The sequence below is a fragment of the Megalops cyprinoides genome, chromosome 14 (genome assembly GCF_013368585.1).
Source record: "Megalops cyprinoides isolate fMegCyp1 chromosome 14, fMegCyp1.pri, whole genome shotgun sequence".
NCBI lineage: Eukaryota > Metazoa > Chordata > Actinopteri > Elopiformes > Megalopidae > Megalops > Megalops cyprinoides.
This window is the reverse complement of record NC_050596.1, coordinates 1,823,074-1,967,252: the sequence shown is the minus strand read 5'-3', so window position 1 is coordinate 1,967,252 and position 144,179 is coordinate 1,823,074. Positions and strand designations below refer to the sequence as shown.

General features: G+C 43.0%; 2 protein-coding genes, 1 long non-coding RNA gene and 1 pseudogene across 3 annotated transcripts in view; 3 read left to right on the top strand and 1 right to left on the bottom strand.

Moving 5' to 3' along the window:
- Positions 1-1,324, top strand: part of LOC118789164 (OX-2 membrane glycoprotein-like) — a 2,148-nt gene extending 824 nt beyond the window's left edge. The window contains exons 3-5 of the mRNA XM_036545489.1: positions 1-316; positions 897-989; positions 1,257-1,324. The exon at positions 1-316 is cut by the window's left edge and continues 8 nt beyond it. Coding sequence (XP_036401382.1) covers positions 1-316; positions 897-989; positions 1,257-1,324 — 477 coding nt within the window. The remainder of the gene's footprint in view (positions 317-896; positions 990-1,256) is intronic.
- A 38,451-nt stretch (positions 1,325-39,775) lies between these two features.
- On the bottom strand, positions 39,776-44,010 carry LOC118789448. The gene is made up of 3 exons (XR_005005456.1): positions 43,989-44,010; positions 42,843-42,930; positions 39,776-41,676 (listed from the first exon to the last, which is right to left on the bottom strand). It is a non-coding gene; the product is annotated as an uncharacterized LOC118789448 (long non-coding RNA).
- A 29,380-nt stretch (positions 44,011-73,390) lies between these two features.
- Positions 73,391-78,464, top strand: LOC118789162 (annotated as a pseudogene).
- A 14,947-nt stretch (positions 78,465-93,411) lies between these two features.
- On the top strand, positions 93,412-115,439 carry LOC118789391 (OX-2 membrane glycoprotein-like). The gene is made up of 8 exons (XM_036545792.1): positions 93,412-93,461; positions 96,283-96,434; positions 96,727-96,802; positions 97,149-97,466; positions 98,312-98,641; positions 103,512-103,796; positions 107,455-107,556; positions 112,573-115,439. The coding sequence occupies exons 3-8, from the start codon at positions 96,733-96,735 to the stop codon at positions 112,581-112,583; spliced, it is 1,116 nt and encodes a 371-aa protein (XP_036401685.1). The 5' UTR covers positions 93,412-93,461; positions 96,283-96,434; positions 96,727-96,732; the 3' UTR covers positions 112,584-115,439.
- Positions 115,440-144,179: the final 28,740 nt, after the last annotated feature.

The following is a 144,179-nucleotide window of genomic DNA, read 5'->3' as shown; positions in this document are numbered from 1 at the left end:
GATGCGAAGGTTGAAATGAAAACAGTTGCCAGTGGTAACAATTCACAGGAAAAGGAAGTTGTGGTCAGCTGTTCGGGTACCGGCAAACCAGCCCCCGAGATCAGCTGGAATGCATCGAAAAGTTTGAGCAAATTTACTGAGGAGCGACGGGATACCATCGTGTCCAATGGGGAAGGAATAGTCACCGTTACGAGCGAACTCACACTCCCCCTCTCTATGTTCGAATACGTGGACTGTCTTCTGAGCAGCCCTGACACGACGGAGAAGATCATTAAACGCATTAGTTTTCCTGAAACACAAAGGGAGGCTACCGAAGGTAGGGATTAGTTTTTCGTATGCAATATGTGCTGAAAAGTATTCCTGTAAAACGTTTGTTATCGCTGCATTAAGCGAAGTGTTTCTGTGTATGTGGGAGGGTGCCAAACAGCGGCATGTTACTTCTCGTAAGATGCAATTGTGCGTTAAAGGTTTGACGCTTTCATTGGAAAGGCATTTCCCCCATTTGTCCGCTTCCTCCGTAATTTTACTTAATATTGGAAACATAACCGAAACAAGAGTATGACGTTTCGAACGATCCATGAAAGTAATTATTTTACATTAATTTACATCCTGGTGAAGCTCTCAAATGGCGATGGAAGAGTTACAAAGAATTACAAAGTGAAAGTAGAAGTCTGTCAGGTGATTTACTGTGTTTTCCCAGTGGGCCACTATCGGTTTTGTGTTTACAGCGATTCGTCGAAACAGAATTTGTACAGTCATACTGAGTCATGTCTTCTGACTTTACCGGAATCAGTACATTTCCCTACAACCTAATGGCTACCACTAGTGTCTTTTAATCAAGTAATGACGCTGTATTTTAAAAAAAAACTAATAATAATTGCTTTTACTTTTCACAGGTGAAATATTACCTTCAGGAGTGATCATTGTAATGGCTGTCCTTGCAACAGTAGCCATCGCCTGCACAGTATGTAACTTGAAAAGAAAAAAAGGTGAATAATTTTACTTCAGAGTAAATTCAGAATCACAGAAAAAAATTGTAATAATGTTCAGATATGAGTATAATATTAGATTTAAATATCGTTGATGTCTGAGAATTGTGTTCAGGAACATTGTGATGTTTTGCATTTAATCAAAGTATACCAGTACAAGGAGCCAGTGGTAATGTGGCTCTGCTCCCAGAGATGTGCTTCCAATGTGGCTCTGCTCCCAGAGAACCAGGTCATCAGTAATGATTCTTGCATTTCTTTTTCTACCAGGTCACAAGAACGTAAAACTGCCCCATGGAAAGGGAACACCTGATCTTTTGATGGGTTGTGGTGTGTGATTGTTTTCTTTTTATCTCCTTTTTTAAAGAGGCCTGTGGAGACTTCTCACGCAGTGGGAGGGAGTGGATGGCTGAGAGATGCACTTTTTTTGCTGTCTCAGTTGAAGAAGAGGAGAACTGAACTAATGTCTACATGGAGATGTGTTCACTGATCAAAGGAGCACAGGGTCTTGGGACTGTGAATCCCCAATCTGAGGCACATGGGACTACTTAAATTTTTAAAATGACAAATGCTTAATTTTTTCACGAAGCAACTAGTCTGTGCCTGGTATAATATTCACTGCTGAGTCGTGTCAAATCTACAACCATTTAAGCCACATGGCACTGAAATCCTGATGAAGGTCAAGGTCTTTACAGTAACAATTGTAATCGGTGCCTGCAGTCTGAGAAACAACTTCTGCTCTGTACTAGTTCTGTCCAGTTTTTAGCTACAGGCAAAGCAATGGCTACCTTTCCAGCTCATAACCTGTCTATATCTATGGTTATGTATTTCATGTCACATTTTCAAGAACTGATGGAAATGAAGTGTGTCATGGTTGAACTAAGATAACTTAAACCTTTCGGAGATGAAAATCTACAAGGCACAAGTTGACTTTCTGGAAAAGGAGACACCATTCCTGTATGCTTCCTGACACAAGTGTACCAGTGTCAAAGAGATCTCCAAAAAGTGAAAATGAGTGAACTTGCCTCACAAGGAAGAGGGCGTTTATCATTTGGTCATTTGCTGTGTACTTGTTTGTAATTTTCTGTGAAGACACAGTAACTGTCACTGCAATTTTCCTTTTTGGCAAGTACTGTTTTAAGTCAAAGTAAGTCAGTTTAAGAATCTTTTTGTATTATTGTATTAATATATGAATATGTGAATGTTTTATATATTTTCAAGGAATTTGTCTGCGCCTATTTATTCAGTCAAACATAAGCTAAAACCTCCATATGTCATATTTTAATGTATTGTTCAAAAACTTAAACCATCTAACAGAATCTAGTAAAAAGGGGAAATGAAGAGAATGGATCAGTCATACATTTCAATGAACTATGAATCTTATGTTTTATTGGCTGTCTCTAACCCCTTATAATGTATCCCGCCTGCATTGCTGCACTTTGGAGTTCACTTGTTATGTTGCATTTGTCATTTTCTATTATATGTATTGGAATGGATGCATTTAACAGATGGAAGTAACACTCCCAATGCATAACATCTGGTCTAATTTCAGATCTTGCTGAAATAAGGTTAATGGACATTAGTTTGCTTCAGGAAGACCTGGAATGGCTCAAATTGCTATGGATTGGGACAGATTTTGCCATTATTACTGCATATTCCACAGACAGTATGTACATCAGTTGGAGTCTATGCAATGTCTCTAGTATTTAGCAACATAGCTGACTGCTACATTACATTAAAGTACATTATCACATCCATATGTTTACCTGCAATGAACATTGTTTAATATAAACATAACTGTCTTGTGAAATGTCTGTCTGCTGAGTATTTTTGTTAAATGTCTGCTAATAGCACCTTTTCTTTTTGAAATGTCTTTGTGTTTGGTGATAAGCATTGTGAAGCCATTTAATGAAGCACTGTGATAACTATGCCAAGTTATCCTACAGACACTCCATGTCTTCTAAAAGAATTGAGAGCGTGAATGAGCAGAGTGTGTTTAAGTGGGCAGCGAAAGGCACAATTCCTGGCTTCTAAAGGTCATAGTGTTTAGTAGGACCCTATTGCTTCTGCTGTAGTGCTGGGTAGTATGAAAAGATATGACACTGACATTGGACTTTACCAGATACCGAGTTAAAAGAATGGCTAAATAGCAGTGCCACCCTTCAGGTGGCAGTATTAAGAAATGTAACATCTTTAATTACACATTAACATAATAATGTTATAATAATAAAAATACAGTTTCATTTGTCTCACCCATTACAAACATAATTAGGAGTAAGTCTTTGAGATTGTGGCGCTCGACCCCCTGACACAAATGCCAACGTTGGCCCCTGGCACCCAACTCAGGTTCCCCAAATAGATCCGCCCGCCACAGACGACCAGGACACAGGAGTACAGGTACAAAAAGCTTCATAAAGTAAGCAAACAATTCATGCAGGGACGGCTCACGCTCTGCTGACCCCACCCCTCCTAGCCTCCCCCCCTCCCGGGATCTCTCCCCGATACACGAGAACCAAAACCAAAACATTCCCATAATGAAAGAAAAACCCAGCCGAAAACGATAACCAACCAAAAATCCAAACCGAAAATAACCAAACAAGAGAACTAAACCAAACCGAAAAATAATATCCCCGTAAAAACTTCGGCGCAAAGCGTTTCTTTCCGGAGCCGTCCGTCCCCCCGACTGCCTGAATTGTCGTACTTTTAACCCGTACTCCTGCTAATCAAGACAATCCAGAACAGCCGCGGACCCCGCCAGTTCGGCAGCGGCAACCATTCAACAACCCCGGCCCAAGCACGCACCCGCGGTTCCCAATTAATTCCCGATTGTGGCACTCAACGCGGCGGACACTGTCGGTTTACCTCCCGACAATTATTCTGTCACTGGAGTGACTGAATAATAAACACAAAACGCGTTTATTGTAATTGGCAGACGGTTCGTATGACCAGAGACAGGCAGGGTTCGAAAAACAGAAGAGCAGTCCGGGGGCGAATCCAAGGTCGGGAATCAGAGCAGACAGGGTCAGGAGCCAGGCAGGCGAGTAATCGAGTCCAGGCGGCAGGCAGAATCGTAGTCGGATGCAGGCAGGATCAGTGAAGCGGCAATCAATTGGAAAAACTAAGGCGGGGACGAGACAGGTAGAAACACTGAAACGAACTAGCAACAAGACAGCGACACGCAGGGAAGATATAGGGCTGGGGTGACGAGGAGATGGGATGCAGGTGGGCAGGCAGGCAGGTGAAGGCGATGAGGCAATCAGGCGGGCGGAGACCAGGCGGGGAGCGGGACGGGGCTAGAACACAAGGAAAACAAAAGCACATGGACAGGGAAAAATAAAACCCCACAGCTAAGGGGGCGGAGCTCTGACATATTCAGTGTAAATGATTGTATGAGTGTTTGGCTACTGAACTGAAGCATACAAAATCCACTGTTTTCACTTTAAGCACAAAAGGAGACCAGCTGTCTAACACTATGAGACTCACCCAGTTGATTATAAGTATTATAGCATGTGTATAATCTGCTATGAAATCATTCTGAGTTGAGTTTTTATAAGAAAAATAAAACATGACTGAGACACACTTCCTAAATAATTTAAAATGCCTTTATTTTCATGGCATGTTCATATTGGAACCAACTTAGTAACAATACTGGCACATTCAATCTGAGAGCCTTCATCAGGCATCACATTGTCTACCATAATTTGTTTTTTAATCTTACTTTAACAGAGTTAATATACCATAACTTTCATTGTTCAGAATCCATGACAAGATTTCTTCTCAGATTTCCCAAAGTGTTTTTTCAAAGACAGTCCCATGGCAGAGGCATTGTGTGAAATATTGAGGCAGCCTTGGTGTGTCTGTGTGTGTGTATATATATATATATATATATATATACACACTGTATGTATGTATACTATATGGCCAAAAGTATGTGGATACCCCTCCTAATTATTGAGTTCAGGTATTTCAGCCACACTGATTGTTAACAGGTGCATGAAAATCAAGCACATAGCCATGCAACATCCATAAACAAACCTTGAAAGTAGAATGGGTCGTACTGGAGAGCTCAGTGACTTTAAACGTGGCACTGTCATAGGATACCATCTTTGCCACAAGTCAAAGTCACAAAGTCACAGTTCGCTGATCTGCTAGATCTGCTGCGATCAACTGTAAGTGCTATTATAGTCAATTCAATTCAATTCAGTCCATTTATATAGAGCTTTTTACAACATGAGTTGTCACAAAGCAGCTTTACGCCGGTATTCCAGGCCTGATACCCCCACAGAGCAAGCCAAAGGCGACAGTAGCAAGGAGAAAGTCCCTGACTAATAGTAACAAACCTTGAGCAGAACCCGGGTCAGAGGGGAGCCCATCTGCTTCTGGCTGGCATTGGGTGGACAAATAGAGTAGGAAAGAATTTCCTAAGAAGTTATTAACAGTACTTAAGAATGGTGAAACATGTAGGTAGCAAGACACAGCAATATACAGTGCGAAAAACATAATGAATCTTTAAATCTTAAACCTTAAAAGTTATACAGCAGAATATGCATGGCATGTAGTCCTTGAGGGTGCAGTTCTTGGTACATGGAGGGCTCCACAGGAATGATGACAAGGAAGCTGACCTGGGGGTCCCGAAGTGGTGCTTGAGTTACAGCTCCAGGAAGGAGCCTGGAGCCAGGTGAGGAAAACAAAATTGAAAAACATTGATTAGTGGATGATAAGAATGGCAGGAATGTGTACAGCAGAGAGGCAGGAGAGGAGGGGCAGGGAAAAAGATGCTAGTGTGCAACAAGGAAAATCCCCAGCAAACTAACACTATGGCAGCATACCAGAGTATGACAGCATACCAGAGTATTTTAAAATCAATCCGGTATTTAATGGGTAGCCAATGAAGAGAACAACCAATATTTTGGTTTTGTCTGAGTTGAGGGGGAGAAAATTTTGGGCCATCCAATAATTTACATCTGTTAGGCAGGCCTCCATGTGTGATATATTCAGAGGGACATCAGGTTTGACTGCTATGTATAACTGAGTGTCATCCACATAACAGTGGAAGCTAATGCCATGTTTACGGATGATATCGGCAAGAGGCAACATGTATGACGAGAGCCCAAGCACGGATCCTTGTGGTATACCATATCTTACTCTGGAACGAGCGGAAGATTCATTGTTAATGGAGACAAACTGATATCGTTCTCATAGATAGCACCTAAACCAAGATAGAGCCTGTCCACTTATGCCAACCAGGTTTTCGAGGCAGTCGGGGAGGATACGATCAGTGGTGTAGTCTAGTTTGCAGTAGTGGGTATACTGTGATGATTCCCCCCACCCCCTCCCTCCACGCACACCCCAGCACAACACCCAACAACCCCATAACCACCACCATAATCACCAACGCACACTGCACATGCATTCACACACTATTGAGGCCATTCCAAAGGAATAGGTATGCATTTTCAGAGGATGAAACCTATTTATTTCAAGAAACATTACATGTTTAAAGTAGCATAGTGTCTGTGGGGGTGGAGTAAGGGGGGTATCCAGACTACAAAGCTTTCCAGATGTGTTTGTACTCTGGCATCTTCACTTTGCTTTGCCTCCTTGCATCCATGGCAAAGTGATGGCTTGTCAACCATTTTGTAACGTAATTTCTTGGCTCAAAAAGACTTACAGGGGGCCCATTGATGCTGATCATCATCAAATTGCTAACATTGGACAACAACAATGTTGATTGGCTGGAATAGTGTATGGCTCAGTCAAGTCACTTGGTTTCCCATTTACAGAGCCAGAACTGTGTAGGAACACTAGAGTTTTTTTGAGCGCATGTAGGCATACAGAACGGACAGCTAGAGGAGAAATTCGCTGAATTTCACAAAAAGTATATTGGATTAGAATCGCGGAGTGCACCTTTAAAGTCCACATTTAACCACCTGACCACTAACATTCACAGTTCAAAGCCTTGTGCACTGAATGCCTCCTAACAATAAAAAATCATAGCTATATCAAACACAGTGGGTAACAATCATACTTAACTTAACTAATTAAGTAGCCTACTTTTGTATTTATCAGCATACAGCGTATATCTGAGTAGTTATACTTTCACTAAAACAAAGTTCCCTACTTCATCCACCTATATCAATATCACGTGCAAGACTGATGTTAACCAGGCATGCCAAAGCTTATCATCTCTGAGCACCGTCGTTTGATTATTTATCCATGTAGCTACATTTTCTTATGGTGATGTTTAATAGCCCGAAAGAGGAAGGTTGGGCGAATACTGCTACTGTGCTAGCTTAGCTACTTGTTGGCTAGCTAGCCAAGTTAGTTAGCTAGACAGCTGGATTTTGTGGTTAAAACTATGAAAACCATTGCTCACTAGTTAACTTCAGGCACACAGTAGACATGGCAGCAAATATAATTCAATACACATATTGCACATCCCCTGCTGTTAGAGTAATATATACTAGCTAATCAGCTAATGTTAATCTGTGTGAGATTTTCACTCATCAGGCTCTTTTTCTGCAATCCCAGGTGCCAGACTGTCAGGATCAGAAACTTCAGCTTCTGGCTTTAGGTGATGTGTTTTTACAAATTCCAAGAGTGTTACTTGTTTTTGCTTCATTTTATTTCATTTAACTTTATTTCAATGTCCAAATTTTAAAATCCTGAAATCACACAGCTGCAGCAGTCGCATATGTACTTACTCAAGGTTCTGAAATGTGCTCGATGGTGGTCAGGATGAGTGAGGTGGGGGGATGGGGTGGGGGGGAGCTGTCTGATTGGGCAATATGAAAGGGTTTTTTTTTCAGCAAACTGTAAAAGCAACGTTTTTGCAGTTTGCTGTCTCCCAATCCAGTGTTTGCGAAAACAATTTGCTCATGTGAAAATTCTGTCACACAACTATGTTGATACGTATCCTTGCACATTTTAAGTGGGTATACGGAAATCCTGGAGATTTCTTAGTGGGTATATGGCATAGACCTGCATATTATGTAGACTACACCACTGGATACGATGATCAATGGTATCAAAGGCTGCACTTAAGTCTAGTAGCACAAGAAGAGAGATACAGCCATTGTCACAGGAGAGTAGAAGATCATTGAGCACTTTCAGAAGAGCAGTTTCCTACTATGATGAGGTCTAAACCCAGACTGAAAGACTTCAAAAATGTTGTTAGAGCGTAAAAATGCACAGAGTTGCTTTGATACTGCTTTTTCCAGGATTTTTGAGAGGAATGGAAGATTCAAGATGGGCCTGTAGTTTGACAGGTCATTGGGATTTATATTGGGCTTCTTCAGAATAGGCTTGATAACTGCTACTTTGAAGGACTGAGGTATGTGTCCAGATGTAAGGGAGACGCTGATAAGATTTAACAATGGTGTGCCAATTGCAGGTAGTAGCTGTTTTAAGAAGCCGGTTGGTATGGGGTCTAGTTGGCTGGTAGAGTTTTTAGATGAATTGATAAAAGAAAAAAAGTCGCTAATGCAATGGTCATTAAAGAGTCAAGGCATGAGGCAGTCCTAATAGACATACCTACATTGTCTGGGACGGGACTGGCCAGGCAGGAGGCAGAAGTCGATGAAAATTTTTGTATTGTGACTCTTATTATGATTTTATTATCAAAGAAATTCAGAAAGTCATCGCTACTATAAATTGCTGGCATGTTAGGGTCTATGAGGGTAGAGAAATATTTGGATCTGGCAGCTATGAGGGCATGCTTATAGGTTAGGAGACTTTCCTTCCACACCAGGAAAAAAAACTGTAATTTGGTGGAGCGCCATTTTCTTTCGAGAGATTTTCTTTCAAGAGAATCTGCAGGACTGGGTGACCGCCGCGATGTGGTTTGAGAAGGTTAATTGGTCGTCCAGGGTCACACCCAGGTTTTTCAGCGCAGATCCTGAGAAGCCTATCCCAGCAAGGGACGAGAGAAGAATCTGGTGGTTCACAGTGTTGAACACTGCGGAGAGGTCATGTAGTATGAAGACAGAGCTGAGTGACTTTGGTTTGGCTAAGTGAAGCGCTTCTGTGACTGTGAGAAGGGCAGTCTCAGTGAAGTAGCTGGCTTTGAATCCTGACTGGTTCAGATCCAGGAGGTGACAAAGAAAGTGTGTGTGACAACTGGCCAGAGTTGTGAGTTGTGAATGTGCCGGCAATTGTATGAATGGAGAGTGTGTCAGCTGAGTGATTAGGCATTTGAAGCAGTAAGGAGGAAAGTGCGGCCAGCGTGGGTCTGGAGTAATAACGCGAAACTAACGGTGCATGCACGAGAATACTTTGAAATAGGAAATATTTTAATAATAAAATTAAGGGTTGAATTTGACCTAGATTTAGAAGTATCGCTGAAAGTATTGTCAAGGAGAGCACATAATTGCACATCTCCTGTGTGCTCTAAGAGAATAATAGAGGTCGTAAAAATCTGTGTGGGAGAGAGTGTGATTTGGAGAACTCATGGGAAGAGTGCAGAAAGGGAATTGAGTTTGTTGTCAACAGGTTATCCTAGTGGATTTTCGTTTGAAACAGACGATATACCTAAACTATCATTTGTGTTTGAACCCTTTAGGTGTGCGGCACCAGTAGATGGGAAGCCATGTTCACAGTGTGAACTGAGGCACCAGCAACCTTATCACTTAACCCGTTACGGACCCCTCTTGGTAGAATGGGTAGGTGAGGGGTGGTACCAGGCGTGGAGGGGAAACAACTGAGATAGATGCACAACTCGTTTGAGTGGCCAGTAAAGTCGGAGGAGTGTCCAGAGGGAATAGCCATTAAGCTGACAGACACAGGGTGCACAAATGTTCTTAGTCCTATGGACTCTCTCATTTGTAGTATTGTGGATTGCAGCTATTAGATGGGTGATCAACCATAGATGGGGGATATAGAAACACAGGAGATTAGAACCCACTTTTGGTTAAAGCACACTTATATAGATTCAGAAGGGGTTGAACAATACCAAGATACACAGCTGATTAACCTAAAACCTTGGCAACTTACAAAGTGGGTTAATTTAGAGCAGGTTCAAACTGATTTTCCAGACATACAGTGGGTACCATTATTGAGAAAACTGTGGACAGCCAGAGAGGGAGGAAAAAGGGGTCAAAAAGGGGGTCAAACACAGTATGTACCATGGTCATTCATGGACATGGTATGGCTAGTAGGACAACTGCCAAGCCTCACAGAAAGAGCTAGAGAATGGATAAATGCCCTGGAGGAGAATACGGGGGAACCAGACTGGCCCTAGGTGACATCAAAGCCCTGCTGATGCACATGACTGGCAAGCAGATGACTGATGAGGTCTTCAAAGCAGCAAGATTGGACCAATTGGGTAATAATGGGACATACGGTGGATCATGTAGGATTCGGAGACTACAGAACCCAAGTATGGGAGCAACTTCGACGGCAGTTCCCAGAAAGAATGGATCCCTCAAAGCTGGAAGGAGAAGAATTAAAGGAAGGTGAGAGTGTGCAGCAGTTTCTGCACACATTCCAACGCAGATGGAAAGAAGAAACAGGCAGTTACTGGAATGCAAATGCTACCACAGAGAATCTGTTTAAAATTATGATAAAAAGAAGCATGCCACAACCCCTGCAGGAAAGCCTGGATGGGTGGTAGGAATTCAAGTGGCCAGTATTCTCAGAGCATGTGGTACACCGAAAAGAGGAGAAAGACGCAGAGGAGCAAGAAAAACAACTGGTCAGAAAACTTGCACAACACCAGCTGGGGGACAATCCAGAAATGGAGTATGTTGGGGGTGCAACCAGCCTGGGCACCTCAGGAAGGACTGCCAAATCAACCCTTGGGTAGGGCCAGCGCCCTCCAGCACCTGGACAGAACCACCTCCCACCAACTCATGGACCGGACTGGCAGCGAATTGGCCACAATAGAGACGCCCAGAGAAGCCAGAAGGCATAAAATCTGAGATGGTGGCGCATTTTGTCATGTTTTATTTTTTTGTTTATTTTGTTGTTTTGGGTAGGATGGTGGAGCCAGTCCAACGACCTATTTCAGGCTGGCTGCCCCCCACTGTTTAGTTCATTCTTTTGCGCACCGTACCCCAGAACTTAACTTTTCTCCACTCCACATTTTCTTCTTCTTACGCATTGTCTGGTTTCCTTATGCACTTTTCACAATTCCATTTACACAACCTGTTTCAATGCAAATTGCTGGAAGAGCAGTAGTTGCACCATTACTTTATTCAGCTCAAACCCCAGTCAACCTATTAGGTAGGGACATACTATGTCAATTAAGAGCTAACATTATCTGTGCACAGGATGGCTTCTATGTAGACATTCCAAAAGACCCACAAAACAAGATGATGCCCATGCTGTTTCAACAAAACAGGTTGCTGCAGCCAATGGCACATTGGCTACGTTTAACTCCTCAAGAATCAATGCTGCAGTAACAATGGGACAACTGGAAGCGAGGGGTGCAAGCTCAATTTGTAAATGCTGCAGAGCCTTGACTGCCATTGCACTGCACCCTCAGGTATGATGAGAACCAAACGGATGAAGACTATCACATTGTGAGTCAAGACATTTACATTGGACCACAAGGAGCAGCAGCTGCAGTAAGTCTACCACCATCTCTGCTACAACAGCAATGATTTCAGGTCCAGAGGTCCACCCCACATGTGACGTTGCTGTTGGCTAAAGACCATGAATCACATGAACTGGGACCAATGGTTACACAAGCCCTACAGGTGCTGGAATGGATTCCAACAACAAACAAATACAGGATCTTAGTAAAGACATATGACAAGGGACTGGCAGAAAAAGTCCTATTGGATGAAAAGATTCCAAAACAGATGCCCATCATGCCAGAACACAAAGCCTTACTGCAGCAAGTGCCTCAGAGTGTGTGGTCAAAACACAAGGCAGACATAGGATATGTCAGGTCTGCTCAGCCAGTACGTATTACATTGAAACAAGGAACTCATTTGCCATACCAAAAGCAGTATCCCCTCAGGCAGCAGGCAATAGATGGCATTAAGCCCACAATAGATGGCCTATTACAGGCAGGTGTACTGGTAAAAACTAGAAGTCCGTGTAACACTCCAATTTTTCCAATTAGAAAGCCACAATCAAATGATTACTGATTAGTGCATGATTTGACAGCAATTCATGCCATTGTAGAAGCAGAGGTACCCATTGTCCCAGACCCACACACATTGCTTTCCAACATCCCACCTGACATGCAATGGTATACAGTGATTGATTTATGCTCTGCTTTCTTCAGTGTGCCACTACACCCAGATTCACAGTACCTTTTTGCATTCACATACCAAGGGCAGCAATACACTTACACCAGATTGCCACAGGGTTATTGTGAAAGCCCATCAGTGTTTAACAGGGTGTTAGCCCAGGATTTGCAGCACTTAAACATAACTAGTACCTTGATTCAGTATGTAGATGACTTGTTGATTTGTAGCCCCACAAAAGAACAGTGTGAAGCAGATTCCATTGCTGTACTAACAGCCATAGCAAAAGGAGGCCACAAAGTTAGCAGGGATAAATTGCAGTTCTGTCAGCAAACAGTTGAATACCTAGGCAGACAACTAAGTGGGAACAAGAGACACACTGCACCATCTCAGGTTGAAGCTATTATCAAAGCACCCAAACCACAAACAGTAGGACAGATGCTTTTCTTTTTAGGGGCAGGGTATAGTAGACCTTGGATTTGTGATTATGCAGTTATTACATCACCCCTACGGGCACTGATTGGAGCAGGAGGACAGGGTAATACCATGGCTCAATTACAATTACCTGTAGAGGCAGACAAAGTTTTTCAGGCCCTAAAAAGCCAGATGCAATCAGCCCCAGCGTTAGGAAATCCAGACTACAGTAAACCATTTCACTTATATATTGCAGAGCGCTCAGGCTTTGCTAGTGCAGGTTTGATGCAAGACACCTCTACAGGCAAACAACCGTTGGCCTACTATAGCACAAAACTGGACCCTGTGGAACAGGGCCTGCCACCATGTTACCAGGGGTTCGCAGCAGCTGTGCTTGCTTATCAGAAGGCCTCAACTTTGACAGTGGGGCACCCAGTAACATTGTATACATCCCACCAATTACATGCATTGTTAACTAGTCCACGATTTGTTCTGACCCAAGCCAGGAAAACTGGCTATGAAGTAATTCTGTCAGCCCCAATATTAACATTCAGAGATGTACAACTGTTAACCCAGCAACCAGAATGGTTTTGCCCATAGATGGTACCCCACATGAATGTGTTCAAAGAACAGATGCCTTCCTTAAAGCTCACCCCATTGTGGTTGACCTAACGTTGTTTGTAGATGGGTCCTGCTTTAGAGATGAGAAAGGGAATCATGCAGGATATGGCATAGTGCAGCTAAATACAGATGGCAATACCTTTACTGAAGTCCAAGCAGTGAGGGTTCCGCAGCCATGCACTGCTCAATTAGCAGAGATTAAGGCCCTAACAGCAGCGTGTCAACATCTACACAGATTCTGCCTATGTGTATGGTGTCTGTCATGTTTACAGTACTATTTGGAAGCAAAGACGGTTTTGCAGAGCAGATGACACACCCATTACACATGGAGAGGCCGTTTCTGATCTGTTACAGGCCATGAAGTTACCTGATGCTGTAGCTATAATTAAATGTCCTGCGCACCAAAAAACAAACACCTTAGTAGCTAAGGGTAACAATCTAGCAGATGAACCAGCACGTAAAGCAGCGATAGGGAATGGTGGCATCGGCTGGAGTCTTATGCCTGTGATTGTAGCAGAAGGACCTCCTCCTGAAGGGGACGTAGTCTCCCTTATTCAAGTGCAAGAGCAAGCGAGTGTGTATGAAATTGTTATGGGTCCCAAGAATGGTACCACAGCAACAAAGATGGAATTCTGTAAAATACAGGTAAAGTTGAACAGCAGTGAAGACACAGAGCTTTTGGTTCAACTTCCAGATTGTATCTCTTCATTCACTTCTAATATACTCAAAATTCATCTGTATGTATGACTCCTTTTTTCAGTCCCAGTGTCTTTTAAATGCATACATGTCTATCACAAGTACATTCTTACAGTTCTTCCCAAAATGCATTCATGTTGTCGACATTTTCACATTCTCAGGTGTACTTTCTATAGCTCCCTACTCAAACAGGATTACAGTATACATATTCACCTGTGCATAAGTGATTCAAGACCAATATGGCTATATAGTGCAATTGTACAGGAATACTCCACTGTATTTAAAGTGAGCTACGTTTAGCTGCTAAGAAAACCACTGGATCAAAACATTTACAATGGATGGAATTACACACAGAGATTCTTAACTTGCTTAATCAGTACAAAACGTTTTAACGCTTACAACGTTCGTATTTCTACATAAACAAAACAATCTTTTTAACCATTACGGTAATTACATAATGTATTTACGCGACACACTTAATGAAATAGCCATTTCGTAAAAGTACAAAGTGTGTAGGAGCCCAAAATAAAACTAGTGTTAAGTTAAGCAAATTTACGATCTTACCTGTGAGGTATCGTCCAGATAACAATGACCCATTTTACCGCAAAACAGCAGTTAACCCGCCTGCTGGGATTTTCCCGTTTTTTGCGTTTACTTTTAAGTGCTCAAAATAACATCACAATCGCTTTCAGAATTAACGTCAAAGTAGGGCTTAGCCTTCAAGAAGTAGAGATTGGCACTTTTACCACATACTAACCTGTAAAATACAGGTAAAGTTGAGCAGCAGTGAAGACACGGAGCTTTTGGTTCAACTTCCAAATCTGTGGGTCTAGCGGAAGTCCCTTCCCTAAGGCAACCCGGTCACCACTGCTCTGGTGTCAAAAGTTGCTGCTGGGTGCTGCTCTGCTCTACCGGTCCACATTACAAAGTAGCGGTTCATAATTAATTGCTACTTGAATTATTAGGGTTATTTTACTGCCATTCGTGATGCTAGGAATGTCCATTTGAGAAAATAAATCAAAATTACAACCAAATTAAATCAAAATTACGACCAATGTGGTCACCTGTTTTGACCACATTGGTCGTAATGTTTGATGTTTGGGTGCGCCACAAAATTAATATGTGAATAAAAAGTGGGGCCAGAAAGATGCAAGATGGCCCTTACAAAAGGTTGTGGAGAGGGCCAGCGGGACACTTTGCAGCACCAGTATCATTAGTTCCCACCCTAATTCAGGATGCGCATGGTCAAGATGATTGCGCAAGGGGGGAGGTTATTAAGTGCATTCAACAAGCCTGGTGGTCACCATATCTGACAAGCATGGTAGATCGCGCGTTACATGAGTGTGACGTATGTGCGACATATAATATCGGGAAAGCTTTTTCGGCATCGATTGGACACCACCAGATGGACCATTAAGAGACATTATGATTGACTATGTTGATATGATTGAGCGGGTTCAAGGCAAAAGGTACATGCTGGTGGTTGTGGACAGGTTCAGTCAGTGGGTGGAAGCAGTACCAACAAGTAGCCCAGATGCAAAATCAGTGGCAAAGTTATTGTGCAAAGAGGTGTTTCCCAGGTTTGGGATCACAGATAAGATTAGCTCTGATAGTGGGCCACATTTTGCAGCTGAATTAAAGATTGTAACTAGAATGCTGGGAGTTAGGTGAAGATCTGGGTGTGTGTACCATCCACAGTCACAAGGAATGGTGGAGAGAGCAAATGGCACTCTGAAAGCAAAGATAGCAAAAATATGTGCAGATGGCAGGATTAATTGGGTAGACGCATTGCCATTAGCATTGATGAGTATGAGGATGCAGATTAACAGAAGTACACACTTAACCCCACATGAAATGCTGACTGGCAGACCTATGCCAGAACCATATCTCAGAGGTCCATATAGTGGACCCTCGCTTGAGCAGCTTGAGAGAGAACTGTCAAATTATGTGCAGCATAACATCCCAGAAGACCTTCGAGCAATACGTCCTGGGGATTGGGTGTATGTCAAAACCTTCAAGCAAAAGTGGAATGAGCCCAGGCCTGAGGGACCCTTCAAGGTAGTTCTGAAAATGCCCACTGCACTTAAAGTTGAAGGTAAAACTGTGTGGTTTCACTTAAATCACTGTTGTAGTGTTCCAGAACCAGGACAAACTCTGAGAGACATAAGACAACACCAGAATGAAGAAAGGGAAGGTCAAGGGGATGAAAATGAAAAGGGGGAACCCAGAGTTGGAGAGGATGAGGCAGCAGAGGAAACAGCAAGGAGAGAGTGGCAGCGATGGAGAAGAAGGAGCAGGAATGCCTGCAGCAGGAGAGATGCTGCCAGCAGGAGTTGGAGGAGCAGCTGGAGAGCCAGGAGAACAAGAAGCAGGAGAACTTTAGGCAGGAACACTACAGGAGAGGTGGGGGTCCGCCTTGGGGATTGTGGGGAGTACTGATAGTGGCATTGTTGCTAGTGGGAATATGTCCTGCGGCATTTACTCTGCCTCGGACACCAGTGAAAAAACGCAGACTGATGCACAAGCTCACCTGCTGATGACAGTGAATAGACTAAATGTATTACAGCGGCAAACAAATTTGTTTTACCACTGGCTGAACTATTCAACAATGCAAGTGATTTGGGAAACCTGCATCACACGTTATAATGCTAATCGAAGAAGGAATCCCCAAGTGATGCCACTACCTTTTACGCAGAAGGAATATAAGGTCTGTTATTTGCAATGCATGCTGTATTGTATGGCTAAATGTGGGACACGGAGGTTGGTTCCGCTTGATGCGCTTGCTAAGGCTTTGTTGGGAGTTAAGGCGGTTGAGCTGAGTAAATGCCAAGAAAACAATGCGTTTATTCATAGAAATAAGGAGGATGTCGGAGTGCCATTAGTGATTACAGTACCTGACGATACTGAATTTCCATTTTGCATGGTACAAGAGAGAGTGTTAGTATATGCAATAGATAAACATCAAAGATGTTATGAGACTGAGAATTTGGATCCGTGAATAAGTTGCCAGGACTGAGATGTAGCAGGCAACCGGGCGTGCTCTACAAAAACAGAAGCACCAATACAATGTCAGGAAGTACTTGGGAATTGGGGATGGACTGCTAACCGCACAACAGACAATGGGACATTACCGGACATTTCTAATGGAACTTATCCACTAGCAGATGTATATTGGTACTGTGGTAAAGGCACTCCAGTTATGACCATACTAGAGAAAAATTAGACAGGTATATGTGCACCTGTAATGCTGACAGGGCGGCTGACGGTAATCCATCTTAACGCTCATAGTCAATCTGCCAGGCAGAAGAGGAGTGCAGACGGGGACACAGAGGATGAAGTATATGTAAATTGGGCTTGGGATAGGTGGTTAAATTAGCTGTATAAAGCAGGTAGCATGAGTAAAAGTACATAAAATCCTTTTTCAGTCCTTTTTCCTCAACAAAATCAATATCTTAATAGAAAAATTAAGTGCTGCAGTGTGATACAGCACACATATAAGATGGCTCAGACTGCAAAGTTTAAAAGTGTTTTAAAGGATAATGTCAATAAATAAAACAATAAATAGACAAAGAAATCTTAATTCTGGTCAGCATGCCAAACCTTTTGTACAGAGGAGTTGAAACATTTTGTAAGAGCTGACAATGTAAACAAAATAAACACAAAAGAAAAATCTCAACTGTGGTCAGTATCTTCTGCAAAAGGTTTAAACAAGCAATTCCATTACCCTACAAGTTACGGGCAAGAAAGACAAGTCTGTCTACAATCTCAGATTTTAAGGGCGTACTCACACTAGGCCCAGTTGCCTTCTACCATGCCCGAGCACGATTGTCCCCCCTCCCCACTCCCCCGCTGGCCTGCGCTCACATTGCGCTTAATGTTCCGGTCCCGAGCATGCTTACGTCATCACAATGCAACTTTTTGTGTTGAAGAAAAACGCTCTCGCACAGCACAGTGGAATTCATGATTGTACTTTGTTTGTGGCTTATTTGGAGTCATTTTAGGCGCGGTGACACACAGCCCTCTCACATGCCTTAGATTTATCAATTATGCAACGCAGCGATTTTCAGTTAATCGTGCTGCACGTATAAGGCCAGGTACACACTACATGACTTTCAAAGCGATTGCGCTGCCAGGCGTATAATGGTACAGTTACAGTAGCCTGCATAGTATAGGCCTACCATGTAGTATACCATATAGTATGGTGTTCGCACAACGTCCAAATCACATAACGTCCTATTTCACAGAATGTATTGTGGACGTTCAGGGATGCATGGCTGTATTGTTATTTGTTAATAAAAACATTTTCCAAAAGCTTTGATGTGTTTTACGCATTTTTATCATCCCGAGGGGTTTGTCTGAACGAGGTCCTATTTATGCACTTTTTGTGGCATAATAACAGCTTATGACAATTTTTCTTATCATGGATAAATTATAGACCTACATAAATTCCCACAATAACAGGCTCCGAAACAGAGACAACGCCTGACAAAGCGCTCAAACAGAAGTGCAGAAACAGCATACTAGCTCCAACAAATTTGAGATTTATATTTATAAGATTTATATTTATTTATCATTTCTTTATTGTCATTTCTCAGTACTCACATTGAAACGAAATTTGTCCTCTGCATTTAACCCAACCTATACACTCATCGCCGTCACTGCTTACGGAGCCGCGGTATTTAAAAATGGTCTCATGCCCCTCCAGAAAGAGAGAGAGCATGGCATCGCTACAGCTATCTCATTCCAGGGTGACAAACTTAGCTAGGGTCGGTCAAAACAATTAGACCCGCCGTTCGAGTTCCAAAGCACGAGCTCGGCGATCACCGGCTACTTTCCCATCACGTGACATTCACTGCTGTGAGTGAGAGTGATGTCAGGCACCTAAGATGAGATGGTATATATTTCCACATTTTAACAGTGCAATTAAAAGGTATAAATATAGTACAAGAATGTGCTGACAAAATGTATTTTGCAGTTTGCCTTTATTGATAGCCTACATTTAGCAAAAAAAAAAAACAAAACAAATATCTGAATCCCAAAACTGAAAACCGAATACCCACCCAATGAACGAATATCCGAATAGTCAAATATTCAGGTCCAGCCCTACTTATTTGTGGTATAATCAGCAGAGATTTAATACCATCCAGGCACTAAAAGGAGTGAAGGAGCAGTTGCATGCCACCTCATTAATGACTTTAATGACAAAATAGATTTATACTTGTTACGATGTTAGCCGAGCAGCAAGGTGTATGTGAACGCATAGGTGAAGAATGCTGCACAGTTATCCCAATGCACATAGATAAAGGAGGGAATATAACAACCACATTAGAGACATTAGAAAAACAGAGATGAGCATGTGAGGAACACACAGGGGGAATCACAGGGATGGTAATTGTGGGACTTGTTAAATATATCCTCATGGAAGGCTGCCTTGATCAAGCTCGGGATGATCATAGGACTGGTCCTGTTGGTGCTGCTGGTTGCCTCGTGCTGTGTGATTCCGTTGATTCAATCCATGATCAGGAGGATGTTAACCACCATGACCCGACAATTTCCTGTAATCCCCGGCTTTAACTCAGAGGGCGAAACCACTGTGGCTGGACAATTTCCTGTGAGTCTCAGTGTTACTTCAGCTCCCCCATCATTGGTGCCTGAGGATGTTCCCATGGATGAGCTCAAAGTAGTGAGCAGTGACGAAGGACCCAAGTGGCTGCTGCTTACTTCAGGTACCATACCCAGGAGTGGAAAAGACTGCCAAGCAGGGGAAGGCATCCAAATCACTGAGCATCGTAAGTGCTAGTAACCTCTCCACAGTGATGACCCCCAAGTTGAGCAAAGCACCTGGGTTGAAGATGACCAGTCTACATTGCCAACACACACTTACGCTGACTACCGACTCACATGAAGACAGAAGCTGATGAACACATACAGGAGCCTAATGCTCCATAATCAATGACAGATAATTACACACACAGACCCATAGTTATCCCATATCTCTGCCAGAGAAGAATCATGACCAGCAATGGCTGAGTGATGTGCTGGCAATCTCTCCTCTGTCCACTGGTCCATCCCCCCGGCAAGACCTTGGAAGACGAGGAGATGTCACTCTACTGAAGCTGTTTACGTGATTTAATATTGTTTACTTAGCCTAAATGATTGATATGATTTTCTCAGGTGATTTCACTGATGTGATTGATGATGCTTGATTACACTGTGGCTGGTCCCATTATGAATGTACCCGTGCTTAGCAGGTGTTTTATTTGATGCATTACAAAACTCTTGATTTACTTAATTATTAGGTTTGACTTCGGGCTGGCTCCTGTACCATAACCTTTGTGATTTAGCTTGTACTAACTATATTATTGAGGATGATGTGTAGGGAAAGGTACACAGTGTGGTTTTACGTGCTCCGCAGGGACGGGATGTTTTCCATGCTCTGTTGCTTAGGGATAGTTTCTTGGTGTGACTTCCAGTCACAAAGGGGGTAAATGTGGTAGGAAATTCATTGCTATGTTAAGCATAAGCATTACAGTATATGTGTAATTCATAAGCACTGCCAGTATCATTCTAGTTCACAAGTGTATTCTAGTTAATATGTTCTGTTTAAGGTTATTGCAGGACAATCAGTATCAGTAATATGTGACCTTGGTGGTTGCCAAGCCAGATGTCTGTATTTTTAAAAAATTACCCAAGCCCAGCCTTGGAAATAATCGTGTAAATTCCAGAGATGAGACATGTTACAATCTGTGTTAATAATATGCGTCACTTAGCTCAACCTTGGAGATAATGGTGAAAATTCCAGGTGAAATATGTTTAAAAACGCTACATGAAAAGAAAATGGTGTACCAGAAAGGAATGCAGGATAACAGGGGAATGTGGGATGGCCAGAGTCAGAGGCTGGGCCTCAGAGCAGGAGTGCTTAGGAGAAGTGCATTAAAGAGATCTGCATGCAGAGGATGACTCAGAATGCTTGGGGGGGGGGGTGCCTGTGAGGTATTGCTCCGCACGGACCAGCCCGGTTATTGTACTGTATGTGCTTGATCACCATATACAATAAACCCAAACCAATTACATCAGACTCTGTGAAGACTTATTATTTTTCGAAAAGACACAGAAGTGTGGAGGGAGCCCCCAGTCCAACTGGCCCAGACTGGAAGAGGTTACCATATGAGCCTTTGAATGGAGAGGAAAGGTTTAAAGTGAACTTTTTCAACTGCTTGCTGGATACTGTATTAAGCGAGACGGAAGAGCACTTTTCATGTTTATTTTCATGAGTGCAATTGTCTTTTTGGTGTGTTGGTGGACATTAAAAATGTTGACCATATTGATAACCTGACCAAAGCCTGCGGTGAGCTTGCTGAGTTTTTGGGGGGGATTCATAGTGGGGATCTGGCCAGTGAATTTACCTTTCTGTCACATATGCTCCCAACTGATGTAAATACCCCATCTGAAATGCTGCAATATTTAGTTGACAGAGACTGGGTTGCACCAACAAGGATGTAGCTTTAACCTGGATTAAATCAAGGTTTATCTATTAATCCAGTTGCACAAAACTTTAAACCTAGTTTAAAAATAATCAGGTTTACATTTAAACCATCCTTTTAATCTTGGTTTTAGTTTTCACAATAAACCTGGATTAATTTTAATCCTGTTGCTCCACAACTATAAACTCAGATTTAAATTTCAATTAAACTTGCAGATGAGGTGGTTTAAATTTCCAAAATGGCAGCATATATTAGATGAATTGAAGAAAACCAAAGAGTTCCTCAAAGGAAAATAAGGGACCATGAGTCAGATTGTAGGATTGCTGGAAGGGTATCAGGAGCAATTGCAACTTTGAAAAACCAGTAAATAAGATTCGCTCCAACAGGAGAAACATCAGCTGGTTTTTACACAAGAGCTGGTTTTCCAGGAGTGCTAGGAGCACTTGACTGTACACACATCCCCATTCGAAACCCTGGTGGAGAAAATGGGAGAGCTGTTTCGCAACAGGAAGGGCTACTATTCTATTAATGTTCAGGTCGTGTGTGATGAAAAGGCCCAAATCACCGACATTGTAGCTCGATGGCCAGGATCAACACATGACAGCAGGATTTTTGATAACGGCCACCTCAGAGCTATGCTTGAAAGGCAGGCATTTCAAGGCCACCTAATAGGTGACAATGGATATCCCTGCCATGCCTACCTGATGACCCCCCTTTTGAACCCTCAAACGCCAGCGGAGAGACGGTACAATGCCTGCCACACCACAGCAAGAGGTCTTGTGGAGAGAGTGTCTGGAGTTTAGAAATGAAGGTTTCCCTGCTTGCAGGATGGGCTTGGAACAAAGTTAAGGACAACACTGACAGTCATTGTTGCAGTGGCAGTGTTGTACAACTTTGGGAAGAGACTTGGAGATGGGCTGCCAGAGGAGGCTAAAGAGGATTCCCATGACGACAGAGAAGATTACCAGGAGGAGCACACTGCTGCCACTGCAAATGGAAATGCTGTTTGGAGAACCTTAATTGAGAACCATTTTGCTGCATAATTAAGGTATGTATGATGTTCCATTGAAAGAGGTCAAATCTATTTAAAAAATCTAGTGCTATTGGATTTTTAAAGTAAAGCAAACTGTATATCCTAGGCCTCAATGAGGACTTTTATTTAACAGCCTATTTACAATATTGTTCCCTTTGTAATTGTAATATCCAGTTATATTACTGTGATATACAATGTTCATGTAAATAGTAATGATTTCCTGTATTTTCTTGTGTGTTCTGTTTGTGTAGTACAGAGTAGGTCATAGGATTCAGTCACTCCTGTAGACACACCTTTCCTATGCAGCCAAGCCCATGAACGATGTTCAATGGCCACCTGTTTGGTTTGACTCCCTGAGGAAGATCCTCTGGCTGAAGAGTTTTTAATGTTTTCATTTATTAATAACCATTGATTAAATGCTTTCTAATGTCTTCATGCTCTAAAGTACAGTTGCCTTGGTTTTCTTCCTTTTCCTAAAAAAGATGCTCAGTTCAGATTGTAGCCTTCATCTGTCCTTTATTACAATTAATGTAACAACAGAAGTGTATAAAAGACCCACAGAACCAATTAGAACTGTTTGTTCAAGAGGCTCTAAGAGAGGAGATACATGCTGCCCTTTACGGGAGTGCCATGCCCGATCACACCCACTTGTGCCGTTTCAGCCAATCAGCATGCTGGGAAGAGGCGAGTGCAGGCAGCGTGTTTGGAGGATAGTGAAATGAGTAACAAGCGAGTTACCTCCGTGTAAAAGTTGCGATTAGCTCCGGGACTGTTTAGTTATCAGTTTGGTGGTACTCGGGTAATGGTGTGCGTAGCTGAAGATAAGTATGCATTTTCCTTTGTTTGTGCTTACATTTGAAGACAATGCGGTAATGTGGAATTTGGGCGGAACATTCCGCACATAATTTGTTTATTTGCTATTGTGCAATGTAATGCTGCTACCGTTTCCCGAGTGTTTAGTTTTAGTTTTATAATTGATTCGCTGAATTATATACACGGTAAAAAGGTTTTAGTTGAATGTAATTTTGCCGCGCTTGTTTTGTGGAAATTGCCATGTAGCTAGTAATGGCTATGCTAGCTAAATGTTAATTAATTATGCTGATAATGTTATGCTGCACTGTATGTATGCATGGCCAGGGTAATATGTTTGTTATCTTTGTTTATAGCGAATTATATGCTGTTAGAAGTGATGAGAATATGATAAATACCAGCAATTGTTCTCATTGTTGATATAATAGGATGTTGCTGTCAGTACTCCAGCCTGAGCAGCTGGTTTCTCCCTGTCTGTCAATGTGGGTGTGTCTTTTGTTTGTTTTTTCCCATGCATGTGCTTTTGTTTTGTTTTCAGCCATCGCCCCACCTCCTGTCCTGCCTATCTGCCCTGCTGCCACGCCCATCACCTGAAGCCCATCCTGCACACCTGTTCCCGGTTCTCTCATCACCAGCCCATGTATATATACCCTGCTGTTTCCTTTGTTCTTTGCCTGATCGTCTCAGCCTTATTCCTGTGTCGTTCTCGCCGTTTGTTGGTTTTGATCTGTTCGGCTTTTTGACTCTGCCTGTTCCTGATTCTCCCTTTTTGCCTGCCGTTTTTGATACCGTGTTTTCCCTGTGGATTTTTTGGTTACTGACTTTGGACTGGTTTTCATTACAACTTTGCCTGTGCGCTTGAACCTGTTATTAAAGGATCTCTTTTACTGCCTGTTTTGTCTGCGCCTGGGTCCTTTCCCTGACAACTCTGACAGTTGCCTGTTAAAACCTCCCTGTTTCCCTTTAGACCACACACAGCACAGCAACAGATTAGTTAAATTGCAAAATAGTTTATTCCCCACAGTCCATCTGTTTATACTAGACTTCATTAAGAAGAATTTGCAATGGTTGTAAGCCTGCCATAAGTTTATCTTTTTGAAGCTGCAGTACTTCCTTCTGTAAAAGAAGCACTTCTCTCTGTAACTGCATTTTCCATCTGAAAATTATATCCTCTTTCTCTAATTCCATTACACCGAAATGGTATTCATTTAAGTCCCTTTTCTACCTCTTGGTCTTTGAGGGGCTAAACTGCTGAACTGGATCTTGTCCCAGGGCTGCTCCATCGCTGACATGTTTTGTCATGATGGCAGGAGCGGAGGGGACAACAGGCATCACATCTTTATCATTCTTATCTAAAAGACAAACAGGATTTGAAAAGTAGTTTGGTACAGCACAATTAATTAACGTTAGCTAAGGTGAGTGATTCATGTTGCTAGCTGGCTAGCTAGCTAGATAAGCTTGTCTAATTGTTGGATGTTTTGCTGTTCAAAATATTAAACATGCAAACATCAACATGAAATGTAGACCTACATCTTTAGGTAGACACATTCAACATAACATTACTTCTCTAGCTAGCAAGCTAAACAACAATTTTAACTAGCTTTAACAAGCTCCGGGCAACTCGTAGGTCGATGTTGCTGGTATTGGCTGGTCATCAATGGCATCATCATCAGGACCATTTTCTGCAACAACGGATTCATTTCTCCAGCTGGGGGTCCTCCTCCAGTGAGAAAAGTGTCCTTCCTTTCCTGGGCAGCGTCTTTTTTCGCTTTTTCTTTTAAGTTTTTCCAGCAGGCTTTCAAGTTGTTCACATCTCGTTTGTCCTTGATCCCCGCAGAAGCACTGAAACTTGTACTCAACTGGACCCATACCTCTTCTTTTTTTTCCTCACCATGAAATTCTGTTCTTTTGTCTTCAATGATGTTTGCATATTGCCCCATTAATTGCTATAATTTTTTTTGTGGCTTGTGAAACGTGAACTCTGTACCCACTGTGACATTTTCCTAGCTTGGTCAGGAAACAGCTAACGGTAGACTGTTTAAATATTGAAAATTTTCTTCTTTGGCTGCACAAGCTACTTTTAACATAGGTCTATGCCAGCTTTCTCTCAGGGGAAGGAAAAACGTAACGCTAATGATTAGTCTCAAGAGAGTAACATTGTTGCTGTTTATTTACACTGGCCCATCCATCATGGCGGACAATCAAAATTAATCGCAGGTCAAGGTTTTAATCAATGATTTGTTCAGCGATGCTTAAAATTAAGTGGTGCAACGAAACTCAAATTAAAATAAAACCTAGATCAACAAATCCTTGATTAGCCATAACCTATGCTCATTTTAATCCTTGATGGTGCAACCCACCCAGAGACATGAAAACTGCTTTTTCAAACCAGACACTGCATGCCAAGTGTTTCTTCCTTTGCAATTCCTTCATGTAACCAGGGCCGACAAAAGGGTTGCGCCAGCCGTAAGGAATGAGTTGCATTCAGTCCTGCATGAGGTGTGTGTGTGTGTGTGTGTGAGACCAGGAGTGGCTACACTGGTTTTCTCAGTTCCCTCTTCACGTTCATAGGAGTTTAGGGGCAGCAAGGGATCAGATTGGGAAGGCAGCGTAATCCCACCTAGCAGCACGACTACGTGGAGCCTGGTGTCCGGACAGCCAAGGGAATCTATTTTAGATTGGGGACATAAGGGTGTTTTGGGTGAGTCTTTTTTGTTAGTATGTTTTCATTATAAGATTTTTTTGCTGCTGTTGCTGCTTTGGGGAGAGGTGATCAGCAGCAACACCTGTGTATAATAAGTGTGTGTGTGTGTGTGTGTGAGTGCTCCCGGTGGCAGCCTGTGATCCCAACCCTGGTCAGCCCCGATTCGGGACCAGCTCACCCTGGCCAGAGGGAGGTGCCAACCACAGCTTGAGAGGGGAATTTGCAGTGTTTGCTTTCTGCCAGAGTATGAGAGTGTGAGGAGACCACTGTGTGCTGTGGGTTGGAGTGTGTGCACTTACTTGTGAGGGGGTACTATCCTTCGGGAGGGAGGGGCCAAGTTTCCACCGGGGCGTGGAGAAGAGCGGGCAAAGAGGGTGAATCCAGGGTGTGCTGTCTTCCAATGAATTACACTGATGTATGATATTTAGGGTTCCTTTTAAGAGTTGAGAATCAATGTTTGTGACATGTAAGGGTTAGATTTTGTGCACTAGCATTATGTAGGCTAAGCTGATACATTTATTTTTTAGGGCATTCTGTATTTTTGCAAATGTTGTAATATACAGTCATAAATAATTACAATTTCAATTTAGTCATTAGGTGATGCTCTTATCCAAAGCAACTTACAAAGTGCATCCAAAATTTCACCACATTACATGGGAGGCTATGTACAAAACCTGCTGCAATTTCATCTGATATGGATGAAGATACCTTCATATTAAGACAGTCTACACTTCAACCCCCTAGCCACTCACCAAATACAAAATGCTGGATTACAGAGCCAAAATAGCAAAATGGGTCACTTTCCAAGTACTTTTGGAGTTCACTGCACATGCAGCAAGAACAAAAAAACATATAAGAACTGTGAAGTTAGCATTTGCATGCTTACAAGATACATGCAGCCATGTTGACATGCTATTAAGATATGAAACTTAACAGGCTTCGTGAAATTATATACAGACCATTTGATCGCTGCTGGTTAATCTGATTACAGCTGATATAGATCAGACAGGAGAGGCTACTCCCTGTCTGATCTATAAAGTAGGCTGCAAAACACCCATCTCACCTCTAGCTCTCAGCACATCTATTCAAGACATAACCTTCTTGCTATCCTAGGATCTTGGCTTTTTTGGGTGTCTTAAAAGTGGGAATCTACAGCAGCTTTCAGAATGTTGTGTTCTTGTGACATTCTGAAAAAAAAAAGTCTCTTTCTGTCATTTGAGTTACTGACCCCTGGACAAAATCAAGGCATATTGGCTAACTAGCTAAGAACCTATCATCAAGCACATACGCTACAGTACTCAGTTATCTAGCTAAAGAGCTATTGCATGACATTAGTAGTACTTACCGAACTGAGAGGCATCAAGTTGGTCCGCCCCCTCCTGTAGCATTCAGAGAGAGGTTCGGAAAATTTCTTAGAAATCTCAAGTAGAGTCAATCATCATGTTAGTTGCTTACATCTGCTACGCCTACCTGAGCGTGCTCGACCGATGGTGTGTTAGAATTAGTTTAGTTTATTAGCATTTATTTATTTAGCAGGGACCATGCACAACACATTAGTTGCACCTAGGGTTGCCACCTGTCCCAGTTTTGTCGGGATTGTCCTTTTTTTTGAGCGACTGGAAAATTATTAATCTTTCCCAGGGCACAATTTTTTTTTTTTTTTCCCTCACGAAAATGTACTTCTAATTTTGTTGGGTAGGAACCCATAAAGGACTGTATCTTACTTCCCAGCCAAGATTAGATTGTGGGGCCCACGTGGGTAAGATATGAGCTGAAAAATGGGTCCTATATGGGATTGTCCATGGGTCCATAAAGGCCCCATGTCCACTGCCCACATGGGTTACATGCAGTATTACAGTGGGTGTTATGTGGGCCCTAACTGGGCTATATATGCGAGACCCATCTAAGCCCCAGCTTCAAGTTCTATCTGGGTTAGGCTTAGCAGTGTTCGTCCCAGGGTATCGGTCAGAATACAGAAGATGCAACACAGGGTTGATTAACTTTTTACTGTAATTAATTTGTTTGGTACAGCACAGCATATATTATGGCAATGGACGTGTGACAGTGATGTCACTTCTCAGCCCTCCACACTTGTTAGTGTGTAAGGGGTGGTATCTTGCGTTGTGTTTTAATATGATGTTACGTGGATCAGCGAGCGAGCGAGTTTCGAACTGAGGTTCTTACTGCTCGCTGCCAACCCCTTAAAGCCAGCGTCGTTGCCAGTTGAGCTAAAGGCAAATTGCCGTTAGCCTGTTGGCGACAACGCTACTTAACCAGGTCTCAGGGGGAGTGACGTAGCCGCTGCAACCATTCGGCTACCTGCTACCCGCTACCTAAGGCTTTACGCAGGACTCGCATGAGCTAATCACTGCAGCTCTGCTACACTCACCCCCCTTTGACCTCCTCTGACTCCTCAGCGACCACTGGCGGTCAAGCTGTGCTTTAGCCAGTGATCCAGGTCACGGCACCAGTGTAACCGGCTCAATTTGTAGTCTGCGATGTATTTTTTTTAAAGACGGAGACCCACAACGACGTAGCTGCATCCACATTTATTGCCAGTCTGCATAAGAGTGCATATAACAGAAAAGAAGAGGATACACGATGTGGAATTGAATGTTTCCACCTTGATCATTAGAGCGTACAGTAAAGGGGGGCGCCGTACAGCGCAACGAGGGGGCAGCGCAGGTGGCTAACACATACACCCACTTGGACCAGATACATACTAATGATACATATAACCTAGTGATTAAACAAAATTATGCGATCGCCATATCTTTACACTTTCCAAAATAAAGTACACAGAAACCCAATGTTTGCAAAAGTAAAGAAAATGCATACCTGCATAAGAGTGCATATAACAGAAAAGAAGAGGATCCACGATGTGGAATTGAACGTTTCCACCTGTCAATAAACCATCGCAGCAATCACTCTCAATAGCCCCGACGACACAACCATCAAACACTCGATTCGGCAATAATTTTTTTGTTTTTATAATGAAACATCCATGTTACTAAACTCATGTTTGACTCTGACAAGCCAGGCAAATTTTAGCAAGCTAGCTGATTGACAGCCTGCAGCTTACAGTTAGCTTGTCAATCGTTTAGCATGTGATGTCAGTATACGATTGAATGTATTAAAAATAATAAGTAAAAATCGAAATTTGCACTCAATACACAGATAATAAAACCATACAGAACCTATGTGAGACAGGGGATTATACATGTTGATTGTGGATGGATATTATCAACTTTTATAAAGAAGTTATACATGGAGCACATGTCACACTGACCTCGATCATTAGAGCGTACAGTAAAAGGGGAGAAATATGGATGCGCAGGGGACTTAACCCTTTGTTAGCCACACCCCCTTTTCAAGTGACCTCCCATGAATCATTACAATCCCAAAATGCCTCAACCAAGGAAGAACACCGAAACAATTCAACAAAATAAAAGCAGATAGGCGACCACAAAGAAATGAATAACTAAAACAACAGCTAATCCCAGCAACATGGATATGAAATACTAGTGAAATAATAATGTCAATATTAATCCTGCTACAAGTGCACTGCCTGAACTTGTGAGTCTGTGTGTGTGTGTGTGTGTGTGTGTGCGCGTAGTTCTCAAAACAAAGGTCACTGCACTGAGACCATACACTGCATAACATGTACTAATACACAACTGCGATAATATCAATATAAATGTTTGCTCAACATACACATAAATCACCATGGCATATTAACTACATAACGTGGGTAACCGCCATGTTAGCAATAGCATGGCTAATATTAACATCGTTAACCTTAATGTGATACTAACTAGCGGCTATTACTAGCACTTAGCGGTTAACACAATTAACATCGAACCGCTCTAATATAACAGACGGTAATACTGTAAATGTAAACATTACTCACAATGTTTCAGTAACGCACACTGCTTGAACTGGGACAAATCTTGAACTAATCTTAAATTAAGTAACTTGGAGGCTACTCAAACCTCTGCCGTTCTTCCCGCTGCTGCCTCTCCCTGAAGTCGCACCCACAATTCCTCGCACACGCGTCGCCGTGGCAACAGGTGCGCAAGTTTCCCCGCAGTCTTTCGTACAAATTTAGAATTTCATAGGCTGCATCCGAATATTCATACTTCCATACTATATAGTACGCGAAAAGCAGTACGTCACAATCCGTAGGGTGTCCGAATACTTATTTAATAGTAGTCGAACGGTACCCGGATGACCTACAACATCCGAAGTATGCAAACGTACAACAGTACGCTATCCCATAATTCAGCTGGAGCCTGAATAACCGAAGAAGAGGAATTCCCCGGGAAAAAAGAGAAAGAAGATGGCGGTGTAGTCAACTTGGTTAAGGTAACAAATCAATTGACTTGTTATGTAACGTTAGCTTTTCGTTTTACCTCAAGTTGACAGTCAGCTAAGTAAAGCAGACTGATTTTTAAAACATGTAAACATTTAAACATCCGGGTCAAATGACAAGTAAGATGGTGATGGAGTACGTCCGAATGGGCTCTATGCACGTATCACTTCCGCGTTTGATGTGAGGGGGCTCTGAAATTTCCGGTCAGCGAGACTGAACGCAGAAGAAAACAGGTTGTGGCAGAGTCGACGAAGTTCACTCGTTATTTGCTGGAGTTGCGTAAACTCAGTGATGTGCGGAGAGTTGTCCGGGCATCCAGTACAACGCCGCAGAGCAAACTTGAGAAAGGTTTCAAGTTTTATGTGTCGTCTTATCTGCAATTTTGAAGGTAATTTGCTAACGCCAGCTACCCTGAGCTAGTGTGGCTTTGGGGTTTTATATTCATGATCTGTCCAGCAGTAGGCTAATCACGTTACTATTTGTTTCTCATAATGTGCTTGTAATGTTTTCTTAAAGTGTCAGGTAAAAATAGGGCCACAAATGAGATCTCTGTGAGAGCTCACTGCTACCGCTCTATGAAGAAAGCAGAGACGCCACACCAGCTGAGAGTAGGACTAGTAAATTAAATGTCACGTTCAAAGTTCTGTTGAACATGTTCTGAGTTCTTTCTCTTCTAATGTTACCACACTTCAGCTTCGATAACCACAGAGGCAATGCTATTCAGGATAGCTGAAACAGTGGTAATGCAGTTACAGTATAGCTGAGGATAGCTAAGTGGAAATTGGCAAGCTTTCTAGTTGGTCTGTAATACTGTAAACAAACGGGAGTTTATTTCAGAATTTGAAGATTAATTATGACATTAGTAGTTTTACCTTACGTGATGGCTACAAAAGCAGAAAATATTTTACTTACTCAGCTATCCTTCTATCCAATCATGTCCTATGTTCGAAACTGTCCTGTCATCTTTACTTCTTTTTAAACATCCCTTACAAAACATTTCTGCATTACTGCAGGAGTGTCAAACCCAGAGTTACATTTAGCAGATGCTGTACATAGCGGCACACAGCAGTGGTGGCTGGAAGAGCTGTCCTGCCATCTTTGAAATGACACTAAATGACGTTTAGATGTCATAATGATATTAGGTAAATGTATGCACACAAATCGAAGTAACATAAATGAACAACAATAACATTAGCAGAGTTTAGGCTGTTTTGGCGACCGGCATTCCTATAGCATTCTACGGGCAGCGGAAGGAACCGAACAACCTGAGATTTCACTGGAAATATGTCACGCGCGGCCGTGCATATGGGGCATTGTGTCCTTACTACTCCCTCGCATACTCAATAGTACGTACTACAGTAACGGTCGGGTAGTACGTTCTTAACCGAAGTTAGTGCATACTGAGTATTCGGATGCAGTCATAGTTTCAAATAAAACCTCATTTGGTTTCCTTCTACTGCGATTCTGTTTTCTTCCTGGTTTTGTTTATACATCCAATCCTGTGCCAGTAAACGGGTAAAAACAGGTAAAACACAGCGACGATTGGCCATGTCTATACTTTTATTTGATTGGTAGCGGACATACGAAAGCTTACCTTATTGCCTAGCAACTGCCCGGGCTGTCGGTCTGCCACGCGCATCCACATCCACGACCCCACCGTGAGTTCAGTTGCTAGGTAACGTTTTTATAATTTTTTTTTTTTTTTTTATTTTGTCGGTTTTGTGAAATGGGGGGAGAGATGGACGAGGAGGACGAGCCACCAGCATCAAAGAAAAAACGATTTACAACGTAGGCTACAACTCAGACTGGTCGAAAAGAGAAAACTTTTCTGAATGGGTAAGGCCCACCCAAGGAGACCTGTTCTCCGCCACCTGTGTTTTGTGTCCAGCCAAAATTTCAGTTAAATATGAAGGAAAAACAGTGCTGGAAATCATGCAACAACAAAGAAGCACCAGAGATTTGTATTAAGCAAACACACAAAATCTAGTCATTTTAACTTTTATGACAAAAAAAGGTTCACCAGAGGATGATAGGATAGCAATAGTGGAGCTTAGCAGTGTATACCACGGAGTGCTTCATGGCCACAGCTAGCCTACTTATCTATGGATTGTGGCAATAAAGTAAGTGCGAAAAAGAGGTGAGAAATGTCAGTCTTAGGTTGCCCAAATTCACTAAGTTAAATAGTTGTTTATAAGCTATTATAATACATTTAATCATGTTTTCATTTCTAAAGGGAGTATACCTTTGGACATATGATTAGATTTTATAGCAGATTATAATAAGACAGTATATGTTTACACGTTAAAGTTAAAAATATATTTAATATAGAAAGGGACAGCAGTAGACAAAGGAGTCCAGAGTGAGTGCAGCTTTGTCAGGGAGTGCGTCTGCGTCAGGACAAATATAGGTAAGAGAGGCAATAGGGAGTCCTGCAACTGTTAACAGAAAATAAAAAAAACTGTAAACAAAAATAAAAAAAAAAATGGTCCAAGTGTCCCAGTTTTTCACAAATCAAAGGTGGCAACCCTAGTTGCACCAAATTTATGTTTATTAAAAACAGTACAAGCAGGAAGTGTAACATAGCAATTTAATATAGCCTACAACATTCACAAACAGAACAAGGACAGAAAGAAAAGACAATAATATTAAATTTATCATGTGCTAGTAGCCAAAACAAAGGCAAATATTATTGTCTACATGACTGGGTGGTCTTGAGTCAAACTTTTAGTTCTGATTTTAAAATTGTGGGTTCTCTGATGTTAGCGTATATTAAATTCGATTTCCATGCTGAATGGTTTTTTTCTGTAATGGGTATAAACTGCATTATGTCTTTTTATTGGATGTTATGTGTGTCAGCAAGCAAGCAATTGTCAAACCGAGACTCTCGCTGCTCAGCTAGATCCTTACTAGTGATGTGCAGTACGTGAACAAACAAATCTTTTTGAATGAATCTTTGAGAATCGCTAGTCTAAAAGATTCATTCCTTCCTCTTTGCAAACACGTGCGCTGATTAGCTGGCCTAGCAGCTATAACCCTCCCTGCAGTGGATATTAGCTATGTGGTCTGTCCATGAAGCAGCCTATCACAAAACTGTAGCATTGGCCTTCACTTCAGCATTGGCTGAAATGCTAAAACATTCGAAGCACCTCCCACTGGCCATCTCGGCACAGCGGCTCAGTGACTATGCTGACCATGGTGACTACAGCATGTGACTGGCTCTGGAAGACTCAAAACGCCCCCACTGTGTACTGTGTACTGAATGATCTGATGTACTGTTGACAATGTGTGACAATGCAAAAGATCTGGTGACTACGATGACTACTGACCCGATGTACCGTTGACAAGTTCTCAGTACAACAGTTCATTCAGACTCAAAAGATCCGGTGACTACGAAGACTCTAAACTCCCCCTACTGACCTGATGAACTGTTGACAAGTTCTCAATAGGTTTTCAATACTTCTGATAGGCGCTGCTGAGGGCTAGTGTGATAGCCGGTTATTCACCACTGACAATCTTACTATCACAGGTGGTGAAAATAAAGTGCCTTGAAGAAGAGCCAGAGTGACAGTGTTGTTTTTCCCCCAACCATAACACAACGCAGATTGGACCCCACTACAAAACTGGTGCCGTGACCTATCAACTGGTCAGCTGTAGCCGACCACCGCTGTTGCTGCCGACGATATCCACCTGCCTTCTGCTCTCTATGCCTCTTGGGATTGGAGTCTTGGATCCTTTTCATGGTCTAGTTAAATTGTATTGCTTATTACTGAGTGATCTGTAGTTTTTTTTACATTCTTGATTGGGTATCTGTATTCTGTTTCTTGAGAAAGGGTACCTATTTCTGACGTTCAATGTGTGTGGTATATTATATGTTAGGCACTGAGGGATAAGCAAATATATTGCAAAGGAGACATTTGCTGTCAGTGATCATATGGGTGAACTTGGTATGGGCAGAGGTAGGGGTTTTATGTTATCACCAGTGAAGCAGCAAGGGAGAATCTGAGACCGACTTCAATTGCCACGTTGTCATCATGTTTGTCCGTCAGTGCCCGAGCAAAGAATTGGCTCTCGTGTTTAAGAGCAAACCATATCGGGAGTAGACAGCAAGTGAGATACAGGAAAGGGTGGATGAGTACATGAAAGAACACAAAGCTCCTGTGAACCTGATGGCGGCGCACGCTGTTGCAGCGGCTTCAAGCTCTCCCTATCTGTGCACGTTTTTTATGTTTTTCGTGTGTATTTTTGCGTGTTGTTCGCCTACACCGGACTTTGATAAACACTATAACCGTATGGACTTACTGGACATCGGTTTTCAGCGGAAAATGACCGTTTACAGCGACTTTCATCGCACCCACGACATTCCGGACGAGATAGCGAGACCAGCGGGGTCTCCGTGGATTGTTATCGGGTCTGGAAGGCGGAGGAGGCGGCGTCGCGAGAGGAAACAGAAGCGTGGCTGTAGAGCTGGCCTGTTGACCAGGTTGAGGAAACAGTCACTCAAACCTCCTCTACCAAGCCTCTACCTCTCAAACGCCAGATCCATGGTAAACAAGACGGACGATTTGGAATTACAACTGGCTGGAAATCGCTACGTTCGTGAATGCTGTACATTAATCATCACAGAGACCTGGCTACATCCGCTAATACCCGACGCTACCGTGCAGCTAGCTGGCCGCACGCTACACAGAGCTGACAGGACTAGCGACTCGGGGAAGAAAAGAGGTGGTGGGCTTTGCATCTATGTGAATGAAGGTTGGTGTAACAATAGCACTGTACTGGGCAGACATTGCTCTCCGGACCTAGAATTCATGTCGGTGAGATGCAGACCCTTCTTCCTACCCAGGGAGCTAACTGCTGTTGTCATCACTGCCGTCTACATACCACCAGACGCTAATGTAAGTACCGCTCTCTCTCTGCTGCTCGACGCCATAAACAATCACCAGCGTGCCTACCCTAACGGCGCGCACATCATCGCAGGTGATTTCAATCAGGCAAACCTCAAGACTGTTTTACCAAAATTTCACCAGCATGTGAAATGTTCAACCAGGGAAGGTAAAACTTTGGACCATGTTTACTCCAACCTCAAGAATGCTTACAAAGCCATACCCCTCCCCCACCTGGGCCAGTCAGATCACCTCTCTATCTTCCTGGCCCCTGCATACACCCCCCTCAGCCGACAAGCAAAGCCCCAACGACAGACCATTAACACCTGGCCTGACGATGCCCTCCCCCGACTCCAGGACTGCTTTGAACAGACACAGTGGGAGACATTCCAGCATGAGGACCTGGCTACATTCACAGACACAGTACTATCCTACATCAAGTACTGCATGGGGATGGTCACTGTGGAAAAGACTATCCAGGTGTACCCGAACCAGAAGCCGTGGATGACCAGCCAGGTCCGCTCACTCCTCCGGGCCCGCGATGCAGCCTTCAGATCTGGTGACAGAGCGCTCTACAGCACAGCTCGCGCCAACCTGAGGAAAGGCATCAAGACCGCCAAAGCAGACTACAAGGAGAAGATAGAAGGGCAACTCAACAACCCCCGACAGGTGTGGAAGAGCATACAGTCTCTTACCAACTACAAGGGCTCTGCAGCGACGCCTGTGGTCTCAGACGCAGCACTGGCAGAGGAGCTTAACAGCTTCTTTGCACGCTTTGAGGCCCAAGCTCGGAAGCCAGCCACACCACTCCATCCCCCACCACAACCCACACCAACCTCAGCCACCCCCCCACTCACCGTGGAGCTGGAGGACGTGAGACGCGTGCTCCGCGCCGTCAACCCCAAGAAGGCCACAGGACCGGATGGAGTACCAGGGAGAGTACTCAAGGCATGCGCTGACCAGCTAGCTCCAGTCTTCACTGACATTTTCAATCTGTCACTGGAACAAGCCACCATCCCAGCCTGCCTAAAATCGGCCACCATCATCCCAGTCCCCAAAAAGTCACCTACAGCCACCCTCAATGACTTTCGCCCCGTTGCTCTCACACCAGTCATCACCAAGTGCTTTGAGAAACTGGTGCTGAGACACATCAAAGCTTGCCTTCCTCCCACGCTTGACCCGCATCAGTTTGCATACCGGCCAAACAGATCCACTGAGGATGCAATAACCACCGCACTCCACTCTGCACTGAAACACCTGGAGAAAAAGGGGAGCTATGTCAGGATGCTATTCATTGACTACAGCTCAGCCTTTAACACAATAATTCCGGACATTCTTATCCCCAAGCTGGCCAACCTGGGACTCCCACCCACCACCTGCTCCTGGATAAAAGACTTTCTAATCAACCGTCCCCAGCATGTGAGGCTTGGTCCCCACCTCTCATCCCCCCGCACGCTCAGCACCGGTTCGCCACAAGGGTGTGTATTGAGCCCACTGCTCTACTCTCTCTACACACACGACTGCAGACCCACCCACCCTGAGAACATCATTGTGAAGTTTGCAGACGACACAACAGTGGTGGGGATGATCACAGAAGGGAACGAGGCGGCCTACAGAGATGAGGTCCTTAGACTCAGTGAGTGGTGTGCCTTGAACAACCTGGCGCTGAACATCTCCAAGACTAAGGAACTCATCCTGGACTTCAGACGGAGCAAAGCCGCCCCTGCCCCCCTGTACATCAACGGCGAAAGCGTGGAGCAGGTGGAGACCTTCAAATTCCTGGGGGTCCACATCGCCGCTGACCTCTCCTGGACAACCAACACCACAGCACTGGTCAAGAAGGCGCAGCAGAGACTCCACTTCCTGAGAGTGCTCAGGAAAGAGCAACTCAACACTGACCTGCTGGTATCCTTCTACCGATCAGCCATTGAGAGCCTGCTGACCTACGCTGTGTCAGTGTGGCACTCAAGCTGCACAGGAGCTGACAGGCACAGACTGCAGAGGGTAGCCAACACCGCACAAAAGATTATTGGCTGCCCTCTACCTACCTTAACCACCATCTACAACTCCCGATGCCTAGGCAGGGCCAGAAGCATCATAAAGGACTACACACATCCCGGCTTCCACCTCTTCAACCTGCTGCCATCGGGCAGACGCTACAGAGCCATATCAGCAAAAACAAACAGACTCAGAGACAGTTTCTTCCCAAGAGCTGTCTCCATACTCAACTCCAGTTTGCACTAAGAACTGACATGCCCGCTCACCACTGGCAATGTCATCACCATCACAAAGCTGCTAAGAACTTGCACTGACTCATCATAGCAGATTTGCACTATTATACCATAACTACCTGTTAACTGCCCTTTTGCACAATCTGTTTTAGTTGTCTCCTTCCAAACTGCATATCTAGCCACTCAGTCACTTTAGCACAACCTTTGCAGAGTTTATGTACAGTTGTTAGTAATTTTATATTTTATACTTTTATAGTTTTTATATTCTACTATAGTTTTATTTTCTTTTCTATTTTATTTCTATGTTTAAGTTATGTGTGCACTGTATAGAGAAGCTTTAAATCTCATTGTACTTGTATAATGACAATAAAGGCTTTCTATTCTATTCTATTCTATTCTATGTCACAGCATGTAGTTTCTTCAAATGAATCTTGCCATCAGGGGGCAGCCTTTGTAGGTCAGCTGGACACATCACCCACATCTGGCTGTGGCACTGTGTCAGAGCAGCTATCTTTTGAGACAGAGGGTCACACTTTGGACAGAGTCCTGGGTCTGTTGGAGAAAATGCTGTTAGTTAACAGTCAGTTAGCCCATGTAAGCAAACCCGCCCCCGTGAGTGTAAAGTTTGTGGCAGCCCTGATCACCACACTAACGATCACTGCAGCATGTACAAGCTGTGCTTCAAGTGCTTCTCCCCAGTGCACACGAGTTTCAGTTGCAATCAGTCGGTGCAGAAAGAGTCTCCCACATTGAAGCAGCCCAGCCTCTCTCAGGGAAACTAGTGCCTCCATTTGGAGGAGGGCAGTGCGGGTCTAAATTGTTTTCCCTCCACTGATGATGAAGATATTCATTCTGTGTATACTGCTGCTTGTGAGTTAGTGCCTTAAGACAAGTATGTTATTCTCCAGAACACAATGAGAACCTCTGTGAGCAATGGTTTATTTTTCACTACTGTACTAACAGGGGACAAAGTTAAGCTTAGAGGGATGTTGGATAGTGGGTCCATGGCCACTTTTTTGCGTGCGAATTTGGTACCTTGGCTGAGGGAGGTGGGAGTGGTGGATGGCGACTTGGTAACTCCAACAGACATTATCCTTGTGGGGTGTGGTGGGAAACAAACAACTCCGGTAGGTATCTGTGAACTGAAAATTCAACTTTCGTTTTTGGTTCCAGCTTTAGTTGTGGAGGGACATGATGACAAGATCATTGTAGGCACCAGTATTCTGAAGCCATTAATTAAGTTGTTAAAGTCCAACAAGACCTATTGGCATGTGCTTGGTAAGTCAGATCATCAAAACAAGATGAAACAGGACAGTTTTTGAGATTTTTGGCCAACCTTGAGAGATGGAGGGAGGAGGAAATTCCTGACAAAGTGGGAACAGTGAAGATTAAGAAGGTAGTTACACTCCAACCTATGAGTGAACATGTGGTGTGGGGCCGTCTACCGCATAAGAGCAAGCTCTCTCTGTCGTGATAGAACCAAGCACGTCTCGCTGTGTGCCACGGAACATATTGATAGGCAGAGTAGTTTCACCTTTATGGGAGGATGGATGGCTTCCAGTTAAAATTGTCAACCCCTTAATGCCGAAGATCACTTTGCGTAGGAACGCTAAAGTAGCTGATGTTTACCCTGCATTGCATTGGAAGATTTTGAGATGAACACAGAGCAGGCAGTGCACCAAAATGTGGGGAGGACAAGCAGTGGCAGTTCACATGGCAGCCTGACGGTTAAGAGTTCGGTTAATAGCCATGCAACCAGTGACAATGTTAGACTTGAGAATATGGAGCTCTGGAACCTGTCTGTGGAGGAATGTGAGGTTTCCCCGTTCTGGAAGAAGAAATTGATTGACCTGATTGAAAAATATGAGGGTGTGTTTTCTAGGCACCATCTGGATTGTGGCAAGGCTCGTGGTTTTTGTCGTCGCATGCGGTTAACAGATGATTGCCTCTTTCAGCTGCCTTATCGGAGGCTCTCTCCTGCACAGTATCAGAAGTTGAGAGACACTGGATGAGATGGAAGAAAGGGAGATAATCAGGAGGTCTTGTAGTGAGTATGCCACTCCACTTGTTCTCTGCTGGAAAAAGCCTGGGGAGCTGAGGCTGTGCACAGATTTTAGATGGTTGAATGCGCACACAGTGAAAGATGCACACCCCTTTCCTCATCAGGCTGATGTCCTTGCTGCACTTGACTTCGGGTTACTTATTTGTCCTTGCTGCACTTGACTTCGGGTTACTACAATGTACTGTTACGACCCCATCTAGGGTGGGGGTGAACATAAACCCGACGTCCTCCAACGCCTGCTACCGGAACAACACACGCACACTCTGCGTACTTCACGTCAGCCTTTTTAATTTATTTTTTTGTTCCTGAACGAAAAATACTTCAGGGGTGAGCCAGGCCAAAATAACCAAAACACAACTAACTGGGGAATAGGGAAGCTAGCTAACCAACCAAAAAGAAATCAACAAAACGAAATACAAAACAACTTCCCTAACTAACGAAAAACAGGAGAAGACAGTCAAAAAAAATGGCACTCACCCCCTACGAACGTTCAGGCTGACACAGAGAATAAGGTAACATACATAAACTTTACAATATTTACACGCCTGCATTCACACTCCCGCACACATTCTCTAACAGTGAGCTACACGGGGGAGGAGGGGGTCCTGGTCCTGCCCAGATGCCGCTTTTCAAATTTCCCCGCCCGTCTTCCAGCCAATCGCCGCGCTCTGCCGATCAAGCTGTAACCTGGACGGGGAGCAAGAGGGGGAGAGAGAGAGAGAGAGACACACACACGAATACGTCCTAGGACGTAACAGTACCATTGCATGAAGATGATAAGAAATACACCACTTTCTCCTCACGCCTGGGTCTACATGAATATAATCACATGCCTCAGGGACTTTGCAACAGGCCAGCTACTTTCATGAGGATGATGCTCACTATTTTTGGTAATCAGAATTTTCAGTCATTACTTTATTACTTCATTATTTGGACGATTTACTGGTTTTTGGAAAAATGGAGGAGGCTTGAAATGGTTTTCCAGCGTCTCCAAGCACATAACCTGAAGGTGTCTCCATCTAAATGTACATTTTTGAGGAAATCTGTTAAGTTTTTAGGTCACATTATTTCCCAAGAGGGCATAGCTACAGACCCTGATAAGGTGCTAGCTATTAGCAACGTAGCTGAGTCGCTGTGACATTGTGGGGTCTGACAATGTTACCCCATCTGCTTAGAAGATACGTTCATTCCTTGACATGGTAGTGTATTACCAACATTTTATTGAGAATTGCTCTATGATAGCCAAACCACTTTTTCAGCTTACCACTGGTGGGAGGAAACCACAGGGAACTGAAAGCAAAAAGAGACCTTCTCCATCACGCAAGCTTACCTCTGCAGACTGGACTGCTGAGTGTAAGCAAGCTTTTGAGGCACTGAAGACTGCTGGCTCACCCTGACTTTTCTGAGCCTTTCACTCTTTCCGTTGATGCATCTATCAGTGGATTAGGGGCGGTACTTTCTCAGGTGCAGGATGGCCATTCCACTGCTAGACCCATTGCTTTTGCAAGTAAATCTCTGAACCATGCTCAATTTAAATATCTGGCTCACAGGCTTGAGTTCCTCGTAATGAAATGGGTCATTCATGATAACTTCAGTCATTGGCTGCGAGGGCATGAGTTTACGGTGTGGACTGACAAAAATCTGCTTAAGTATATCCTGACCAAACCAAAATTGGATGCTTGCGAACAGAGGTGGATAGCGAAATTAGCCCCTTTTGATTTTGAAATTCAGTACATTCCAGGACCCAAGAACACTGTGGCTGATGCATTGAATAGAGAGCCTTTTGTTAAGCCCAGGATCATGTACAGACTGACAAGAACACGCTACTGTGTACTGCTGGAAGAGGCAAGAGGTGTGCAGGTGTCTGGGGTGCAGGACATGTTCCGTCTTTCCTGTGAGCAGCCTGATGTGAGGGGGAGAGGTTTACCGTCATCTGCCCTGAGTTCCACTGAGGTCTGTGGGGGTGTGGTGAATGCCGCTGGTAGGAGGTGTCTGCTGTGCTTCATGCTCATCGTCGCTGGGATGACGGGGCAACAATGAGAGCAGTGTCCCATGTGCAGCAGTTGGAGCATGTTTTATCCATGGTGCAGAGCTCATTGCCTGTTTTCTCTCATGAGGAATTGTATGACAGTGTCAGCATCCCGTCATCAGCCATGTGAGATTCTTTGTGGACAGGGGCCGCCGCCTATCACGGAGAGAGAGAGAGCTCATGAGTCAAGAGAAACCAACAGAACACTAAGGCAGTGGGGGAAGCGCATGACCCGGTTAGGAGTGCTTCCAAGCAACCAGTGAGTAAAAAGAATTTTCCAGTACATTGTCCCTGTCTCTCTTAGGAATCAAGTACTGAGAGGGGTACATGATAATGCAGGTCATCAGGGTCAGCAGCGGACTCTGTGGCTTGCCAGACAGCATTTTTATTGGGACTCTATGGAACAGGACGTGAAACAGTATGTTGCTCATTGTAAGAGATGTGTTTTGAGCAAAACTCCAGAGCCTGAAGCCAGAGCTCCACTTGTATACTTCAGGGCCACGTTAAGGCTCCCTGGGGCCCAGGGCTAACACACCTCCCGGGGCCCTATGGCCACAATTTTCAACCGGAAAACTAAAACCCAAGTTGAAAAACACGTTATTTGAACCAAAACCAACATTTGATTTGGGTTGTATTTTCATGTTCAGCAAAACCGACGTGTAAACTATGTCCACCAAACATGTTTATTGATATTGATTGACGTTTAAACATGAACGCATCTAACAGACACCGATTCCAACATTTAACAAAGGTGTTGATTTGGTGTCAATTTACAGCAACCGTGGAAGCCCAATAACTGACGTGACTGACACGTTCTAAATAAGTGTTTGCTGTTCCCAGGGTACCCTAGTGGCTGGGGCCCTGGCCTGCAGCCCATGTTGCCCAATAGGTTAATGGGGCCCTGGTGAAAACGATGAAACTCATTTTCCAAGGTTTTCCTCCCCATGTTTGTGTGCACAGAAAGCAAAATTTCAAAGTTGAATTAACGTAATGATCACCTGACACCGAATTTGACGTAATAGCCTGCTTTTATTATCAGAATTATTTAAAATATTGCAAAACAGTCAACAGTGTTTAAACACATAACTAAATTAGAACCAGCAGACTATCCACAGGAGCACGGTATATTCACACTACATATCCATACAAAGCACACTATATGTACAGCAAACTAAATTCACATAAATTCACTATTGCCATCCATTCTATTTCTTGTAATGCAACAATAAATAACTTGAATGAAGTAGACGAACATGATCATATGAATGATGTTTTGTGCTCTAATTTACTTCACAGTCACACAATAACATTCAAAAGTGCACCTCTAATTGGGTCTGTGCAGGTTCCTGCTCCATCCTCCTCCATCCTTTCCCCTTCTTGTTCAAAGCCATGTTCACCTGTTTGTTTATACTGTAAAGTAATTAACAGATCCGTTTTATTGCTGAGCTGGCCATCAAATATTATATGCCTTATAGGCTATAATGTGAAAAAGAATTGATGAGTAGTCTAGAAGAAAATGATCAAATTTGTTTATTTTACCCATTAGCAGTCAAAGCTGATGACAAGGTTTTAAAACACTTTACAGAAATTTAGTGTAAACGTCTCTAAACGTTTGTGCACTGAGTCTTACAAGTTAAACCTTGGAAATGGTCAAACCTGCAGCGGGACTCTAGCATTGAAACCCCAAGGCTAACAAAAAAAATGTTCTTTAGTTAGTTCATTTAGTTCACAGCACATAGCACGTAAGCACGTAAGTAAGACATGTTTCTGCCTCTTCGCCACTGCCCTCACCATCACCTGCGGACTGCATCAACCAGCAAAGCCTTTTTCTTTTTTGGCGCACTTTCTCTGCACCGCCGGCCGCGGGTTTTCTCTTTCTGTCCGTGGTAAGATTTACCGATTCGCATCGGTGTACCGGCATAAAAGTTCACGATGCGATTGCCCCGATTAAAAAAGTGTGCACCTGATACAATTTGGGATGAACTCGGGATGCATCGTTTCTGACATCTTTGCATTGGTAAAATCCGATTTATTTATATATAATTATTAGTAGAAGTCCTATGTGTAACTGGTGTTTCTTAGCTGCGTTGTGTTTAATTTAAAAAACGATAGCACACCTTTTTTGCATCACAGTCGCTTTATTTTCGCTCTGGTAGAGAAAAAAATGAAGATACATGCATTTAGCGATGCACAGCCGATCTCGTCATGCACCGTTACGTAACTAGCATACAGAAAAGGAAACGATCAGGCATGCATGCACCGCATGGGAGTTACAGTACCGCTACGTCTATAACTAGCTAGTTAGCTGGCTAGCTTCCAGTATATATTGGGTGTCATAAACAAAAATACACACAAAAAATTACAAAACTTCTCAGATACATGCCGAAATGTACCATCAACACATTCAAATTCACTTTATAACTAAAACATTACATTCACATGGACAGTGTCTGAAACGCACGACTCACCGGCAATGTGCATTCATCTGACTGGGACCGTTCTAACTGAAACACAGCCCCACGTCAACATGATGCAACACACACCGGTTAACAAGGTTCCACCTTAAAGAGCAAATGAATTAGACACTTGTAAGGAATGGCAAGTGAATCACAATTTATTACCCTGTTACGTATGCCTTTATTTCCATTCTGGAAAAGGAACTTCCATTTCCCCTCATTGATCCTTATGACCGAAGTGACTGGAAATCAAGCCAAACAGGAAGTTCCCATGAAGTTGCGTGTTTTTTTCTGGGGAAGATTGGCTTCGGTAAAAATGTGAACAAATCAGTGAAATTAGATTAATTGGCCTATATTCCCAGAATCAGTACGTTTTGTGATTATATTATAGTTGTGGTTGTTGTTATTACTATTATGATATGTCATCCAGAGCATGTGTAGCCTATACTGAATTCAAAATTGCATTATATTACATTCACTTAGCAGAAGGTAAGCTGAGCAACAGTGTCAGATCCGACTAGCAGTACTCCCAAACCCCTGAGTGTGAACACAACACCATTCAGCACTAGAAATAATTTTGTGCAGTATACGACATAGTGGAAGGAATTATCATGTAAATGAAGTAGCCTACTATTACATACTAGTCTAATAAACTAAAAAGCACATAATGCATGGTTCAATTTTCCCAAACTTTCTCCGTTAATGTGTACATTAATGTGTATGTCTTATTTATCATATAAACCATGTGCTGATTTTTTCGGTCAGGTATCGATTTGCACCATATTTATCATTGTGTCATATGGGAACTGGAAATTCCGCCAACTTCGAAAGCCACCCAACACACCACAGCCGGCAGTTCCTACAAAGACGCAATTCAAGAAGAGGGTTTATTCTCGCCCCGCTCAGCTGCGTAGTAGCGCAAGGTAACCTTTTAAACATCTTTCTTTGGTCAATTATTTCTCATACAATTATATTTCCTATATGGATTTAAGTACGTTGCTTAGTCCTACAAGACTATGGCATACATAGGCCTATCGATATAAGCCCGACCCCCCTTAATATTTTTTGTCTCATTGTTCCAGCGCTCTCAGCGACAGTAAGTCACATCTGAAGGTACAAGTGTTTCTGGTTTCTATCAAGACGCATCCTTTCTATCAAGCCTGCTATGTTTGTTCCTTCAACTTTTATCCTATTGGATCTGTACGAAGGCACACCTGCCTTACTGTTCGAGGTATTTTATGCTCTTAGATATATGTCATATCCATTAATTTGTGTGTGCAAGCACAGTGTACCTGTTGAGAAATTGGTAGAGACAAAGTGTTCTGCCACAATTCCAAGGGTATAGTCTACCCATTTGTGCACGTGAAGTGTCAACTCTAACACTCAGCTTGCTAATAACGTGCTGGACATTTAACGTACTTATCACTGTTTCCGTATCACATTTTTGCAGAAGTCTATACGTTTAGTAAAAAAATAAACTGACATAAAGTGAAAGAAATACTTGTTCGCCCGTGTATATTCTTTTTTATATTGCCCCAGTGACAGAAACAAACTGAAATCCAGTCTTGCACACACTTTTTACTAGGCTGAATACTAAATTGCATATTTCCCCCAGCGAATATCTGATGCGAAGGCTGCAACGCAGGCAATTCCCACTGGTGTCAATTCACAGGAAAAGGACGTTGTGGTCAGCTGTTCGGGCACCGATAAACCAGCTCCCGAGATCAGCTGGAATGCATCGAAAAGTTTGGACCAATTTACTGAGTGGCTACGGGATACTATCGTTCCCAACGAGGAAGCAACAGTCACCGTCACGAGCGAACTCGCACTCCTCCGGTCTATGTTCCAATACGTGGACTTTCTTCTGAGCAGCCCAGAGACGACGTAGAAGATCATTAAACGCATTAGTTTTCCTGAAACTCGAAGAGAGTCCTCTGAAGGTCAGAGCTAGTTTTGTATTATGAATACAGCTACATTCGTATACATGGTGTACATTGTATGAATCACACGTTACTTATCGCTGTCTGTTTTGTGGAGGAATGTGTCATTTCTTCTCGTAAGATTGACTCAGACATTTAGTTTCTCATTTTAATCGGAAAGTTTTTTCAAGCGTTTGTTTCCTCCGAATTACTGCGTAATATTGGAAATATACTGGAAACAAGAGATCGACAATTTGCATGAACTATCTTTAAACGAAAGAAATGATTTCACATGATTCCTCTTGAGACTCGAGTTCCGACAGAAGAGTTCATTACACACTGAAAGACAGGACTGTCAGGTGATTTCCCGAATTTCCCAGCAGGTCGGTTTACGGAACTGTTTACTACAATGTGTCATAATGGGGAGTTCACATGTAAACTCCCCATTATGACACATTGCAGCCTAATATATATTTGTAATATATAAATGTATAATATAAAAATATATATAAATTTAATATTAGTATTAGCATATATATACACACTTATATATTGTTGACTTCTGATAATTGAGCTCACGAAATTTAAAAGTGTCTGCCAAATTAATAAATGTAATGTAATGTAACAGTTACAAATGCAAAAATGTAGACTGCTTCCAGAGAGCCAGGCCAGCAGTAATGATGCTTGCATTTCTTTGTCTGCCAGGTCATAAGAAAGTAAAACTGCTCCATGGAAAGGGAATGCCTGATCTTTTGATGGGTTGTGGTATGTGATTGTTTTCTTTTATCTCACAGAGGCCTGTGGAGACTTTTCACACAGTAAGGGGGAGTGGATGGCTCAGAGATGCACTTTTTTGCTGTCTCAGTTGAAGAAGAGGAGAACTGAACTAACATCTCCATGGAGGTGTGTGCACTGATCAAAGGAGCACAGGGTCTTGGGACTGTGAATCACCAGTTTGAGGCACATGGGAAGGCTCACCTACTAATATCTTAAAAATGACAAATTTTTAATTTCTTTTTTTTTTCAGTAAGAAACTAGTTTGTGCCTGGTATAATACTGTTGAGAAGGCTCAAATCTGCAACCATTTCAGCCACATGGCACTGATAATCCTGATGAAGGCCAAGGTGTCCACAGTAATAATCGTAATCGGTGCCTGCAGTCTGAAAAACCACTCCTGCTCTGCAATAGTTCTGTCCAGTTTTTAGCTACAGGCAAAGCAATGGCTACCTTTTCAGCTCATAACCTGTCTACATCCATGGTTATGTATTATTTCATGTTTACCTTTTCAAGAACTGATGGAGATGAAGTGTGTCATGGCTGAAGCAAGATAATCAAGATAGCTCAACTCCTTGTTAACCTAGAGAGGATGAAAGGAGACTTCCATCTTCCAGTAAGCTTCCTTAGATGAGTGTACAGGTGTTGAAGAGATCTCCAATCAGTGCATTTATAGTGTATTTTGAGATATTTTCAAGGAATGTGTTCAGGACTTTTTTATTCAGTAATAAGCTACATATAAACTTATATATTTTATACATATTTTTAAATGTACAATTCTTCAACTGAAAGCATTTTAAACTATAGTGGACACAAGATTTAAAAAATGCCAGTTGAGACAAGGATGAATCAGGTGTATGTTTCAATGAACTGTTAATACTTTTAGACATTTTCTGATATACCTCTTTTACCTGCTATATGTTCTTTCTGCACTGTGAAGTTCATTTGTTATGTTGCATTCTGCAATATATATTTACATGAATGTATTTAGTAAATGAAAATAACACTCTCAATGCAAAGCAGTGTTGCTGCATTGTGAGTAATTCCAGGTCTTCTTGAAATCAGGCTAATGGACATCAAAAAAAGTACTGTCACTGCTGCTTTATATAAAATATATTTTTTGTAGTAAAGGAGTCTTGTTTCATAATAGAATTATGTGGAGGCATGCTGACATCACAAATTTTGACATTATATACCAGCATGTTTTGAGAAATACAACATTTTTACTTCCAGTTGTGCTGACTATATTAGCAACTGTCTTCTTTCACCAGCATGCTTTTTATGTGTATTTTTCATGGTAATTAGTGTGGTTGCCCGAAGGGCTCAACATGCATAAATTATACATCAAAATAGAGCAGAGCCTGTGCAGGTTCTTACAATGTATTCGGTTTAGCGTTGTGATGAACGGTTTTTGAGATATGAGCCTTTGTTCAGTCTTTGGTATCTCCTCGCTCTAACCAGACTAACATTTGACATTTAAATTGTTGCAAAGGGGCCAATCAGAGAGAGCTGGTGTGAACTTACTGCAGCTCCACCGCCAGAGACAGAAGGAGGGGGGAGGGAGACGGTAAACCCAAAGCACACAAATTCACAATTTCACTTCCACGTTTGAAAAATACATTTTCTGAAGCAGCCATGTCTCCATGAATTCTATGGAGGACAAAAAATGACGCAAGTAAGCAAAAATAAATAAATAAATAAATGAAAAATAAATACATTTCGGGAATGGAAAAGGGCTATTTCTGTATTTTTACATTTATCTATTTATTTATACATGCATGCATGCATGCATGCATTTCTACATTTATTTATTTATTTATTTCTGTATTTCTACATTTATTCATTTATGCATTTCTAAATGTATTTATTTATTTCTGTATTTTTGTGTCCGTATGTTAATTGAGTGGGTGGTCCTATACCTCAGTCTAAAGCCGGGTTGGTTATAGCACTGCGATTGGATCTACTGCTACTGCCTTGACTTGACTGGGGTTATGCACGTGACGTCACAGTACACGGAGTCACTACGGCTTCCACACACTGAGCGACAGTGGGAAAGACTAGGCTAATCAGTGGCAGCGTCACCATTCACTTTGAATGCTACGAAAACACAAAAAAACATCTAAAATTGGAAAGAGCTGTTGTGCGATGGACGGTACAAATAGCTCAGATTTCTTGTTGAATCTATCTCTTTACTGACTGCCGAAAGCTAAAGAAAAGAGAAGCAAATGGATCGTGGCAATTCACAGAAATGACTGGAATCCAGGCACCGAAACGTGTAGCTTACAGTTTTCCAAATAAAAGTTGTAATCAGATAAAAATATTTGTACAAACCACATACAACCAGAATATCCATTGGTGTTCTCATCGCTTTAATTTCGCCAACAAATCCCGCCTTGAAGTAGGTTAGCCTACGACCAAGTGTCAAGGCTTTTGCGGACACTTAGGCCTACGTGAAGATTAGATTAGAGATTAGATGAGATTCAACTTTATTGTCATTACACATATAACAAGTACAAGGCAACGAAATGCAGTTAGCATCTAGCCAGAAGTGCAGTAAGCAGCAAGTGCAGAAGATATATTATCTACAGTTATATGTATGTACAGTATAAGATCACTGCTATGGACATTTTTTGTACAGATGGGTATATAGGCCTACAATGTGATATGTACATTATGAGGTCAGTAGTTATGGACAAATTTACAGATAGATATATAGAGTTGATATATACAGTGTATATAATATATACTATGATATTTACAGTTGTATAATATATAAAGTTGTTCTGGATTAAAAATTACAAATAATAGACTGATCGTACGTGCATTAGCTCTAAATGGGTCAAAGAATAATGCAGTATAAGATACGGTAAGCAACTGTGTCAAGTTATAGTATTTCTGTAAGTGCAGATAACCTTCTAGTAGTGCGGGTGGGAAATGTATTACAATCGGTCCCGGCCAGGGGGATAAGGATGTGAGGGGCAATGAGATGTGCGTAGTGGTGTAGGGGAGTCAGCGGGGGACAGAATTCAATAAGGAGACAGCTGTGGGGAAAAAGCTGTTCCTGAACCTGCTGGTCTTGGAATGGAGGCTCCTGAAGCGCCTCCCAGAGGGCAGGAGGACAAACATTTTGTGAGCTGGGTGAGAGGAGTCCTTAATGATGCTTCGGGCTTGACGTAGACAGCGTATCCTCTGTATATCCTCAATAGCCAGAAGCAGAGACTCTGTGATGCGTTGGGCAGTCTTCACCACCCGCTGCAAAGCCTTGCGGTCTGAAACGGCTTAACATGGCTTAATGTTCCAAAACAGCGATCAATGATCACCAAATTTCTCTCGGACATCTCTTGTCATCGGCCCTTACATTAAGCGTTTTCCTCTCCATTGACGCCCGTTATAAGAAAAAGGTTTAACATGGCTTAATGTTCCAAAATAGCGTCCAATGATCACCAAATTTGTCTGACATCTCACAAGTCATAAACACCATGTCCTATCAAAAAAGCAAAATTAAGCTACGAAGCATTTTCCTTATAATGGACGTCAATTGAAAGTTTTGCTTTTTTGAAAATGCTTAACGTGAGATAAAGACCATACTCCTAGGATTTCAGTTTTGATTTGATTTTTTTTTTTTTTGACAGGAAAAAGTGTTTCTGTCAGGAGATGTCCAAGAGAAATTTGGTGATCATTGATCGCAGTTTTGGAATATTAAGCCACGTTAAACGTTTTAGAATGTCCCGGCTTTTGTATGCCTTCAGGCTTTGTTTTGTGTATTTCCCCGGCGTCGAAATGTCAGGAAACCTCGACTCCTGGCCACATGTCAATGTCCATGGACTACTGGTTCTTTGGTATGTTTTAAGGATCACTGTCAAGTCCAACTGCCTTTAATTTAGCCAGATAATCGTTTGTTTTACTCCCGGCTTTGCAGTTTCCCCTACTACAGGCAGCCATGTTGCAGCATATTTTGCCACTCAGTCCGACTGAGGGGGCGTATTCCGGTGGGAAAATGACGTCATACCCTCTACACGGGATGTTTGCCTTTAGCTCGCTACTAGCCGCTTAGCTAAGCTGAGTTGTTGACAGTTAATTTTAATGTAGCCCTGTGTTATTGATGGAAAGTTTTGTACGAGCTATTGCGTGGAGTTCCAAGTTTAGCTAACCAGCTTGTGTAATGTAGCTATAGGAATCGTTTGCTTCTGTCTGGTTCGCACAGCTGACCAATCCGGCTTTAGACTGAGATATAGGACCACCCACTCAATTAACATACGGACATGTTAATAAATAAAATAAATAAATAAATGTAGAAATCCATAAATAAATAAATACAGAAATAGCCTTTTTCATTCCCAAAATGTATTTATTTTTCATTTATTTATTTATTTCTGCATTTATTTATTTATTTATGCATGCTTATGTCATTTTTTGTCCTCCATAAATTCTGGCTCTACAGGTACAAATTATACATCAAAATGGAGCACAACTTGTGAAGATTCTCACAATGTCTTCGGTTTAGTGCTGTGATGACAGTTTTAAAAAAGAACCACTCTAATTTTACCCATATTCAAAACTATAGGCAAGAGAACAGTGGGAGGATTTCACTTCCTCGTTTGAAAAATATGTTTTTTTAAACAACCATATCTCCATGAATTCTGGCTCTACAGGCATAAATTATACATCCCATGCTGTCCCAGGGTCCCATATTATTGTAATGTACCTTTAGATAATTATTATTCTTGTAACACCTCACCACCCTTCTTCAGTTCCACCCCCAAGGCAGAGATGATCACTTATGTGCTTGATGTACTAAGCATAACTTAAACCTTGCTAAGGCCTGAGTGTGCTGCACTCAGGGGCCAATTCAAGGGCACTGAGCATTTTTTGCACACCTCACTTACCAGTTTTTCAATTTGTCATTAAAATGGGTGGTACAAAGCTGGGCGCTGTGAATAAATGTAAATTGGCCTGGAAAACCATGCCTCCCCACCTAATGCCTATTAGTCCGCTTTGCAGAATGCAGTCGCAAGACACTCACTCTTAGCATGAAAGCTGAGGAGGTATTTTAGAAAAAATAAAGCAGTTCTGGAACTGAGTTGAGGATTATAAATACTTTGGCATAAAATGATAGAAGATAAAAATGTCAGTATGAAATATTTTTATGTAAAAAAAAATACCACAGTGTGTTTAGTTCAGAGTTGTTTGTTTCTAACTTTATTCACAGGGTGACATTACATTAGTAATGTAGCAAAAGCAAACCAGCCACAAGGATTAAAATATTAAAATATATTCTTCAGTTCTTCATATTGTAATAAATTTAGACTAGGCAGCTTAACCATTGCCACCACCTTTGATAACGCGGTCTGGTCTGGAGTTAGAGGCTTTGAGCAATCACAGCAGAGATATTGTACCATAAAAATAATCTTTATTTGTATATAATAATTCATGCATGGGTTAGGGCAAAACAGTCAGCCAGTAGTTGTAACAGATCGCAATAATTAGTCCGTTGCGTGAGTAACCTGGAGGCACCCCCCCCCAACCCCTCAATATCCCTACATGCAAAAGGGCTGGATTTCAAAGACTAGCATCATAAGCCATTATAAGGCACACCAACATGTCCCCACTACACGCTGTCGTCACAAGGCACATCAGCACGTCCACACTACCGACCCAATAGACTATAAAGTGTCATTCAATACTCCCCCCTGTAATACACAGCATAGCATGCGTTAAATTGTCCCGGAAATGGGAGGGGCCAATACAAGATATGTGCACCCCAGATCTAGGACCCAACTCAGAGATGTTGTACAGAGATGTGTATGTGTATATTTATCATGCCAATAAAGCTCTTTGGAATTGAAATTTGAAATTGAAAATTGAGAGTGAGAGAGAGGTGTGTTAGAGGCTGCATCCGAATACTCAGTATGCACTATTGTCATTAACTGAAGAAGCTGTCTCACCGGCTCAGTGTAGTTTGTCTGGAATAGTTTGTAGAGAGGTGGCCGTCCCTATCCCCCGGCACTATCTAACTAAAGGAGACAATCTATCCTCCCCTCCTACCACTGGAATGTCTGCCCCCTGCTATCTGGCTTTGTTGCCGGCAACTCTAGTAGCTACGAACGACCCCCCTCCCGATCCCGACAAACACGCTGCCACCATCTTATCCGAGGCGAAAAAAAGACTGCACCAAACACACAGCTCCCATTTTTATTACCTTCCCAGGCTGAGCGCACTCCAAGTTAATCAGCTGCACCTGATCACAATCAATCCCAGGTACAACCATTCACCAGTTGTCCACTCCCAAAGAGGCAGGTTAACCTGCTGCCACAATATGAAATTTAGTTTTTGTTTTATGAAGGCATCTGTGTGCCCTTGCATTGATGTGTAAATTGTCCGTAATCTTAACTAAATAGTTAGTTGTTCAGACCTATAGCTGGCTAGCTTGCTAGAACAATTGTGTCCGCTCTCTCATGTCACCGTGTGCTTTTCCTTTTGCAATTGTGTTTACACTGTCATCCTGTTATGATCATCAGTATGACTGGGACTATATTCAATGTAGCCTTCCTTACTAGCTAACGCGTGTTACTGTTACATCTGATGTACGTGAGCATAACTGGTTCTTTTAAGGATTTTTTCAATTAAACTCAACAGTTGTAGAATTAGCTGGTTTATTTTAACTTTAGTCCAACATGACCTGCTCAACCCGCTGTACCAGGAAGAAGAGAGTGTGACCTAAAACCTTCACACTTATATACCTTTACATCTAGCCAATCACAATCAAACAATGACGTTAGACAATCTCAGCATGCAATCATATCCTGACTTGCATTAATGTAAATACTCATGTTATTTTCTTTGCATTAACCCTTACATGTATTTCTTGGTGTTAGACACCACAGCTCCTCCCCTGTAAATTTTAAAATTCATCAGAGAACCATTTTTTTTAACCTGTGCTCTGATGCAATGAACATAACAATAAAGAATATTTCAAAAGAACAGACTTAACATCTCTTTCTTTTCTTAAGTGTTAATGTTTCAAAGATTTTCCAATGTAGCAAATTTTACATCAATTTCACATCACCAGTGGCATGTTTTCAACAACAAAATGTACTAATTCATAAATTTAACCTTTCTGGAGCACGTTTGTTTCTCTCGCACCAACATGCTCAGTTTGTTTTGGTAAAGGTGGCGCCAGTCCATGTGCTGGCTTTGATGAATGTGGCACCTCTCCACTGGCTGGTTGTGTCACTTCTTCTGTATCCAGTCTGTCAGACATGACAGTTGCATTGTCCTTTTCATAGTCCGTACTTCCTCCATTGTGAGACGCATCATCTCTCTGATTAACATCATCACTGTTATCCTTTGTTTTAGTACCCAATATCTGGTTCACATGTCTTTTAACACTGTTACCTCCCACATTAACCATACATGTAACTGGACCCAGCACCTCTTTAATAACACCATTTAACCGCTTCTCTACTGCCCTGTAATTTCTTAGCAAAACATTTTGTCCCACAGTAAATATTCTAACTTTCTGAGGTTTGTCTCTTTTTTCAGAATTCTCACACTGCATTTTTTGTGAAAACTGGGGCTTGGTGTCTTGTGAGTTGTGCTGTGTGGTATGTTACGGTAACAATACAAAACGTTGGCCACACAATGTTGCATAGCCATACCACCCCCTGCTCTATTCTATTTTGAACCAGCCTCTCCACCAGCCCATTAGATGTGGGATGATATGCAGATGATTTAGTGTGTTTTACACCATTCATTTCAAGGAATGATTCAAATTCCCTGGATGTAAACTGGAGCCCATTATCAGTTACTACTTCCTGAGGAAGGCTATATGAAGCAAACAAGTTCCTCAATGCATCAATTGTCTTGGCTGATGTAGTGGTTTGCATAGGAATTATCTCAGGCCATCTAGCATAAGCATCTATAACCACTAGAAACATCTGATTATGATCTTTAGCAAAATCTAAGTGGATTCTCTCCCACGGTCCTGATGACCATTTCCATATGTGCACAGGTACAAGTGTAGGCATGCTTCTTTGTTGTTTACAAATATCACACTGAGTCACTTCAGTTTCTATATTCTCATCTAATGTTGGCCACAACAACAGACTTTTGCCCAGGGCCTTCATATTCACTATGCCTAAATGCCTGTCATGCAGCTCTGACAATAGCCTGTCCTGTAGTGTTGTAGGTATTACTACTTTATAACCCCATAAAATGAAAACATCTTCACAGGTAAGTTCATATCTTCTTTGAAAATAAGGCTTTAGGGCCTCATCAGTGATATTTACATTTACATTTACATTTATTTTACATTGATATGCTTAGGCTAGCCTAATATCACGTGTTCTTTAACCTTTCTCAGTGCTGGATCTCTCTCTGTTTCATGTGCAGTGTCTTTTGCAGTAACCAGTAAATCTTCCAGGTAAGACAAATTGTACACTGGGTTTGACCTCATGCTGTCTACATCTCTCATGGGTAGTCTTGACAACGCATCAGCATTGCCATGCTGTTCTGACCTTTTATACTCTATGTCATATGAATAAGCAGCTAATATTAACAACCATCGTTGCACCCTAGAAGCGGCTAAGGTTGGCATGCCTGTTTTAGGACCAAGGATTTTTAACAACGGCTTATGGTCTGTTAAACTAAAGTAAACTGCCTACCACACAAATATTCATGAAACTTCATAACTCCAAAAACCAAACCCAGGCCTTCTTTCTGTATTTGCGAGTAGTTTCTTTCTGCTTTAGTGAGTGTTCTCACTGCAAATGCTATCATTCATTTTATATGATATCACCACACCCACTCCTACTGGTGAAGCATCACAAGCTAGGATTAGTGGTAAGTCAGGATTCTAATGGACTAGGATTTGATTCAACTGCAGATGCTTTTTAGCATTTTCAAAGGCAGTTTGGCATTGCTCTGACCACTCCCATTTTACATCTTTTTGCAGCAATGCTGTCATTGGCTCTATTAGTGTAGAAATATTTGGAAAGACCTTTCCATAGTAGTTCAGGAGGGTTATTAAAGACCTGAGCTCTGTCACATTGGTGGGAACAGCTGCCTTTTCTATAGCCTCTGTGTTTTCCTTCATAGGATGTATGCCCTATGTGTCTATGACATGCCCCAAGTAAGGGCATGTCAGTGTGGATAACAGTGGATAACAGTGATCGCACTTCAATGATTGTTCCGGTGTGGCTCTCTTGTGCAGCAAAAAACAGTCCAGAAACCTTGGTGTATGCATTAGTGGACACACAGAGCAGTAACACATTTATTGACCAAGATGTTTATGAAAAAATTCAAGCAGACACAGAACCTGTCAAATTGAAGTTGTCAACAATGACTGACAGGGGTTCAATAATGAATTTTCAAAGAGCGCTTGGACTAAGAGTGAGAGGGTACCTTTTACAAGCATACATCAAGCTACCATCCACGTACACTCGAGAATACATCCCACTGGAGGAAAATAGTATTCCCACTAGTGAAACAGCGAAAGGGTGGACCCACCTTCTCAGCATAGCAGAAGAGATGCCAGATCTATTGAACTGTCCTGTAGGACTCCTAATTGGCTATGACTACGCAAGCGCCCTGAAACCAAAACAAGTGATATCAGGGGTAGATTACGATCCATACGCAGTCAAGACTGATTTAGGCTGGAGTACAGTGGGATCCATAACATCTCGTACAAGCTCAAGGGATGTGACAGGGTTCTGCCGTCGCATTTCTGTAAAAGAACTTCCATCTATCACACCTGCCTCCATGATCAAGGCATTGGAAATAGATTTTCTGGACACAAACCCCAGAGAAAGCAACATATCTCAAGAAGATATTCTATTTGTAGAGCTCTTGAATGGGAAAATTCAACATAATAAGGAAGGACATATGGAAATGCCTCTACCCTTCAGAGAGTGTCCCCAGCTTCTGAACAATAAGTGGCTCGCTACAGTCTGATTGAAGCATTTAAAAAAATGGAGAAAAGTCCCAAGTACAAAGAGGATTATGTGAAATTCATGGACAGTGTCTTTAAAGCACACCTCTTCAGACTCTACCTGGACTGACCCAGCACAAAATTGCTGTCCCCCCCAATCAGTGCTGTTGTAAATTGCTGTGCTTTTTGAATTGTTTCTTGTTACCACCTTTACCCTGACACTCATTGCGCTGTTTGAAGGTGTATCGTATTAGTTGCCCTATACGCTGTAGCTGTACAAATCTGATAGTACTGTGTCCTCAAACAGACCTTGCTCTCAGCTGAGAACTGTCTCATTGTGGAACTGTACACATCCTGTCCCTGTACTGTCGCTATACTTACTGTATGCACTTTTGTATGTCGCTTTGGATAAAAGCGTCTGCTAAATAAATAAATGTAAATGTAAAGATGGTGATGCAGAAGAAGCAGATGCCACACCAAAAGAGGGCAACACATGGTACATTCCACACCACAGGGTGTACCATCCTAGGAAACCTTGAATTTGACTGCTCTGCCAAATTTGAAGGCACCACTCTAAATGATCACCTACTCGCAGGACCTGATTTAACTAATGCTCTGACTGGAGTGCTGTGTAGATTTCGCAAGCACCAAAACGCAATTATTTGCGATGTGGAAAAAATGTTCCACCGCTTCCATGTCAGCCTAGAAGATCAGGATTTTCTGAGATTCCTGTGGTGGGAAAATGGGAACACAGAAAAGGAGCCCAAGAAATATTGCATGCGAGTGCATATTTTCGGAGCAGCATCATCTCCGGGATGTGCTAATTATGGCATGAAATACCTTGCCAGTAAACATGAAAAGGACTACCCATTGGCACCGAGCTTCATTCGAAAAAAATTCTACGTGGATGACAGGCTTATCAGCATTCATTCAGTTGAGAAAGCCAACCCGCTGGTCAGTGAAGCACAAGAAATCTGTGCTAAGGGAAAACTACATCTACACAAATTTGTGTGAAACAACAGAGAAGACTTGGATGCAATTCCAGAAAGTGAATGTGCCAGTGTAGTGAAGGATGCAGATCTGAACTACAATGAGCTTCCAATGCAGAGTGTACTGGGAGCAAAGTGGAATGTGGTGACTGATGCATTCTCATTCAACGTTGTCCTTAATGAAAGGGCAGCCACATGGCGAGCAATCCTATCAACAGTCGTGAGTGTGTACGACCCACTAGGATTTCTCTCTCCCTACATCTTGACTGGGAAAAGAGTGCTTCAAGAGATGTGCAAGCAGGGTGTTGGATGGGATGAACCTCTCCCCCCTGAACTAAAGCCAAAGTGGGAAACATGGCTCCCACTTGGAAAATCTTCAAAAAATTCAAATATCAAGATGCTTCATTCCTGAGAACCTTGGCGCAATCCAAAAAATCGAGCTGCATCATTTTTCAGATGCCAGCAATAACCGTTATGGGAAATGTTCATATATCAGGATTGTTGCTGATGAACAAGTGCATTGTGCGCTGGTTATGGGTAAGGCCATAGTGGCACCCACAAATGTTGTCACCATACCACGCCTTGAGCTCACTGCAGCTACAGTTTCTGCCACAGTAAGTAACATCCTTAGAGAAGAGCTTGAACTGAAAATAGTTAGGGAGTTTTTCTGGACAGATTCACAGGTGGTGCTTGGGTATATCAGGAATGAAGCCCAGCACTTTCATGTTTTTGTTGCTAATCGTGTCCAGAGAATAAGAGACACTACAGATTCAGGACAATGGTTCTATATTGAAAAAGGTCAAAATCCAGCAGACCATGCATTTAGGGGTCTCAAGGTGGCAGACCTGATTGATTCAAATTGGCTCACAGGACCTTATGGGAACGAGAGATTGTCACAAACCAAAGCTCCCCAGAGTTTCTTGTAGGTGACCCAGAGGTAAAGGTTCCGAGAACAGATGCCTTTGAAAGAGACAGCTTCCTCCAAAGGTTGTCAAGATTCTCGGATTGGAATACAGCCCTCAACATTATTGCTCAGATTCAGAGACTGGCGAATAGAGACCAGTCAGGGCCCATTAGTGTGGAGGAAAGAAGAATAGCTGCTCTTGCGCTCATCAAGGCAGCACAAAGAAAAGCCTTTAAAGAAGAGCTTATTTGGTTTAGACAAAAATCTGCTAAACTACCAAAAATTCACAAGATATACCAACTTGATCCTATTCTTGAAAATGGACTGCTCAGGGTTGGAAGGCAGTTGAGAAAGTCTTCCGCATCACTTGAGTTGAAACATCCAGTAATACTTCCAAAGGAAGGCATCGTCACACAGCTAATACTTGACCACTGTCACAAGAAAAGTCAGCACCAATGCCGAAGGCAAACATTGAACGAATTCAGGGCCAGTGGATATTGGATAATGGGTTCCAGCAAGGTAGTGGCCAAGCATATCAAATATTGTGTCACTTGCAGAAAGATGCGTGGACTGACTGAAGAACAACGTATGGCGGATCTGCCTGTTGAACGAGTAGATCCCTCACCCCCATTCTCATACTCTAGAATTGACTGTTTTGGCCCCTTCTACACAAAACAAGGTTAGAAAGAATTGAAGAGATATAGTCTGCTGCTTCATGTTTAAGCTCCAGAGCCATCCACATAGAAATGTTGGAGGATCTTACGACCAATGCATTGTTAAATGGTTTGAGATGCTTTATAGCAATTAGAGGAGTGGTAAGACAGATCCGATCTGACCGAGGTATAAATTTTGTAGGGGCAAAGAATGAGTTGGAGAAAGGTCTAATGGAACTAGACAAGGAAAGGATTTCTATGCAAGAAAACAATGTGACTTCCTTATGAATGTTCCTGAAGCAAGCCACATGGGAGGCGTTTTGGAGCACCAAATATGGACAGTCAGGAGCGTGATGAGCTCTGTCCGGGCACAAGCTACAGGAAAACTAGTTGACACCTCATTGACGACATTCTTCTATGAGGCCATGTCAATTGTGAACAATTGTCCGCTCACCACAGACACAATCAATAACCCCAAGAGTGTTGGACCTTTAACACCTAATCATTTACTCACAATGAAGACCTCTGTGCCCTTGGCAAATTTGTCAGGGAAGATTTGTACACCAGGAAAAGGTGGCGGAGAGTGCAATACCTGACAGAACAATTCTGGAGCAGATGGCGCAAAAAATACCTGGCCAACATAAGCTTCAGACAAGAGTGGCATGTACCCAGAAGAAATGTGCAAGTTGGGGATGTAGTAATTGTCAAGGAGGACAATATTCCCAGAAATGAGTGGAAACTGGCCAGAGTTGTTGAGACAAGTAAAGATGATGATGGTCTAGTGCAAAACGTTAAAATTCAAATAGGACAAAGTAATTTAGGGAAGAAAGGTGAACGCTTGACACAACCATCTTTTCTTGAGCGTCCAGTGCAAAAATTAGTGGTACTAGTTGAGAGTAATTCTTAAGCTACCATTGAAATAGTACCAAAAACGGATGTCTTAAACATTTAGAATAAGGTGTTGTTCTATAAGTTCATCTAAATTTGAAATAACATATGGCGTGTGAAAGTTAATTGCCAGTTTATGGGAAAATTACAAGATTTATTAAATTCTGTTCAAAATATGGCTAATATAAATCTTTGTAATTTTGGTGGCAGTGTAGCTCTTGCAGAGAATGTGCTACTTTCCTAATATTTAAAATACCTTTCCAGAGAAAATAGCAAATATAACTTTTGGTTTCTCAGTATTTTGGGTAATAACGACGCCTACTGTTCAAACTAGTGAATTACGTTGAATGGATAACATGCTGTGGCCACGTGATCAAGCTAACTAATTGGAGAGGAAATGTGTGTATTGCCAGAACCATCAGGAGCTACACATGAAGTAAAGTGTTTTCGTCAATGAAGAGTATCAGTGCGACATTAAAACATTGTAACGACTCCTAAATTTCTGGTCAGAAGGCGCACACTGTATGTGATTGTTCATTATTCATTCTACCTTTATGCAATCCATTTATTGTTTCACAAGTTAATGTGAATACAAGTTTCAAGAGGGCATTGACGTTAGTTTAGTTAGGGTGACCATACGTCCTCTTTTTCCTCTTTGTCCTCTTTGTCGGACCTAAAAAATGCATCCCAAAAAGAGGACATGTCCGGGAAAAAGAAGACGTATGGTCACCGTAGTTTTAGTAGGTACGATACATGGCTAACTAAATCCTCATGGATGCTAAGAAATGGCTATTTGCCAACAGAGATGTGTTTTGCACTGATAATATGCTTTAACAAAGCAAACCTGAAGAAAATACTACCAAAGTACTATCAGCACATAAACTGCAACACAAGAGAAAGTCGCATACTGGACCATTGCTACACTCCTTTTCTGGAAGCACACAAAGCCCTCCCCCGTGCTCCATTCAGCAAATCACACCGCTGCTCTATTCTACTCTTGCCTGCCCACAGACAAAAATTGAAACGAGAGGCCCCTATTACCAGGGAAATCCACTGTCAGACCATTCGGATGCGATGCTACAGGACTGTTTTGATCACGTGTTCCATGCCGCCTCTTACAAAAACATTGACGAGTGCGCTGAAGCAGTCTGCGGGTTTATCCATAAGTGCATAGAGGATGTTGGTCCGGCCTGGAAAATCAGAATCTCCCCAAACCAGAAGCCTTGGATGAACAGCGAGGTTCACGCTGCTCTCAATGCACATACCACTACATTCAACTCAGGCAACATAGTGGAATATAAGTCAACTAGTTATTCCCTCCGGAAGACAATAAAAGCAGCCAAATGCGAATACAGGAACAAAGTTGAACTGAAATTCAACACCAACACCTTGGGCTTGGTCACATCAGCCGAACAATAACTAGGCAGCGAACATTTGACTTTTGACTACTAATTAGCATGGGCTAACCTAGTTGACATGGTACTTCAAATTCTTTTTAGTGAAAATATAGTGTAAAAATAAATAAAAATGATGGACCTACTGTCTGTGTTGGGCTACCTTCTGTTCAGTGCTGGGGTTTGTGACAATGCAACACATAGGCTATTTCAGGCAATAAATATTCATAGGCTAAAGATGGAGGACGTCAACCAAAATTTGTCATTGGGGAAGTTTAAAACTACTGAAAACCATGCAGGGACATCAACAGTATAGGGGCATTTCGATTTAGTCATCATACAGATAATAATGAAGCAGTTGGTTATGTAAAATGTAAGGTGGTCACATGTAGTGTCTTTTTTTTCCAAGTAAAAAAAAAAAAAAACGCTGGCAGCGTTTGTTCCAAGAGGCAGTTGAGAGTGTCTTTTGCTGCCATAACAACAGTAGCATGTACATTGTTAGCGATTCAGCTGGCTATACATTGTTGCAGAGCTAACGTTAGCCAACAGTCTAGTTTTGCTAGGATCCATCCAATTTGACTCCAAACGGCCTCTTTATGATGAATGTTATGATACAGTTTAACTGTCATGTTGTACAGTTCACTGTGCTCAGAAACTAGCGCAATTAACTTCTCCACTGCTACCTGAGTCATGTGGCAGGGACTGAACACCATAACAGACTATAGTGGGAATTCCAGCGCCCCCTGCACCACTGTCTCTCTTGCGGACGAACTTAATATGTTCTACGCGCGGTTCGGGTCAAACTCCACCCACTCCAAGAGAAGGTGAGTTGCAGCAGATGATGACGTCACTAATCTCTCTGTGTGTATAGAGGACGTGCGTAAGAGTTTTAAAAGAGTGAACACATGCAAGGTTGCTGGTTCAGACAGCATTCCTGGTTGTGTACTAAGAGTGTGTGCAGACCAACTGGCTGGAGTGTTCACAGACATCTTCAATTAGTCTCTTTGCTTGTCTACTGTCCCTTCATACTTCAAGTCATAAACCATTGTTCCTGTGCCCAAGAACTCCAAAGTGTCATGTCTAAATGATTGGTGCCCCGTTGCTCTGACCCCCATAGTGAGCAAATGCTTCAGGAGGCTGGTTAAGGAGTGTATTTGCTCCATTTTGCCTATGATGATGCAATAGCCCTGACATTGCACACTGCTCTTTCCTACCTGGATAAGAGAGACACCTATGTAAGACAGCTGTTCAGGGACTATAGCTCAGCATTCAACACTGTTGTTCCCTCAAACTTGGACAGTAAGCCACGTGACCTTGGCCTGAGCAACTCCATGTGCAACTGGATCCTAAGCTTCCTGTTAGACCGGGGCCAGGTGGTTAGACTGTGCAATATCACCTTATCACCAATCACACTCAACACTGGGGTTCCTCAGGATGTGTGCTGAGTCCTCTCCTGTACTACCTCTACACTCATGACTGTGTGGCCACTAACAGCTCCAACATTGTTGTGAAATTTGCTGATGACCCAACAGTGATAGGTCTCATCTCCAACGCTGACAAGTCTGCACACCGAGATAAAGTCCTGAAAGTGCCCTGACACATTGGTGCCAGGAAAACTGCCTCTCCCTCAATGTAGCGAAGACCAAGGAGTGGACTTCAGGAAGCGAAAAGGATTACACGCCCCCATCACCATCAATGGCACCATCATGGAGAGGATCAGCTCCTTCAAGTTCCTTTGTATGCATAACACTGAGGACCTCACATGGATGGAGCATTTAGAAAAGATGGTGAAGAAGGCATAGCAGTGGCAGGTTTGGCACGAGCCCCCACATCTTCAGGTCATTCCACAATTGCGCCATCGAAAGCATCCTAACTGGATGCACCACAGGCTGGTATGGGAACTGCACCGCCCTCAACCACAAAGCACTGCAGAGGGTGATGCAATCGGCCAAGCATATCCTTGGGACTGAACTCCCCTCCCTCCAGGACATTTACACTAAGCGTTGCCTGAGGAAGGTGAGGAAAATCATCTGACTCAGCCACCCAAGCCGCAAACTGTTTTCACTGCTACCATCTTGCAAACGGTGCTGTAGTATTAAAGCTTGGACCAGCAGGCTCAGGGACAGTTTTTACCACCAGGCCATCAGGGCACTGAACTCTCTCACACAACAACAGTTCATCTCTGTATTGTGTCCATTATAGAGGGTGGATACCTGACCTAAGCCTGACAGGACCCGTCGGGACCTTGGGCTTGGTCACATCGGCCGAACAATAACTAGGCAGCGAACATTTGACTTTTGACTACTAATTAGCATGGGCTAACCTAGTTGACATGGTACTTCAAATTCTTTTTAGTGAAAATATAGTGTAAAAATAAATAAAAATGATGGACCTACTGTCTGTGTTGAGCTACCTTCTGTTCAGTGCTGGGGTTTGTGACAATGCAACACATAGGCTATTTCAGGCAATAAATATTCATAGGCTAAAGATGGAGGACGTCAACCAAAATTTGTCATTGGGGAAGTTTAAAACTACTGAAAACCATGCAGGGACATCAACAGTATAGGGGCATTTCGATTTAGTCATCATACAGATAATAATGAAGCAGTTGGTTATGTAAAATGTAAGGTCTTGTAGTGTAGTGTCTTTTTTTTCCAAGTAAAAAAAAAAAAAACGCTGGCAGCGTTTGTTCCAAGAGGCAGTTGAGAGTGTCTTTTGCTGCCATAACAACAGTAGCATGTACATTGTTAGCGATTCAGCTGGCTATACATTGTTGCAGAGCTAACGTTAGCCAACAGTCTAGTTTTGCTAGGATCCATCCAATTTGACTCCAAACGGCCTCTTTATGATGAATGTTATGATACAGTTTAACTGTCATGTTGTACAGTTCACTGTGCTCAGAAACTAGCACAATTAACTTCTCCACTGCTACACTGCTACCTTTTCCATTTTTGGTGGTTGTTATGGGAAAACGACAGGTGTCACTACTCCGCTTGTGATTGGACAGCTGTCAAAAAAGCGCTTGATGAAGGGTGTTTTTTTCTGAGAACTTTTTTCAACTGAAAAAAAAACCACGCTGAGCTGCAGAAAAAAATGCCAGCCACAGTGTAAAAAATTACTATTACTGGCTTCGCTATCTGCATCAGGCTGCGGTCGGGTTCTGACATGAAAAACAGAATGCCTGTCGGGTTCGGGTCAGGCTCGGTTACTACTCCCTCGGACTCAGGTCAGGTTTGGACAGAAATATGCGGCCCAAGCTGCACTCTAGTCCATTATACCCAACTATTATGTCGACATTGTATTTATTGTGTTCATTATGTGTACAATGTAGTTATTGTAGTTCGTAAATTGTATATATTGTGTATACTGTGTATATTGTTTATAGTGTATATTGTGTCTTGTGCATACTGCTGGCTGTACTACACTGCACTGTTGATGTAAACCATGCACACAAGATTTTCACTCTCCTGCACAACTATGTCAGGTGATGTGACAATAAAGTGATTTGATTTGATTTAAGGTTAAATATGGTAATCCACAAAGTTTGGTTTTCGGACTTCCACTTGAACACAGCCTGCAGGTAGAGAGACGTACTTGTTGTGTGCAGCTTCTCAAGTGTAAGATGTTGAAGTGTACTATAATAGTCAATTACCACTACCAATGAAAACAAATGCCACATATATGGCAAATTCATCCACAAAAATAAATACTGAGCAAGCATCGTAAGAATCTGAAAAGACAAGATATAACAAAACATTCTTGAATGATCTCCCTAACATCTATATGATGCAGGATAATGGAGAACTGGATATGACTGCCGAGAATGACTCAAACACCTGCTCTCATAGCACAACTTACTCTAATTGCCAACATGATGCATGCAGTGGAATGCTTTACCTGCATGGGTGCAGTTACCTTCTTTAAAAACTTTATGCCAAGTGGATTTTAGAATATGAACTTAAGAATAAGGACATACAGTTTTCATTATCATTTTCAAGGCTGACATCTGTGTGTGTGCATCGCTGGCGAAACCACAATAGAAAGAAATGAGAAAATATAGAGGGATGCAATTGCAATCCTCAAGGGAGGTGGGGCAGAAAGTTATAAATGCTATGTAGACATCAGGACATAAGGAGACAACTGGAGGTGCACTGAGGTCCATCTTGGAGTGCTATGCATCCCTAAGCACCCACCGCCGGGCCTGCTAAAGGTGGTGTCAGGTTGTGATACACTGTCCAGTTATATTTTCCACCTAATGGAGGAATTAGTTTATTACAGTTCATTTGCTTAGCAATCATGGTGCTGGTAAGCCACTCTTATGCCAGACAGCATAACATAACAAACAGCACAAGTGTACAACAAGTACAACACTCATTGCTATCTAGTGAGTAAGTAAATTAGGTTAACTGTCATGTTTAAATGGTGCTCTGGACCACCTGTTAAAGTGACTCCGAATATCCAGAGACATTAGGGGAAGCATTTTTTGTTCCATTTCTAAAACCCAAAGCTGACTTTATGAAATATATGCATTGGATTGAGTTTTGCTGCAGACCACGTTCATATCTTAATCCAGCATTTACTCCAAGGTAAATTAAACATATAGTGTATGACTTGTCTACAATTTCGCTAAATGTAGTCAAGTTACTTCCCTTCTCACTTCACTTTACTGGCTTCCTGTTATCACTTGCATCAAGTTCAAAACCTTAGTGCTGGCATACAGGACAGTGAATAGGACAGCCCCCTCATACCTATGACCAGTCTTCAAACCCTATGTTTTGTCAAGATCCTTACATTCTGCATCTACGGGGCAACTGATTGTCCTGTCCTGATGAGGTCATTCCTCTCAGACATGATCCCTGTCTGTACTGGACCTTCAGTGGTGGAACGAATGGCCCATAGAGGTCAGGACAGGGGAATCACTGGCCATCTTCTGTCACAGACTGAAAACTTACCTCTTCAGACTGCATCTCAGTTCCACCTTAATCCCCGCCCCTAACACCTGCTGTCTCAAGGACTGATGTTTATTTTACATGTAGTATTGTGATGCCTTTTGGATTCTGTGTTCTGGTGTACTTGGCTTCCATTGCCTAGTCAGGTTGCACAAGTTAACTTGTGGTAGTGCTTGAATAGTGTTATGCTCACACTCACTGGCCTGTGAGTGCTATTAGCTTGATCTGACACTGTTGCTCATTTAACGTGAATGGATGCACTTATGTTCTCTTGTGCTGGAAGTCACTCTGGATAAGCTAAATGCATGTAACGTAATGTAATGTAATGTAATGCATGAAGGTGCAAAGTAAAACAGATGCAGTCTGGATACCAATGGACCTTTTCTAGGAGTAAAGCAGGGTGTCTTACAGTGTCGCCATAATGTGTGCAATCCACAATTATACCGTGTACAGTAAAATGTACAGTCGATGACATAGGCGTCAAGAAAAGCAATATAATGTAAAACAGTGTCACCTAGTGACGCAAGGTGATACACATGTAACATGAACAGAGGCCACAACAAAACAAAGCTGTAAACAATATTTGTATTTATCTTCATAGATGTATAACAAGGCAATATTATGACAACATTAGTAAACAGTTGCAAGTAGCTAGCTAGCTGTATTGATGCCACTATTTAACGTAACTCGTTATCTTACCGTATGTAAGAGTTGTCCTAGTATTAACTTGAACTACTGCTGACATTAACAGATGTATTGTGTTAGTCAGCATAACAGTCATCTCATTTTTAGCACTTCGTTGATGGGAAGCCAACAACAGAAAGCTCATTCAGGGTTGTTGTTGTTGTTTTTTTTTTCAGAGAGCGGTGGACTTCTGCCTCAATCCGCATCCTACCTATGCTTCTTTTGATAATCTCATGTTGTGGATGTAGCCCTCCATACAATACTGCAAACGACAATCAGATGAAATTAAACACCCGTTTTTCCAAAACCTGTTTAATACTTCCTGAGGAGTTTCACTCAGGGAGGAGTTTCACTCAACTAGCTAATCTCCATCGTTTTGCAATTGAATGTTACATGTGTTATGACAGTCTGTTCTACATAGCCACAGTAATCAAGGGGGCCGGGGTTTAGCGAAGGGTTTGAAGGGAGTTCGTTCCACCACTGGGGAGCGATGTAGGTGAAACGCCGATGTCTGGCAGAACGAGCACCTCCTGCCTTGACCATGCAAGGAGCGAGGCGTCCAGTTGCTGCTGAGCGCAAAATGTCATCCCTGTAAGCAGGTGCAGTCTTCTTACACGCAAATGTGCGCAGGCAAATTGAGAAAAGTTCGCTCTTTTCACTCAATTTGAATGCAGAAATTTGTATGTGCCAGCAGATTTAACTTTTGTATTGAAGTATCAAGGTGTTATTACCCCCTAATCTCCAAGATATTATTGTCTTGGACAGAAAGAGGAAGATTCTTTAAGTGTAAATCAAAGTGGCATGCCGAAAATGAGGAGCAAAACCAAAACTCCAAATGTTTTCTTAATGCAGTGTCTCCACCTAGCAGTGCCCACCTGTCAAACACTGAAATATTTCAAGGTGAGAGCTGTTATTCTTTTTTGTAAGAGCATTTCCATTAATGCAGTTCAGTTTATTTATGGTGTTATGATAGAATAGAGAGATTTACAGAATTTGTAAGTAAACTTTACACCTGTGTGACTTTTTGCATACCTTAGGTGGAACACATGTGCATTCTGGACTCCCACAAGGTATTTAAATACAAAAAAGGAAAAGCAAAACAAAAGAGATTAGATGCTTTCCCCATAATGTTGTTATTAATATTAAACTATGCACACGGCGTGACGTTGCCGAATGTCCCCCCAAAGTTCTGCACATGACGTTATTTTATAACCAACCAGAGACGTTCCTGGTGTCCACTATAAGTTATAAATGAATGTCATATTTATAACCAAATTGGGACCTTCATGGAACTAATAACGTTTTAAGGATGTCCGGAGGATAATGTCACGTCATAACCTACAGAGGACCAAAAAGGGACATCTCCGAATGTCCCCAGGACGTCCCCTGCTAGCAGGGTTGCTGATAACCAATTTATTCATTGATAATTGACAGATTGGAGACAAGTTAGGATTGAGTTGTTATAGACATTATCAATATTTATTCAAGTGTAAAAATAAATGAATGGATGAATAAATAAGTAAATAAAGAGAGAGAGAGAGAGAGAGAAATATTAACAGTAATGTCTTCAGGGAGATCAGATCCCTGGTCAGATGTCTTCAGATCCTAGTTCCTGGAAAAATACAAAAATAAATTAGATCAATGTATAGGCTATAGAGCACTGATTCTCAACCCTGCTCCTGGGGGCCCCCTGCTCTGCACATTTTCCATCTTTCCCTGCTCTACCTACCTGACTGAACTCATCAGTGGCACTTTTGACTAGCTGAGCACACCTGATTTAATCACTAATTTCAATCAGGTGTGTTTGGAGTAAGGGTAGATAGAAGATATGTAGGACAGGGGGACTCCAGGAGTAGGATTGAGAAACACTGCTATAGAGAATGTGAAGATACGGGGGCTCCGTGTTGTGAGGAACGCACTTTGTTTACCTGTGCTTGCTACCAAGGTTACCTGCGTACCGTTTGTTTTGTTTGGGGAAAAAAGTTGTTAAAATCTTTCAAATCTGAAGGAGAAGGGGAAAGAGAAAGAAAAAGGACCCTACCGGGAGAAATGAAATCCCAATGCCAAGCAACAGTATTTGGACAAACTAACAATGATAAAACATAGACCCATATGACTTGGCAGCCCAAGACTGGATTACAGACCCCAATGCACTACCTCCACTCACATACCCGGACATTGTTAATTATCTCATTTTTGGAGTGCATACACTTTGCGTGAGTTTAAAAGTTATAAATCCCTAGAAGCTCATGAAGTTTTGCAGTGGCTGGGTACAAGATCTGCTAATTCATAAGCTGGCAAACTGCGAGAGCAAAGTCATACTCGCAATGGTAAAGTGGCACTCATTTACATTTATTCATTTGGCAGAAGCTTTTATCCAAAGAGATGTACAAAAGTGCATATAGTGGGCAAACAACAGGCACAAGGGCAAGATGTGTACAGGTCATACAATGCAGATAGTGCTGAAGCTGAGCACAAGGTCAGTGTAGCAAGACAGAACTAATCTGGTCAAGGTTGCATATCAAATACAGTCAATTGGACGATAAAGTCCTGCTATACTACCTAGGCAAAAATGTGCTACAAATACAACGTAATGCTCCTCTTTTTGGCCCAATTGTTAAACCAGACAAAATACAAAACTTTCAAAAACATTCAGCAATGTGACTGTTTTATTGAGTCATAGGCAGTGGGTTTGATCAGTCGCATTAATAATAAAAAAGATTTGCTATAATCTTGGACCTCATTACTGCAGCTACCCACGCCATCCAGCGTCTTCTCGTCACCTCCTCAACCTGCTTCCCTTTGTGTTTTTTTCCATGTAGTAAAGGCGAAAAAACGTATTCCATTGTCCAGTTTTCTCCCTGAACGATGGTGTGACCTACTATGGCAGTTCTTGATACAGCAGCACTGACTATATCAAAACACAGCCTCCAAGTCACGAACAGAAAGGCAGCGGGATCCTCACAAGATGCCGCGTAAATAAAATTCAACACGGCGGGGCGTCAACTTCGCATTGTGTGGATATGAATGATAACATTTAATCCGCTCGTCGCCGTTAAACCATTATTTACAGTCTTACTTCCGGAATGGGAGGCAAGGGAAGTATAATTCAGAATACAATTCCCTTTCCGTTTATGGTATGGCTCCAGTAACACTCCTTTTTCTGTTTGCATATATGATATGTAAGGCTGTTACCTTTATATAGCGACCTCAGTTTACAGTAAATTGAGAACAAGTTTCCTTATAAGATACTGTGCCGGGAATAAACTAGTAATCATAAAGTGGTGTCATAAGGACACCACTTTCAACATATACACGCTGTCTGCACGTTCAACATATACACGCTGCGATTAATACACATTTTAAAAAATGCAGAAGAGCCAAGAATGCCTAGCTCACATTACCTGTATAGGCGGAGCCAACTGCCAACCTAAGACTTGTTTCAAAAAATGCAAATACCCTTTGTGGTGCCTATCCTCCGGATTTGGGCCAGAGGGACCAAGGGCCTTCCTCCACACTTCGGTGCCTTCTGGAAATAATAAGAGTTCTTACAGAGTCTGATGTAATTAAGGTTTTGGTTTATTGCATATGGTGATCATTCATGTACAGCAAACCGGGTTGGTCCGCGGAGCACAACAACAATGCATTCACAAGCATATCCCCAAGCATTCTGCCCTCCCCTCAACCTGCATCCATCCTTTATGCCTTTTCTCACTCCTCCTATCTCAGACCCCAACTTCCAACTCCTCCCAGGCTCCTCCTTCAAGATCACCCCATCTTCCATTTGATACACCATTATTTAATTTTTAAACTGTTACATTTACCCCGCCTAGAAAATCCCATAAACACCATAGTCATCAATTGTATATTATTCTTAAGCATAACACTTCTGAAATTTCCCATTAATTCCACTCCACACCTATATGATTTTTAAACATAATTAAATAATACAGAGTTCATTTTATTTTTAAGCATATATGCCTGGAATATCACCATTATTTCCAGGCCCACGTTTAAATAATAAAAAGGGTTAAATAACTCAGTTAGCCAGACAACGGTGCTGCAGACTGTAAGAAGGCACACAGATATCTATGTGCCATAAGCTACAAGGTTAGGCCTTAAAACAAAGGGTTAATGTAAGAACTAGGCCCCGTCTGGACACGACCCAGGAGATGGGCCACGGGAACAAGACAAAGAAGAACTAAACCCTGCAAAAGGGGGCCGTCAGCTCAGCACTACTATGATGGGCAACTATGACAAATTGCAGTAAATCCACATACAGTTTGCAAGCATTTGTCAGTAGATGTCAGCTAGGCCAATGCAGGCAATCAGCTGTTATTTTCTACTTGTATAACTCATAAAAGAAAATATAAAACTAAAATGGGATGCATATGTTAAAAGGGGCATGCCAAGGGGAGGAGATACAATAAGCGAAGGTGGCATGACTATGAGTCAGAGGAAAAAGATACAATAAGCGTAGACCGTAAACCAATAGGAGAAGAGAAGGGAGACAAGATACAATAAGCGTAGACTATGAACCAATAGGAGAAGTGTAGGGAGAGAAGATACAATAAGCGTGGACTATGAACCAATAGGAGAAGAGAAGCGAGAGAAGATACAATAAGCGTAGACTATGAACCAATAGAAGTGAAGGGAGAGAAGATACAATAAGTGTAGACTATGAACCAATAGGAGAAGAGAAGCGAGAGAAGATACAATAAGCGTAGACTATGAACCAATAGGAGAAGTGAAGGGAGAGAAGATACAATAAGCGTAGACTATGAACCAATAGGAGAGGATGGCATGACTATGAAACAACAACATAGCGCACAAAGGTTCTGGGGTGACGTCCAAGGAGGGGCAATGCTGAAGGCAGTGTTCCTTCTTCAAGGTTGCATATCCTGACGTCAACTGTCCTGCAATAACTTTCAAATACTTATTACCTAGAATAACCCCTGGCCTTACCCAAACCCTAATCATACAGAATCACAGCATATTAATATCAGTACTTAATGCTTTTCCAATAGCGGCACTTTAATCAATACTATCATTAAATGCTTATTAATTGTAGTGCTTATGTAGTAAATCAACAATATCATGTAATGCTTATTATTGTAGTACTTAATATAATGCCTTTCATTAATAACAGTGTTTTAGTGCATACTAGTGCTTTAGGCCTCACATTCTCCACCACACCTTCATTGGTAAAGACAGGATAATGACATTCCATTTGTGTGAGTCATCAGGAGAGCCCTTCAATGATGAACTGCCACTGAGAGAGGATCCATTCCAGGATCCAGATCACCACCTTGAGATCCCAACTGAGGATGCCTCAATAGTGCGCAATGCCTTTGTGCAGAATTTTGCAGCTGCCAGATAGGCTGTAGTCTACACAAAGGCATGCACATACATACACACACAAGGGAGTAAACTTGAGTGAGTTGCACAAACTGATCTGACTGATATAATGAGAATGATACAATGAAATATTAGGAGCTGATTGGAGATACAAGAAGGCTAAATTGTTGAGATTAAGCAGGAACTGATTGGTGATACAAGAAGGCTAAAGTGTTGAGATTACGCAGGAACTGATCGGTGATAAAATAACAAAGAGGAACTCAATAGGATTTATAAAGCTGTATATGTTTTACTACCATTCTGGGAGTATGCAATAGGCTGCCCCATCAACATCTGCCCCAGCATGCTGAAGAGCTGCAGCTCATGCTCCCTTCCCTCCTGCTGCCTTCTCTCCTCTCTTCTCTCACTTGCTGGCTCCTGTTCCTCCATCCACTGCATGAACTCCCTCTTTGAAGCTTGCTGATGTTCAATGAAGGTTTGCACCATGCTCTCTAAAGCTTCAGCACTACCTCTCTTTCTGCTCCTCCTCTGGTCAGCTGTAGGTGTCTATAAGCATACAACAAACAGTGCATACTTAAGAACGTAATCACTTAACTACCAAGATGGCGGCGCGTACGGACGCAGCGGCTCATGGCTCTCCACAGCGCACTCTTTTGTGTTTTTACTCATTGCTTGTCTTGTTTTGTCACGGAAACTTAACCTACAGTCGTCAGGAATTGATAGGCATTGGACTTCAGCTTAACACTGAAGTCACAAGTGCCTTCACACGGACTCATAACATCCCACTGGAGTTAGCGAGACCGCCGGGAGCTCCGTGGATTGTTGCCGGACCCAGCAGGCGAAGGAGGCGGCGCAGAGAGAGGAAGCAAAAGCGGGGATGCAGAGCCGGACTGCTAGCTCAACTAAGGAAGCAACCGCACAAACCTCCACTACCATCTATTTTCCTCACAAACGCCAGATCCCTCGCAAACAAAATGGATGAGTTACAGTCACAGATAGCCTACAACTGCCTCATCCGTGAGCGTTGTCTGTTGATTGTGACGGAATCCTGGCTGCACTCGCAAATCCCCGACGCTATGGTGGAGCTAGCAGGACGGACCATCCATCGCCACGACTGGAACAAAGCCTCCGGTAAGAACAAAGGGGGGGGGGGGGGGGGGGGCTCTGTGTTTACGTGCTTGGGGGCTGGTGTTCTAACAGCAAAATAATAGACAGCCACTGCTCACCGGACCTAGAGGCCATGTCTGTCCAGTGCAGACCGTTCTATCTGCCACGGGAGCTAACTGTAGTCATCGTTACCGCTGTCTATATTCCGCCGCTATAATACCGCTGTCTATATTCCGGCGCTCGGACATCTTCAACACATTGTTAACAATCAATGGACTCATCCCGACGGCGTCCACATAATCGCCGGGGATTTCAACCAAGCATGCTTAAAGACTGTGCTCCCCAAACTCAACCAGCATGTCAAGTGTTCTACTAGGGGAGAAAATACACTTGATCGTGTCTATACCAACATTAAGCATGCTTACAGAGCGACGCCCCTCCCCCACCTAGGATAACCCGACCATCTCTCTCTGCTCCTCATTCCGGCCTACACCCCCCTCCGAAAACAAACAAAACCGAGCACACAAACCATCAGAACCTGGCCTGAAAATGCTCTCTCTCAGCTACAGGACTGTTTTGCTTGTACAGAATGGAGCATCTTTGAACAGCAGGACCTAGAGGCATACACAGAGACTGTGCTTTTCTACATAAAAAGCTGCGTAGAAAATGTCACAGTGGACAAACGCATCCAGGTTTTTCCAAACAGGAAACCCTGAATGACGAATGAAGTCCAGACTCTGATCAGAGCCCGTAACTCTGCCTTCAGGACGGGAGACAGCTCACTGTACAGCATTACCAGAGCCAGCCTGAGAAGAGGCATCCAGCATGCTAAGGAGGTCTACAGGAGGAAGATGGAGGGCTACCTCATGGACAACAACCCTCGCCAGATGTAGAGGGGCATCCAGGGCATAACCAACTACAAAGGCCAGAGCCCAACGACCACCAGCAGCAGCAGCACGCTGGCAGAGGAGCTGAACGGCTTCTTTGCCCGCTTTGAGACCACCACACACCTGCACTCACTGCCTCCCCACAACTCCAGCACCCCCCCTCTCTCTCTCCAGGAGCATGAGGTGAGAAGGACACTGAGAGCAGTGAACCCCAGGAAAGCTGCTGGACCTGACGGCATCCCGGGGACTGTGGTCAAGGCATGCGCAGACCAGCTGGCAGGGATCCTTACCAAGCTGTTCAACCTCTCCCTGACGCATGCCACCGTCCCTTCATGTTTGAAGGCCGCCACCATCATCCCCATTCCTAAAAAACCTGCCATAGACAGTCTCAGTGACTACAGACCCATAGCCCTCACGTCTGTAGTCATGAAGTGTTTTGAGCGGCTAGTCTCGCAGCACATCAGAGACTGCCTCCCTCCCTCCTTCGACCCCCACCAGTTCGCTTACAGAGCGAACCGATCTACAGAGGATGCCATAGCCATAACACTTCACAGAGCACTGAGTCATCTGGAGAACCGGAAGAGCTATGTGAGGATGCTCTTCGTGGATTACAGCTCAGCGTTTAACACAATCATCCCGGACATATTAGTTACCAAACTGTTCAAACTGCGGATCCTCCTCCCCACCTGCACCTGGATCAAACATTTTCTCACAAACTGCCCACAATCTGTCAGACTTGGCCCCCACCTCTCCTCCATGCTCACACTCAGCACTGGTTCTCCTCAGGGCTGCGTGCTGAGCCCCCTACTGTACGCCCTGCCACACGCCTACGTGCCAGTGTGAAAGCTTTCTTAGCCTGGGGCTAAGAAGGTTCTAAGAATGCTCTTAGCCCAAGTGCAGTGTGAAAAGCCTACATTGGAAAAGGAAATGCTTAGACAAAGTAAATTAGCAGTTACATCTTCAATCTGATACTTAATTTTCACTTTTGGTATAGCAGCTGTCGGTGAGTTTCCTTTTAAATACTACTTTAAATCGTATTTTACATGACATTCTTACACGGCAGATGACGTTTCTGTTATGTTGTGTATTGGTTTGAAAGATATTTGCATTACTTTATATGCCGAAATGAACGGTTTTGAGCCGTCCGTTGCTACCATGAATACTTAACGTTTAGATGACTAATTATAACTTTAGGTAGTTATTGTAGACGTATTTCCTTAGCTTGGTAATGTCATGATGCCTTCTAAGCATGCACATGACAGGTTCTGAAATACCACAATTGTTGAGTTAAACAGTGGCTATCATTCAAAATTTCCCTATTTACGGTGATCTTATTCCCCTTTCTTAATGAAGATATTTAAATGCAACCTGTCAGGAAATCCTGATTTCAATGGTTACTTTAGTGTTGTGCATGGATGCTCACTGATATCTGAGCCCTCTTTCACTTCTTCGTTTAAACCTTGCTTTCTTTTCGATTCTTATGATCTGCCAGTAGCCTACTACCCATCCATTTTAGACACCTTGAAAATCAAGAGACGCCAGCAATTTCACTCAATGTTTTTCCTTTAGCCATTCTCCAGACACTAATTCAATTATATGTTATCCATATGCTGTAACTCCTTAATGTGTATAAAATATTGCACCAGAGTATAAATTTGAAAAGAAAGGAAATGCGAGGGGGTCATGCCAAAGTTGGTTACACTTCACACACAATGACTCATGCATATTATAATGTCAATCAATGAAATTGTATTTGCTCCACATTTTTAAATTGCATTTTTCAGAGTGACCACTTGGGTTTATATCATACCATGTGTTGGTATTTTATTTTGCAGTATCAACAGAATCAGTGTGGACAAGGCAGATTGTCACGGCAACACTTGGTCAAAATGTGATCCTGTCCTGTGAGACGACAGACCCCAAAACTGTCATGCAAGTCACGTGGCAGAAGATGACGTAAAACTCGGCTCAAAATATGGCCACCTACAGCAAAGGCTTTGGAGCAAAGGTCAAACACCCTTTCCAAAAACATGTGCAACTTGAGGAAGGGGTGCAAAAGATTTCACTTATTAGAGGAGCGAGTAGGACCATGAGTCCTGCTACAAATGCTTGTTTAACACATATCCTGGGGGGGCTATAAGTGGAACGACCTGCCTGAAAGTAAAGTACTATCTGAATGTGCAAAAATACAGGCTTCAGTTTTGTCAGTTACTTCATTTTAGAGGGCTACATTTCTTAACAGTGGACTGCGGAAATGGGGACAACTGAGTGTCAAGTTGAAACTTAAATGGACAAATTATCTGCAAACAAAAACTGATTAAAACTAGTGGAGGAATTATAAAGAAGAAAGGAAAGAAATAATAAGCAACAACGAATGTACGTTCATGTGAAATTCAAGAACACTGTCTTAGTACTGAACGAGTATCAAGTAAACTGGTAGCTTGATAATATTCATAGAGAAATACCGCGGAAGAAGTGGCTGTGTACATAAAAAATGCGCGCTTGAAGAGAACCGCATTGTAAACGGGAATGTGTCAACTCTTTGCTTTACTGCAAATACGCTACTGGTACGGCAAATTATCTTGATAACATTTATAATTACTATGGTAAAGTACTTTACGGTATACCATATTAAAAACAATGTTTATGACGAATAATGTTACAACTTCGGTAGCATGCTATTTAGCCATGCTAGCTAGTTCCATTGTTAAAGCATCATAGCCGTATCTTCATTGTAGCAGCCTAGCCTGAGATGTTGTATGTTCTATGGAGCATGGTTTAGGTCAGGTTACTGAAATGGACAGTGTTTAAATGGGAATAGGGGAGAATAATTTCGCTTGCATTTGCAGTAAGGTTATTTTGTTTAAATGTAAAATAATTATTAGTTCGAATTTCATGAGTATTTGTTGTGCTTGCAATCTATGTCATCATTCTAAATCGTGAGTTTATTTTTCCTTTTAAGGTTATCAACCTTAAAACAAACTAAAGCTAAAATTAAAACTAAAAATACTACTAATACCACAACTATTGTCTGCAACTGTCACCCCTCTTGCTGAAGTTATTATTAAAGAACCCAAAAAAAGATTAAGGGCTTCATTATTCAATAGTTGATCCATGCATCGTATGTAGTCAAGCAAGGGCTTTTTCAAGTTTGGGTAGGAGATGATGCAGAAACCACAGATAACTCGACACTAAGGCATGTTTTTCTTTTTAGTAATCTCTTCTTAGTAATTCTTTTTAGTATTAAGGGGCAGAATGACACCTTATCTAGACTGATCAACCCTACAGTCTTAGTATCTGTTACGGCCGTACCACTGTCATTGTAGTAATAATGGGCTGTTTTTCCTTTCAAGGTGAATTCCAGGAAAGTATAGCAGAACCATTCTGTAAGTTAATCTTTTCTTTTCCTTGTGTCTTGGTTTTTGGAAGCAGATGAGAAATGTTCTTTTAAATGGTATGGAACAGTGCAGTAAGTTACAGAAATAAGATATTATTGTATTTAATGTTAGAATTTCTGTACATGTTACATCACATTACATTCATCTAGCAGATGCTCTTATCCAGAGTGACTTTCAGCACAAGAGAACATAAGTCTATCCATTCAAGTTGAATGAGCAACAGTGTCAGACCAGTCTAACAATACTCCCAGACCAGTGTGAGCATAGCACTGTCCTACCCTAAGGTAACTTGTGCAAACTGACTAGACAAGGGACGTCAAGTATATTACTGTATATCAGTCACTAGATCACAGAATCCAAAACACATTGCAATATTACACGTAAAATAAAAAGCTGGAACTACAAGTAGGAGGTGTTAGGGACCAAGGATTGAGGTGGAACAGAGGTGCAGTTTGAAGAGGTGAGATGGCCAGTGATTCCACTGTCCTGATTAGGGGTGCAACGGATCACAAAACTCATGGTTCGGATCGGATCACGGTTTTGAGTCACGGATCGGATCATTTTTCGGATCAGCAAAAGAAAAAAAAAGGGGGGGGGATATAACTTTGTTTTCCATTTATTACTTAAAGAACTTAAAGAACCATTAAAGCAAGGAACTTTTGCCCATGGTCTTAAATGAAAACAACATTCAAGATGTCCAATGTTTAAATAAAATCTTAAAGTAAAATATTCAATTCTCAATTGTTAAATTAAAGTGCAATATGAGCGCTTATTCTGCTGTCCGAAATCGCTCCCTATTCACCATATAGTGCAGATATGTATACATTTTACACTTGAACATTGGACTTACCTGCCAGCTAGCTAGTTAACGTTAGTTTCAGCTAATTTGAACAGATGACCCTGGATGCTAGTTCTTTCATTAAGTTGGCTGGTAATAGCTAGATAGGTAGCAGTATGTGGTGACCTCACCACTCCCCGCCGTTTTCTGTCAGGGCTCCGCCCCCTTAAGCCGCAGTGTTTTTGTTTTCCCTGTCCTTGTGCTTTTGTTTTCCTTGTGTTCCTGCCCCGCCCTGCTCCCCGCCGGGTCCCCGCCCACCTAATTCCCTCATTGCCTGCACCTGCCTGCCTGCTCACCTGCTTCCCATCTCCTCATTACCCCAGCCCTATATCTTCCCTGCGTGTCTCTGTCTTGTTGCTAGTTCGTTTCAGTGTGTTTCACCTGTCTCGTCCCCGCGCTTTATTTTCTCGAGAGCTGTTTGCTACATTGCCGATCCTGCCTGCCGTTTTGGATCTGATCGCTGCCTCTCACCTGCCTGATTCCTGACCCTGTTCTCCCTGACTCCCGATTTTGGATTTGCCCCCGGATTGCTTCTCTGTGCTTCGAACCCTGCCTGTCCCTGGATTTACGAACTGCCTGTCCCTTTCTATTCTCGCCTGCAACCGGAACATCCTGCGGTCCGCGTTTGTGTCCCGACCACCGGCGCTAACAGTTTTCTGCTAATGCGCCGCAAGGAAGCTACATCAAATGCAAAAATGAACAATCTCCAAAAATTAATACAAAATATTCCTCAAAGTCTGATGCAAAAGGTTTATTGTACATGGTTCAAAATCACATACAGTAAACCGGGCTGGTCCGCGCAGAGCAGTAACGTCATCAGTCATAACCCCAAGCAGTCCCCCAAAGCAGTCCCCTAAGCCAGTGTTTTTCAACCTTTTTCGAGCCAAGGCACATTTCTTTCATTGAAAAAATCCCGCGGCACACCACCAGCTGAAAATGTGAAAAAAAAAGCTTATTTTAACAATATAAGTGTTATATTGTTAATATAAGCGTTTTTTAACATTGAAGAATGACGTTATATTATAACGTCTTGAATAGGAATCAAATAAACACAAAGAAAAAAGTATTTTATAATCTTTCATATTTATACTCACTCAGTGTGAAACCTGGGCCTGTTTGGATGAACACAGAGCTGATATCCTGGCAGGAATCGATGAAAGACACACACGAAGCTCTTCCTCCACAGCTCTCAGTCTTTCTCTGTTTTTAGTTTTTACAGCAGTCAGGCTTGAAAAGCTCACCTCACACAGGTATGTTGTGGAAAATGGGAGCAATGTCAAAATAGCTTTGTTGGCCAGCATGGGGAACTCCTTGGCAGCTGCCAACCAAAAACTGTCCAAAGGTAGATCAGCAAAGCTTAGCTTGAGACCACGATCTTGTCTCAGTTCAGTTAGTTCCTCCTGCTCCTGTAAAGTCATGTCCTTTCCAACAGCTGATGCTGAGCTGAATGGGTTCCTAACCCAGTCAAGGCACTCCGTGGAGGCTGAAGAGAAATAAAATGACATCTTCTCCTCAAGAGTTTTCAAATGTTTAACTATTATTTCACACAGTGCAGCAGTATTAACATCGTGCCAATTATTGGTGAGTGGGAACATTTCAAGATTGCCACTTTCCACATGTTGCTGCCAGAGTTGCACCTTTGAACGGAATCCATTTATTTTATCTGTACTTGTAAGCAGGTTTTCATTTTGGCCTTGCATTCGTGTGTTCAGTTCATTCAGATGATGAAAAATATCTGCCAGGTATGCCAGCCTTGCACACCACTCATCACTTGCAAGCAGCTTTGCGTAGTCGGACCCCTCATTTGTCAGAAACACTTTAAGTTCCTCTCGCAGCTCATACACACGGGCCAGCACCTTGCCGCGCGACAACCATCGGACCTCCGTATGAAACAGCATTTCTTCACACAAAGCCGCAAATATGCGACTTTTCACAGGTCGTGACTTCACAAAGTTTACCATGCGCACAACATCATCCAACACAGGAACGAGGTCTGCTGGTAAAGTCTTGGCTACGAGGGCTTCGCGGTGTAAAAAACAGTGCGTAATGATCACATCTGGGGTTTTTTCCTTCACTCTGCTTACAAAGCCTTTGGTGCGCCCGACCATGGCTGCAGCTCCATCAGTGCAGACACTCGTGCAGTTTTCCCACTTAAGTCCTCCTTTTTCCAGATATTCTGATGTGACCCGAAAAATTTCCTCTCCTGTTGTTTTTCCTGGCAAAGCCTTGCAAAATAGAAAGTTTTCTCTGATTGTGTCTCCATCTACAAAACGCACATTGGCCAAGAGTTGAGCATGTCCACTTATATCAGTAGACTCATCAAGTTGCAACGCAAATTTATTACTGATACGGATCTTGTCCAAAACCACACTTTCGATGTCTGCAGACATATCATCAATACGTCTGGAAATTGTGTTATCTGAGAGAGGGACTTTGGCTATTTCTTTAGCCGCTTCGGGTCCGAGCATCTCATTTACAATGGCTTTGCAGGCGGGAAGTATTAATTGCTCTGCCACAGTGTGGGACTTTTTTGATTTAGCCACAAGTTCAGCGACGTGGTAGCTAGCTTTGAGGGCTCTCTCGTTTACCTTTGCGGTTTTTCTCATGAAAGTTGCTTGTTTCTCCGTGTGTTCACGCAGGCGAACAAAATACTCCACATTTTTGTTTTGAAGTGAAGGGTGTTTCGTTTGGAGATGGCGTTTAAGCTTACTTGGGACCATAGCACTGTTGGAGAGCTTTTCACCACATACCAAGCACAACGGAGTCGGTGCCGTTGCATCTCCGGTAAAAGTAAATCCAAATGCAAGATAGCTTTCGTTGTATTGCCTCGCGCCAGAAACTTTGCTGGACGTCTTTGCTTTCTTTTGACCTCCACTCATACTAGGGCCTTCATCTGGGTCCGGATTTTGTCCAGGGTCCAAGTCAGAGTCAGCATTTTTCCTCTTCAAAAACTTATCCATCGCTTTAACCGTCGTCCTGCTATCCACCTGTCGCTTAGAGTCTAAGCACAAGGCAATTAGCTACCTGCTGCTGCTGCCACCTACTGGTATGGAAGAGTACTACATGATTACTCTGCCAGGCGCTAGACTGCACAGGCACACAAATTGGATAATTTCCCACGGCACACCTGACAATATCTCGCGGCACACCAGTGGTTTATTAATTATTTCAACAGTGGTTGAAAAACACTGCCCTAAGCAGTCAGGCAAGCAGTCCCCCCAAGCAGTCCCCTAAGCAGTCAGGCAAGCAGTCCGGCAAGCAGCCCCCCCAAGCAGTCAGCCCCATCCTCAAATGCATCTCCCTTTTTATGCATATTCCCTTAGCCCCTCCTGGAGCTTAGACTCAGGCCCCCTCCTTCAGTTTCATAACACACAGTCTGTACACTATTTTTCCAAGATCACACCTGTCTAATTAAAAATAATTACCCCGCCTTAGCTGTACACTATTATCTCCAAGACTACGCATATCTAATCTATAAAAAATAACTGTCCTTTCTTGACCTGCTCTGCCTTGGCTATACTCCATAAAGAATCCCTGTTTGCGACCCCCCTTTTTTAGACTCCAACTCTTTTATCTAACACTAAGGGTCCATCCTCCGAGCAGTGCTCGCACAGTGTCCAACTCTCATTAACAGCGCCACAACAGGTCTTACTTGGCATACAGGTATCTCACAGCTGCATACCCCTCCTGCAGTCTCCTGTACTCTCTTGACCCTTCTTTCTAGTTTCTGCTCACAGGCATACAAAGTATAATAGGATACATTACATTAATTAATAGAGTAAATGGCTCATATATCAATAACTTCAGTTAATATATCAATAACTGCAGTTAAAATAAAAAACTAACATCTATTGGCAATGCTTATAATGTTTGCTGGCAATAATTTATCTCCACCAAGTAACAAGTTTAATCGTACTACGTCAAGCTCCGCTTTTCTCTGGTGGGGTGAAAGTGGCAATGCTTACAATTTCCACATGGGGTATACACTTAATCAGAAATTTTCCACAACAAGTATTATGTAGCTGGCAGGTTAATGTCAGTTGCAACTAGCTAGTCACTTAGCTAGTTAGCTGGCACAGTTAGACACAAAAATGTTCGGTTAAACTTGCAAACATAAAACCATATCCAGAAATTATTAATTTATTGTATGACTGTGAATAGTGAGTGAGTGAACGAGTGAGTGATTTCGGACGCAGCCGTCGTCTTCGTAACGCTTCTGCTAAGTAAGGTTGCTGGTTTTTACAATTGCACTTGTATCTTTTCACTTTTCATCTTTGCAACACTGCATCGAGATTTAGGGAATTATTACTTTAAAAAGTAACAGCGGCAGTAAAACTGTATTTCACACTATTAATAAGCTATGTTTTAACCAAATGCAAATCGCTTTCCTTGTGCATCCTCGGGCATGGTTTCTAGCCCTGATTGAAGGTGATTGGCTTTTGCCAGCTGAAATTTTCACTGGAGTTGAACATTCGCCTCCTGCCATTGACTTTTCATGCATTTGCATCACTCGTAAATTTCGCTTCACGTCCGATTAAAACGCAGCTTTATGGTTAAACATTGCAATTAATCCATGGATCAACTACGATCTGTTACACCACTAGTCCTGGTCCCCATGAGGAGTTCATTCCACCACTGAGGGACCAGTAAAGATGGGAGGAGCGACCCTGTTGGGACAGGACAATGAGTTGTCCCATGGTTGCAGAGCATAGCAATCTTAGTAGAACATAGGGTTTGAAGAGGGGCTGTAGGTATGAGGGGGCTGTCCCATTTACTGTCCTGTATGATAAAATAATGGTCTTATTTTATCACTGTTGTTAGTTTCACCCCATTGATGTTTCATCTTTATTATATCTAGGGCTGCCCCCGTTAGTTCAAGCCATTAGTCGACTAGTCGTCGCACTTTATGACATTAATTTAATTATTTAAGTATATATATATATTTTTTGGGACATCAGAAAATGGCTTGAGTTCCAGGACTGAGGAAGAATGTTATAAGTAGCCTAACATTGTTAACACTGTGCTACGTGCTAGAGAAATACAAAACCGTAATAATGAGCCTTAAAAATATAAATTTTACAAGCGCAAGCACGAACCCAGCCGTCTGTTAATGACAATGCTAACTGCAAAAGCAGTAATGATTCTGAATGTGTTGGAACAACCAGCAAGGAGACTGAACATTTTGTTAATTTATTTCAACACACTATAATATAATACAGCTTATGAACTTGTAAAACCAACACAATGATAAATAAAAAACAGAACATGAAGTTAAACATGCAGTAAGCAAGGTAATTTAGAATAGAATAGAATAGAATAGAATAGAAAGCCTTTATTGTCATTATACAAGTACAATGAGATTTAAAGCTTCTCTATACAGTGCACACATAACTTAAACATAGAAATAAAATAGAAAAGAAAATAAAACTATAGTAGAATATAAAAACTATAAAAGTATAAAATATAAAATTACTAACAACTGTACATAAACTCTGCAAAGGTTGTGCTAAAGTGACTGAGTGGCTAGATATGCAGTTTGGAAGGAGACAACTAAAACAGATTGTGCAAAAGGGCAGTTAACAGGTAGTTAACTGCCCTTTTAGCTTCCCCAGTCCCCACGAACACTTGGATAAGCCTAATAGCGCATATGGCAATGTATTTATTTAGCTGCATATAGCCTTAAGTTTGCAATTCGTTAATGTTAATTAGGCCATTAATTATTTAGCCTAATGGAATAACCCTTTCGTGCGTACGGTTACACCGGTGTGATTAGCCGTTTAGGGCGTATGCTAAAACCGGTGCACTTAGAACACTAGATTGGAAAAAATTCTAGGTAATTTTAGCTTTGAAGAAACAGTGATTTAACCTTAAAAAATATAGCTGTAAATATAACTGTAAACTATGAGAAGTTTAATAACGCTAACGAAAACATAATGAACCATGGTAACAGTGCGCTACATTGAATAAAAATAAGTTACGTACGAAAGGGATAATAACATTAGGCTACTTAGGGGAGAGCCGGGATGGAAGTAACACTTTTCAGATAAGCATCATTTTAAAAGATTAAATTACAGACAGAAACTAATCAACAGTTCACGTGTGTGTTCTATCAATAACAAGGTGCTATTTTGTACAAATGTGGAACGACTTCAGTATAATAATATAATAAGTATAGTTGTTATTATAGAGGGATGAAAGAAACAACTGTTACAATCGTCCCGACAATGTCTCCTGACAGTTAAACCTGACTTGCTTCGAAACTGAGAAACTCTGATATGGCAAACTTCAGGATGTGTTCAAGTACTAATTCATCTGTCAAATGATCATGACTATGACACATGAAACAATAAACACAAATTGTCATTCAAAGAAAAAAAATTACAGCTTGAGTGAATTTACTTTCCGTGATCGAAAACAGCTTCTCGGGTATAACTCCGCGAAAGTATGATGTATCCACACGATTTTTCTGGGTTCTGGTGAGTTTTGCATGCTGTACATGCTGATGCAGTCAGGCATATCAGACTAGTATGGGCTCGGAGAAAATCGCCCTGTTACTTTCGTCCCATGTTAGTTTTGTAGGCTACCGGCTTTCCCCTACATGTTTCAGATGATAAGTCATGTTTGAGGTCGACGAATGATAGGCGAAGCTTTGCATGCAGAGTTTGTCATATGTCATATTCTTGGGGTCGTCCTTTACACACTCGAAATGATACCACACGGATGATTTCCTGCCCGACATAGTCTAATAACTTTTTAATGACAAGGCGCAGCTCCCGAATGGAGTTTGAGGGTTTTTTTCTGCGACTAACCGACTACTGAAAACTTAGTCGACTAAGACTCTTCTCATCGACTATTCGGGGCAGGGGCGTAGGAACCGGGGGGGACACACACAATATTTGTGTGGACCAACTAGTTCCCCAATAAATTAATTTCTCTAAATGAATAAAAACATTATTTGTAGTTGTGGTGGAGAATGTGAGGCCTTATGTGAGGCCTAAAGCACTAGTATGCACTAAAACACTGTTATTAATGAAAGGCATTATATTAAGTACTACAATAATAAGCATTACATGATATTGTTGATTTACTACATAAGCACTACAATTAATAAGCATTTAATGATAGTATTGATTAAAGTGCCGCTATTGGAAAAGCATTAAGTACTGTTATTAATATGCTGTGATTCTGTATGATTATGGGTTTGGGTAAGGCCAGAGGTTATTCTAGGTTATAAGTATTTGAAAGCTATTGCAGGACAGTTGATGCCAGGATATGCAACCTTGAAGAAGGAACACTGCCTCCAGCATTGCCCCTCCTTGAATGTCACCCCAGAACCTTTTGTGCGCTATGTTGTTGTTTCATAGTCATGCCATCCTCTCCTATTGGTTCATAGTCTACGCTTATTGTATCTTCTCTCCCTTCACTTCTATTGGTTCCTAGTCTACGCTTATTGTATCTTCTCTCCCTTCTCTTCTCCTATTGGTTCCCAGTCTACACTTATTGTATCTTCTCTCCCTTCACTTCTATTGGTTCCTAGTCTACGCTTATTGTATCTTCTCTCCCTTCTCTTCTCCTATTGGTTCATGGTCTACGCTTATTGTATCTTCTCTCCCTTCACGTCTATTGGTTCATAGTCTACGCTTATTGTATCTTCTCTCCCTTCTCTTCTCCTATTGGTTCATGGTCTACGCTTATTGTATCTTCTCTCCCTTCACTTCTATTGGTTCCTAGTCTACGCTTATTGTATCTTCTCTCCCTTCTCTTCTCCTATTGGTTCATGGTCTACGCTTATTGTATCTTCTCTCCCTTCACGTCTATTGGTTCATAGTCTACGCTTATTGTATCTTCTCTCCCTTCTCTTCTCCTATTGGTTCATAGTCTACGCTTATTGTATCTTTTTCCTCTGACTCATAGTCATGCCACCTTTGCTTATTGTATCTCCTCCCCTTGACATGCCCCTACAGCATGGCAGCCTGTTTTTGCCCCTTTTAACATATGCATCCCATTTTAGTTTTATATTTTCTTTTATGAGTTATACAGCTAGAAAATAACAGCTGATTGCCTGCATTGGCCTAGCTGACATCTACTGACAAATGCTTGCAAACTGTATGTGGATTTACTGCAATTTGTCATGGTTGCCCATCATAGTAGTGCTGAGCTAATGGCCCCCCTTTGCAGCGTTTAGTTCTTCTGGCCCATCTCCTGGGCCGTGTCCAGACGGGGCCTAGTTCTTACATTAACCCTTTGTTTTAAGGCCTAACCTTGTAGCTTATGGCACATAGATATCTGTGTGCCTTCTTACAGTCTGCAGCACCGCTGTCTGGCTAACTGAGTTATTTGACCCTTTTTACTATTTAAACATGGGCCTGGAAATAATGGTGATATTCCAGGCATATATGCTTAATTAAATAATACAGAGTTCATTTTATTTTTATGTTTAAAAATCATATAGGTGTGGAGTGGAATTAATGGGAAATTTCAGAAGTGTTATGTTTAAGAATAATATACAATTGATGACTATGGTGTTTATGGGATTTTCTAGGCGGGGTAAATGTAACAGTTTAAAAAATTAAATAATGGTGTATCAAATGGAAGATGGGGTGATCTTGAAGGGGGAGCCTGGGAGGAGTCGGAAGTTGGGGTCTGAGATAGGAGGAGTGAGAAAAGGCATAAAGGATGGATGCAGGTTGAGGGGAGGGCAGAATGCTTGGGGATATGCTTGTGAATGCATTGTTGTTGTGCTCCGCGGACCAACCCGGTTTGCTGTATATGACTGATCACCATATGCAATAAACCAAAACCTTAATTACATCAGACTCTGTAAGAACTCTTATTATTTCCAGAAGGCACCGAAGTGTGGAGGAAGGCCCTTGGTCCCTCTGGCCCAAACCCGAAGGATAGGCACCACATAGTTGTGTTACAACTGGCAAATTTAGAATAAAAGTTTAATTTAGAAACGGAATATTGTTCTCCCTGATCACGTTTTGTGAGTGCGCCACTTTTACTGACTGGATCATTATCAAAAAACATGCAAGAACAATCAACTTGAACCTAAGCCTTAAACATACACCGCACCCCGGGAAAAGAAAAGAAAAAACAAAACAAAACAGACATTACATCGTGATTAGATGATAGTGATAGGCGTGTGTGGATTTATTTAGCAACCAGTTTTCACGTTAGTCATCTTTTGAATAATTTGGCGATAGCGATTGTAGCCTAGTGTATTAGCTAGCTAGTTTCTGTACTGTTGAAACTACTGTACGTTAAATAAAATTTGATTTCAGGATACATTGATTCATGTTAAACGACGACCGCAAGCACAGTAAACCCATTAAACAGGTTTTTATTTTCGAAGATAACTCGGCTCCCGCTCCTTGACACAGCAGATTAACTGGGACGACACAGCCAGAGGCTCTGGCAACAACTGTCGTTTAAAAAGCACTAGGGCTAGGCTAAAAAAACATTGAGTTCACAAGGTAACTGCCTTTGTAAATCAAGGACATAGAAAGTATTCTGGGCTACTCGCCACACCCTTTTTTCGGTATCAAATTCTCTGTAGCCTACTACTGAACAGTATTCTGTTTGAGTATGTTGTAAATTTTCATATATAACGTTAGCTTGTTACTTATTTCGCTGATCGGTAATGAACAAGCTAACATTAGCTAGCCACCTGTTTCGTCACTGACATAGGCCTATTGCTGAGGTAAAGTTAGGTACTTTAGGTTAGGTAAGTTGTGTGGTAGTGAGGTATCAGCTAGCTAGCTAGTAATACCGGTGGTAGAATTATATGACCAACTTTGTGAAGAAAACTTCACCACAGTATTCAGTCGACATTTTAAGTTTTAGAAACTGCAGACAAATAAATGTTTTAATTAAGTTAAACAAAAAACGTACACACAGTATGTACCATACTTCCACGCTTTCCTGTTGTTCAAGGCCATAGATTTTCATCAACATTGCACCTGTTTTCCCTGGCTATACAGTGAGGGACAACCTGTCTGCTGTGTGTAGTCCATAATTGGTAGTCTTCTGCTGTGATTGGATGGCATGCTATCATTACATCAAAGTGTGACATTTGGTTATGTGGATTAGTGTCATACACTTTCCATCTCCACTAGGAAATAAGTTAACTCTTATATATAGGCCTAATGAGACACATCCTAATTTTGGGTGACACACCCTCATGTTGGGCAAACTCTGCCCCAGATGTGCATCTCCTGTGTCCAGATGAGCTTAGTAGTAACAGAGGTGTGCAGCTCTTCTTGAAAGCACTTAAGCGGTGTTTACACGTGTATACCTTCTTATTTCAAGCCATCCTGATATTGTTTTATTCTTCAATCAAGATATATGCTGCTTTAAGGACTGGGATTACATATACATAAATAAAATTCATAGCAAGTTGTGTCCCCCTGAATATCAAACTCTCTCCTACACCCTTGATTAGGGGGCAGCCCTAATCACATCTGTTCCAAACCAAGGTATTATTTTAAATAGAATGACAGGTGTGCTGTAAAGTGGTATGTTGTAAGTACTGTTCTAGTGTTCTGAAATTTTTTTACATGTTTGCTGTCTAAATGTGACTGCATTGGAGGGAATAATTGAGAGATATCTGCAACAGTTCATAGTTAGCAATAATACCCAGAAATGGGTTCACATCGTATGTAAATGCTGCATATTATATTCATAGTGGCTGTTATAGTAATAATAGGCTGTTTTTCCTTTCAAGGTGAATTCCAGGAAAGTATAGCAGAAACATACTGTAAGTTGATCTTTTCTTATCCTTGTGTCTTGGTTCGTGGAACCAGATGAGAAATATTCTTTTAAATGGTATGGAACAGTGCAGTAAGTTACAGAAGTAAGGTATTACTATATTTAATGACATAATTTCTGTACACATTTTCATTATTTTTTCACCATCACTGTCTTTATCTCATTGATTATAATCATATCTGTTCCATACTAGTGTACTATTTTAAACAGAATAGCAGGTAGTTTGCTGCTGTGTGCTATAAAGTGGTATGCTGCAAGGCTTAAGTCATATTCTGCAGTGGACTGACAGCATGCGTACAAGTGGTACAGTTATAACCCATGTTGTGTTTGTGTTTGCAGGAAGCAGAGGACTGTCACCTGTACTCAGTTCTATAATATTTGTGATTGGACTCTGTACACACAGTGTGATTAGTCAGATTTACTGACCTGCTATCATTTACAATGACAACCTGACAAATATCATGAAAGGAGTACAGAATTCTTAAAACAGATACAGAAGCCATCCTATAGCCTTGATTGGGGTAATAGCTGAGAGCCCTGAGAGGGTGGTCGGAGCCATGGAAAGAGGAATGGTATCCCCAGGAAATGCAGGGGGCACTGGCTGTCTGTGAAGCTGGACGTTTTTGGGTGTCTGGTGGTCCTGAGTTCAGTGTTACCGAAGTATTCCTACTTCTGATCGTATGAACACTTGTGTGACATTTAACCGAGCCACAGTAACAGCTGTGAAGCTGTATCGGGAGAGCGGGAAGGAAGTGTAGCAGAGAACTTTCACCTGTGCCCAAATCAAGTGAATGTTTTGTGTATTGTAAACTGTTGAATGTTTTGTAAAAGTTTTCATGGATCCTTGTTTGTTTTTCCACTTACTAAATTAACAATAGGCAGATCTCATTCCACCAGCTTCACTTTAAACAAGTTAATTGTTGTAATTTAACTTTAATAGTCTAATTATTTGTGTTTAAAAATAAATTATTGGTTTGTAATTTTTGCACAATTTGTTTGATAACATTAATATGTGAGTTTCTAAAGCAACATGAGAGATGTAATAGATGTATAGGGATAGACTGTCACTTTGTAGTTGTAGAAAACCACAAAAAACAGCCTCAAGAATTATCAAAGAACATAATCTACAATTCCATGACCCAATCTCTGGAAAAACTATGTCATGGGCTTCACTACTATTTTGGGTAGGGTTGCTGCTCAGTGGTTTAGTGAAGCCCATGACATAGCTTTTGCTGAGATGTTTTATTCATTACTATTTTGATATAAATTGGCACTCATGCCAGCCAGCATGTTGGGGTGTCAGGTTGGGCTAGGTGTTCTCCCAACATCACTCCCTTGGCTAACTGATGGGAAGACCCCACCTGTGATACACCTGTTTGATGATTTATTAGTTCATGTTTAAGCATCTGAAATACAACCCCTGGCAAAAATTATGGAATCACCACACTTAGAAGATGTTCACCCAGGTTTTTTACTTCGTAGCAAATAAACAAATCACAGATATGACACAAAACAATTTTGTTGAATAGCTGAACATTCTGGCTTCATGAAACATACCTCAAACAAATTAAGTTATTTTAATTAATGGCATATATTTTTCCAAAACAAGTAGAGGAAAAAATATGGAATCACTCAATGTTGAGGAAAAAATTATGGAATCGTCAACAAAAAAATCACAATTAGTACTTTGTTGCTCCTCCTCGGCCTTTTATGATGGCCTGAATTCTTTGAGGCATGGACTTCACTAATGAAAAACAATATTCTCCATCAAGCTGGTTCCAGCTTTCTTGAATAGCGGCTGACAGATCGGCTTTGCAGGATGGAGCCATGTCATGGACCATTTTTTTAAAATTTCCACCATAAATTTTTAATCAGATTGAGATCCGGACTGTTTGCTGGCCATGTCATTGAGTTGATATTCCTTTCCTGAAGAAAAGCTTTAACACTCTTTGCTCTGTGGCAAGATGCATTATCATCCTGAAAAATGACTTCATCATCACCAAACCTATTTTCTATTGATGGAATGAGAAAAGTGTCCAAAATTTCAATGTACACCTGTGCATTAACTGTTGAGGTAATGATTGCAATCTCCACTGGTCCTTTACCTGACATGCAACTCCATATCATAAATGAGGGGGGAAATTTGATTGTTTTCTTCAGGCAGTCATTTTTATGTTTCATTAGGACGGCACCAGATTTGTGATTTGTGATTCATCACTGAATATCACTTTCATCCAATCATCCACACTCCATGATTGCTTGTTTTTAGCCCACTGTGATCTTGCTTTCTTCTGTTTAGGTGCTGGTTTTTGTTTGGCTTTTCTGTATGTAAATCCCATTTCATTCAGTCGATTTCTTACAATTCTGTCACAAACATTCACTCCTGTTTCTGCCCATTTGTTTTTCATTTGTTTTGTTGTGCATTTTCTATTTTAAAGGCATATTGCTTTGAGTTTCTATCCTGACAATTTGACGTCTTCCATGGTCTACCTGTATGTTTTCCTTTTATAAACTTCCCATTTTGTTTATACTTGCACCAAATTTTAGACACAGCTGACTGGGAACAACCAACATCTTTTGCCACACTCCGTGCTGGATTTCCTTCTTGAAGGAGTTTTATAATCCTTTGCATGGTTTCAATTGACAACTCTCTTGTTGGGGCCATGTTTCCTTTCAATTAGTCAAGTTCAACAGCTCGTTAAGATCTGCAAGCACTCTCTTGTAGCTGCAGACTAATTTGCATTTTCATACTTGTGCCGGTATTTGTTTTAGAAATGCAAATTACAATGTAATTCCATAATTTTTTTCCTCTACTTCATTTGGAAAAATGTATGCCATTAATTAAAATAATTTAATTTAATTTGTTTGAGGTATGTTTCATGAAGCCAGAATGTTCAGCTATTCAACAAAATTTGTTTTGTGTCATATCTGTGATTTGTTTATTTGTTACGAAGTAAAAAAGCTGGGTGAACATCTTCTAAGTGTGGTGATTCCATAATTTTTGCCAGGGGTTGTATGCAAAAACATACTCTGGATACTCTCCTGTTGCCATGTGGAAAAAGGTCTTGCAGTCTGATAAGCCCTAGGTTAGAACTTTTTGGCTTTAATTCCAAACAACATAAATTCCAAGCCAACACAGCCCGTCAGCCTACAAACACAGTCCCTCACTAATTCAGCTGAGGATAGAGCTCTGGAAAAAAAGTTGAAGGTAAGGAAGAATTTCACCTTTCAGCATGGCAATGACACAGACATACAGCCAAATCCACAGTAGAATGGCTGAAGAAACTGAAGAATTTTTTTTTTTTTTTTGAAAATTTTGTTTGATGATTAATTGCTTTACAAATAATAAAAAGGCCATAGGAAATCATATGCACTTTCAGAGCCGGGATATCTTTATTGTATGTTGTCTAAAACCACAACATCATATAATCTACATGTTACCCTTAATAAAAAAAAAGGTGTTTGTTGATACAAAAAACAACATAAATGCTGTGTATTTATGTCAAAAGCAAGAGCACCACTAGAGAGCAGCCTTCAACGAGAAAAGGAAGGACAGGGAGAGGCCAATTATTTTCGGCCAGCACATGCTCAGCTCACTGTAAGCCTATCACTCGCATATGTCCGTGTAGGGAAAAGTGACCATTTGTTTTTATTGCTGTATTTTTCTACATTTACGGGACATAGGCCTATCCTATGGCGATTGCAGTTTGTATTAGGTTACCACATTAGCCACCGATGTGGCTAAAGCAAAGTATTAAACTTAAATTAAAACTATTTGGTAAAGATTAAGGTTTGCGTGCTATTGTTTTAAAAATTGCAAATCCAAAAGTTTCAATATTTCAGGTGAGTAGCCAGCTCTATTATTGTCTTCCGTACTATTGTTGTCACTTGTTTTAAAACAGAAAATCTGCCTTCGCGTTATCAGAAAGGGGCGTAACTTTCCTGAAGGGGTTTGTTATATGCGAAGTCAGAAACATGGCATTGATATTCATACAAGCACGTCTACTTTCGCTCTGCGTATGTGGTTAACAAACTACCCACAAAGGTAAAGAAATTTTGTTGTTGCCGGTTTGAAAAGTAGCTACCACCTGTTTGTTGTGCTTGTATTTTACTTAACGAAATAATATTAATGAAAGTGTGATGTGCAGGATACTGAGTCTGTCAGCCATTACATTTGGTTTAAGGGACTTAGTTATTAGGCTAATAAAATTAATGTAGGACTAATTATTTGAAATTTAAAACAATAGCCTACATGTAAAAGGCCTTTCCGTTGACTGATGTTAGTGCCTTTTGCGCAACTTTTAATTTTTTATGTAACATTGTGCCTCTGAAAAGATTTTGACTTAGCCTATATCGTTTTTACTCGTTCTCCATTCAGAAAGCAATGATTAATGTGTTCCAAGACATGCCATGGTAAATGCCCACACATACATATGAAGGCAGCGTCTTTATGTAGCACATTGCGGAGCTTCATATTTAAAGAGATTTGTGCCTTGTGTAGAAATGAAATAAAATGCTGTAGCACATGTGAATAAAGCGCATTTAAACTGGATAATGAAGCCTGTCGCCTCAAATCTTGCAAATACAATGCTTTGGGTGTCCACGGTTTCGTACTTAGAATGCCGGGGAATGGTAAAAGAACTTGCTCAAATCAACATGTTGGCGAACTGGGCATGCAGAATGCGGTGAGGACACAGCGGTGCACCAGCTGTACCAGCGATGCATACCTTGAAAGAGAGTTTGTGAGAGTCGTAGTCTCCGTTATGTAAGGATGGAGATGTCACTTTTGAGGTCTCTTTGATTCATTTATCTTCATTTGCCTCTTTTTGACCCGTTCAAAAAGCGTAGTGGGTGTTGTCTCAAAAGGTCCTTTCCGTTTGCCCCTTTAAATTCCACTCGTTGTGGTGATGGAGTGTTTCTCATGATTGTCGGTGTTACATGTTGGCGAGGTGGCTCCGGCACTTGGCGTCGCAGTTTTAAGTCCTCGTAGGTCCAACAGAGCCAATTGTCTTTGAAGCGTATGAATTTAATTGGAACTTCTAAACAGCCCGTCTTTCTTCAAATTACTTCTGGGTCGTTCTGACGAACAGCAAAACCAGTTGATTTTTATAAAGTTGATGCGAAAAATCCATTTGTGTCTAAACTTTTTTAAAGAGGTGGGGGCGGCGCAGTGTAGTTTGGAACGTTGTTATCGGGAGTGAGCTGAAGATGTGAGTATTTAAAAAAATATTTATATTATTATTTACATTAAGTATAGCAAAAGTGTGTTCTCAAAGAGGTTTAGTGATGTGATCTAATATCTTACTTGTATTGTGAGAATGTACTGAATTGTCAAAGAGAATGACAGTATGACGGGATTGTGATTTACCGATTCACTTATATGAACTTGGAGAGCTGGTCCAAGCACCCGACTTGGTTTTCCTCCACAAACTGAAAGGAGTTATTCTGTATACCAAAAATCATCCTTTTAACTGCAGATAACCTCTATTGTAAGAATAGTCTTTGAAGAGTTAGCATCTCTCTCTAATCTCTCACGTGCAAGGTGCATAGTTATGCTAAACCTGTTTCAGGTTTGTCCAGGATGACACATTGGATGACTAAAATTAAAATACACTGTTGAGAAAGATTCTGATTTCAAGTGATTGCAGTATTTTTTGACCCATGTTTATGCAATATGTTAATTATTGGAATGAGCTGCTCATTGTAAAAGAGCCAAATTAATCTCCATGGAACAGCTTCATACAGAGAAATGCAGGGGGTTTAAAGTGGCCATTTAGAGCACTGATTGATGTAACCCTCAGACACCTATGCTGTCACATGAAGAAGCCAGAGCAATATCCACTTCTGTGGAATAACCAGCATTGGGTGTAAAAGTCAAAGTGAGATCTTCATTTTCTGGGGTGTTTGCTGGCAACATCTTTTTAGGTAACTTTTCAGGTTGAACCAATGTCTTCTCAGCCCTACTGCTGCCCATGGGAACGTGAATGCTTCACCTGTGAATTACAGCATATCCTCATATTCTGTTCCTGTGGAATGAAAATGCTTATTCCCAGTATTGCTGTTTTTTTCCACTTCTGTAGAAAGTCTGCAACATGTTGCCCATTGTGAAGTAATTATTTATGAAAAGCACAATACAAACCTTGTCGTCCTGCTCAGGCTATTGTGTGAGACAATACACATGTATTACTGTTGCAAAATGTACAACGCATTGTTCCACGTTATCAAAATACAGTAGCAATGGAATTGAAAATATTCAGTGTAAGCACAACAGAACAAACATCACAGCTTTACTATAAACGTCTAGCTGTGGAAAAGGGGAGAAAGTTTTATTTTGCCTATAACAGTCAGTCTGTGTGTTTGAATGCAGATGTTAAGCACTATTAAACCCCTAATGAAACTCCCATAAAGCCCTTTGTGTACCCTTTTTGTAGCTTTCGCAAGCACACAAACTACAGACAATCTGCGCTGTTTTGCGAGCATATTCATTTACTCCATTTACGCAACTGGTGTCAATTATTCTGTGAATTATTTCTTTTATTGTTAATCAAGGAGGATAAAGGGGAACAGGTTGAAAGTAATGATAGATTTAAAGGTAATGTTTCAGCCTCCCCTGTTTCCAGCTCACCAGCCGCCACTGCAGGTTGTGCACACACAGGACGCTGCAGGTATTTTAAAGCCAGACGTGGTGAAGTCTAGACATCAAAGCAACCCTTATTATTTCCATGTGATGTCTTCCCTGTCGTCGGGGCAGGTTGAAAGTGTAACTGTGTGCACTTCATGCCAGTCTGTATGTTATGCTGAGAAACATCCTCCAAATCCACTCGGCACTGTTGTGTTTTCCATGATCAACTGACCTCCACCTGAAGTCCGTGCATACCAAACTGGGCAGAAGTGTTGAACTGCTGGCTGCGTCTCAAGCCGCTCTGAGTCCACTGTGGTCCACAGGAATCAGTGTGAATAAGATGAGGCTAGAGTGATACCAAGCCCATGACAGCACAGCCTTCGCTGTGAATGAGAGGTAAGTGTGGATCTATAGACCTGGGGTTGAGTGGATGACAAGGGGAAAGATGCCTAAGATGACTAAGTTCAGACTGGTGTGAAAGCACTTTTTTGATTGATATCAAACTTTTGAAAAGTAAGACAATAATAGCTAATGATAATGGTAAATCGTAATGGTAAAATATTCTTTCTGTTTTGTCTATTCTGTTCTAATCCTGCATTCAGCTAGTATGAGTTATTAGCCGGAGTGAGAGGTGAGGTGTTGCCCAGCTCATTGGCAGGGCAGTGTGAGACTGTGTTCTCCTCTGCAGATTAAGATGTTTGGTGCCGCTCTGCCACCATGTCTGCAGCTCTGTGTGTCCCTAGTGGTGGTGTCCAGAATACAAGGTACCTTTATCGCTGTAGCGCTAAACCAATGCTATGTTTTCACAAACACGCTTCCCTCCAAGAGGAATGCATCAATCAGTGATTTTGGTTGATTCAACTCAGTGCTCTATTCAGCACCTGCAGGTCCTGCAGCCTATGGTCTTTTCACAACAGGCAACAGAAGTGAGGCCTCACACATAAAGATAAACACCTTCTCACAGCTGGGAACAGCTACAAGCAGCCTGGGCAGAACAACTTTAAAAGCTTGGTGATGATGGGATTGTCACTTTTGCTTGAGGGTACATGAGATGACAGGAAGCAGAAAGCAGTTTGTGAATGTTCTGTGTCTTGATGGCTGTGCCCCCAGGTGAGGTCACCACCCTTACACATGTCCAGGCCTTGGTGGACAACCCATTCACAATAGACTGCAATGTGACCGTGGGCCCGGGGGAGACACTGAAGCAGGTCCGGTGGGTGGACTGGCAGAACCAGACCCTCTTGACATATTTGGCCGATCAGCCGGCAAGCATCATTGACCCCCGCGTAGAACTGGTGCGCTCCCTCCATGACCACAGCGCCATCGCCATCAAGCGGGTGCAGCTGCGGGATGAGGGCTGCTACAGGTGTATGTTCGATGTGTACCCCACTGGGCAGCAGGAGCGCCAGGTCTGCCTGTCCGTCACTGGTGAGTCCTACGGTGTCCTGGAGCTGCCAATTGGAAAAATGAAAACAGGCGCAGTGGGACAGTGAATGTTGGATGACTACAGGCAATGCGCCGCAAATAGTACTTTCAAAGGAAGATGGACATGGGTAGTTACATATAAAAGCCACTTTTGGGAGTGCTTGATTTGATTTCGGGTTCTATTTTGTTTTGGCTGAATGCATAGTATTAACAGTCTGCCAACCACTTTCTCTGTGTGGCTTAAAAATACAGTCTTACAGCATCTGATCAGCATCCCTGAATTGTCCTGGAGAGTAGCTGAAATCCCTGGAATGAATGCATCAATCTTTCAATTTATCCCTGAAAGCTGTAGGAGCAGAGCATATTGTTTCTGTGATATTCAAAATGTAGCAGCAATGGAAGTGGGGGTAGGTGGGTGCTCTAGGTCACAAAGGATCCTTCTCTCATCTTTTATTTATGGTTTTGTTTTTGTGGGACTTTGCGTGGAAAACTGCAGCAATTCCTCAGCTCATTCCAGATAGGGTGAATGGGCTGCGTTTAACCACTGCCAGTGGTGTGGTTCTAGGGGGAAGCCAGAATGAGAGACAATCTTGTGGTTTTGGTCCAAATTCACACTGGAGCTGCTGCACATCAGTGAGTCTGCTAGTGTGGATAAGGAGTTTGTAATTCAAAGGTTGCAGATTCAATTCCATGCCTGGGGAACTGCTGTTGTACTCTTTAGCAAGGTACCAGAACTGCTTCAGTAATACTGTATATGTTTAAATGCATATGAGTCCACTTGGATTTGTGTGTTTTGGCAAATAAGTACTATGTAGAAGCCAATTTTAGTATCTGTATGTTGTCTCTAGCAACGGTGACTCTGGAGGGGAACAAGACGGCGGTGAGTGGAAAGGCAGCCACCCTGTCCTGCAGGTATGGCCTGCCTCAGAGGGTCCACCAGGTGCTGTGGAGGAAGACGGCAGAGCAAGGTGACACCAGTGACGTGGCTTCTTTCTCCAAGCGGACACAGCCCGTGGTCCACGAGCCCTTCCGGGACCACATGACACTGAGCCACACCCTGGGCGAGACACGCCTGTCCATCAAACCCGTGACAACTGAGGATGAGGGCTGCTATACCTGCGAGTTCCACTCCTACCCAGAGGGCAGCAGGAGCGCGGTGGCCTGCCTCACAGTCTATGGTACAAGCGTGCATGGCACGTGCATCAGTACGCAAGCATGTGCTTATATTAAGGCTTATATGTGACCCCATTCAAAACAATGAAATACTTTTGGGTGAAACAAAAAAAGGCAGCTGGAGTGCTACAGGAGTTACCAGTAACAGGCTGACTCTAAAGTAATGTATCAACCTTTCAATATAAAAAATAATAATAGTAATGTAAGTTTTCTTTTTAGTGTGGTTTCCCAAAGGGCAAGTACACTACTATTCTTGTGTCCCTTATTATTATTATTTTTATTATAATAAGGGAAGCACACTATTTGCAAGCACACTATTGTTATCTGATGGTTTTATTCTTTTTCTTCTTCTTCTTCTTCTTCTTATTCCACCAAATTTTGTCCCGCTTCTCCTCCCACAGTTTTCGAGATATCGAGCCCAAATCAACTTCCGGTCTGACCCCGATCGGGTTGCTCGTATACAGCTAAGCCGTACCCACACTCGTTCTCTGGTTTTTGTCGTTTTTTCAACCCATTTTTTCCTATAGACTCCCATTCATTTTCAAAATCACCCCCCTCACACTTCATGGCCTTCCCACTCAGTCACTTCTCACCCCATAGCCACCATACCTCACATGTTGCCTCAGATCAAATCACCATCAACACTCATTGAAAGCCATACTGACCCGCACTCGTCTTTTTGTCATTCACTCATCCCTCCATCCTCCCATTGACTTCAATTCATTTTTCAAAGTCTTACCGCTCGGTCACTTTTTGGCCTACGGTCATAGTACCTCATATGCTGGCTCAAGTCATGCCACCCAACACTCACTGAAACCTATACTGACCCGCACTCGTCTTTTTGTTGTTCACTCATCCCCCCATCCTCCCATTCACCTCAGTTCATTTTAAGGTCTTACCGCTCGGTCACCTTTGGCCCGACAGCCACTGTACATATGCTGCCTCAGGTCAAATCACCCAACACTCACTGAAAGCCATACTGACCCACATTCGTCTTTTTGTCGTTCACTCATGACAGGAGTAAGGCATGAAAGAGGAGTTTGTGGAGGGAGAGGTGATTAATTCAAGCATGACTCCATCACTGTTCTCATCACACAGCCTTCCTCTGTGTCTCTGCCTGCTGTAATCTTAGCCAAACAGCAGCATGTTTGTCTGCAGTGCAGTCACCAGCCCTCCCCATACCAGTCCCGAAAAAGAAGCTTCTGCCTCCTCTCTCTCTCTGCAGATTACACACTGCAGGTCTGAGGCGGGACTGTTGGTGCTGTTGGAGCTGAGGGAATGACAGGGCCTGGCTCTTCCACCACCCCCCACCCCCCGTCCTGCCTCCCAAGCCGCCCCCCCATTTAATTTTTTTTTTTCTGTAGCTTGTCGTTTGAGACAGGGGCACGTCATCGTATCAATCTAGGGTGATATGGGGTCTTTATCCCCTCTGTCTGACAGAGAGAGACCATGTGATTGCTCCTCATGTAGAGCAATTCACAGGCAGGGCTTGCTATCTGCTGTTTGGAGACCACAGTATTCAGCATTAGGCCCTCTTAACTGACTAAATTTCTCAGTCTCAGTTTAGCCCATCTGAGCTCTCTGGGTTTGGATATTTCAGACTCTCTTTGGAGCAAAACATGACGGCTTTGATCTTCAAACATATCTTCTGAGTTTTCTGGTGTGAAGTCCAAGCAGGCAAGGACCTCCAACATTCCAGATATCTGAATCCACATTCCCCCTTTCCAGCAGCTTCTCATCTCTATTCTCATCTCTATCCTCCAAGTCACATCCTCCAGTACCCAGAAAATTAAAAACAGACTCTCACCTCCATTTTTCTCCACCTTTCCAGTTTACTTCATTGTAAGGTGCATGTAACAGCAGTGTATTGATACCTCACAGAAAGAATATGTTCATATGTACACATATGAATGACACAATTTAAAACAATATGTACAGTGGATCAAAATTAAAAACCAAAGACACAGATGGTGTGGAAGGGGTGGGTGGGGGTAGAGGGATAGGGGAAAGGGAGGAGATAGGAGAAAGATAGACCAGATGGAGATGAGTTTTGAGTCTGGGCTTAAAGGTTGAGACCCTGTTTGACTATCCAACACAGGCTGGGAGACTATACCTGGTCCCTAAAGGAAATTGACCACCTGTTGATTTCTTCGAGATGGTGGCAATGGTGAGAAGCGCACAACATGGTGTATAGGTCCACTATGTGGTGTGTAGGTCCACTATGTAGGATGGAGCTAGTCCATGCAGTGCCTTATAGATGAGAATCAACCCGATATTTTATCAACTTGATATTTTACAGGGAGCCAATGTAGTGCAGCCAGGACAAGAGTGATGTGCTCACACCTCTGTCTGGTCAGGATTCCCACAGTAGGGTTTTGGGTGAGTTGTAGACAGGGTTGGGGAGTAGCGGAATAATGTAACGTTGTTACGTATTTCAAATACAAAATATGAGAAACTGTATTCCGTTACAGTTACCATTTAAATTGATGGTGATTAAATTACAGTTACATTTTAAGAATATTTAGATTACTGAAGGGATTACATTGGATGTTTTTCATTTAATTTCATTTATTTTTTTTATTTAATGTTTATTCAGTTGGAAAATCTATCCAATGATAGGCAACTCTCGGGTGTATCTCCCATATGCCCCTCACAAAAAAAAGAAGAAAAAAGCACGCAGCCTGCCTGACTCACAAGACAGTAGAATGGAGAGTTAGACAGAAAGCAACCAGCGCAACGCGTTTATGTCATGGAAATACCAGGACCATTTTACTTTCAAATTTGGCAAAGGTTGCAACATAACAGTACAATGCAAGCTGTGTTTGCCAGCAATCAAACTACTAACTGCTTCAAAAGAGTCAACCTCTAACCTGAAGAAGCATCTTGAAGTAAGTTCTCTTTTTCATTATTTAAACTAATATTGGTTGCTAGCTATCTTACATAGTCTGGCTGCACTGGATTAGCTATTCAGCTAGCTAGTAGGCTAGAAGGTATAGTATTAAAGCTAACTAGCTAACGAGTAGATACAGTGACAAAACAAGTGACATTTCACATGTTCAAAACTGTGATTACTCCAACAATTTTACACTACGCATATTATACATTAAATTGTTAAGATACTCCTTTCTCACTCACAATGTATTTAGGATGGTTCATGCCTTTTCTAACTCATGTTTTCGCGTAATGTACAGTTTTTGAATTAACATTTACAGTTCTGAAGAAACTTTGATGAAATGCCCATAGATTATCATGGGGGTGCCAAAATGTTAGCCACAACAATGCTAAGTGAACATTCTAAAAATAACTGTTCAGAACCTTAGTCGGACAAACATTCTTTAAAAAACCGTTAAGAACTTTGAATGGCTTCTGTATTTCGGTAATGAGAGAAATTTTATTTATAAAGTATGTTAAAATAATCTGAAAACTACATTTAATGTACTGTTGTGGTCATTTCATGTACCTGTTTGTAAAAAGAATGTATGTAAAATGTAAAAAAATGTAAAAAGTTCTGTAAAATAGACCTTTTAATTAGTCTTTTTCCTTCATCATAAAACATATTGGTAATGAGAATTATACTGGTGTACATCCTTATAAAACTTTCATAAAATGCTTTAAATGTTTTTTTTTTTTTCATGTGAAATGATATCATAATTAAAACATATAGACTGTATTTTATGTATTGCAGTAAAAAAATCACTTAAGTTTAGCTATTTAAATTTTGACATCACTTGGACATAGTTTGTGAGAATCACCCAACTAGTATATGCCACATTCACACTTTTACTTACATACTTTTAAAAATTAAAAACACAGTGTTCAGAAAGTAATCCAAAGTATTTAGATTATGTTACTTACCTTGAGTAATCTAACAGAATATGTTACAAATTACATTTTAGGGCAGGGATCGCCAACCTTTTTTCATCTGAGAGCTACTTTGAAAAAATTAGGCATCAAGTGGCCGAGAGCTACTCATGTCTTATATTACTCACACTTATTCACATAATGTATCAAAACACTCAAATTAACCAGCTAAATTAAGCTACTTTTTGTATATACATGTATCAAATGTCAATATCCAAAGCTCACATTTTAAATCAGAAACCTTTTAAATTCACATCAATAGCATGTCAAATGTATCTTCTGTATCCATATGTTTCAAATTTTAATGTGTCAAGCTCACATAATATATCAAAACATCTTAAATTCACATCAAAGTCATAGAAAACATAGAAAACATTGCTACGTGTTTATGGCTACTCAAAAAAAGGCAGCGAGCTACCGGTAGCTTGCGAGCGACGTGTTGGAGACCCCTGTTTTAGGACAAGTATTCTGTAATCTGTAGTGGAATATATATTAAAAGTAACCCTCCCAACCTTGGTTGTAGAACAATGAATGCAGTGTTTGCACAGTAGGACTGAAGTGTGTGACTGTTGTTGTGTAGGTGCACTTTGCAGAGAAAACATGTCCTCCCAGTAAACTAAATAAAACCGCTGTTACAAAAAGATTTTACTTTCTTAGTGTACCTGTTTGAGCATGTGTAGTTTTGGGCACAATTATGTTCACAACACTACAGTTACAGTTACAGTAATCTATTCCAAAAGTGCCAGAACTTTGACAAAAATATATTAAATTAATATGTCATGAAATTTCTGCGTCTGAGAGATTTCATCTGAGATGCATAATTTACTGTGACCCTGATCCCTGTTCATAGCTTACATACATGTAACATGAATTAAATGAAGGAAAAAGATGAAGCTTGAGGAAGTGGCACTGTGTGCTCTATACTCTGAATGCATTCTGTAAAAAGATATGTCTGAAAGTCAATTTTTGTGTTCCAGTGTTCATGCTGACTGCTCTCCTCTTCTCCCCTCTCAGTTCTGCCCAAACCTGAGGTGACCTACAAGACCACGTCGCTGGGGGTGATTGAGGCCAACTGCACCGCACTGGCCCGGCCGGCGGCTGAGATCATCTGGAATGTGGAGGGAGACAACCGAACACTAGGCCCGCCTGTGTCCTCTTCCTTCCAGCAGGGGGATGGGACCACACTGGTCGTCAGCACCCTGTCCATTCAGGCCGATCTGATCGAGGACACGTCCGTCAAGTGCCTAGTCTACCACCGCGGACTGGATTCCCCCATGTCTGTGTCTATGAACACCAAGAGTGAGTACAGTTCTCTCTGCTTCCTGTGTGGCTCCAGCTGCTTTATCAAACATCAATGTATGGGGGTCTACTCATTTATCATTCACTTTTACTCAGAAGAAATTAGTGATGGCTAATTTTCTTGGGGGTCTGTGGAATCAAAGGTTAAAAGAACAAGAACACTGGTAACATCAGCAAAAATGGAAGAATGAATTGATAGCAATAAAAATGATAATAGGTGGAGCATAACAAATTATGTAGATGTGAAAATCTGCCTGTTCTGTGCCTAATGAGACTAGAGGTCATCAGGCAAAGAGGGCATTTAATGCTGTTGTTTGTACTTCTAAAAGGAGGTGTTTGTCTGAAAAAATAACTTCTTTTGTCATTCAGAACAAACCTTTCTGCTGTAGTAATGGCAGTTTGAAATGGTGTGTCCCGGTTTGTGTCCTGATAGATGCACATTATGGGCAGTCTCTGTAAAAGGCTGTCACCAAATTAGCTCTAGCCTGTGGTCACATGCCCCTTAATTAAAACCAAGAATCGTCATCATCAGATTGAAAAATATAAGATCAGTCATAAATAATGTCGATTTTAATAGATGGCAAGTCATCAAAAATAATGCTAATGCATGTATTGTACTTTGGAATTAACTCTTCGTTTGGTTAACATCCTTGAAATACAGTCATAGCCATCAGCATAAAATTGACCAATTTACCTAGCTAAGTGCATGTTAGCTAACTAGCTGTGTTTAACCGTAGTATTCATCACTGTAGAATTAAAGTTAAAGACTTAACTCAAGTTAAAGTTCCCTGCCAAATTCCCTGTTGGCATGGTTGTGTAACTCCTACTACTACACCAGTGGCTGTTCCCAAGGCACTCCCTAATAGCAACTCCCATCCATAGCTCTTATGAAAGGTGCAACAACTCTTTGAAGGCATATGCTGTGGGTTGGAGGGGAACACGCTCAGTGGGTCAGTCATGTCAGTCATAGCCATCATAGGCATCTTCCTCCATGGTGATTGTTGAAAAGTATAAAACTAGTCTGACAGATTGCAGTATGGTGGGCATCCATAGAGAGTGTCAGCAACCATTCATGTAATGTAAGCAATGATGTATACGTACACACACACACATATTTTGGGTTTTTTGCACCCTGTGCAGCACAGTGAGAGCGGGCACTATTTAGAGGATAGGTGCTACTCCGCTGACATCATCTGAATGCAGTGGGATGAGGAAACCCTGGCCGACATACCTGCCCCCATCCCCAAAACAAAGCGAGTTTGCTCCAGTGCTGTGCCCGCTCCTGTGCCTCCTGGAAGATGATGTAGGCAATTTCAAACCCATGTGGTAGGGCTTAGCCTGTACTTGGCTTGTGTGTCTTGGTGACTGAGCTCGTTTTTTGCTTTTTTTTTTTTAATAGTGTTTTCCTTTATGATGATACAGTGGATTTATTGAATTGAAGGGCCACAGTAGGTTATTTAGTCCAGAGCCATGGGATAAATCCACGTTCATACAGGCAGCATTCCTTTCTGAAGGGGGGGGCTCCATCTGAAAAATGAGAAGAAAAAGTCAGTCTTCAAAGGCATGTCATTCAGAGGTTTCTGTCTGAGGAGTTCCAATAAGGTTCTTGTTACAACATTTCTGTAGTGGGATGCACCCCAACAGCACTTCAGTCCAATGTCCTGCTTTTACTCAGCAGCAGATGTGCCTGTCCTCACCAGCTGCTCTCTGTGGTGTGGGATGTCAGCCTTTCAAGTGGCATCTGTAGAGGGAAAGCTGACATCTTTGACTGGAGTCCCTCTGATCCCAGCAACACATCCCATTAAAGTAAACATGCATAGACTAGCCAGGGCTAGAAGCTTTTCTGAGATTCCATCACTAACTTTCAGTCTGTTTGCCTTTTTGAAGTTATTTTTTTTTTTCCAAGTCTATCCTTTTATTGGTAGTTTTATCTCCTCCCCTGCTTGTTAAAGAGGCAAAAATGAATTTCAGGGCCACTGTACATGCACTAATCTCATGCCATGATGAGTCTAATAGGAATAGTATAAAAACCTGAGTATTACAGTATTACAAGTGTTACAATTGGATATTATAACTGTGTTCAATATTTTCAGAATGGCAAGCAAAACTATGAGTATAAATGAATGTGTTCTGGCAGCATCTATGTGACTTTTGCACATTTCCTATATATTCCATTTTTACTGAAGCAGACATACCTTTTTAGGATTCAGCTTGGATATTGGCTTTCTCGTGGAGAGGATATTATTGTATTTTTAAAAGTAAACCTTTTTATGTAGTGCTTCTGTGAGACCACATGAAGCACAGCAGTACTGCAGAGACACTGTTATTCCTGGCTCATGGCTCTCGTACTGGGAATAATGTTTTGGAAATTTTAGTCTGTAAAGCCAAAAAGATCAAAAGATAATGTTTGTGCATTAAAAGCACATAAGGTTCTCTGCAAATAGCATGGGCCTCATTGTTTTGCTGCACAGTGCTTCAGCAGCACAATCATGGTGCTTCAGATGATTTCAGTAATCACTGTGGATTTTAAGTGCACAATAAGACTGAGGAGTCTACCTATTAAGGGGGTCAAAGGCCAGATGGTCACTGCTTCAGATAATTAGAAAGGCCATTGAATGTATTTTGAAACAATTTTCAAGAACGTCTGTAACGTTTTAGCTCTGTTTCCTTGCTGAAATGATGCCTTTCATGAAAGAGATTTTCTGAGAATTCCCTGACCATGTTATGTTCTGTAAAGTGAAGTAAGAAAACTATTATACAAAACGTGTTGATTTTCCTGGCCCTTTGATTTTAGTCAGACACAATTATGGTTTGAGGTATGTGAAAAGACATAAACATAATGTATGTTTTCCTGAAAATCACAAACAAGAAGCTGGAATGTTAAACAAATAGTCTTAACAAGGATACCCCCACTTGCTGTTGTTCTAGGTCTGTCTCTGGTAACTGTTATAATTAATAGCAGTTTATGAATATACTGTAAGTGTATCACACACCCTCAGCAGTATATTATTCTGACGTAATGGATTTGTGACCTCTGAAATAGCTTTCCCTCACCATGTTTGAAAGATTTCAAGTACGTTTTTTTTTTAAGCATAGTGTTTTAAAAACTATCCTTCTATATTGTGCATCATCGTTATACCCCTTAGACCCTTAGAGAAACCAACTGTTGCACCATATTCTGCTGTTCATTTTCCCTGGTGGAGCAAAAGCCCTCCTTCACCAGACAGTATGTCTCCAACCGGATTCAGAATGGATTTTTCATTAATGTGTTTTTCTTAAATATCTAACAATGGTATGTTACATTTGTTTATATGGTGCTGTGACTCTCATTGACAGTGTGTTGTGTGTTTGTGTGTACTTTATTTATTTATTTTTTAAGATATTGTGGGCCTCTCTTACTGATAGTGAGTTGTCTGTGTTGATGGGTCCTTGTTTATGGGTGTTGTGTCTGTCTTTTTGACAGTGTCCTTTGTGTTTCCAGGTTGTGTATTTCTTCATAGTTTGCTGCGTCTCTTATTTCTGGTGTACTGTCTATTTGTGTATTACGTGTTATGTCTCTTTCATTGACAGCGTGTTGTCCCTTTGTGTTAGTGTGTGCTTGTTGATAGGCTGTGGTGTCTGTTATTGACAATGTGTCCTGTGTGTGCTTGCGTTGCAGTTGGAAAAGCCCTCATCATTCTCATCTCTGTGACGACCATAGCAGCCATCCTCATCCTCTGCATGTGTATTTGCCTGTGGAGGTGTTTCCTCCGCAGGGATGGTGAGTCTCTGCTCCATTTTTCCAACATTGGCCTTGAATCCAGATAAAGCCTTTCACACTAACCTCAAGATTCATATCTTTAACATCCATCCAAAGCTTTGCTCTGTGTAAGTAAAGCCATGATGTGGACCTGGGTCATGTCACTCCATGGATATTACAGCAGGGTCATGTGACTGCGGTCATTAAGAACCTCTGTCACTCTACCCAAACAGGACACCAAACCATTCCTAAACTGAGAATTACACATAGGCTTTCATTACTTTCAGTTGCTGAGCTGTGAGAAGGATTGAAGACCATGTCCTGGAAAGGATTGTTGTGTGACCCTAGTGTCTAAACTATGGCTGCTCTCCTCTAAGAATAAGGCTGGCACCGTAAGGGTTAAAGCCCACAGCATACAGAGGTAGAACGGTGCAGAGCTGTCACAGGCCACCGGAAACAAATCTCAGCCAATCGTGTTTTTGGCGTTGCCTATGACATCTCCCCTGTGGATGATGGCAATGCCAAAAGGTGATGGCACATCCTTGGGAAAGGCAGGAAAAAACAGATAGCTTGCAGTGAGAATTTCGTAGTTGCATTGGGTGTATTTGATCTGATGTTAGCTGAAAGAAATTGCAGTACCTGCTGAAATTCTTTCCCTAGTAGTGTCATATAATGTGGGGTGACTCTGAGGCTGAACCAAATCCATTTCAGTATGACATGCACTTTCTGCAGTGGCTGCAGTCAAAACTAAAGGCTCCTCCATGGAGTGAATTATGGAGGTTTTGTGCAGTAGGGCATACTACTAAATGTGGCCCTGCTGTAAAGCATGCAAGGGGTCGTGCACCCGCCCTTGCATCTGCTTTTGTCAGGAAGAAAAATATTTCCATTCTTTTGCTGAGAAGGTCTTGTTCCCTGTGTTTTGCTGGCAGCATAATCACATTCATCCTCAGGCCTTCTGTCTATGTGGGTGATGGTAGGCCTGATTCCTCACATTAATGCTAATTGCAGCCCGTGGTTGTTGTGGATGGAGGTATGGTGTAGTCAGCCCTAACATTACTGGGGAATTCTGTTCTAAGGTATCCCTGGGGGGGTGTACCTGCCACAGAGAACCACACAGGTTGGTGGAGTCTGTACCATCAGGGAAATTCGTACAAAAATATACAGTAAACTCAACACTTACCTTTTAGATTTTACTGCATTTGTAATGCATTTTCTCCCATTATCTGACGGCAGTGATTTGGTATGAGTGTTGTCTTCCAGCTCCTCATTAAGGTAACTGTGTGACTCAGGCTGAAGGTGGGTACCATCCAGATCCTACGTTTCCCTCACTCATAGGAAAGGCTGTAACAGAAGAGCAAGGCCATGCCTGACAAATCAGCTCAGCCCCAAAGATATGTGTGTGTGTGTGTGTGTGTGTGTGTTTGCGCGTGCGTGCATGTGTGTGTGTGTGTAATATGTGTGTGTGTGTTTGCGCGTGCGTGCATGTGTGTGTGTGTGCAATATGTGTGTGTGTGTTTGCGCGTGCGTTCGTGTTTGTGTGGCTTTGTGTGGCTCTGTGCAGTGCCAGGACATGCTCTGACGCAGCTCCTCTGAGTGCAGTTACACAAAGAAAACCCTTTTTATAGAGAGGCCTGACTAACACCCTTCACACGCCCCGTTCTGGAAGGGCTCCTCTCAAGACCAAAACCCCTTTTAGCAGCTTAACCTTAACAAAGCTTTCACCCACCCGGCACTGTCATCAGAAGTATGACACAGTTATATTTTCTACAGTATAAAGAGATGCATTTCCTTAACAAAACAAATCTGTTTTCAGTATTTCAAAATTTTTTGTCAGTCAACATGAGTTTATTAAGGGGTAGGAGAGAGAGATGTAGGTGGAGATGGGGGGATATAGGTGGAATAGGTATTGGTGTCAGTCGTCTGTCCTCTTCTGTGGGAAAGAAGTGACTAGTCACAGTCCAGCACACAACAGACAAAAGATGTCCACCATAACTGTGCCAGCTCTGAAAACTGGCCTGCATGGGGGAGGAGAGATGCAGCTGCAGGAAAGCACATCCACACAGGCAGACAGTGGGTCCTCATTCTAGCATGTCACTCCCTGAAGAGTGTTCAGAAATATTATCTGGAATCAGTGAAAATAAGACATAGAGGTAATTCAGTGATAGAAAGGTCTCCAAAACGGTATCTACAAAACTACAGTTTTTGACATCTGCAGAAATGTCACAAATACTTGTGAATGGAATGAGCAGAATGTTGATGCATACCAGATGCAGTGCGTTCTATAGCATTATTTTCCTGGCACAAATGTCTACAGCAAAGTTGGACCTGCCAGATGCTCTTGCAAAGGGTTAGACTGACCCCGTACAAAAAATTATACATGTAGAATATATTTTAATGTTGATCAGTGTGTTGAAAATATGTAATTGAATACCATTTTGGTATATTGTAGTATATTTGTGTTTTGAATTAATATGTGTTAAATGTATTTGTGATATATTCTTGGGCTGAAGAACCTATTTCTCAATATATTACAGTGTATTTAGTGTTTGCTTTGCTTTGAATATTACATCTATGTACTGTAATTTAACACATTTCAGGTCTCCCTTGTGACTAGGGGATCCTCTCGGTAGTGTTGTTGATGCTTAGAAGCAGGGAGGGGATTGTGACATAGCTGGACCTCAAGGTCTTGACCCCTGTGGTTTTCCTCAAAGATGGACTGCGGATAAGGGTGGGAGGAACGAACAACAATGTTGACCAAAGCTGTAAGCAGCGTTAACCACATGGCATATAGGCTTTTATGAATGTGTAAAAGGCACTGCTGCTCTGTAATCCACAGCATTGCAAAGAATGCCAGGAAATTAAATTTGAGAATTCCAGTAATGAGCTGTTCTATATCTGTGCATGTCTGGCATTTGTTAGATGCAGATTCAGAGCACCAGTTGGGTTTTTCAAAACTTCATTACAAGATAAATTGCTGTGGAAACACTGCTTCACTGCCATTCACATATTCACCCAACAAACTGAGGCAATGACAATTAGTGGTTAGGCATGTATTGTGATGAAACAGGAATACATTTCTACCAAAGAAGCAATACATTTGAAATCTAGAAATTACCAGAATGTATGTGTTTGTGTGTCTCAATATACTCAATATACTCATACATTAGATAGGGGGTTTTGTATGTTTAAATCACAGAATTTTCTCGTTTTCCAGTTTTCTGTCCTATAAGGTACGCATCATGGAATGAGATGTTTTTCTATGAAGGCCGATATTGTTGGTCAGATAAGACAGACTTATACTGAAAGCTCAGTATTTATGGGCCTCTGAAAAGGCAGGAAGTACAGGGAGTGACCGTTTCCTGTCCTGGGAAGGAGGACAGTGTGAAACTTCCTCTTGGCGGCAAGAGGAAGACATCGGTCACCTCTGACAGGCCATAAGAAATCCTACAAGACAGGGAAGGCAAACTTTATTGGTGCGGGAGATCATTGCTTCCTTCTAATTACATTTTCTGAGAATGGACTTGAGGAGCTGCTTGTTTTCTGGCTGTGTGATTGCGATCCCTTTTCAACCCCTCACTGCTTGTCCTTGCTCACAAGCAACACCTACTGGCAGAAATGACTAATTGCTAATATTTTGAGATTGTTCCAAAATCCCTAGGGGATCATGGGATTATCATGAAAGACCAAAATCTCTATGGCACCATTGCGCAACCATGGTTTAGGAATAAGTTAAATTATATAATTTTAGAAAATATGCATATCATCAGGTTATTAAATTACTTTGCATGTTTTGTGTAACCGTCTACTTGAAGTTGTAGAAGGTGAACTGACATCCATAGAAATCATAGACAAAACTTGGCTCCTATAAGAAGTCAAGTATGAAATGAAACTCTTCTCATCCCTCCATCCATCCATTCTTCTCACCTGGGATTAAGTAGACACCCTAGACACTCTCAAGATCAAAAAGACGTTTCTGAGACCCGTGGGCACCAGGGCACAAATCCAAATGCCTGCTTCATGTTTGATACCCAAGGTTGGAGGAGGCTGCATCTGCAGGACTTTCACTACTGCTTTGCTCAGCTTGCTGTGAGCCAGTGGAGATTTCAGTAAGTAATCACACAGAGAGGTTTTCATCAACACAGTTACTGCTCTCACAATAATATTTTAGATAGGGTTCCAATATCAACTGAACATTTGGGAGTGTTATTTTTTGTTATATTTTGTTTTTTTCCCTTTAGCACAGATATATTTTGAGACCAGTCCGGCAATTTTGCAGGTATTGAATGACATTGTGAAATTCTTTAAAAGCAACATGGGTTCAAAATCAAGAGGAGGAGGGCTGATATCCCTTCGAGATATGAAAGCAAACATCCTGATGGTGGGGCAGCTGCGAAGTTATTTAGACAGGGTATTCCTGTCTAATGAAAGCAAGTGGCCCACCATGGGTGCTTTTGATGTGCCTCTATCTGGGCCTGCCACATTTTGCCCAGTACAAGCTCTCCTGGGTCACAGGAAAAGGGTGCAGTCCCAGGACCTGTAGTGCCTCCACCCCCACACTGATTCCCCTGCCCATGGTTTCCAGCCTTGCTTCTGTGAAAGATTACCAGGCTGAACCATGTCTTGCATGGACTTGCATATTTTAGGGTTCAGCCTTTTGGCTGCTGAAGTTTCTTCAGCTCGCAAGCAGAAAATAAGTCTTCGCCCAGTCTTAAGTATCACTCCCTGTACATTACATAAGCACTCATAAGCACTGTGGAAGAATGTTAACTACAGTCCTGGGCTGTTACACTGCCTGGTATTAAAGCAAAGTATCCTTCATATGATACGCAGAATTATGAGTCACTCCCATTGTCTGTTTGTATGACACACTGGTTCTCTGGTCATTGTAGCAAAGGTGGCACAATTCCATGACCTTAGCCTTTATATTCTCAGAAGTGGAGCTTGTGGAACTGTCCTCCTCTCCCCCATCTCTCCCTTTCTATTTCTCTCTTTTTTCTTTGTAACCCTCCCTTACTCTTTCACACCCCTCCTCTGCAGATTGCTGCTAAAAAGTGAAGTTTGGCCTCACCCTGCTCTGATGGGGATGGAATCAGAAGAAGGAGAGCAACACCAGAAAAATGCCATGGTTGGGCTTTAAGAAGAGGACAAATACAAATCCGTACTCCATTTTCACTGTTTAACATCATAAAGAATGAAAATATATAGTTTGAAACCCACAATATGACAATTTGTGTACATGGTAATGCGGCTTGGTTAACATTTACAGTGCTGGTGTTAAAATCAAAAGCTCAAGATTCTAGAATGTTGAACTCCATTCCTCTGCTGTAGAAGTCAAATTTGTTCAGTATTTAGATTAGTATTTAGAGGGATGAAGCCAGCTGGAATCAGTGAAAGAAATGCATCTCCATATTGTGACAGGGACATGTTGTGACCATTCTGGGCTCTCTGCCGAGCTGAGGCCCCCATCCACCCAAAAGAATTGTACAGTAGGAGCCAAGTAGCCAAGTAGCATTTATCATATCTTATGTTGCCTGTGTTATTTACAGAGGTGCCGTTGGAAAGCTTTGCAGTAGTTATCCGTCTTGTTTCGGTGTTCTGGTGAAATGGCGGATTTGAGTTGGGATGACATTTTCCCTGCCTGAGAATTTCTCCTTATGACATAACCATTTGGAAAAGTCACAGAGTACACAACTGTTCAAAGTGAGATGTAGTTGCTATTACTAATGTTACTGTGTCTTAACACTGCATTTGGCAAAGAGGATGATGTCAAGTGGTCATAATACTGCAGCTAATGTTGTATTTTATACAGCAGTCATGGTGGTTGGGGGAGTGGCTTGTTTCCTGTGGAAGATTGCATTTCTAGATTGCTCTGAGGATATTTGTGGTCTTGTATCAACCATATGACAGGGGTTTAAAGTTGGAAAAGGTATGACCTTCAGAGCCCTGCCCCCTATCCCCACAGCCTGAGCTGCAGATTGCGAGGTCAAATTGTAGGGTCAGGCTCTCTGGTCATGCTGGGCTGGTGCCTTGTCCTTAATGTATTAGAGCAGTGCTCTCTGCTGCATGACCGTGACAGCGGCCCCAGTGTCTGGGAAACCTAGCGATGGTGCATCAGTGTCTGGAGCATGCTCCTGCATGTGACAACCATTGGGGGGCAGTCTGGCCCTCGCAGTCAAAGTCTGCTGCACAGGCTGGTGCTGGATTGTTTTGGATCCTGTTGCTAACACCTGATGCATGGATAGACCTGTCCTTAACTCAGTATCCAGTCTAAATCTAAAGCTGAACAATTCACTGTGTTTTAGTAAAAATGGACAGTAACTCAGTGATGGATATCTTGTTCATCTTTTCATCTCATCCTTTTTTGCCACTAAAATAATGGATATTGTGTTAATGAATGCCAGAAAACCTTACATGTATTTTAGATCAAAGCACACTTTTTGCAGGGTTTGAATTATGCTGAGAGCCGGGATGGCCCAGCCCCCTTAGTTCTGGCCAGGGCATCCCTAGTTCCATTTGAAATCAAAGTTTTAGGGGCCATTTAATTCTTTCCTCGTATTCATTAATTCTAAAACTGGTGTGATAAATTGCTGTCTCATTGGGGGTAATTTTCAGCCACACTGCAAGGGGCACTGTTTCTGCTCAGCAGCTACTCTCTGGTGGTAGCAGGATCACGCTTGCACATACGTTTACTGTTGTTTGTTCCCACAAGCTACTAGCTAGCAGTTGAAAACAAATCCAGTGACAAGCTGACGTGAATCACCTTCCCCAATACCAAGTTTTAGATGCTAAATTATTAATAACAGAGAGAGGAAGTAAAAAAAATGTCAAAACAAAAGAAAATTGACTTAACCATGTTTGGTTTTACCAAACGTGTAAAGCACAACAAAGAAATATATTAATAGTTTGCTGGCTGTTCCGCCAGTTTCAGTCATGCTAGCTAATTGGCTGCTAACCTGCATCTCCCTTTCTGCTTCGACTTCAACTTCTTCGTTGTGCTTGACACGTTTGGTAACTCTGCAATTTGCTTTTGTTTTGAAATTTTTTTTACTTCCTCTCTCTGTTATGAAGGCCTCTTAAGAAACTGTCGTGTCTACACAAGGCATGTGAATTTTGTGATAATTGATGCTACGATGTATTTTTGTGTGGCAGTGGCGACGGTCAGTGAATGTGAATGTCATAAAGTATATTATTTCTGTACTTAATAATTTTGATGCGCAGCACTAATAGTGAAAATGAATGAAATGAAGTAAGAGGTGTGCACACCTTGACGTTTCAGGCAGATCCTTTCTTCAGTCTGCTTTTTTGGTAGTCATGTCAACACATTGTTTCCTTTATGTTCAGCACTAATAGTGATAGTAATCTTTCTATGCATTTCAGTGGATTTTCTTATTGTTAGTGGTTATGGTGTGTGGCATTTTTGGTCAGATAGATGTGGTTGACAGTGAGATGTTTATGGCCTATTGCTGTAGGTAATTGTTGCCTCACGTACAGTATTTGCTCTGATGCGATTCATTTCCGTATCATCTCTCCATTTATGCATCCAGGTGAATTTAGTAATAATTCATGATACCTGTGTGTTATTATGGTGTGTGGCAGAGGTTGAGACAGCTGTCATCCAGTATTAACAATGTTTTCATGAGGGTGGTTTTGTAATAAATGTGTATGGTGCTGCTTTATAAAGATGGGAAAGAATGAGTATGAAACATTAAGCGTGCCCTTCACAGTTTATGTATTTTATTATATATGACAAGACAAGCGAAAGTTTTACCTTGTAAAAATGTTTTGGCTCCACTTGAGAAACTGTTAGTCTTACTTGGCAGCAGTGCCATGTACGGGTCAGGGAACTGATATTATAACTAGAATGTTTCAAGTTTAAATCGCAAATGGGACACTGCTTTTATACCCCTGAGTAAGTAGCTTCAGTAAATATCCAGTTGTATAATCTGATAATATGGAAAAAAAAAAAAAAGCTTTGTGAAATGCTGAAATTAAGATCATTTGCTAAGTAAAAATATATATATTCTTATATATGTTATGTTCTGTTATGTTAAATGAATTGATTCTCTTTTAAAGACTGTTTTGAGTGTTGGATTCATCTTTGAATTCAGACAAAATCAGTGAAAACATGTTAAATCTAAGATCTAAGATTTTTCCTGTTTTGCCACATGTTGTATAAGAACAGTAGTCAAAGCTGCAGAAAATGTACACTGACATTAAAATGAACTGACACTAAAGTAAGATCATTCCTGTTTATTATTTCAATACCTATTATATATTTTCTTTCCTGATAACGCACTCAAACACACAAGCAGTGATGTGGAAATGCCTGGCCAACAGCCTGTGAGGTAAAACTCCAGATGTGTGAAGTAATGTCAGCACCACAATTGATGAGAAAAAAAGTCAAGAGAAAATCTGGCATGTCTGATCCTGGATGAGAAGCTGAGTAGAGTGAGTCATCAGTGCTGGGGAGGCAAGCTCTAGCAGTGGGCTTTCATGGTGTTCCCCACGCTCTGGGTCATCACTTCCTGTTCATGAAAGCCAGTAGGGAACACTGGTCTATGGTCTTTGCAACAGGTTTTCTCATAGGAGTGAAAGGAAAGGGCAGAGGGAGAAGAGATTTGGGGTTTTTTGTCTACAGTTTCCTGTCAGGCAGCACAGGCTAGGACTCAGTCGCAGACCCAAAAAACGCGAGGGCAGAGAAACACACGGCAGAATCAAAAACCAGTACACAGGCAGGGTCAAATCCAGAGAGGCAGTCCGAGGGCAAATCCAAAAACGGGAAAGTCAGAACGGGCAGGGTCGGAAAACGGGAGGGCACGATCAGGCGAACAAAGCAAAGCGGCAGGCAAAAAACGGAGTCAAAAACAGGCAGGTCGAAATCACAAAAAACAGCGAACAAAGATAACACGGGGACGAAACAGGCGAAAAACACTGTGACGAACTAGCAAAGACTGCACAGCGAGCAGGGCATATAAAGGGACAGACCGACGAGGGGATGAGATGCAGGTGCGCAGGTAATCAGGCGGAGACAGGGCGGAGAGAAGGGCCGGGCAGAAACACAAGGGAAAAAGGAAAAAAAAACCAAAAGCGCAGGGCTAGGAGGCGGGAGCACTGACAGTACCCCCCCCCCCCCCCCTACGAACGCCACCAGGCGTAACAGCAGGTGAACCAGGGTGCCGGCGGTGGAAGTTCCGGATGAGGGCAGGGTCCAGGATGTCTCTGGCGGGGACCCAACATCTCTCTTCGGGGCCGTAGCCCTCCCAGTCCACCAGGTATTGGAATCCACGTCCCTGGCGCCGAACCTTAAGCAGACGGCGCACAGTGTACGCCTCCGCTCCGTCGATCAGGCGAGGTGGCGGCGGAGCCCGGGGAGCAGGGCAGAGAGGACTGCGGACGACGGGCTTGATCTTGGAGACGTGGAACGTGGGATGGACGCGACGGAGGGAGAGCGGGAGCCTGAGCCGGACCGCTGCAGGACCAATAACCTTGGCGATAGGGAAGGGGCCGATAAAACGAGGAGCCAGCTTTCGGGAGTCCACCTTCAAGGGAAGGTCCCGTGTGGAGAGCCACACTCGTTGGCCCTGGCGATAGCGAGGGGCTTTGGAGCGGTGACGATCAGCAAACTGCTTAATCCGGGCTGTGGAACGGAGCAGCGCGAGCCGAGCACGTCTCCAGGTACGGCGGCAGCGTCGTATCAGCGCCGCCGCCGAGGGTACGCCGACCTCCTCCTCCTGGGCCGGGAACAGGGGCGGCTGGTAGCCAACACAGCACTGAAAGGGGGACAGACCCGTGGATGCAGAGGGTAGGGAGTTTATGGCGTATTCCACCCAAGAAAGGTGTTGGCTCCACGCCGTAGGCTCCTGGGATGTCAGACATCGCAGCACCGTCTCCATTTGTTGATTCGCCCGCTCGATCTGGCCGTTAGACTGGGGGTGGAAGCCGGACGACAGGCTGACAGTGGCGCCCAGTAGCCTGCAAAACGCCCTCCAAAAATGAGAAGTAAACTGGGGGCCCCGGTCAGACACGACGTCGGTGGGCAGACCGTGTAAACGGAACACATGGTTCGCCATTAGCTGGGCCGTCTCCTTGGCGGAGGGTAGTTTGGGCAGCGGAATAAGGTGAACAGCCTTGGAAAAACGGTCGACGACTGTGAGGATGGTGGTGTTACCGTCAGACAGGGGCAAACCGGTAACGAAGTCGAGGGCGATGTGAGACCAGGGTCGTCTGGGTACAGGCAGGGGTTGCAGCAGGCCGGCGGGTGGTCGGGTGGAGGTCTTACTCTGGGCACAGACCGAGCAGGCGGCTACGAAGTCCCGGATGTCTTTAGCCATGGTGGGCCACCAGAATCGTTGACTGATGAATGCCGTGGTGCGATGAGCACCGGGATGGCAGGCGAGTCTCGAGGAGTGCCCCCACTGCAGGACCTGAGAACGAACAGACTGGGGAACAAAAAGACAGTTAGGGGGACAGGAGCTAGGACCCGGTTCGGTCCGGAGAGCGGTGCGCACGGTGGTCTCGATGTCCCAATGCGCCGCCCCGACGATACATCGGGCGGGCAGGATGGTGCTGGGCTCCTGGGTCTCATCTGCAGGGGTGAAATGACGGGAAAGAGCGTCTGGCTTACGGTTCTTGGCTCCCGGGCGGTAAGACAGGGTGAAGTGGAATCAGGAGAAAAACAGGGACCAGCGGGCTTGTCGAGGGTTAAGGCGCTTAGCCGACCTGATGTACTCTAGGTTTTTGTGATCCGTCCACACCAGGAACGGCAGATTCGCCCCCTCTAGCCAGTGCCTCCACTCCTCCAGCGCCAGCTTGATGGCCAACAACTCCCGGTCGCCAATGTCGTAATTACGCTCCGTGGGCGAAAGGCGGTGGGAGAAGTAGGCGCAGGGGTGGAGCTTGTTGTCAGCCGATGAGCGTTGGGACAAGACAGCTCCCACACCCACATCCGAAGCGTCCATCTCCACCACAAACTGCCGGGCAGGGTCAGGCTGAGTCAGAATGGGCGCCGAGGTAAAACGGGACTTCAGATTGCGGAACGCCCCTTCAGCTTCCGGGGACCAGGCGAACGCTCTGTTGACCGATGTTAGAGCCGTGAGGGGAGCTGCCACCGTGCTGTAGTCGCGAATAAAACGTCGATAAAAGTTCGCGAATCCCAGAAAGCGTTGCAGCTCCCGACGGGAGGCGGGGCGAGGCCACTCCTCCACTGCCTGGACCTTCTGCCGGTCCATCTGCATGCTCCCTGCCGTGACGATGAAACCCAGGAAGGAGATAGTGCTACGGGTGAATTCGCACTTCTCCGCCTTGACGTACAGGTGGTTCTCCAGCAGGCGCTGGAGAACACGACGGACATGCTGGACATGTTCTGACAGGGAACGGGAAAAAACGAGGATGTCGTCCAGGTAAACGAACACGAACCTGTTGAGCATGTCGCGAAGGACGTCGTTCACCAGGGACTGGAACACGGCAGGGGCATTAGTTAAACCGAATGGCATGACGAGATATTCATAGTGCCCGGATGGAGTGTTGAAAGCCGTTTTCCACTCATCCCCCTCTCGGATCCTAACCAGATGGTAGGCGCTGCGAAGATCCAGTTTCGTAAAAACGGTAGCCCCCTGCAACGATTCAAATGCAGAAGTCAGAAGCGGCAGGGGATAGCGGTTCCTCTCTGTGATGGCGTTGAGGCCCCGATAATCAATGCAGGGACGGAGGGAGCCGTCTTTCTTGCCCACAAAGAAAAACCCGGCCCCGGCGGGTGAGGAGGACGGACGAATAATGCCGGCGGCGAGGGATTCCCGGATGTATTTATTCATTGCCTCGGTTTCCGGTGCAGACAGGGAATACAGGCGGCCCCTAGGAGGTGACGAACCGGGCAGGAGGTTAATGGCGCAGTCGTAAGGACGATGCGGGGGCAGCGAGGTAGCGCGGGACTTGCTGAAGACTGGTTTGAGATCCATGTATTCCGGCGGCACAGACGACAGGTCCGGGAACTCCTCAGGGGCTGGGGCAACCGGCGATACAGGGACCAGAGCGTCGCGAAGGCAGTTGGAGTGACAGAATTGACTCCAGCCCAGGATCTTGTTTCCCTCCCAGTCGATGTGGGGGTTGTGCTGGGCCAGCCATGGGTAACCCAGAACCACGGGAGCTTGAGGGGAGTCAATGATGTGCAGCACGATCGCCTCGCGGTGGTTGCCAGAAATGAGGAAATTCACCGGGGGAGTGGCGTGGGTGATGCGAATCAGCGGGGCTCCGGTGATGGCGTGGGCCTCCAGAGGTGAATGTAGCGGGATGCGGGGGAGACGCAGGCGGGCCACCAGGTCGGCGTCAATGAAGCTCCCGTCGGCCCCTGAATCGATCAAGACAGAGACCGCATGAGGCTGATCCCCGACGAGCAGGGAGGCAGAGAACAGGGGGCGGATTTCAGGGGACTGGCAGATAGGGGTAACGCTCACCTGTAATCCCCTCGCTACGGGTGAGCGCCGGCTTTTACCGGACAGGTCGCCACAAAGTGACCAGTCTGCCCGCAGTACAGACACGACCTGGTGCTGAGTCTCCTCTGACGTTTGGCGGGGGACAGGCGAGTGCGGTCGACCTGCATCGGCTCCGGGGAGGCAGGAAGCGGAGGCGTGGGGCTCGGTGCTGCGAGCGCTAACGGAAGGGCTCGAGAGGGACCAGGCAGTCCACCGGCAGCTCTCTCCTTTCGTCGCTGCGTCAGGCGCTGGTCCACACGAACGGCCAGTTCCACCAAAGCGTCGAAGCTGGGGGGTAGCTCCCGGGTGGCCAGCTCATCCTTGATGGTCTCAGCAAGACCGTAGAGGAAGGTGTCGTACTGAGCCTCGGTGTTCCAACCGCTGGTGGCAGCCAGGGTGCGGAAATCGATGGCGTAGTCCGACACCGACCGGCGCCCCTGGCGGATCAGCAGCATCTCCCTGGCGGCCTCGCGCCCGTGCCTGGAGCGGTCGAACACCTTCTTCATCTCCTCGGCGAAGGCGGTGTAGACGTGGCAGAAGGGGGCATCGGCGTCCCAGACCGCAGTGCCCCACTCCCTGGCTCGGCCAGTCAACAAGGTGATGACGTACGCGATCCTCGCTCGGTCAGTAGGGAACGTGGAGGGCTGGAGCTCGAAGACCAAGGAGCACTGGGACAGAAACGATCGACAGGTTCCCGGATCGCCTGCGTACAACTCCGGAGGTGGCAATCGGGGCTCCCGGCTCGGAGGCGCGGGCAGGACAGGCGGGGAGGCTGCTGCGGACGGAGGGGAAGAGGAGCGGCTGCCCAGGTTGAGCTGCAGCTGCTGCAGCTGTGCAGTGACGCCAGCTAGGTTGGTCGCGAAGCTCTCCAGGGATCGACCGATGGCGTCCAGCTGGTTCTGATGCCCCCCCAACAATGCACCTTGCAGCTCCAGTGCAGCCTTCAGGTGAGGTAGGTCTGCTGGGTCCTTGAAGGCTAGTTCGTACTGTCAGGCAGCACAGGCTAGGACTCAGTCGCAGACCCAAAAAACGCAAGGGCAGAGAAACACACGGCAGAATCAAAAACCAGTACACAGGCGGGGTCAAATCCAGAGAGGCAGTCCGAGGGCAAATCCAAAAACGGGAAAGTCAGAACGGGCAGGGTCGGAAAACGGGAGGGCACGATCAGGCGAACAAAGCAAAGCGGCAGGCAAAAAACGGAGTCAAAAACAGGCAGGTCGAAATCACAAAAAACAGCGAACAAAGATAACGCGGGGACGAAACAGGCGAAAAACACTGTGATGAACTAGCAAAGACTGCACAGCGAGCAGGGCATATAAAGGGACAGACCGACGAGGGGATGAGATGCAGGTGCGCAGGTAATCAGGCGGAGACAGGGCGGAGAGAAGGGCCGGGCAGAAACACAAGGGAAAAAGGAAAAAAAAAACCAAAAGCGCAGGGCTAGGAGGCGGGAGCACTGACATTTCCTTGTTTGGGGGCAAAGTACAAGCAGCCTTTTAAAGTGAATGTGATTGTTCCGGTAACAAAAATGCCATCACTGGTGTAACACACCGGTACACATGGCTTGTTGGAGTTTGAGTCACTGATTCACTTTTTTTTACATGAATTTCTGAGGTAATCCCAGATTCCAAGATAAACAGTATGTTGGGCCTTATTGCAACATACTTAAGTCACTGGAATCTGAATTTTAACAAAATAATTTTCATATAAGTTCTGAAATTGAACTCATTTGTCATGATTTCAATATTATATTAGGCAGACATTTCTCAGGTGTTAAGTCATTACATTCCAGTGGTAATGCTTTCTGGACATGTTTGGGAATCCAGTAAGTGGTAAGTCTCCCTCTTTGTGAGAGAACAGGCATGGACTCAAGCGCAGACCAGGCAAACTCAGGTTCCAAGATGTTTTATTTGAATGGGAAATTCCAGGGCAGGTTCTGGCAGAACAGGCAGGGTTAAAAACCAGAAAGGCAGTCCAAGGCAGAATTAATGAGAAGCAAGGAACGAAAACAGGAGCAGCCTGGGTCAAACCGGGCAGTCAGACAGAACAGTCAACCAAGGAAGGGTGGAGGGCAGGGACAAGGTCGGATGTCAGGCAGAAGCCAGCACAGGATCAACACAATGAGTAATCAGGCGGGTACGCAAGAGACAAAAACTGAGACAAACTGGCAACGAGACAGAGACAAGCAGGATAGATAAAGGCAGGGCTAAGGAGATGGAATGGAATGTAGGTGGGCAGGCAGGCAGGTGGAGACGATCAGGAAATCAGGTGGGCGGGGACAGGGCAGAGAAGCGTGGCAGGGCAGGAACACATGGGATCTGTAAACAAAAGCACATGGACGACACTGACAGACAGGGAGAAACACAAAAACAGCTAGGGGGCCAAAGTACTGACACTCTCAAAAGGATCCCCTCTGTATCTTAAGAACTTGTTCTCTCCTCATGAGAGGGCATTGGAAGATCCCTGTTCAGTCCTGCTTTGTTTCTCTAACCTGTGGCACACATACACAATGTTATCCTAGCTTTCCTAGAATTCCTAGAATTTCAGAAGGTAGGACGAGGCTTCTGTGCTCAAACAGACTCCACAATTCCACTTTTTAGGTGTTTATGAGCACCATGCTGGCTGGCAGACGCATATGTCTGATCATAATTATATAAGGGGCTTGGTATGAACATCAGTGGTAAAACTGGGCAGCTTGTCAAATATTTTAGTCCATCTCAGGAGCAGAATGAAAGACAAAATTGGCTTCTTTCACTGCCGAGATTATTGATGAACACTGAAGGCTAGCAGCTGCCTTGGGAATGATGCCCTCAGAGGGTGTCCACATACTTCCAGTAATCCCAGCCTTTTAGCTGATTTTAGCCCACACTGATAGCACACAGAAAGAGGAGCTTGGTCTTGGTCCAGGTTCCATCTACTCCACATTTTCACATGGTTCCATTTATGCAGGATTCCTACTGTTGAAACAATACTGTTGCTGTTGAATGATATCTTGAAAAATAAAGAAAATAGACTGAAAAGAGAACGATGAGGAGGAGGATTTTGAAATGTCCTACAGAAACTTTTCTCTTCCTTCCAGAATGCATGGCTTGACATTCTTGAATGTGCCAGAATGTGTGTCCTTGCACTGACATGCTGTTGATTTGAGCTAATGAAGGGTGTCATTGGAATATCCATTTCATTTCAGCACTGATGGTGAAACCTTATTCTTCTCCATTTTTGGTCAAGTTCTGAGGCATATGACAGGAAATGTTCCTGTGCCAGCAGACAAGCAGGTTCCCAAGGAGAGATGGAGGGGTGGATCTCCCTCTTTCTTGACTTCTAGGCTGGCTTCAGACGGATGAGTAAACCCAGATGAACCCAGCCATCTGCCGCCTTGGCTTCACAGGGCTTCCTCAGTACATGAGACAATAAGTCCAGCTTTCCCACCTACACCTCTTCCTTATCTGACTTACCACCACGTTTCCCAGCATGCTTTGAGATGACATCAAACTCAATTCCCATGACTATAGTCTGTATCTATTCAAACATTTAATTTATACACCCTCTTTTAATGGCTTTCTGTCTTTCTGGTGGATAAAAAAATAATAAAAAATAAAAGTCATCTAAAGAAAATAGTGCTAGTGAATGAACAATTTGCTAACTTCACAGCAGAAGATAAGAAAAAGGGACAGTGTGTGGGCTGTGATTAGCTGGGATGTTTGAGGACAAATTCTATCTATGTTTTATATATGAGTCCAGCTGGAATCAATTGGAAATTAAATATCAACCTTGTATGTAGTGCTTTTGTTTTTTTTCAGGTCTGAGGAATTCTGTCTCTGGAAGTCCATTTAAAACTAGAAAAGTGCATTTCCTGAAGAAAATACAGAGTGTGATTGCAACCCAGCAGGGAAAACATGCTAACTTATATGAGATGATGGCTACGATGTGGCTGCTAGGGTGTTGCTAGATGGTTGCTAACCTGTTGCTAGGTGGTTGCTAGGGCGTTTGTAGATGGTTACTAAGGTATATGAGGTGGTTGCTAGGGTGTTGTTGGGTGGTTGCCAGTGTTTTGCTAAGTGATTGTTAGGTGGTTGCTAGGGTGTTGCTAGGGTGTTGCTAGGGTAAACAATATTGTTGCTAGGGTGTTGCTAGGCAGTTGCTAGGGTGTTACTAAGTGGTTGCTAGGCGGTTGCTAGGGTAAACAATATGGTTGCTAGGGACACATCCACCTTTGGTGAGTGTTGGGTCATATGACCCAAAGCACTAAATCAGGTCCCTTGGCTATTGGTCAAATGGTGACCGAGTGGTAAGGCTTTGAGAAATTCACTGAAGTGAGGATGGAAGAATGAATAAACGAGTAAAGGACGAGTGCGGGTCAGTATGGCTTTCAATGAGTGTTGGGTGGCATGACCTGAGCCGGCATGAGGTACTGTGACCGTAGGCCGAAAGGTGACCGAGCGGTAAGACTTTGAAAAATGAACTGGGGTCAATCGGAGAATGGAGGGATAAATAAACAAGTAAAAGGCGAGTGCAGGGTCAGTATGGGTTTCAGTGAGAGCTGGGTGGCATGACCTGAGGCAGCGTATGAGGTACTGTGATCGTAGGCTAAAAGGTGACCCTGCAGTAAGACTTTGAAAAATGAATTGAAGTCAATGGGAGGATGGAGGGATGAGTGAACGACAAAAAGACGAGTGTGGGTCAAGACTCCAAGGTCTTGGATGAGTGTTGGGTGATTTGTCCTGAGGCAACATGTGAGGTATTGTGGCTCTGGGGTGAGAAGTGACCGAGTAGGAAGGCCATGAAGTGTAAGGTGGGTGATTTTGAAAATGAATGGGAGTCTATGGGAAAAAAGGGATGAAAAACAACAAAAACCAGAGAACGAGTGCGGGTACGGCTTAGCTGTATACAAGCACACCAGTCGGGGTCTCAAAAATTGTGGGAGGAGAAGCGGGACAAAATTTGGTGGAATAAGAAGAAGAAAAGATGAAAAAAAGAAGAATAAAACTATCGGATAACAATAGTTGTGCTTGCAATGCTTCCCATTGCAATCACACTAATAAAACTATCGGATAACAATAGTGCGATTGCAATGCAAAATTCATTCAGTGAGACAGAATATGTGTGAGGTAAGGCAACTATTGACTTATTAGATGCTTGTTTTATTATTTCTGACACTGACGCAGTCTTGTTGAGTTTGTTGGTCTGTTTTAGTTAACATGTTGAATATTATTGGTTAATGTTTCTCCTAGGAGAGAAATTTTCTATCCAGCAGATTGATGGCAGTAGCTGGAAGCACTGTATTTTCCAGCACCAACAAATTAAACTTACATGTATTTGTGTGTTTGTGTGTGTGTGTGTGTGTGCCATATGACATGGAATGGGGCATATGCTCCATAATTCTCCTGGAAACATACGTATTTTGAATTTCAAACACATTGAGAATAAATAATACTGTAACATGCTCCTGCTCTGTTCAGAGGTCTTTCTGAGCCTCTGAAAACAGATCACAGGGAAAGGGAACTTGAACACAGATCCAACAGCTTCCTGCCTGGTGAGACTGGGGATATTGTTTTTCAGTGATCCTGTTCTCTTACTGGCAAATGAAAGCCCTGTACAACACTGCTGAGAGCTGAAAGAAATACAGAGAGGAAAAGAAAATGTCTTTCGTTTTTGTTCCCTGCACACCCCCCTGAGAGAACCTCTTCAGTTCCTGGGAATAACAGGATTGTTCTCAGCCATAGAGAGAATATTTTTTAAAATTCCTTATTAAAGCAAATAATTTGGCTAAAAGCAAAGAGTCAGGGCTTATCAGAGGAAAGTTTCCTCAGCTCTTTTGAGCTCTAGCCTGGCCCTTGGAATTCTGAGCCTTGTTTTTTCAGCACTCCTTGGAGTGAGCCACCTAGATGCCAGGATTAGGGTGGGATAATTTCCCAGTCTGAGCCACATACAGTACATGGAAACAAAGTCAAAAGATAAAAGGTTGGAATGTTGCAAAAGTGCTGTGTATGCACATCAAAATTGCCTCACTGTGCTCAGGTGTGTTATCCTGCCTTCATCGGGGTAATAGCTGCTAAGTATTGCCTCACAGTGGGCCTGTAACCATAGTAACAGTGTCAGCTCCCTGTTTCTTCATAGGAATCATACCATGGGACCAAGGGGCTGTTTTAATTTAAGATAATCATAAGGCAGCTTATCACTGAAGCAGGTGAACTTTTCTAATATGTTTGAAAATCTGGAATGTGTTCAGGCTATTTGGTATAAGCTCAGACAACCTAATACCACCAATGCCATTAACTGTACCATTGTAATTACTAATTGTCTCTACTGGGCTGTCAGTGCCCTGTCCTCCCGAATTCTACCTTTTGCTGTGCATTTCTACCTTTGTTAAAAGTAACCTTTAAATTTGGGGTCCCAGGGGTTAAGTATCCTGGAATACTGCATTATTTAAGGATAAAGAACTAAAACAGACAAGTGACAAACAGGTGTTTTACAGAAACAATGGCTGTAAAACCTGATATCACAGCAATATAGACCAACAGCAATACAGCAACATAGTCAGCAGTGTTACCAGGAAGAAATCTGCAAAAAGCAAAATATATAATATACAAGATATTGTGAGAAATGTGCTTTATTTGATCCATGAAATCAGTTAATAAAAGATGTACAAGGCTGTATTATTATTATTATTATTATTATTATTGTTATTGTTGTTATTATTATTATTATCATCATCATCATCACCATAATAATAAATCCCAGTGGTAACAGTAGCCTCTTACCTACATTTGTTTAAGTAAATATAAAAGATAGCATAACTGAAAAAAGCAGTTTGGGGGAATTGTCCCCCCAGACGTCCAGAGTGGCCATGGACCTTGGTGTTATCGTCCTCAGGAGAGCCTCCTCTTCCTCTCCACACCTGGCACAGAGGCTGTGCTCTGGTGTGTGGGCAGCCATGGACCTGTGCCATCACTGACAGACAGTCAGGCCTAATGACCCTTTGCCCAGAAAAGTTTTTATAGAATTGCACTCCAAGAGACAGGGAGCTGTCCCTCATGTGATAGTGTACACAACCTGTCACCTCCAGATCACTGTTTTCTATATAGCACAGCAAGACACAAGGCAGACACAAGTTCTGTTCTTTTCACAAGAAAAGGAGTGTTCATTTGAAAATAGTTCCTATCTTTTATTTTGATGTGCACAATGTTTTCACATAGCTTCATGTGCTCTCTAAGAAAGTTATAACCATACAGTGTATGTAGGATCAAAAACAGAGAGTGAGTGAAATTACTGGCACGCCCTAAGGAGTCAAACCACTTCAGGCCTGTTGCCCTGACCTCCCACCTGATGAAGACGTTGGAGAGGATCATCCTGCATCACCTGCGACCCCTGGTGAGCTCAGCGCTGGACCCCCTACAGTTTGCCTACTGGCCTGGTATCGGGGTAGAGGATGCAGTTATCTACCTCCTCCACAGATCACTGCTTCATCTGGAGAACACTGGGAGCACTGTGAGAGTCATGTTCTTTGACTTCTCCAGTGCTTTCAACACCATTCAGCCTGCACTACTGAGGGCGAAGGTGGAGGGAGCAGGAGTTGATCGCCACCTGACTACATGGACCATTGACTACCTCACCAACAGACCACAGTATGTGAGACTCCGCGACTGTGTGTCTGATGTGGTGGCCTGTAGCACAGGTGCCCCTCAGGGTATGGTGCTCTCCTCAGGACCTTCTATGACACGGTGGTGGCCTCAGCCATCTTTTTCTCTGTGGTCTGTTGGGGATGGGACTGTACGGACAGGGACATGAAGAGACTGGACAAGCTGATCAGGAGAGCAAGCTCTGTCCTGGCCTCTCCACTGGACTCTGTGGAGGAGGTGGGTGAGAGGAGGATGCCATCCAAACTGGCATCCATCATGGACAACACCTCCCACCCCCTGCGTGAGTCTGTGGTAGCCCTGAGCAGCTCCTTCAGTGAGAGACTGCTTCACCCACGGTGTAAGAAGGAGCGCTACCACAGGTCATTCATCCCAACTGCGGTCAGACTGTTTAATAATACCATTGGGCAATAAACCCCATCACTCAGTAAATCAATACTATGGTGTAGTTCTCAATTTTCTACTTCACTGATTATATATAGGTTGCACTCAGTGCTCATTTCTGCACTGTATTTTTTACTTTTAATGTACATATATTTACTATTTTATCGATTCTTGACTTATATACTTACATATATTTCTTTGTATTTTCTTTTGTATTTTTGTATTTTTTAACTTATTGCACTTTGCTATTTGCCTTTCTACCTCTGTCTTAATGCTGCTGTGACATGTGAATTTCCCCACTGTGGGATCAATAAAGTTCTGTCTTATCTTATCCTATCTTATCTTTACTATTATAAAATACCGCAAAGTAAAGTACAAAGAAGATTTCCCTGATCGTGAAGAGAAACTGCAGAATGTCTTTAACTGAAAGCTGGTCTGTTCAGAGAATTCCGGTAACCAGCAGGGGGACTTCCTTTACCCTCCAGTGTGCTGTAGCTTTTACCCTGCACACTGTAGTTTTTACCTCTCCAGTGTGTATGCTAACAGGCAAGCTGTGTGATACCACTTCAGCACTTCAGTCACTTTACTGTCATGAAGTGCTGAACAAAATATGGAAAAGTTGAAATTCACACTGAAAACCAAGGTATGGGGTCAGGTTAAGCGTCAGTTTGTTCCGTCAGTAACATAGCTCATCAGAGCATTCAGGCTATACTAGAGAAACCTTAAGCAACTTTGGGTTAAAAAATGCAGCAAGTATAAAATTTCATTCTACACAAGCAACAGATCCCTGGTGGCAAAACAGGAAATGTAGGCTGTGGAGAATTAGCAGCGTCTTTTGTATCATAATGATGTATTCAGACAGGTTTCTGGTAAATGTGGTCTTAACTGGTAGGCAGTGAGAGGCTTCATTTGCTCTGTGTTAAAGGGTGGGCTCAATTCTGGGAGGCTCAACTACAGCCAACACAGAGCACCTCAAACAGAGTGACTGTAGCTTGCCTTACATCCATAGGCTACAGGCAACAGGCAACCTGATGATTTAGCTCAATATCATTTGATAGCCAGTGTGGTGGTTGACCGCAGTTTGATATGATGTCTCTTCTCTCTCTCTCTCTCTCTCTCTCTCTCTCTCTCTCTCTCTTTCTCACACACACACACACACTCACACACACACACACACATTCCATGACACACATGTATCTGTGGCATACTCTACATTTCCAGTTTCCCCCTGTCTGGTGATGGCACCCCCCGCCCTGCTTCACAGGCACAGCCCCTCTCTCCATAATACCGTGCTGCGGGTAACTGATATCAGCCATCACGCCCACTCTGCATCACAGGATGTGTCTGTGTGTGTGCGTGTGTGTGTGTATTTTCTCCTATGACAGCTCACAGGGGAAAATATGAAGAAATATTCTAAACCATTCTGAACCTGGCAGACCCAGCAAAATCCCAGGTATATTTCGCGTGAAGTCTGAGATAGACTTCACCAGATGGGTGGGCTCGTGTGGAATTAACATGATATTTCTGAACATGTATATACTGTTGCTACTTAAAAGTAATTGTCAAAAGTGTAAACACATGAGACAATTTCAGCTTGAAAAATTGAAAATAAAAACAACAAAAGGCAAAGCTGTTTATAGAATAGGCTGCCACATCCACTGTCAGAGGATAACAAGCAGATGCCAAAGAAATATGTCCCTCAAAAGCCCAGACTACCAGTGCACTGGGATAATGTAATTACTCCACTGATCTCACAGGAGGTTGTGGCCAAGAAAGGCTACACTTCATTCAAAGCAGCCTCCCTAATCACTGCAACATTTGAGGGAGAATTTTGAATGGACCATTTTACTGTGTATATTTCTTCATTTAATTTTAGACTGTGAAACTGAGCTGGGTTCAGTCTTTAGCTTTTTTCAAGCATGGTATCTCTTTCGCGCAACCCTAGCCTGAACGGGTGCCCTTTTAGCTTTGCTGTGCAGCTGAGACTAAATGATCTAAATGTAAATGTAACCAAAACAGAAAAAAAATGAATTGAAGGCTGACTATCGCACACTCTTTATACATAAAAGAGAACAGAACTTATTGGATCAGAAAATGGAGATGGGGTGATCGCTTGGCTGAGAGACTGGGGTGTGGAGAGGCTTCACATGACACCTCATACAGCAAGGGCGAGAGCAGCCACTCAGATTTCCTCCAGGGTGATTGATACTGATGAAAATCAAAGCATTATTGATGTTGATGTAAGGCTCACATCTGCAATGGTGCGGAGGGGAGAGAATGTATTTTACATGATACATTTTTGTACTGGCTTTTGCTGATTGCTCTGATCCTGAAAATGGAGGAAATACAGGTTGAGGAAGTTGCTTATTTTATTTTAAGTCTCCTGATACAATGTGACAGAGTGGCATACAGAGAGAGAGGGAAATATGGATTCTGCATAATACTCACATTTACATCCCTGTATACTCAGAAATGAGATTGACGTCACCATGATGACAAGTGCCAGTATACCACCACAGATGTAAACGAACGGGAGCCATTCCAGGCTGTTGCGGTGTGCCCTCTCTGAAAACCTGTCTGTAAGAGAAAAGCAAAGTTTTTTATTTCAAATTGAAGCAATAAAGCATTAAAAATAGTACAGAAGATCAATGTTTCTTGGAAGTAAAATTATATATTAATATTTTATTAGCTTCATATAATTCATCATGTGGTAAGCTATAACAAAAAATAAGGATGAAATGCACTCTCTACATCAGGCACTGAAGGTTCTAAGAAATCTAAGTGTGATTTTTTGGACCACACAGTATGCTTTCTAAGCAACCTATGCCCTCACACTATACAACAGACAATAAATACATAATTTGAAAATATTAACTGTACATTGCAAACATTTGTGTGCAAATCCAGAACACATGCTGTGTGGTAGGTATCACATATGTCAAAATCACTGTGTTTACATGTTATGTTGACTTTGCTGCGTACATTCCCATTGGCCTCTTCTGTAGCTCAAAAGAAGGGTTCAGATAAAAAGAGCAATGAACAGGAAATCTGCGGTCATTGACACTTTTGTGTCTCTTGTATCCAATCATTTTCATCAACAGATTGAATGTACTACGGTACCCAATGAACACAGAGGAGGAAAGCCTTGATCACTCACCAGTGACTCTGACATTTATGAAATGACTCTGAACTGACATTTCTTTTCTTTGGATTTCACATCTGTACTGACCAGCATCACCAAAAGATACATTTTTGAAATATAGAAAGGAATGACTCAACTTGTCATTCCCTTCAGGTTCTTTCTGCTCAGTTTTGATGTCACCTCTTTGCTTTATAGCTATGCAGTTGTCTGTGTTGCCCATTCTACACCATATAACCTGTGGCAACTGTCCACACTCTTTTACAGGGTAGGCAATCTTCAGGGGGTTCTTAGCCACAGCGTTCACTACTGTGTATCGATGCACTCGAAAAACTCTGGAACACAATCCCACTGTTGCTCCGTGAAAGTAAGGAAAGGAGCATGTGTCACACCCCCTCCCGTAAACACAAACCGAAACAGTATCATCTATTATTCGGGGCAGCAGTGGCTCAGGAGATAGAGCAGTCGACTGGGGATTGGAAGGTCCCTGGTTTGAATCTGGCTCATCCTGCCAGAGTGTCGAAGTGTCCTTGAGCAAGACACTGAACCCCCAACAGCTCCCAGTGGCCAGTTGGTAAGCCTGTACAGAAAGACAGAAAGATAAGCTGTCTTACACCAGTCTAGTCCACCAGATTGATATGGGCCTCCGGAAAGGACATTCAGAGCAGGAAGTAATAGAGGCAGTAATCAGAGCAGTCAGCCCAGGCCTCCACCTCAGGGATATGCTTGAAATCAAGAGCAATCTGACCCTCTCCACCTGAAAACTATGCTGAAGGGGCACTACAAGGAGGAGAGTACCTCTGACATCTATCACAGATTGATTAATATCTCACAAGAGCCTAAGGAGTCAGCTCAAAACTTTCTGTTCCGTGCCATTGAACTGAAGGAGAGGCTCCTGTGGAAGTCAAATGATAGAAATGCAGATGACTACTATGACCCCGAGCTAGTACAAAGAAAGTTTCTCTGGGCAGTTGAGACTGGTCTTCTGAATGATTCCATAAAACTTCAAATAAGGCCCTTCCTGAGCGACAGTACAGTGAGTGATGAGATACTTATTAATAAGCTGAATGAGGCTGCCAGTCTGGAAAGAGAGAGACAGAAGAAACTGAAGAAATCTACCAATGGTAGGGAAGCACGTATGTGTGAAATACAAGCGGATGTCGCCAGTGCAGCTCCACCAGTGGAGAAAAGGCCCTCCTCAGCAATAGCAAAGGAGCCACAACCTCAGCAAAAGCAAGCTGCAGCCCAAGACTCTGCCATTCATGTAATGTTGGAGCAGCTTAGGGCTGATGTGTATGAGATGAGACAGGTGTTCCTGGCAGCCATGGAGGCCACCGCTCAGCGACCACAGAGATCAGTGTAGTATTTGTAGTATTTGCTTTTAGGCAGCAAAGGTTTAAGGCAACAAAATATGTGTTGAAAATAAAGTTACAATTGGGTGAAAATAAATGAGTGCATGATGAACAAGACCACACTTTGCCAATTAGGAACCATAGCATGTCTACAGGTCCTGTGACATGTGACCACAGACCGGGCATTGCTGGTAATCAGAAACAACAACACAATGGAACACACAATGTGCAGTCTACCTATATTGACCTCTCCTGATCAAGGTGAGCAGATATTACTGATCTCTCATCATCACCATCAAGGTGAATAGATCTAACACAATGAACCTGATCACTGTGCTGACCACAGAGTCAATTTTACATGTATAATATGGCAACTTAAAAAAATTACAGTAAGCAGAACAATCTGAGACTTCTGCAGCTGGTGGGGATGTTTTTGTTTTCTCCCTGATTGTGCTGTGTCTGTGAAAAAATATGGTTTTCAACACCTGTTCATCCAGCGCAACACAGCTTACCACTTTACCAAGACATATGAAAATGTGGTACTTTTTCATAATATGCTCATAATTTGGTTGAACTGCATCATTCCAATTAAGATTTGTACTTCTGTAAACAGTGCTGTGAAATAGTTGCATTCACATAGGACCCAGCTATCTGGTTAAGCTCCAGGTTTATTCTTCCAAAACATTTTATTTTATCTATAATCAAGATATATAATTAAGATGACCTGACAGCATCTTACAGTCAATATTAGTGAGAACATCTTAAATCAGGAACCTTGATAACCCACGTTGGATAACAAAATGCACATTGAGATGGCTTATTTGAGTTACAGGAAGCAGGTAAAGACAGGCCACACCTCCTGACCATCCTCTCCTGTTTCCTTCAGTTTTACATTATTCTATATTCCAAAAAAAAATGTTCTCCTCATCCACACAGACATACCAGCCAACGGTGAAAAGGGTTCTTCATTTTCGCTTTTGTTTTCTTTATTACCACTTTTGCGTCAATTTAATTTTCACAGTAACAGTAAAAAGATACATGTAGACACAAAGAAAATGTCAGAATAGGAAATGTGTCTGTTCTCACATGTATGGCATTGCGTAAAATACATCATCTTCCTTTAAGTCTCTCTCTGGATCTTCCATATGCTGCTAGCCAATGTCTTACTGACCAGCACTAGTGGAAAACTGAATTGTCTAGGAGGGATATTTCTGGCAAGGAGTAATGGCAATGGAATGGGTTTTTCTTTATTTTCTTAATTTTTACTAGTTTTAGAATAATAGTAAAGACATAAAAACTATGAAATAACACAATTGGAATTATGCACTGACCAAAAAGTGTTAAACAAGCAAATATATTTTAGATTATTAAAAGTAGCCAAAAACATTTTTTAAAAATTTTAGGGAAGAAATTCATACATAGGCATCAACTTCACTATTTATATTTGTCTAAGAAACAAATGTCAAACATTTAAGCATAATCCTTTAGATCAAAATGTCTTTGAATGCAGGGTTTCCATTATTTTAATCATTTGTGTCCAAACTTTTGACAGGCACTGTAGATGTTGATGTACATAGGGCTGTAGGGTTAGCAAAGATGTTGCTCACTGTTTTCAGATTATCAGGATCTTTGAGTGTTTCTGACATTGAAATGAATGTTCAGTAATAGAGTTTACACATTATTTGTTTGTCACTCTGTTTGAGTGAAAATGCATTTATGCTGATTTGCTGGCCAGATGCAATGCTTACTTTGAATTTCCAACATGTGTTCAGAAAATATGTGCAGTCAATGTAGTGAAAAACCAAAATATTCAACACGTCACTGCTTGATATTTTGTGATGATCGCTGGAAATGATTGTATTTTGATTCACAATCTTCAGATTTTTATGACAGGCTTGACAACAGTAGTTTGGAGGGTAAGGGACCCATTGACATTTGGGTGGAAGGCAATTTAAGCAGAAAGCTGTAACGGCTCAGGCAAGGACTCAGTCGCAGAGCAAGAGAGCTTCAGGTTCCAGACGGGTTTATTAATGATGACAGGCAGGTTGCGAAACAAAAGCAGGCAGGGTCGAAAACCGGAAGGCAGTCCGCGGACAAAACAGGGTCGGTAACAGGGGCAGGCAGAGTCAAAAACACGGAGAAATCAGAAATCCAGAAAAAACTGTGGGAATGAAACAGGTACAAAAACACTGAGACGAACTGGCAACCAAGACAGGAACAAGCAGGGTAGAAATAGGGCTGGGCGGATGAGGAGATGGGATGCAGGTGGGCAGGCAGGCAGGTGAAGGTGATGGGGCAATCAGGTGGGCGGGGACCAGGCGGGGAGCAGGGCGGGGCTGGAACACAAGGAAAACAAAAAGCACATGGACAGGGAAAAACAAAAACACCACAGCTAGGGGGGCGGAGCCCTGACAGAAAGCTGCCATCACCACACAAAAAATGAAAGTCGTCTTGTCATACTGTCACCCTGTATTTCCATGAGCTCATTAGCAGTATAAAGGCTGATTCATATTATCATCAATTTTGGAATCTGAATACAACTACAGATATTTACCTGGGGTCTCCCAGAGGACCTGTTTCTAACTCCAAAGATCCTAATCTGGATTTTCACAGTCCTAGAAAATCATTGTAAATATGTTTATCCTGAAACATCATGGAAAACTCATGAAAAGTGGTCAGATATCCCGCTGTCTTTAAAAGCCATGAGATATGGCCCAAATACTGTATGTCCATCTCTCTGACTAGCTTGCTATATTCTCATTTATCTAGTAATAAATGCCTGCCAATGTTGCTATCAGATTGGCTAGCTGGGTTAAACACTGAGCCCTTTACCAAAAGGTTATTGGTAGCTGGTATTCACTGCCAAGAGTATTTTGAAAGTAGTTTAACTCAAATGGTACTCCTTGAAAAATCTAACATTTAACCTTAAAAAAATCACTGAATAGTAAAAGAAAATCTAATCTGAATTGAATGGGAACTGAACTATGCCCTTATTGACGAGACTGTACACCATTTACACATACGTGACTGTTGTTGACACCACAGATTTCACATCCATCGCACTGTGATCTCTAGTTGTCTTGTTTCTGCCATTGGGTTTGCTCTCTGTGCAGGAAAATGTTCTGGAAGCCAGACTTACCCTGGGCATCTCCATGGATACAGGACAATAGCAGCAGCAGGAAGACAGTTAGGCAAAGTCTTTCCACCAGGTCCAGCTGGGGCCTCATTGACACTGAAGGCCAGTCCTCTTCCATTCACAGCTGGGAACAACCTGCAATGCACACAGGTCAGAGGGGGAGGCAGAGTCAGCACCAGAACAAATCTAATACGGGGGCATTAGGGTAACCTTTGGGGGGGGGGGGGGCACAAACTGCCATTCGAGAACTCATTCTATGATGTAAATGCTTGACAATTGAGTTTGCTGTCAACAACCAACACACCAACCCAATTACAATTTCAAAACATGCTGCAAAGTCTCTCTCTTACACACACACACAGACATACACACACACACACACACACACACACACAAACACACACGCACACAGACACACACACTGCACTGTGCATGCACACTGCACAAAATATAGCCTACGTCCAAGCTACATCTTCCTCTCTCTCTCTCTGTCTCTCTCTCTCACACACACACTGCACTGTGCGCGTCATTAGAACATCATTTGAAATAGATTATACAGTGCTGTGCAAAAGTCTTTGCCCCCTTACTGATTTTTTACCTTTTTGCACCTTTGTCCCACTTAACCTTCTCAGATCATCAAACAAATTCAAACATTACACAAAGATAACCCAAGTATTAAAAAAATGCAGTTGTCCTGTTGTGATTTTATTTGTTAAGTGAAAAATCCTATCCAAACCTACATGATCCTCTGTGAAAAAGTAATTGCCCCCTTGTTAAAAGGTGAGATAATTGTGATAAATCCTATTATTGGGGAATGCTGAGTTCAATTTCATGGCCACACCCAGGCCTGATTGCTGCCAGACATTTCCAATCAGGAGACCACTAACATAAAACCTGTCTGACAAGGTGAGGTAGGCCATACTGAACACACATCATCATGCCGCGTTCCAGTGAGCTTCAAGAGCAAACAAGAAAGAAGATTATAGAGATGTCTCGGTCTGGGAAAGGATACAAAGCCATTGGTAAATGTTTGGGCGGAGCACTGTCAGAGCCATTATCCATAAATGGAGAAGGCATGGCACAGTGGTGACCCTTCCCAGGAGTGGCCGACCTAGCAAAATTACTCCAAGAGCATGGCGCAGACTAGCTGCAGAAGTCCAAAAGGATCTAAGAACCACGTCTAAACAACTGCAAGACTCACTTGCCACAGTTAATGTCAATGTTCATGACTCCACCATCAGAAAGACACTAGGCAAAAATGGCATCCATGGAAGAGTCCCGAGGCGAAAGCCACTGTTGACCAAAAAGAATATCAAGGCCCGACTCACTTTTGCCAAGAAGCATCTTGATCATCCCCAAAGCTTTTGGGAAAATGTCCTCTGGACTGACGAAACTAAAGTTGAACTTTTTGGGAGAAATGCATCCTGTTACATCTGGTGCAAAAAGAACACTGCATTTGATAAAAAGAACATTGTGCCAACAGTGAAATATGGTGGTGGAAGTGTGATGATCTGGGCTTGCTTTGCTGCTTCAGGACCTGGGCGACTTGCCATTATCGATGGAACCATGAATTCTGCTCACTACCAAGAAATCCTGGCAAAGAATGTTCGGCCATCAGTTCGAGACCTCAAGCTAAAGCGCACCTGGGTTCTGCAGCAAGACAACGATCCGAAGCACACCAGCAAGTCCACTTCTGAATGGCTAAAAAAGAACAAAATGAGGGTTTTGGAGTGGCCTAGTCAAAGTCCCGACCTGAACCCTATTGAGATGCTGTGGCATGACCTTAAAAAGGCTGTTCATGCCTGAAAACCATCCAATCTGGTTGATCTTAAACAATTTTGCACAGAAGAGTGGGCCAAAATCCCATCACAGCGATGTGAAAGACTCATCACCTCTTATCGCAAACGCTTGACTGCAGTTATTGCTGCAAAAGGCGGTTCAACCAGCTATTAGGTTTAGGGGGGCAATTACTTATTCACATGGGCCTATGTAGGTTCAGATGTTTTTTTTTTCCCTTAATAAATGACATTGGCACTGAAAACTGCATTTTGTGTTTACTTGTGTTTTATCTTTGTATAATATTCAGGTTTGCTTGATCTGAAATGGATGAGCGTGACAAACGTGCAAGAAATGTCAGAAATTGGTCAGGGGGCAAATACTTTTGCACAGCACTGTATATATCCATTTCTGTTTGAAGTGCAGTCTGATAGTTGCTCACTCTCACTGAAACATATTAGCGCCAAGCGCCGTCTGACTTGCTAATGGCAACTGTACATTATGCGCGTGCTTATCTTGACAACATGACAACAAATCAAACTGTAACGGAGTGTGCCCGAGCGGAGAGGTGGTCAAGACTGAAGGAAAATAAAAAGTTTTCAAATTGGAAACTTTTGTCTGCAGTTGTCCCTCCTTCAGTCTTGACCACCTCTCCACTCGGGCACACTCCGTTACATTTGGTGGCAGCGGAAACTACCAGTGTGCTCAGGTCAGACTGAAGGTGGGCAAATGAGATGGGGCCCAAAAAGAGGAGAGAGCAAGATCAAGAAGCAGACTTCACAGAAGATGAGAGCAGCTCTCAGAAAACCATGGAACACTCTCTTCAGGAACTCCAGAAAATGTTTCAGACATTTTTAGCGGCCCAGCAGATGCAGGAGGAGCACAACAAGCAGGAACAAGCCCGCCAGGACCAGAGATGGAGGGGTATGGTCCATCATTTCAATCTCCTGCAGAATGAGGTGCGGCAGGAAAGATCGGAGATGGCGAGGAGCCGTGGTCAAGCAAGGCTGTTGGAGGGCCCTCAAGGGCTGTCACTTCCAGCTCCAGTGTCAGCAGCAACAAGTCCATCACATCTCTTGACAAGCGAGGTCCAGACAGACCCACAGTGGTGGGCAGCGAGGGTCCAAAGTTCAGCAGCGCCGGCGGTCCCAAGGTCAGCATTAGCAGCACCAACGGCAGCGGACACCTCAGGCTCAGTGGTCCAAGGCTCAGTGGCTGTGCCAGTCCAAGTGACGGCAATGGTTTCAGGCACAGCAGTGCCAGTACCTGCAGCAGCGGCAGCCCCAGGCTTATCAGTGGCAGTGGCTCCAGGCTCAGCACCGGCGGCGGTGTTGGCAGCCCCAGGCCCATCAGCAGTGACAGCCCCAGCGGCAGAGACGCAAGCATCAGCGGTGCCATTAATATGGAGCTCAGCACTAGGCATGGCAGCAACAGTTTCAGAGACAAGTGCAGGGGTCCAAGCGATTACAGACCCGCTGGCAACGGAACGGGTGGAGAGGACTCCGGTGCTTTTTACAGGTTGGAAAGGACCCAAAATGCAAAAATATACAGAGGATGAGGATATAGAACATTTCTTAATGACTTTTGAAAGAATTGCAATGGCAAGTCTGTGTCCAAAGGCAGAATGGGCACTTCACCTGGTACCATTACTTACAGGCAAAGCAAGAGCAGCCTACATTGCAATGGACTTTAATGAGGCAATGGATTATGACAAGATCAAACATGTGATCCTGGAGAAATTTGAGATCCATCCAGAGACGTACAGACAACGATTTCGATTCACTCAGATATTGCCCGGTGAGTCACCCAAAGAACTCTTCACCAGACTCAGGGAGCTGTATGAAAAATGGGTGTGTCCACAGGCCCATACTAAGGAGGAGATCGGGGACATGCTGGTGCTGGAACAGTTCCTGAGAATGGTGAATAGTGATGTGCGGCTGTGGATTAAAGAACATAACCCCAAGTCGGCAAAGGAGGCGGTGACGTTGGCAGAGTCCTTTGTTGCTGCACGCCGAGGTTCAAGACCCTATCAGCTGGCCTGGGGGAGGGAGGAGAATGCTGCACGGCCGGGTAAGTCTGAGGGTGGTCGGGATGGTGGTCTGAGTAGTAAAAGTCCTAATGCTGTTAAGGCCAGTCAGGAAGACCTCATTTGCTATTACTGTGGTCAGGCAGGGCATATTAAGCTCAGATGTCCCAGAAGGAAACCGAAGAGTGCCCATGTCTCATATGTCCCAAAGCATAGTGAAGAGGGGGGAGCCACACTAGAGCAATGGGAGTCCCTAATAGTGGTGCGGGTGAATGGGAGGCAGGTGCAGGCTCTGGTGGATACAGGTAGTAGCCAGACCATAGTAAGGTCAGAGCTGATTCCTGATCATAACATGTTAGCTAATGGGGAGGTGCTTATCCGCTGCGTCCATGGGGATGAGGTAACTTACCCTACAGCTGAGGTATACCTTGAGGTGGATAAGGTGTCATATCTGGTCACAGTAGCGGTGGCCAAGGAGCTGCCATACCCAGTAGTCTTGGGGAAGGATATTCCAGGGCTAGCGGCACTTGTGGACCAAGAACAGAGTTGTAATATGGCAATCACCCGTGCACAGGCTAAAAGACAAGATGGTGATTGTTCTTGGGATTTGTTACCATTTGCAGGGACAGATAGAAAGAAGACTAGAAGTGAAAAGAGAAGGGAGAAATTTAGAGGTACCAAGCTGACAGAAATTGATCCGCAACCTGTGCCTGATATTCAGTTGGACAAGGCAATTCCAGCAGACATAGTCAAAGCCCAAAGAGTAGATGGGTCCCTGAAACCTTTTTATGCAGGCCTGGTGGCAGATGACAAAGGGGATGCCTTAGGCCCCAAGTTTAAGCTAAAGGGGGGCATTTTATATCGCCATGGGGAAGATGGGGAGCAGCTTGTGGTACCCATAGCACTTAGAGCTACAGTGATGGAGTTGGGTCATTCTAGTCCATGGTCAGGGCATTTAGGTCAAAATAAGACATGGGACAGGATTGTAGGCCGTTTTTATTGGCCTAACATGTATGCTGATGTTGTTAATTTTTGCAAATCCTGTGCAGCATGTCAGTTGTTGGCTCCAGGTAAGAAAGGGGATAGAGTCCCATTGGTCACAATGCCTATAATAGATGTTCCCTTTAGCAGAGTGGCAATGGATATAGTGGGCCCATTAGAACGCAGTCGCAGGGGCAATAGATACATTTTAGTGATTGCTGATTATGCGACAAGGTATCCAGAAGCTTTCCCCCTTCGTAATATCAGGGCAAGGCAAGTAGCTAATGCTTTCCTTCAGCTGGTCTCACGGGTGGGGGTTCCGAAGGAAGTGTTGACAGATCAGGGATCAAACTTTACATCTACTTTACTTAAACAAGTGTATACGTACTTAGGAATCAAGGGTATTAAGACCACCCCATACCACCCTCAGACAGATGGGCTTGTAGAAAGGTTCAACAAGACCCTGAAGAGCATGCTCCGCAAGTTCGTGTCAGACTCGGGGTCTGACTGGGATGAATGGCTACCTTACCTGTTGTTTGCCTACAGGGAAGTCCCACAGGCATCCACTGGCTTCTCACCATTCGAACTCCTGTACGGCCGGAAGGTGAGGGGTCCACTCGATGTTCTGAAGGAGGCCTGGGAGGGAGAGGAGCCAGAACGGAAAATGAACGTCCTGACATATGTCCTGAAGATGCGTGATCGAATGCAGCACCTGACTGATCTGGTGCAAGAGAACATGCGGTCTGCTCAAGCTAAGCAACGGAAGTGGTATGACACCTCAGCCAGAGACAGATCTCTCCAGCCAGGCCAGAAGGTGTTGCTGTTGCTTCCCACTTCTGAAAGCAGCCTTCTTGCAAAATGGCAGGGGCCATATGTGGTCCAACGGCGGGCCAGCAAGGTCACATATGAAATCAATATGCCAGACAGGAAAAAACAAAATCAGATTTTTCACATCAACATGTTAAAAGAATGGCATCCCAGAGAGAGACCTGTGGAGCAGCATCTGTTTGCCAGAGCCATGGCAGAGGAGGAAGAAGTAGAGGAGCAGTACTTCCCCGTCAAGCAGAAGGAGGATGCAGAGGTCAAATTGGACCACCTCTCCGAGGCCCAGCAGCGGGAGCTAAGGGCCTGTGTGCCAGAGGGGGTGTTTAGTGGCACTCCAGGAAAGACACAGCTGGTAGAACACCGTATTATGCTGAAGTCACCTGGTCCAATTAGGCTCCCATGCTACCGGATTCCTGCGCAGCTTCTCCCAAAGATCAAGGAGGAGATCGACGCCATGAGGAACATGGGGATCATTGAGCCATCAACCAGTGAGTGGTCGAGTCCGGTAGTGCTTGTGCCAAAGAAAGATGGTTCCTTAAGATTCTGCATGGACTTCAGAAAGGTAAACTCCATTTCTGCTTTTGATCCATATCCAATGCCGAGGATTGATGATCTGATAGACCGCCTGGGCACTGCCAGATTCCTAACAACTTTTGATCTCTGTAAAGGCTACTGGCAAGTGCCCCTGGCAGAGGACTCTAAAGCACTGACAGCTTTCAGAACACCCTTTGGTTTTTACCAGTTCTGTTATATGCCTTTTGGCCTGCAGGGGGCACCTGCAACGTTTCAGCGCCTCATGGACCAGGTGTTAGAGGGGGCAGAGGATTACTCCTCTGCCTACATCGATGATGTGGTTGTCTTTAGCCGCTCCTGGGAAGATCACCTAGTCCATGTGAGGGATGTGCTGAGACGGTTGAAGGAGGCAGGACTTACCATCAATCCCCAAAAATGTGCAGTGGCCCAGACAGAGGTGCAGTACCTGGGCTATGTCATTGGGGGAGGGGTCATTAAGCCACAAGTGGGGAAAGTGAGTGCCATCATGGAGACCCCAGTGCCGACCACCAAACGCCAAGTTCGCTCCTTCCTGGGAGTAGTGGGTTGGTACAGACGTTTTATTCCGCACTTCTCCACTAAGGCGGGACCCCTGATTGACCTCACGCGCAAATCGAGCCCCAACCAAGTGGTCTGGACGGACCAGTGTTCCAAGGCTTTTGAAGACTTGCGCACCTGTTTAACCAAAGATCCCATTCTCCAGAGTCCTGACTTCTCTCAGCCCTTCCTGGTTCAGACGGACGCGTCTGGAGTAGGGCTGGGGGCAGTCTTGCTGCAGGGGCTACCTGGGGAGCAGAAGCCTGTGGTGTTCCTGAGCAGGAAACTGTTTCCAAGGGAGGCAAGGTACTCCACTGTGGAAAAGGAGTGCCTCGCCATCAAATGGGCATTAGACTCTTTGAAATATTACCTAGTGGAGAAGGATTTTGTTCTGGAGACAGATCATCGGGCCCTTCAATGGCTTGACAAAATGAAAGACACCAACTCCAGAGTGACTAGGTGGTATTTATCATTACAGCCATTCAGGTTTTCTGTGAAATATCGTGCTGGCCCAGACAACATCATGGCGGACTACCTGTCCCGAGTGTACGAGGACGTTCACTCTTGAGGGGGGGGTAATGTGACGGAGCGCAGCGCGTCCGTCACTGGGATCGGTGCCTTTTCCGCCTCCGTATGAACAATGACACGATGAAACCGCAAATAATGCTTTACCATCGGTGGTTTCTATGATGTTAATGTGTTTGTTGGTAGGTCTGGGGTTTAGTTAATCTGAGATAGCAATTAAAAGTTGTCATGTATCAGAAACAAGGAAAGACGCAAAACGCGGTACATTCATTTAGAATCGCAGTTTATTTAAAGCGGCTATGTAAGAGTTCTTTTAGTGCGCACATTGAACATCAGAACACTTGCTGGTTGCCTGTTTATGCTGTTTCTAAATGTATCAATGTACTTACTGGTGGTTCCTGTACTCCTGTTGTCTTTTGCATCTGAGCGAGCAAACTGGGGTGCAGGACGGGGAAGCTTTTTCTGCGCTCTTTTCGCGCTCCGATATGGAAGTGCTCATTGGTGCAGGGGTGCTCCGTGCGAATTTATTTTAATCGTCAAAGAAGTGTATAAGAGCATTGATAAAATAAACACCTGATTGTTTGTAAGGAAGGTGTTCTGCCTAGGTGCTGTTAGCAATGAAATATGGTGTGTAGTAATTAATTGATTTATCTATGTGCAATGGATGAGACCGGGGTTTTATATGGCTGCTGTGTAGCTCAGACGGGGAGATGCCTCTGAAGTGAGAGGTCATGCCATGGGACCTGTGTAATAGGGCCTAGTTAGAATATGGGCATTGTCTCAGTTTTCTTTTCCTTTTCTTTGCTGAAGTGTTTTGTTTGTTTGTCTAGTGTGTTTGCATTCTTGTAACCCTGCCGGTAGCCTAAAGGAAAATAAAACGTTTTCAAATTGGAAACTTTTGTCTGCAGTTGTCCCTCCTTCAGTCTTGACCACCTCTCCGCTCCCCGTTTTTATTTCATTTCATTTAGCGAAAAGGTTTTCACTTTTAATGTGATAAATATAAACCAATTAATAAAACGCAAAGTTTAGCGCCAAAGGCCTGGCCTGCGAGGGGGGGCACAATAACTAATTTGGGGGGGCATGGCCCGCAAATGCCCCCCCTTGATGCCGACTCTGGCGAGAGGGGAGGGGACTCCTTAGGGAGTCCAGACATGTGGCACATTTCCTCCTGTGTCTCCTTGTGTCTGCATGAGTCTGCATGTGGCGGTTCAACAGAAACTAGCCGTGTGTCTAAATTGTGCTGCTCTGACAGAGTGTGCTTCCCTTTGTGAGTCTCTCTCCCTCTCTCTGTCTATCTCTTTCTTTAA

What these genes read in the sequence shown, in the direction of transcription:
- LOC118789391 (XM_036545792.1), top strand. Translation starts at nt 96,733, where the DNA reads ATGTTTGGTGCCGCTCTGCCACCATGTCTGCAGCTCTGTGTGTCCCTA. An exon ending in GGTGGTGTCCAGAATACAAG is followed by an intron (nt 96,803 to 97,148) that starts GTACCTTTATCG and finishes CTGTGCCCCCAG; the next exon opens with GTGAGGTCACCACCCTTACA. An exon ending in TGTGTCTATGAACACCAAGA is followed by an intron (nt 103,797 to 107,454) that starts GTGAGTACAGTT and finishes CTTGCGTTGCAG; the next exon opens with TTGGAAAAGCCCTCATCATT.